At 34.6% G+C, this 144,179-nt stretch overlaps 10 protein-coding genes and 2 long non-coding RNA genes across 12 annotated transcripts; 4 read left to right on the top strand and 8 right to left on the bottom strand.

Moving 5' to 3' along the window:
• Positions 1-23,990: 23,990 nt before the first annotated feature.
• Positions 23,991-25,054, top strand: LOC110729211. The gene is made up of 2 exons (XR_002512837.1): positions 23,991-24,385; positions 24,855-25,054. It is a non-coding gene; the product is annotated as an uncharacterized LOC110729211 (long non-coding RNA).
• Positions 25,055-25,254: 200 nt separating this feature from the next.
• Positions 25,255-27,421, top strand: LOC110729210 (protein FAR1-RELATED SEQUENCE 1-like). The gene is made up of 2 exons (XM_021908921.1): positions 25,255-27,011; positions 27,093-27,421. Exon 1 carries the CDS (start codon positions 25,549-25,551, stop codon positions 26,710-26,712), a length of 1,164 nt encoding a protein of 387 aa, XP_021764613.1. The 5' UTR covers positions 25,255-25,548; the 3' UTR covers positions 26,713-27,011; positions 27,093-27,421.
• A 1,872-nt stretch (positions 27,422-29,293) lies between these two features.
• LOC110729198 lies at positions 29,294-32,955 on the bottom strand. The gene is made up of 7 exons (XM_021908916.1): positions 32,949-32,955; positions 32,696-32,865; positions 30,841-30,873; positions 30,678-30,755; positions 29,945-30,588; positions 29,729-29,865; positions 29,294-29,641 (listed from the first exon to the last, which is right to left on the bottom strand). Exons 1-5 carry the CDS (start codon positions 32,953-32,955, stop codon positions 30,094-30,096), a joined length of 783 nt encoding a protein of 260 aa, XP_021764608.1. The 3' UTR covers positions 29,294-29,641; positions 29,729-29,865; positions 29,945-30,093.
• A 2,462-nt stretch (positions 32,956-35,417) lies between these two features.
• LOC110729195 (putative nuclease HARBI1) lies at positions 35,418-36,782 on the bottom strand. The gene has a single exon (XM_021908915.1). The coding sequence runs from the start codon at positions 36,780-36,782 to the stop codon at positions 35,418-35,420; it is 1,365 nt and encodes a 454-aa protein (XP_021764607.1).
• A 549-nt stretch (positions 36,783-37,331) lies between these two features.
• Positions 37,332-38,429, bottom strand: LOC110729194 (glutathione S-transferase T3-like). The gene has a single exon (XM_021908914.1). The coding sequence runs from the start codon at positions 38,427-38,429 to the stop codon at positions 37,332-37,334; it is 1,098 nt and encodes a 365-aa protein (XP_021764606.1).
• A 23,009-nt stretch (positions 38,430-61,438) lies between these two features.
• LOC110729267 (C2 domain-containing protein At1g53590-like) lies at positions 61,439-77,044 on the top strand. The gene is made up of 12 exons (XM_021908995.1): positions 61,439-61,854; positions 62,315-62,389; positions 62,568-62,711; positions 63,816-63,911; positions 64,047-64,178; positions 72,597-72,749; positions 72,848-72,889; positions 72,995-73,043; positions 73,957-74,049; positions 74,127-74,313; positions 75,490-75,613; positions 75,722-77,044. The coding sequence occupies exons 1-12, from the start codon at positions 61,729-61,731 to the stop codon at positions 76,802-76,804; spliced, it is 2,304 nt and encodes a 767-aa protein (XP_021764687.1). The 5' UTR covers positions 61,439-61,728; the 3' UTR covers positions 76,805-77,044.
• On the bottom strand, positions 76,923-78,958 carry LOC110729268 (pentatricopeptide repeat-containing protein At3g14580, mitochondrial-like). The gene has a single exon (XM_021908996.1). It carries the CDS (start codon positions 78,319-78,321, stop codon positions 77,344-77,346), a length of 978 nt encoding a protein of 325 aa, XP_021764688.1. The 5' UTR covers positions 78,322-78,958; the 3' UTR covers positions 76,923-77,343.
• Positions 78,959-80,347: 1,389 nt separating this feature from the next.
• LOC110729193 lies at positions 80,348-82,685 on the bottom strand. Its single transcript, XM_021908913.1, has 4 exons — positions 82,631-82,685; positions 81,559-82,073; positions 81,272-81,449; positions 80,348-80,535 (listed from the first exon to the last, which is right to left on the bottom strand). The coding sequence occupies exons 1-4, from the start codon at positions 82,683-82,685 to the stop codon at positions 80,348-80,350; spliced, it is 936 nt and encodes a 311-aa protein (XP_021764605.1).
• Positions 82,686-85,458: 2,773 nt separating this feature from the next.
• Positions 85,459-89,690, top strand: LOC110729192. The gene is made up of 5 exons (XM_021908912.1): positions 85,459-85,746; positions 85,828-85,968; positions 88,927-89,060; positions 89,197-89,430; positions 89,522-89,690. Exons 1-5 carry the CDS (start codon positions 85,459-85,461, stop codon positions 89,688-89,690), a joined length of 966 nt encoding a protein of 321 aa, XP_021764604.1.
• On the bottom strand, positions 89,463-107,771 carry LOC110729266 (putative callose synthase 8). Its single transcript, XM_021908994.1, has 41 exons — positions 107,098-107,771; positions 106,018-106,118; positions 105,479-105,600; positions 105,279-105,360; positions 105,081-105,176; positions 104,787-104,915; positions 104,599-104,691; positions 104,418-104,509; positions 104,212-104,338; positions 103,545-103,682; positions 103,382-103,458; positions 103,068-103,263; positions 101,413-101,556; positions 101,217-101,334; positions 99,384-99,712; positions 98,691-98,743; positions 98,533-98,593; positions 98,313-98,394; positions 98,184-98,233; positions 97,213-97,299; positions 96,991-97,122; positions 96,809-96,903; positions 96,648-96,732; positions 96,400-96,560; positions 96,153-96,276; positions 95,923-96,065; positions 95,710-95,848; positions 95,288-95,439; positions 95,076-95,182; positions 94,831-94,953; positions 94,652-94,720; positions 94,362-94,530; positions 94,135-94,255; positions 93,678-93,797; positions 93,484-93,599; positions 92,840-92,923; positions 92,493-92,605; positions 92,187-92,416; positions 90,973-91,821; positions 90,284-90,469; positions 89,463-90,172 (listed from the first exon to the last, which is right to left on the bottom strand). Exons 1-41 carry the CDS (start codon positions 107,372-107,374, stop codon positions 89,936-89,938), a joined length of 6,009 nt encoding a protein of 2,002 aa, XP_021764686.1. The 5' UTR covers positions 107,375-107,771; the 3' UTR covers positions 89,463-89,935.
• Positions 107,772-119,813: 12,042 nt separating this feature from the next.
• LOC110729191 lies at positions 119,814-120,581 on the bottom strand. Its single transcript, XM_021908911.1, has one exon. The coding sequence runs from the start codon at positions 120,579-120,581 to the stop codon at positions 119,814-119,816; it is 768 nt and encodes a 255-aa protein (XP_021764603.1).
• Positions 120,582-136,115: 15,534 nt separating this feature from the next.
• Positions 136,116-138,969, bottom strand: LOC110729264. The gene is made up of 3 exons (XR_002512872.1): positions 136,745-138,969; positions 136,307-136,630; positions 136,116-136,210 (listed from the first exon to the last, which is right to left on the bottom strand). It is a non-coding gene; the product is annotated as an uncharacterized LOC110729264 (long non-coding RNA).
• Between the last annotated feature and the right edge of the window lie 5,210 nt (positions 138,970-144,179).

The following is a 144,179-nucleotide window of genomic DNA, read 5'->3' as shown; positions in this document are numbered from 1 at the left end:
AAGCAATGAATAATTTGCTCTTTATACTAGACCAAGAAGACTTCATAGCTCTCACTAAACATCTTGTACACACAAGACCTTTTCTTCATTTTACGAGAAGATCAAACAATTTGATTAACTCAAAAATTAAGAACATTAATCAACTCCATGATGCTAACTTCAATCCATTAAAGGATCTTTATGCATCTTTAGGATTATTAGATTTTCAAACTTTTGATTGTATCATATACAAATCTTATTTCATGAAAAATTTCAAGAAGGAGTTTTTGAAATCTATCTACCAAATCTTATAAGGTAGAAATCACTAAAATATCTTTAATAGATCTTTGCAAGATGACTAATGTAAAGGTTTCATCGTAGTCATGGTCATACTATGAATTTGTTGAATCCTTTAACAAGTCTTTGCTTTATTTAGAAAACATTTTCTTTCTTGTCTGCTTTGCTTGCAATGAGTCTTACTCAATTATGCAAATTATTCAAGTGCCATACACTTGCTTACAGACTTAAAATCTATTTCAGATTTCCTGGTTTTAAACCACTTGGAGTCATAACTTGTCAAATCATCTTTGTTACTTGCATAATCATCATGTTCCAAAATGAATGTTTTAGAACTCTTAATCAATATGAAATCATATTTCTTTGGCTAAGTTTTACGTAAGCTAGTCATCATTGTGGGTTTTGATGCAACAATTGAAACTTATACAACAACTTTGTTTAGTTTCAATGAGAAACGACAATAGAGGATGTGCACTTGGAATGTACTACCTTCGACACATGGTTATAATTCCCATTACACTTAATGAGACCACGCGTTGTCATTTGTAACATGAGGTGAATCATGCTCATATTGTTGCTTTGATTCGATTACTTCTCAAATTTCTTCAAGATTTTCGAATTCACTTTTCTTGAACTTTTCAAGGCTCTCGAACTTTTCAAGATTCTTATACTCCCACTTGCCTTTTTGAGGAGGCACTTTTTAGAATAGGGTGAACCAACCATGGTTTGAACCATGTTTGTTTGTTGCTTTTCTCGAACTCTGTCAAGATTTACACTACTCCCACTTGACCTTTTGGAACAATTTCCATAAGGGCACCTACTTGAGCAACAAACATTTTGTGCTAAGTATGATTTGTGTAGTAGTACCCCGTGCTCTGTGTAGGAATAGATCGTGCATTAAACGATTTAATATAATATTTATTCCTTGCTTTGTAGAAAGACTTAATAAGAACTTTTCTTATCCATATCACATATGAAGCCTTTGCTACAATTTGATTTGACCTATATAGTTTGTTTAGTTTTATAGCTTATCTTAAAAGTATATCCCCTGAATAATGGTTGGAAGATAGGTAATTTTATCCATTATCAATATATATCTCATATAGATTGATAGCTCCCTTCATAAACACTTCACAAGGTTTTCTTTCGGAGTTTGTCGTAAAACGATTTCACAACTCTTGAATGTTCATCAATGTCTTGGCTTAAATTTTCATTATTATACGATCATATCGCAATATTTTGAATGTGTTGCCAAGTAAATGTCTTGACTCAAATTTTCACAATTACAATCATATTGTAATGCAATCATTATCTTGTCAAGGTGATACTAAACTTCATGTTGAACATTTTGAACTTTTCAAAATTTTCACTCTTATGCTTCAACTAAGCACATGTGATCATATCATAAATGAAGTTTCATTGTCCATCTCTAGCCTTTGAACCTTTGGTTTTCTTACATCGATATGTATTCGACCTTGAGTTCTCATCATCATTTCTCTAAATGGTGACTTTGTCAATACTTTCAAATTAGAATGATATTTATATATATCAATGGATTCATAATCCAATGATATTGAAAGTCCATCCGATCCCTTTGGATCTTCCACATGCAATGTTCATTTTCATTCGAATTAATTGACATTTTAGAGACAATTTATATATATAAATGGTTTAATAATTTCTATCATATAGAAATTTGAACCTATTTAGCAACTCAAAACACATTATGACTCAATGAAGCATAGAATAACATTTATTCCACGTTTTTGAATTTTCGATGCGTAGTCATTACTAACATTGAATGGTGTTTTGATAATGGCAAGAATTAATAACATTTATTTAATTCTAGCCAATAACAAGGTAAGGTGAAATATAGGTTCTACTTGTAAAGTTGCAACTTTTTCTTCCAGACTTGTAGATTCTACTAGTGAAGTAGCAACATTTGCTTCTAAACTTGTAGATTTATTTCTCCTTTAGTCATACTTCTTCATTTGGTTCAACATCATTCTCAATGAGAGAGAACTAAACAAGACATCATATGTCCAAGAAGTAGTAATGTGCTAAATCAATTTCTATAATATACTTCTTAAATTGGAACATTTTCCATACTTTCCAACTATATGAGGTAGTTTCTAATTATTTGGAATTGGTCCATTTAATTTGAAACATTTGTTGTTCATAACAACTTTTAGCATATAAGTATTTCTAGGTTTGAGAAGTAGCAACTTGTTTGCATTTCTTGGTCCATAACTTCTTAATGCAATCCTCATATATTCCTAAACCTTTCTCGTTTGAGCTACTTAGAACACCTTCTCTTAGGTTCAAAATAATGCTTTGCTTAACTACTTTAAGCACATTTCATGATTTTGCTAAGTCTATTCAATCACCATTCATATTAGAGTTTAATCAACTATTTAACTCTTATATAAAGTGGATGAAGAATAGCGTCATTTGATCAACTTTTGATCATAGAGATTTCTAATCACTTTCTTATATTCAATCATATTGAAGATAAGAGATTTTATTGGACTTCTATACTTGTCTTTTAGAGGGTTTGTACCTCCCATCTCATTATATCCCTTGAAACACTTTTCAAAATGAAGATGTGTTGACATTTTACTCAAACATTTTGAATCAAACCAACCTTAGACATGTGACATGGATTTCTAAAACTTGCCTTTTAGAACCATCTTAGCAAAGTTGGAATATAGGTTTATGGATTATCTTTTAACATTTTGAGAACGTTTCTCAACTTTATTTTCAATCGAGGAGATTATATATAATAATAAAATTAGAACGACATGTTACTTGTAAGTAAACGCAAAATTCAATTATGTTTAATAAAAACTTAAAGTGCCATAAGCGAATTAAATTGGCAACTTTAAAGCATTTATTCAATTTTAATTGATCCCTATTGAATAAAATGATTTCAAGATCCTTTATTTGTGCAATAATTGACCGGAATGAGGCCCTACCATCAAGTATTACATTTTCAAGGTGAGTAAACTCTTTACTGATTACAACTCTTTGTAACTCTTGGTTGAATAATTAACCATCACATGTTTAATTATTACCCTTAGCTTCAAGGCTAAACTCTTTAGGTAACCTTGTTGAGTATAACCAATTAAAATTGTAAAACGTGATTTACCCCCACTCCCCTAAGATATAATATGACACCCAGCTGAGGCATGACCTATCATAAATATCGAAGGTTTCATCGGGTTTTTAATTGGGAAAAGCAACCTCAATATTACTGGGACCTAGATTTATTATGTTGTGATTAAATAGTGAAATTTAGCGCATCATCACAAAACATCAATAAAATCTAACATGCATAATAAACTTAATGCATAAACAAGACATATCATGACCCCTATTCCTAAGAAACTAATAAAGCAAAAAACTCCCACTTGAACCTTCATGGATCTCATCCACCTTGCTCCTTTGGGCCTTCACTTCATGGGCTTCTTGGATTAACTGCAACCTGTAATTTTACTCTATTTTATCTACTACTTAAATAAAATGAAATAAAATTACAAAAATACTTTATCGGTACGTAGACTGTACTAAGATTACAAAAATACATCACGATGCGCAGATCGTATTTAGTAATCTACTAGGCCATACTAGTCATTATATAGCAATAAATAACATCATATATTATAAAATTGCCACATAATAAATCACTCATCATGCTTCCTAAACTACAACATCGAATGTTCACAATTAAGGAAACATGGCACCAAACTATCTCATATTTTTAATTAATGTAATTAGATAATATCATATATTATTCATGACCATTATCAATAAAATATCATATATTTTAAATTAGTCATGAGATAGAATCAAATCTTATTTTAATTTTAAAAGATAAATCATATTTATCCTCAAAGATTATCCTAACAAAGTTAGGAAATTTTATCCTAATTACTAGCCAATCACAAAATTTTAAATCAATTATATCCAAAATTAATCATGGGATAATCACATTATTTAAATCAATTATTATCCTTTTGGAATATGCTCAAAATATCCTAACAAATCTTATCCAAATTAACCACTTTAATTATGGATAATTACCAATTTAACAACTTTAAATATGGATAATATCAAATATAACAACTTTTGAATATTTAATTTTATCCTAAAATAAAAGATTTTATCCAAATAAAATCGATTGTATCTTTCAAAATAAAAGGTCATATTTTAAAAATATTTTATCTCATCCAAAATAAATCATATTTATCTTGAAATATTTTTAAAATAAAATAATAATAATTTTAATTTTTTTTGAAAATCGTGTACCACCACACCGACCACCGTGGTTGGCTAGCTGAAGCTAGCCACGGAGGCTGGCTGCCAATAGCAACCACTGCCGCAAGGGCAGCAGCGTGGCAGCAACACTGGTAGTCGTGGCAGCAGCCGTGCAACACTTGCACACTGCTGCCCACAGCCACCTTGGACCGCCGCCCTCCCCTTCCTCCCTCTTGGACTGCCACCAGGTCGGCAGCCGCCGTGGCTGCGCCACCCAGCCGCGGATGCTTGCCTGAAAACTATTTTTTTTTTTGTTTTCAATTTAATTAAAATAACATTTATTAAAATTAAATCAAATCAGTCCAAAAATTAAAATTAAATCAACATTCAATCTTAAAATTAGGGTTCATCATAAAATTAATCCCAATTTAATTCTAACTTTTAAAATTAAATCGATGATCATACACAAAACGTTTTTATGCATAAATCAATCCGATTAAAATTATGAAACATAAAACAAATCGAATTAAATCAAAATCAAGCACAAAAATCACATTTTAGGCTAGGAATTTTTGAAATAATTCGAAATTAGTTTAGGGTTTTTGAAAATCCGAAACTAAGGTTCTAGGATTTGAAATTTTCGAATGGTCTAGGGCTTAATTTGGTCCTCTTCATGGCTATTTTGAGCATAATTAAATCACATTTAATTAATTCCAAAAGTTTAATCACATTAAATATAACAATTGGACCATAATTAAATTATTCTCTCTCCTAATTGAATTAAAATTGTGGACTATCAAAGAATTATAGTCAATATGCGTAAATGCAATAGGCTAACTGATACCATTGTAGGGGTTTATAGGTACTACGCAGCGGAAAAACATGAATCATATTCATACAGTACCTAATCCCAAGATCTAATTCATAACACATAAAGAACATATAATCGTACCTTTGAAGCGTGATTCCACGTGCGATCGATCAAGAACATTGGGAGATAAAGAACCCCAAGTGTGATTCCTCTACTTGGTCAAGACATAGATTAAGACCTCCACTTATGCTAGTTAGTATCAATTGAACCCTTCAATTGACCTTTTATGGAGAAGAGCGAGCAACGAACCACCATGAACCACCACAAACCACCACACGCGCCACCAAGGGTGGCCGGCTGTACGGACGAGGGGAGGAGAGAGAAAGCCGTGAGTTAGAGAGAGGAATTAGGGTTTTGGAATTGGTTGCCTTGATGTCAAAATACACTGTGTGTGAATTATGACTACTTGGTTGTAACCCTAGGCATGGATCTTATTTATAGATCTCATCTCTAAATAAGAGCCCATGTCAAAAGCCCAAAACCTAATTCTAATATAACTATGCTAGCCCAATCCATTTCATGATTAGTTAATTGCTCATGAGGTCCATTAATGGGCCTCTAACTTGCTTAACCCAATACCCTTGTGTGTGACCTCATAAGATCCATTCTAGCTGGCTTTGGACTATTTGACTAGTCCAAAGATCATCTATCATAGTCTAGCAACAGATGATGACGCCCCAAGAGAACGAACTTATTATCTCTATAATAGTGATCCTTGATATATCTAGTAATTGCACTTATCGAAGACACAACTCCTTCAATATGTAGCCCTTATTAGGCTATGTATAAGCATTAAATGTGGCTCTCTAAACAAAAAAAAAATCACATCATAGATTAAAACAATAAAAGTACGGAAAATTCTCTAGAGAGAAACCCTACGAGTGCGACTAATACCAAGTAAAATGGTGCTCCTTCCCTTGAGGAAAGGGATCAATTGGATCGATCAAATAAGAAACCAAAAAGAAATATCAATCACTTGATATTTAATGCTACTGGGGGTAAGGATGAGGAGATGGTTGATGCTAGGATTGAAAAACAGCCTTCAGAGGATGATAACATGGTGGAAGATCAACCCTTGGGAGGACTTAATGGCGATTTCTCATTTAGAGCACTCATATTAGTGAGCATTTTTTTGCTCATGAGCAAAAATGGTGAGCAAATTTGTTAAACATGGTTCCCCATCAATGAGTATATTAAAGCATTTCTGATTTTGCTCATCATATGAGCAAATTTGAAGATGAACAGTAACTACGTGGGATCCAGCAACTCTCCAATGTCCCTGTCAGCTTCTTCCTCCAATGAGAAAATATTACCGTTTTTAAACAACAATTAATTTAAAATGGCTATTTTGGCCGATTTATAATTTTTTTAAAAAAATCATCCACGGTTATAATTTATTTTTTCTCTACAAATAGAGATCCATTTTGACATGTTTTGGTATAATTTAATTTCAAAAATCACAAAAACACTATATTATTCTTACTCCCATTTCTAGTGAGATTTATAATTTATAATTGTTTAGCGATTAAAATTTCAATATTATTAATTAATATTTAATAATTGTATTAAGTTAAATAATAGTATAATTGTAATTAGTAGCACTAAAACTTCATTTAACCAAAACATAATTAATAATAATATGGTGACGTGTAAGAGAGAGAGAGAAATGTTGGTAGGGTATGTGAAAAAGTAGGAAAGAGATTGATGAGCATTTTTTTTTGCTCACTAGTGGAATAAAATTTGCTCACAAAAAATGCTCATGGTTGACAAGAGAGAGAAAGTGGCTAAGAATGAGCAAATTTTTTTTTGCTCACTAGTGTGAGTGCTCTTAGAGATTTGCTAAGAGGGGAGTCTCCTAAGGCCAAAGTTCATCAAACTGAGATTCTGGAGATCAAAGATGAGGAGGAGGAGGAAGACTCGGATGATGAAAACATCCCAGAGGAAATCCTCAATGATGAACGGTGTCCAGTTATTTGACTATCGAAAGAGGAGAAAGCTAGGCTTTGACAACCATGGAAATCCTCATTGATAATTAAACTGTTCAGTGGTAAGATTGGGTATATGGGGCTGATGAGAAGACTAAAGAAAAATTGGAACATCAAAGGCGAATTAGCCCTCACAGATATTGGGTGTAGTTATTACATAGCAAGGTTTACAAATAAAGTCGATTACAACTATGATTAACTCAAGAACCATGGATGCTTGATGATAATTATCTCACGATTGATAATTGGGTGCTTAATTTCATTCCTAATGAAGCTCCTATCAAGGTCCTTACTGGGTTCGTATTCCCAATTTTCCAGTGGAATATTTCGATATCCATTTTCTTAACAAAATTGGTTCGAAGATTGGCAAAGTCCTAAAGGTGGACAAGACCACTGCCCCAGCTGAACGAGGTCAGTTTACTAGAATTGGTGTGGAGATTGACCTTTCGAAACCACTGCTGTCCAAGTTCTAGTTAAAAAGAAGAATATGGAGAGTCCAATATGAAGGAATCCGTATGATTTGTTTTAAATGTGGTAAACTCGGGCATGGGGAAGATGATTTTCCTATGAATCGTGTGGAACATCAAGATGTTGCCATGACAATTCATACCAATCCTTTACATAACCACAATCCTAAGCCTGAAGAGACTGAGGACTTTGGTTCGTGGATGATGGTAAAGAAACCAGGCTGAAAAAAGAACACAAAGCAGGACAAGGGTCAAGCTGGAGGGTCCAAACCTAACCCTGGGGGTGCTCAAGTCTTGGAAAAAAAATCTCAATAATCGGAATGTAGCCAGTAATAAGGGTACGGTTTCAAGATTTGCGATGATTGAAGATCAAGAAGAGGATATTGAGGAGATTGGGAAGGAAACTAATAAAGATAATGATGGAAATTTTATCGAGACGATTAGTCTTGGGGAAAAATCGCAAGATTTTCTACCTAATGAGGGATTTGTTCCTATCTTTAGGGTGAACAATGAAATCACAAGTCAATCCCAATCCATAAATTAAAAAAAAATCCTTCCAAAGTTTATCAAGAGAAAAAATAGATTCCTCCTACCAAGAATATCTCGGAGCCTTTAAGGGAAATTAATGACAATAGAAATATTTCCATTAATAAAAATAAAAATATTGTTCACGAAGGTAAGGAAAATTTGACCAAGTCTCTTGATGCCCGTAAAACAGCTATCACATGAGAAATTAAACAAGCAACCCCAAGCAACTCTCAAGCGAATAAGGTGCTAAATCAAGAGATTGAGTGCAAGAAGAGGCCATCACTCATGTCTCAAACACTATCCCCGATCACTCTCAAGGTACCTATGGACAAGATCATGTGTATAGGTCACCCGATGGAGGAACCGTACTTAGGAATCTTGAACCGCCTGATTCATGTTCTGGATGTGCAGCTAGACTCGATGCTACCCCCAACTACAACCCCCTTGGAGTTGGTGGCCACCATGACAATTCCCAATGAATTTAAGCTCTTTCTTAGATTCATTTGTGATTGCTTATATGACCTCTTTACCGGTTTCCATGGAAGATGCAATCTCGAATTTGGCACCGGATTCTCTACCTATTATTTGTATGGTGTGGAACGTACAAGGTGCGGGTAGTAGGAATTTTATTTCTTCGCTTATGGACTTAATAAAGGTTAATAAACCAAATGTCCTTACCTTAGTTGAAACGCATATGGGAGGAGATCAAGCTCTCAAAATTTCCTCAATTCTTGGTTATGATGGTCATGTTCGAACGAATGCAATCGGATTTAGTGGTGTTATTTAGGTCTACTGGAATAAGGATGTGGTTACTATCAGTCCGATCATTCAACATAAGCAGTATATTACTATGGAAATATCTCGAGTGGGTGTCATTCCTTGGTACTTTACAGCAGTTTATGCAAGCCCGGACCCTACCAAGAGAAGAGAATCATGGGAAGACCTTAAAAATTTTGCCATTACCCATAATCACCCCTGGCTTATGGTATGGGATTTCAATGACACTCGCTTCCCCTCGGAAAGAAACACATCTTGTAACGAAAAAGATAGTAGATCTGCTAAGTTTAATGATTGGATAGAAGGCATGGATCTTCTTGAAGTGGAGTTTTTCAGGTGCGGCTCATACATAGGCTAGAGGTAAAACTCCTGAAACAAGGCAAAGTGGCCGATTGGATAGAGCCCTTTATAATGACCAGTGGTCTTTGAGGTTTGAAAAAGCCTCAATGTGCCATCTCACTTTAGCATACTCAGACCACTGCCCCATATTTGTTTCACCCAACGGCTTTATCCCTCTTGAGGCCATCCATCGACCTTTTCGATTTCAAGTAGCTTGGCTTCAACATGAGAATTTTTCGGATTTTGTTGAACAAAATTGGTGTCGAAACAGTCCCTTGGTACCTGCCCTTAGAAAGTTGTCTTCAGATTTGCAAAATTGGAATAAAGATACGTTTGGAAATATATTCAAACAAAAAAGAATTTTGCTTGATCGTCTTGGTGGTATTCAAAAGGCTCTTTCAAAACGTGTTGATAGAGGACTTTTAAAGTTGGAGGCGAAGCTTAGAAAAGAGTTGGATAAAATACTAGATCGGGAAGAGACTTTATAGTACCAAAAATCTCGGATTACTTGGCTTCAAGATGGTGATAGAAATACCACCTTCTTCCATTTGAGCACCATTGTGCGTCGATGGAATAATAAAATTATAGCCTTAAATAATAATGAGGGTGTTTGGAATCAAGATAAAAATGAAATTCAAAACCTCATTGTTGATTTATTCTCAAACCTGTTTATAGAAGAAGGTGAGCAAGAAATTCGAGACATCCCACAGGATGTTTTCACTGAACTCTCTGCATATGACTGGACCAAACTTACGAGGTACTATTCAAAATTGGAGATCGATGAAGTTATTAAGGAAATGGGTGCTTTAAAAGCCCCAGGGCCTGATGGTTTTCAAGTGATTTTTTATCAAAAAAATTGGGAATTGGTCTCTCGAAATGTGTATGACACAATTTTACCAATCCTAGAAGGAAAAAGCTCTTGTGAGATCTTGAACAGTACGCATATAGCATTGATCCCGAAGGTGGAAAATCCGAAACTTGTTTCAAAATTTCGACCGATTGGCCTTTGTAATGTTGCATACAAAATTATTACAAAGCTTATCGTTAATTGAATTAAGCCAGTCCTTCCTCATCTCATCTCGAATACTCAACCGAGCTTAAATTTATACCAGGCCGTCAGATATATGATAATATTGTTATTATGCAAGAGGTTTTGCACACCATGAAGAAGAATTAAGGTGCGGTGGGTTATATGGCTATCAAAATAGACTTTGAAAAAGCCTACGATCGGCTTAGATGGTCATTCATCCACGACACTTTGTTACAAATGAACTTACCAATCACCATGATCGAATTTATCATGGATTGTATCACCACATCATCTCTTCAAGTTCTATGGAACGGGGAACATTCGAGGAGTTTTAAGTCTAACAGGGGCATTCGTCAGGGTGATCCTTTGTCACCCTATTTATTTGTGATGTGCATGGAGCGACTATATCAAGTTATTGAGGAGGCCATCATCCAATACAAATGTAAAACAATTTGAGCAAGCAAGGATGGCCCATCCCTCTCAAATCTTTTCTCCGCTGATGATATTGTCCTTTTTGCTGAAGCATCCGTCGAACAGGCTACCCTAATTCGAGAGTGCTTTAATAGAATCTGCAATGTCTCTGGTCAAAAGGTAAGCTTACCTAAGTCCAGAGTCTTCTTCTCGAAGAATGTTGGGATTGGAAATCAGCTTGAAATAAGTGCAGAATTGGGCATGGAGGTTACTGCTGATTTGGGAATGTACTTAGGAATGCCCACCTTAACAAGTAGGCTAACCAAGGACACTTTAAATCATTTGTGTGAGAAGATAGATCGACGTTTGGCTGGGTGGAAATCCAAATATTTCTCCTTAGCTGGACGAATTACCTTAGCTAAATCAACATTGGCCTCTATGCCTTATTACTCAATGCAAACTGCCAAGTTGCCGAAAACAACTTGTAAGAACATTGATAAAAGGACTCGAAGGTTTGTGTGGGGTGGAAGTGAAGATAAGAAAAGGATTCATCTCATATCATGGGAATGCTTGCAAAGACCGAAAGAGATGAGAGGTATGGGAATATACTCGGCCAAACAAGCCAATTCGTCTTTTCTCACCAAGTTGGGGTGGAAATTGCTTTAGAAGCCTAACTCATTGTGAACTAGAGTGTTGCGCGCTAAGTACTGCAAAGGGAGATGTGATGTAGATATGTTCGTTCCAAAACTTGGAATGTCCAATGTCTGGAGTGGAATAACGGAGAATGCCAGGTCAATTGGTGAAGGAACGATGGTTGCTATTGGAAATGGGACTCGGACTCTTTTTTGGGATCATAAGTGGGCAACTAAGAAGCCGTTGAGCGACTTAGCTACTCAACCGATTCCAATGGAACTAGCAGGGGCCACGGTAGAGGAAATGTGGGAGGAAGGGCAGGGATGGAGATGGAATGTTTTCTCTCCTTTCCTACCACAAGAGGTCCTTAGACACATTCAGAATCATGAAATCGAGCAGACCCGTCGATAGGAGACTTGGTATACTAGAAGAATGGCTCACAAGGGAAATTCACAATCAAGTCGGTTATGAGCATAATGCGGCACGAAAGTGAGGTCCTAGATGACAATGTTTGGGACATGATTTGGAAAGCGCCGGTTCAGCAAAGGGTGGTAAGAGCATTTCTCTAGTTAGCTTGTCATAATAGAGTCCTTGGTATTTTGAACCTATACAAGCGCAAGCTCACTGACTCTCCAACTTGCCATATTTGTGGGAATGGGGATGAAAACTCTCTCCATATTTTGAGAGACTGCCCGAATGCTAAATTAGCCTAGAATAAAATTTTACATCCTAAATTCCATAATCAGTTCTTTAGTCGAAATCTTAAGGACTGGTTGTGCTACAATTTAGAAGCAGATAGCATAATTAATGTGGATGGTTGGGACACAATGTTCTGTATCACAGTTTGGTGGAATTGGAGATGGCGAAATTGTCGCATATTTAATCGGAGGGATGAAATTCCAATAGATGTAGGTGTTTTCTTAAGGGTTAGATTCAGGGATATGAGAAGGAGCCTGGAGAGAAGTGATGTTAGCCTAGGGAAAGCAGTTAAGGAGAAAGTAAAAATAATTAATGACCCCTGGTGTAGGGAATATTTCAAGCATTACCCCTAGGTTGAACCCCACTGTGATCATACACTAAAGTACGGTGGCGTCCAAAGGGAAAGAAGATAGAGCAAAAGAGTCGCCAACAAGTTTTGGGAACTTTTAAACCGTTCACGAGGTGAAGGTTACACCCCTTAACGATCCATGAGATCGTCAACTCCAATAGGTCTGGAACCATGACTGGTAGTTCGGGGATGAAGGAACAAAACCAACCTAAAAGCGATTGAACCTGCCCTAATAATAGGCCTCTACTTTATTCTGATCGTATTCATGTGCGCTTTCTGACTAACATGTAATCAATAGGTTTAACCCTAAACATGTTTATCTATGTTGGTTGAATATTAATGCACAAATAAACTATTATTAGAGATCACTTGAATTATAATCAAATTAACCCTATATAAGATTATTAATTATCTTATTAAGCATGATTACAAGTACCAAATTCCCTTTAAACATGCATAAAAGGTGTGATCAAGAAATAACAATAAATAAGCATCAAGCAACATAATAATAATCATCATAACAACTATAATAATCATAATAATAATAATAAAATAATCATGTTGAAGCATAATAATAATAGCAAGATTCTAGGCATGATACTAACAAGATTAATAACAAATCCTAGCATGTCACCAACAATAAAAATCAAATCTTTAACCCTAACATGATACTAACATAAATATTAGGAAAGAATATAGGAAATATCATAGAAATCACAATTGTCATATTTGATAATAGAAATTATAGTTATTACCCTAAACATGATACTAGGAAGATCAAAACATCCTAACATGACACTAGGAATCATAATAACAACCTAAGCATGATTTCTATATCATAATATCAATAAATCAATTAAAAGCACTTACTTGGAAGCCTCGTACCTCTTTCTAATAATACACACGTTAGTAACTTCATGGAAAATATAAAACAAAACAATTAAATTAAATAATTGAAAGAGAGATTTGGGACCAAACCCTCAGAAATTAAACCTTTCACGTCTAGGGCGAAGGCAACTTCGAACTTGGCTAGGTGTATCTAAGTCTTGCGAATGCGGAATTTTGTATTTGAGAGAAGCTAATTTAGAAAAAAGAGAGAGAGAGAAAGTAATCCAGAAAATCTTGATGAGAGTTGGTAGATTGTAGATGAATGAGAGAAGTGATGATTGTTGATGAATGAAAACGAAGTTTTTACGACGTTATTTATAAAGAAAATCAGCCAAAAAGATAAAATATCAAAACAGAGTTCTGACGCAAAAAATCTGAGTTGGCGCCAGACGCTGACCTTAGCGCCAGACACTAAGATTGGCGCCAGGCGCCAAGTTTAGCGCCAGGCGCCAATCGTAGCGTCAGGCGCTACGTCTGGCGTTTGGCGCAGACTCAGAAATCCACGCGTTTTCTTAAAATCAGATAAAAATTGCCGTACAGGAGGATAAAATCGTATTTCCCTCAAAAATGCTCTTTTATTTTATTTAAAACTCTAAAAAGTCAACAAAAGTCAATTTATCAATGCTAATTGAATTAGGAATGAAAAGAACCTTCTAGAAGAATCTAGAAGACTAAAACCATTCCTAATTGCATTAGGAATGATAAATATATATTAGGCCCTCCCTTAGATCATTGGGCCGCATATAAGGCTCAAATCGGACCTAGTTTAGTAAATTGGCCATAACTTCCTTAATATCCATCGGAATTGGGCTTATAATACATCGTTGGAAAGCTCTTTTCAAGCCCTATCCAACTACACTACTATTGGACCCATATCATGGACCAACCAAACTGGATTGACTATTTTCTTAAAATAAGTTTTTAAAAACAGAGAGAAGATAAAATAAATTAAAACTATCCGCAACACTAAACTTTCCACACTTTCACTTCATTCGATTATGATTCGACGTGAAAGGTACTTATCACCGGGTTTGGTTTTGGGGAGACACAAATGGTTGTCTACAGAAGCCCCCACTTTGACTGAGTTTGGAGAAACGCAAGTTTCGAAAACAAAAGTCAAAGTATCGATAGGGACGGAGAATGATTCAGAACGTTCTGCGATCCTAAATCATTCTTGTAACGCCGATACCTACAACCTAGCGTTAGTTAAACAGATAAAAGAGTTAAGAAATGCGTATCTTGCACCGCCGAGCACACGTCTCTAAAGGTAACCGATTTGCTGCTGTATTCTGTTGTTTTGATGACCTCCTGCCAAGAGAATGACATCCTGCTTGAAAACTTCTACGCTTGTATCTGCTTCCAATATTGAAGACTGCTTCGCCTGAAACGATCCTCTTCCGCTTTGATAATACTCCACGTCCAAGGGAATACTATCGAAGATTGCTTCGCTTGAAACAATCCTCTTCCGCATTAATAATAATCCACGTCCAAGGGAATACTATCTAAGATTGCTTCGCTTGAAACAATCCTCTTCGGCTATGTGACCATCTTCCACGTCCAAGGGAAAATGATCGAAGACAATTTCGATTGAAATCACCTTCAGTTGTTTGTGACAACTCTCCACAATCTAGGGAATGTCGTCGAAGATATCCTCGCTTGAAGCCATCCTCATTTGTTGCGATAATTTTCCAAAGAAATTACCGAAGATCTCCGCTTGTCGATCTTTAAAAGCTCGCTTGAACTTTGCTTCCGCTATGCCTGTACGTCGGCGCTTTTGTTGCTCTTGATCCTGTACGTCGGTGCCTTTTGCGAATGAACCACTATGTCGGTGCCTTTTGTTAATGAGCCAATGCTTAGGCGCTTTAAGCTAAGTGAGACGATCTTTCATCAGGTCGATCACTTTATGCAATCAAGCCGATTACTAAAAATCGTGTTAAATTGCTTAGAGAGGCTAACTGGTGTATCAAGGAACCCAAAATATATTGAAAAAAGGTAGAACAGCCTCACTGAGTGGCTGAACATTCTGGCGCCGCTGAAAACTCATCAGCACCACATAACTGGCTGTAGCGCCAGACGCTGGGATTGGCGCCAGGCGCTAAGCCTATCTGGTGACGCCAAGGTCTAGCGCTTGGCGCTAGAATAGGATATTCCTTAAATATCCCTTTCTTCTTCATTTTCGCTGTTGCTCGTCGCGTTTTTGCTCGAAAATTCCCAGAATTTCATTTGCTTCGTTCTTGCTTGTTTCTCAACCAAATTCACTCAAATTTGTTGCAAATCAAAGCTCATTTCATCCATTTTCCAGATCTATGTAAGTTTTCTTCGAACTCACGCCGGTTTTTATGAATTTTTCATGTGTTTATTTTCGAATTTCATGAAATTTCGAAACTTAGAATGCTCAATTCTCTTTGTTTGTCAAATCTTATGCCATGAAATTGCTTGATTATGTTTATATATTTCCTTGGGAGTAATTTGAGACTTGTTTGGCTCAATTTGGTGAAAAAATGAGCGAATTACCATTGTTGAACCTCTTGAGGTCGAGAATGCAATGTGGCCCGTTCTTGATGTTTTTGCTAGCAATTCTTGTCCAATTTGTCACAATAATTACTATAGTATTGCAAGAAATTGTTTGATTGCTTGAAAAATTCCGTTATGCTCAATTTGAATTTGTGCTCTGTTTTAGTACTACGTACTCTATTTTTTACGAACATAGTATTATGCGGTTAGGCGAACCTTAGATACTATAGAACCTTAATTTATGATAATTCTGCACAATTTAGCATGGCTAGACAGCGAGGTTCCGATTCACGATCCCGAGACGTTCGACGGGAGCATGAGCCCGTGGAGGACGACGCCGAGCTGTCCACTTTGCTTGGTCGACTCCCTAAGTGGGATGAGCGGACCTTGTTCTTTTCCCCCGTCCACCACATTTCTGAGAGGGTGAGACGGGGCATCACCGTTGGGAGGACGCGCTGTCATGGTTCCTGCTGTGACGGCTTGGGCGATCTGTACAAGATGTACATCGCCAGAGATGTCGAGATGAGACTCTTATGGGAGTCCTGCGGTCTTGTTGCGTTGTACGAGACCTCCGAGGCGATGGTTGCCTCCAACGGGGGTCATCATGTAGTGCGTGCTCTGGTGGAGTTCTTTTGGGACACCACCAACACTTTCCACTTTCCTTTGGGTGAGATGATGGTCACTCGTACCGACTTTAGTCTCATCACAGGACTGGAGTTTAGCTCCGTGCCACCGTCGTTCGACAGTGGGGTTGACGTCTTTTCCCCTAAGGTCGAGGAGCTGTTGGGGCCGATTACTATTCGGACTCGAGCTGAGGTGGAGTCGTCCCAGTTCAGCGCTAGGGGAATTCGCAGCTCGACTCTGGCAGCGGCTTTTGACGATGATGCGACCACCCGAGAGCAGCGGGTGCGCATCTTTGCGCTTATTTTGTTGTCAGGGACGTTCTCCCCTGACAAGGGTAGTAGGGCGCTGCTTTACTACCTTCCTGCTGTCTGCGATCTTCATCGGATTGGGACTTACGATTGGGCCAGCTTGGCCTATGCTGACTTCATTCGAGCGCTGAGGGACTCGTGTCGACACCGGTCCTTTGGGACGAATGTTGCTTTGTCCAGCTTTTGGAGGGTCGTAGAGGTAAACATCATTCCCTATAAAGTTTAACTCTACACTTTAGCTAGCACTTGTTGATAATTTTAACTCCTTGTAGATCTGGTATATGAGTACTTCCCTTCTACTGCACCGGCAAGACCGTCGCCACGTAGGTTTCCAGTGAGTGCTTCTTGGGGCAGCCGCCGTGTGGGGATGTCCACTGCGTATGTCCGAGACTGGATCATCGCGGTATGATTTTTCCTTATTTGCCATTTTGCGATGCTTTAGATTGATTTTTGCTTGATTGACGCTCTTTGTAAGAGCCTGAGGTGCTATACCGGCCGTGGGTCGACCTGGCAGTCCCTGGGTTAGCCGCTCAGTATTCCGCTGAGCGTCGCTATTTCTTGGGACCTATGGAGCGACCGTATACCTTGGAGAGAGGGTTGCTAGACAGCATTCCTTTGATATTTTTGTCGTTCCTGCTCCTCCACCACGTCACATGTTTAACGCCGCGAGGTTGTTGAGCATGTCAGAGGGAGCTGGTACCCCTTGGCGATCTTGCACGATCCCTGGGCGATGCTATGAGGAGGAGCTACTGCCGTTGTTAGCTCCAGTTCCTGTACCGGCTGAGGATGTGGCGGTACGATTTTTCAGCTTTTATCTTTCGTTAAGTAGCCCCCAAGTAATGCTTCACTGACTTGGTTTTGCTTTATCAGGACGATGCTGCTGAGTTTGTGCCACCCCGTATGTCTATCCATTACCTAGGGACATACGGGCCGATTGAGGAGATGATTCCTTCGGCTCCTGAGGACGAACGCTTTGTAGAGCAGTCGATTCCTCGCCACCAGACTTGGGTAAGCCTATTTATTTGCAACTTTCGTCCATATATATTATGCATGTTTACTGACTTATTTCTTTGATGGTTCTCGCGTGAGGTGGTTTCGGCGATGGCACGATGTATAGATGCCTTTCGGAGCCAGCTTGTCCGGATGAGGAACGTGGCTACCTAGCGTCGAGACGACGTCGTTCAGGAGGTAGTCTTTCTTTCATATGTTTTGCATTACCGCTTTGATTTTGCCTTGTTTCTGATTTTAATTCCTTTTGCAGGGTCAGCCCATTCCTTCTCGTACCCGCACGAGACCTGAGGTACGGAGGGATCCAGCGAGGTCTAGCTCGAGGCGTCACCGTACTACTTCGGGAGGTCGGGGTGGTCGTTCTGAGGTCGCCCGTACTGATGTGGCAGAGGGCTCAGGTTCTTCCTCTGAGGGTGCTCATGCTGCGCCGGTAGGCTAGGGAGAGGCTACCTTGGCCCTTAGAGGTGGTGGTATATACAAGGTCGGCTCATCATCGCAGCAACCTCCGCAGCCTCAGCCTCAGGTTGATCTTGGGTGGACCGGTCCCACGTTGAGTTTTCCTCCTCCTGCGGAGACTGGAGCTGATACTGGAGCTGGAGTTGGAGCTGGTAGAGAAGTTACTCCTCGTATGGCAGAGTTTTATGCGATGATGGGTTTACCTCCCCCGGCACCGTAGTTTGTACCGGTGCTTTTTGCTTATTTTTTACTTTGTATAGAACTTTGCCTTTTAGTTAGACTCATCATTTTTCTTTAGACATATTTTGTATATACATACTATTATGAGTTTATTTTATTTATCATGTTTTTTTTCATTTTTTTAATATTATTATTATTATGTGTATGTTTGTGTGTGCAAGAAAGTGTGACAAGTAATTTTGCGCAAAAATTCCGTCATTTTTATTATTGATGGAGGGTATCCGACTTTCTCCGCCAAAAAGAAAAAATTGAAAAAAGGAAAAGTCAAATAAAATGTTGGGTTTATAAAAACTTGGAAATTAACCTAAATAAAAATCCAAAAAAGAATAATATAAATAATATAATAGCTATATTAATTAAAAAAGAATAAAAAGATGTTTAGAAAAAGATAAGGAAGCCGGAAAGTCATTATTAGACTCGAATTAAGGTAAAAACGCGGTTTTAAAAAGCGCGTATGACGAGGCAAATTTAGCGTTTTGGGGTAGCGTCAGGCGCTACACTTAGCGTTTGGCGCCAAGCTTTGGCGACTGGCGCCAAATAGCGCTGACTCCGTATCCTTCCCAGATTAAAACTGCTCCGATTTCGTGCGTAAATAGCCCCCTGCCTAGCCGATTCTTTTCATAATTTTTGTAAATAAAATAATTCTTAGCTTTAGAAAAATAATATCATGTCTCTAGTCACCAAAACTTTTACCCAATACACCCCTGAATGGTGTCAGTCTCTTAATGCCAAAGAAAGAAAAGAATTAGATGTATTCCACTTGGGGGGAATTTATGGTATCAAAGGGGTGGATCTTGACTTAGATTTTATTCATACCGCTCTAGAATATTGAGATGTTGATACTCATTGCTTTAGAATAAGGTATGATGAAATTAGCCCTTTGCCGGAAGAATTTGGTGCTATTTTAGGTTTCCCTGCAATAGACCTCATAGTAATCCCTAGAATAGATGCATATTATTACAAGGATTTTGAACGCTTCTTCAATTTAAAAGAAAGGGATCTATCAAAAATAGTAGATGGCAACATAGTTAATTTGAAATAATTTCTTCGCCATTATTTTGATAAACTTACTCCGAATCTTTTCATATATATAGAAGAAGGGCTTTCTTATTTTGTATGCTTAATCAATTTTTTCTTAGTAGTGGTAAAAATAATGAGGGTCAATCAATTATAACCACCGTATTAGAACAAACTGAATCAGGGAGAAATCCAATGCCATTGATAGTTGGAGAGACTATGATTAGTCTTGATGAAATGAAAAGGAACCCAAAAGCACCTTTTCAAGGTTCTCCAATTTTATTACAGGTAGAAAAATAATATTTTTAATTACAAAAATAAAAAAATATAATTTTTTATAGTAATAATAATTTATTTGCATTGCAATATTTTACAGATGTGGCTAATGGAAAGGGTAGAATTAATTAGCCCTCCGGACAACATTGAGAAGTATACTCCAAATTGCTTCGTGAGGAGGAAGAAACGCTTCTCTAAGATGGGACGCCACGAATGGAAGAGGGTCTTCGAATCTCGCAATTTTGCTATCAAGTGGTTCATCCCTTGGTGGAAAATAGAAAGGATGGTTGGTGTTAACAAGCAACCTTTCTGCCGTCTTCCAAGTTTGTCCCGTATGACTTATTACTATCCCTGCAGGGTAAAAAGACAATACGGCTTACTTAAGAATATTCCTTCCGGAGATCTTCGTCCTCCCTACGAGTTCCCTGTCTCCCAGGAAGTAGACAAATTTGATACTAGCTTATTGGAGTTCCAGACCTCTATGGGAAGTAATTACCCAAAAGATTCCTCCTTCCTTGCCCAATGATGTGAAGAAGTGGCTGCTGAAGAAACCTTCGAAGGACTCGAAGAAAAATCAGGGTAAAACTGATGTGAAAAGTTGTCTAGGTGACAAGGTGGTTCCTGTTAAGGAACGCTTAGGTGAAAGACTTAAATTCAAAACACCTACAATGCCTAGGAAGAAAAGTACTACAAGAGATAAGGGAAAAAGGAAAGTTGACACCACATAGAAAAAAGGTTGGGTAGAAAAGAAGCATGGAGTTCTAGCTGAAGGGGAAACTATCTACTCTAAGACCGAGTGTAGGTCCTCTAAAGGATGTCTACTAGCTAAGGTTATGGATGAGGAGGAGGAAGCAGACAAAAATTGGAAAAGGGCTAGGAAAGAAAAGAAAGATTAGGAGCATTAATTAATTTCCAATTATTAGACTTAGTTTATATTTTTTTTTAAAGTTAATTTATTTCAGCTTTATTAAAATTCCATCAATAATGTAATTTTATTTTATTAATGAAATTTCAGCTTTTAATTAATTATTTACTTTAAATTTATTTATTAAAGCAATGAAAACCGAAAAAATTAATTTTCCAGAAATTCTTCGAGTACGGAAGTCGAAAATTTTCCGAAAAACACCGAAATATTCCTAGAATTTAAACTGTGAATTGGCGCCGCTTATCTGCGACTAGCGCCGGCCAGGGAAGTCTGGCGTCAAGCGACGGTGCCGTCGGCTGGCGCTGATGGTCGTCAGTTGGCGCTAATGCTCAACTGCTGGCGCTGGAACGTTTTTCGTGACGCCGGCGCTAATGCTCAACTGTAAGCGCTGGAACGTTTTCCGTGACGCCGATATTTCGCCGATCTTCTGCCGAATTTTTAATTAATTCTAGGATGCGAGATTTTTTGGAAAATAAAGTGGCCGCACCCGTAAAGGGTTGCCTACGTATCCTTTCTTAAGGAATCAGGCCAAACGTAGCTCTCTTGAGTATCCTACTCAAGTAATTATGGGTAGTATTTCTTAAGTTGGTCAAGATTTGTCATGTTCGAGAACTCATTGCCATCCATATCAGTTAGTTTTGCTGCACCTCCTGACAGGATTGTTTTGACAATGTAGTATCCAGACCAATTAGGTCTAAATTTTCCCCTTTGGATCTAAAACATTTTTCCTTAATGCTTTTAACACCAAGTCTCCTACTTTGATGTTTCTTGTCTTGACCTTCTTATTAAAATGCCTAGCCATACAAGTTTGATAACACTGAGTGTGATGTAGATCTTCTAGTCGTTTTTCATCGAGTAGAATTAATTCTTCATATCTTGCCCTAGTCCGTTCAACTTCATCGAGTTTACTCTTTGACGCAATGCGTAGAGATGGAATCTCTAGTTCGACAGGTTGTACGACATCCATTCCATAAACCAAGGAAAATGGCGTATTTCTTGTTGATGTGCGAATTGACATGCGGTAACCCCACATTGCAAAATGAAGTTTGTCAGGCCAATCCTTATAATTTTCCGTCATTTTCTCGATGATATTCTTTAAATTTTTATTAGCTGCCTCGACTGCTCCATTTGCTTGAGGCCTATCAGGGGAAGAATGATGATGTTGAATGCCATATTTTTGTAACAATTCTTCACATTCGGCTTGAAAGTGAGTTCCATTGTCACTTATCATTTCATGTGGGACTCCGTATCGACAAATAATATTTCTCTCGATAAAGAGTGCTACATGTTTTGCAGTGAGTTTAGCGTATGATTGCGCTTCGACCCACTTTGTGAAGTAATCAATTGCTACTAAGATATATTCGTGGCCTCCTGTTCCTGGGGGAGTGATTTTGCCGATGATGTCAATTCCCCATGTAGAGAATGGCCATGGCGATGTGTAGGTGTAGAGCAAGGATGGAGGAACATGTTGTAAATTGGCATATATTTGGCACTTAGGGCATCTTTTTACATATTGATGGCAATCCCTATTCATTGTAGTCCAATAATATCCTTCTCGCATTATTTTTTGGACTAACATTTTGCCATTTATGTGCGTGCCACAGATTCCTTCGTGGACTATTCTCATTGCTCTTTGTGCATCCTTTTTTCCTACACATAAGAGAGCTCGACCCTTAGGTACCCTTTTATGTAGCTCGTTGTCTATGAGTACATATTGGGAAGCCAAAAGCCTTAATGCTCGTTTTGCTCTTTTGTCAGCATGGGGAGGGTATTCTCCTTTGGTGACATAATTGAGTATATCCGTGTACCACGGTTCTTCTTCTTCTTCTTCGTCTTGGACTACTTCGTCGTCTTCTATAGCCTGGATGTATGCTGGTTTGTGCCTTTTTTCTCTAGTTACAAGCATTTGCTCAACTTCCGTGGGATTCCTAACCATTGAGGCTAGTCTCGCCAAGGCATCAGCAAATTGATTTTCTTCCCTAGGTAGATATGTGTATTCTACCTTCTCTAACTGATCGGTAAGGGTTTCCTGATAGGTTTGGTAAGGGGCTAGACTTTCGCTCCTTACTTTCCACCTTTTAGATATTTGATTGATAATCAAAGAAGAGTCTCCGAATATCCTCAACTTTTTTACTCCCAATGTCAAAGTTGTTTCAAAGCCTACCACGCATGCTTCATATTCAGCAGCATTGTTGATAACGTCGAAATCAAGCTTTATGGAGATTGGAACATGCTCTTCTTTAGGTGATACTAGTAATACTCCAACGCCACATCCTTTTTGGTTTGAGGCTCCGTCGAAGTACAAGGTCCAAGTATCATCTTCAGTGATCATTAAGTCTTCATCTGGAAATTCATTGTCTTGTATTGGCGTCGAGTCTTCTATTGGAAAGTCTGCTAGAAAGTCTGACACCACAGATCCTTTGATAGCTTTTTGCGGCATAAACCTTACATCAAACTGGGGTAAATTGACTATCCATCTCGATATGCGTCCATTGAGTGTAGATTTCTCGAATAGATACTTGAGTGGATCTAATCGGGAGACTACGAAGACGGTATGCACTAACATGTAATGTCTTAACTTGGTTGTGGCCCACACCAAGGCGAGGCACAACTTCTCAAGTGGTCTGTAGCGTGCTTCGTATTCGAGCATCTTCTTGCTCAGATAGTAGATTGCGTTTTCTTTGCCTTCTACTTCTTGTGCTAGCATAGCTCCCATTGTTTCTTTAGTAACCGTCAAATACAACCTAAGAGGTATTCCAGGAAGTGCTGGTGCTAATACGAGAGGATTTGCAGAATTTTGGTGGAATTTCAGCCCAAAATCACCACTTTAAGGTCGAAGTTTTGGTGGATAATTTGCAGATTTTGTGTGGAATTTCAGCCCAAATTCGCCACTTTGAGGTGGAAGTTTTGGTGGAATTGCAGATTTTTGGTGGAATTTAAGCCCAAATTTGCAGATTTTTGGTGGAAATTAACCCCAAAATCGCCAAACATCCACCGGCGCCGGTCTTCTTTTTCGCGGGTAAGTTCTGTTCAGCAAAGAGTCACTTCTCTCTCCTCCTTTTTCTTTTTTACCCACCCCATTGTAATCTTCTCTCTCCTCTATCACCTCTCCCCCTGCTCTCCTCCTTCTCTCTATCTCCTTCGTTCTTACTCCCCCTCTCTGTTCTCTCTCTCTCTACCCTGAATCTCTCTCGTCGACCTCCTCCTCTATCCTGATCTCTCTTCTCTTTATCTCTCCTTAACCCTAATCTTCTCCCTCTCTCGCGGTATCTTCCTCTCTCCTTCGTTCGGCTCGTCCACCGCCGCAACAACAACCACCGCCGCATCAACAACCACCGCCATTAACCATCAAGCTTATTGTCGCACTTACTCTCTCCTCGTGATGAAAATATGGGTTTTCTGGTCTAATTCGACCATGAAAACTCTAGATCTAGAGTTTTCATGGTCGAATTAGACCTTTATAACACAAATTCAAGATAATTTCGGGGGTTTTTGCTGAAATTCGAGGTAATTTCTCTTTTTTCTTACTTTTATTTTGTTTTTTGTTATTTTTGGTGGAGTTCATGGGTTGTGGTGGTTTTTGGTGGTGGTTGTGGTTATGGTGGGTGGGTTTTTATTATTTTTGGTGGAATTCGAAATTGATTTTTCTGTTTTTTGGGTTTTGGGTTTTTGATTTCAAAATTTTTCTGTTTTAATTTTGGGTTTTTTATATCGAAAATTTTCTGTTTTTAATTGATAATCGAAATTATTGGGTTTATTTAATTTTCGAAATTTTTGGGTTATTTGATTTTCGAATTTACTGGGTTTCACTGGGCGAAAATTTTGGGTTTTCATCCTTTTCTCTTTCTGTTTTTTTTTAAGCCTTTTCTCTTTCTGTTTCATCCTTTGCGGGTGACCGTATACATGCATGAGTTTCTGGGTTTTTTTCACATTTTTTTTTTGAGTTTTATTAATTTCTGGGTTTTAATTGATGCAGGTGTTAATTGATGCTGGATTCAAGAGTTTCATTTTGGAATATTGTTATTTTTTAATGTTGTAATTTTTTTTTTGTACTGTATAATTCATTGTAATTTTTTTTTGTACTTAATACTTCATTGTAAAATTTTTTTTATTGTACAGTAACAATCTATTATTTGAATATAAATGTGAGTATATTTCATTGCGCTCTTATATTGATTGTGATGTTATTTGCCTTATATTTTACAGAGTTTTTTTTTAATTATTATTATTATTGTAGCAAATAGCAGAATAAACAAACAAAAAAAAAAAAAAAAAAAAAAAAGTATGTTATTGCCACCGGTTAACCGGTGGCATTTATATGTAATATCATAAAAAAAAAAGCGGGAAGCATAATTGCAACCGGTGGCAATACTTGTTTTTGCCACCGGTTTTGAACTGGTGGCTTTGCATTAGACTATTGCCACCCCCCAAATGCCCACCGGTTTAAAACCGGTGGCATAGGGGGGTTTTGAACCGGTGGCCAATTGCTTTATTCTACTAGTGTTATGTGGGTGTTATGAGTAGCAATTGTAAATTGATATTAGAATGATGTGTTTAACATATTAATATATACTTAGATTGAAAAATGCAGCAAATATTGGCAGACTGGTAAACAAGTTAAGCGTTGTTATTTTATTGTTTTTGTCTTAGGTCTGTATGAAGAGAGGCATATGTGGATCCCTGCCTACATGAAACACCTATTTTGGGCAGGGATGAAAATCACTCAGCGTTCAGAAAGACTTAACAGCTTCTTTGACATGTACGTGAAGAGTGACACGCGTTTGTACCAGTTTGCGGAGAGGTACTGTGATGCCATGGAAAACAGGTCCAATGCGGAGAAAGAAGCTGATGCGAACAGTGCAAGGAGATTGTGGCATGTGATAACTGGTTTTGCATTTGAGAAAGCCTTTCAGAAGGTGTACACAGATGCAAAATTCGTCGAGGTACAGGAGCAATGCGCCAGGCTAATGTACGTGAGCATTGTTGGGAAAAGGGAGGTGTCTAACAATGTTGTTGAACATTTGGTTCAAGATAGGGTTTGGTTCTACGATAAACAACTGAAAAAGGAAATTCCTATGGATAGGAAGAGAGTGTACACTGTAACATTCAACTCTGAAACAAGTGGCGCTTCATGTGAATGCAAGCTTTTCGAATGTCATGGAATCATGTGTAGGCATCAGTTTAAGGTGTTTGATGATAATTGGGTTAAGGAAGTCCCTTCAAAATATATATTGAGGCGGTGGCGTAAAGATGTCCATAGGCGTCACACGCGGGTTAAGGTGGCATACCATGATCCCACGAAAACGGAAGAAGTTAAGAGGTATGATAGAATAATGGTGCAGTTTGACGGTGTTTGTCTTAAGGCAGCAACTCGTCCAGAGTATGCTAAAATGGTGTTTGAAGCTATATGCAAGCTGGAAAAATCCTTGGATGCTGCCATCCTAAAGGAAAGTGATAAGGAGGGTGCTGCAATTGAAAAAGGAAGTGTTAATGCAGCCAAGCTAAAGGAAAGTGATAAGGGTGCTGAAAGTGTTGGTAGTGAAGCTGCCACTATGGAATCTTCCCCTTCGGTGAATATGGATTTAGAAGGGATAGGTACCGTGCCGCCCTCTGATTTTGCGGGATCGTGTATGGTCAGTTCTGCTTTGGGTTTAGACGATATATCCATTGACCCCGTAGTTAACACTCCAGCTCAAGCTATAGTTGTTGCAAATGATGATTCTTCTGTGAATGACAACCTGACCCCAGCATCAGTGCAGAAGCCATTGTCTGTTGGCGATCCAATCTCTAGGAAAAAAGCACACCGACCGAGGGCTAAGCGTTTCATTTGCTGAGAAATGTGCCAAGAATTCATTGCCCACACATAGTGTGCCAAACAATGGGGTATATGCGTTAACTTTTTTGTTTATGTTTTATATGCGCTATGAGATATGAAGTCACAAAAATGTTTTGATGTTGATTAAAATATGTAGGTTTATGGCATTATGCTTAATCTGTTCAAATTTTTTTTAATCTTATTTTATATATTTTTTTTTTGATAACTCAGGTTGTTCAGCCTCAATGTAACGCTCCTAAGCCAAAAAGAAAAAGAGGAAGGAAGGACAAAGATCAGGAACCCGCAACTATTATGCATGTATGAACTTGATTTGTGAAATATGGCATTATGTTTTTTGTTAATGGTTTTGTCATCTGAAGGGTGTTTTACTCATCACAGGGGCATTTTCAGGCTTCTCAAGCTGCAGTTCCGACAATGTGGGTAGGTGGAATAGGGTATGGCCCTGCATATGGTGAAGTTGGGTACTTTACAAGGTCTATTCAGTCCTGTCCCGAATGGGTTGCTCGTGATGTTTTGCCGTTCTCAGGAAGCTTTAGTGGGCCGTCGTACAATAACTAAAAGTGTAAAAGTGTTTCTGTGTTTTTTGGGCATCAAATGTTAGAACCTAATGCAGAAACAAAGTGTTTGATGTAGTAGTGTCTCGTATGAAAATGAAATCACTTATGTCTCGTATGACATTTAAGCAATGAAAATGAAATCAGTTATGTCGTTCACTATAATTCAGTTATTTTAAAATCAAAACTGTTAATTTTATTAAAAATACAGTTACTTGTTACCACTTAAAAATAGAATCATTTATGTTCAACTCATACGAAATCAAATATTTAGGGATTTGAAAAGGTGGCATGTTAAAGTTGAAATTAATTTAAAATCAGTGAGTGACCCGAAAAACCGACCTAACACGATTCAGACCCGACCTAACCCGAACTGAAATTTGACCAAACCCGTTTTAACCCGTCAAAACAGGAATTCAACCCGACTTGTTCCTAACTCGACCACAAATCCAACCCGACTCTAGCTACAAACCCGACCTGCTACAAACCCAATCTCCTAGAAACCCGACTCGAATTTCTCATGTTGTTATCTCATGTTGGTATTGGAACGGAAACTGAATCCTAACTCTATTCCTTGAATATTTCACTTTGAAATTTGAGAGGTTAGTTACAAATTAATGACTTGAACCGAACCTTACTCGAACACGGAGAATATTTCACTTTGAAATTTGAGAGGTTAGTCACTTTGAAATTATTGAGTTGAAGGGTCGAACTCGACTTCAACGTGAGAATGACCCGAATTAGAAATGATTCGACCTGGACTTGATTATAACTCGCAAATTAATGACTTGAACCGAACTAAGTTGATGAAACCCGTAAAAGACCCGAATCCTAACCCTAATCACTATATTGCAAGAAACAGATTTTTCAATTTTCTTTTGAAAGACAAAATATTTTCAAACTCTGTCATGGATAGAAACGGGTGAAAGTTTGGTATGCGGTTTGGATTATAGCGAAAACCAAATTCAATCCGAATTCATATAGCCAAAACCGAATTCATTCCGATCATGAATTCATTCTGTTTCGGAAATCTCAATCCGAATTATGATTCGATCCAATCCAATCCAATCCAATCCAATCCAAACCGAAATTTGAATTATGATTCGATCCAATCCAATCCAATCCAATCCTATCCTATCCTAGATGAAAGTTTTTCGTTCAATACAGTTAATATATAAACTAATACATCTTTTACTTGGTGAGATTATAAAAGCTTTGTGAGAGAAAAATTGTGTTTTAACAGAACACTAAAATTGAGAATTGCAAAGATTATATACTAACAATCTAGTTTCACTTTTTGAAATGGACTTCTGAAGTTTATCTGATTGTTACGTTTTTCCTTTTTTTTTTTTACTTGGTGTCCATGGCCTGTTCAAGTGTACTGTTTCCCTATAATGCTAATGCTTAATTATTTATTGCTGGAGAGCTAGTGCTCAGACAGTTGCTTATATTTTGCCTCAATCCTCAGTCATTAAAATTCCTTTTTCAAGGACATGTCTTCAAAGGGATGAAGGGAAGTGATTACTTGGTTCTTTAGAGGTGGAAAATCTGATTACAACACTTAGAAGGTTGCTTTTGATTCCCCTGGACAAATCTTTATGCTTCTAACTGAAAACCTCAATTCTCACATGGCTGGGTCACTTGACCCTTTACCCTCCCAGTTGCACAAACTTGATCCCAAGGCTGAATCTATTGTGGTATGTATACCTTTGCTTAAGCGATGTTTCATATAATTTAATGAATTTTGATAATAATGCATTTCGATCTTATGTTTCTACACACGAGTAAAAATAATATAGTATATATATACAGCATGATATACGGCTAGTTGGTATAGTTTAATTTAGAAAGATTAATAGTCAAAGTTTAGCATATGATGAGAATTTTTTTCGAATGGAAGATTTTAATTAATCACATGCACAAAATATGAAAAATAAGGTTTAATTCATACTTTTCAAAGACATTAAGTAGGGCCTTAATAATCAAAGTGCCAAGAGTGAAAATGCTAATAGAGAGTCCCACAAATTTTGTTTTTGTAAAAGGGCATAGCATAATTTATAAGGATATGCAATAATTTATACTACATCATGCTTCTTTTTTGTTAAATTTTGTTCATGCTTCCTCTTTTTTTGTATAATTTTGTTCATGCTTCCTCTTTTTGAAGGATATGCAATAATTTATACTACATCATGTTTTTGAACATTTGGAATCATAGTCTTTATATAGACATCCTAGTGTATGTTATACCACTAGCACCATCTCTCTGGATGAGACTAGTAATACCTGAACAGCAACAGCACCGACCCTTCTTTTAACCGACATAACGTCCATTGCAGCCCTTTCATGTGGCTTACCGTACGCCGCATTCACACACTACAAATAACACCAAACTCAATCATTCATTTATTATAATATAAACATTATTCAGTTTTTTAGACATAATACTAATGTTCACTTTACCCCTAATTTTCCAAAATCCCCATTCGGAATACGATCAGCCTTCTTCGCCTTTCTTATCTCGGTTTCTGTCCAAACAGTCATCCGAGGAAAAACTCCCCACTTCACAGGGGTCGTCTCAACCGATCAAGATACATTATCTGCAAACAAAATGGTGTCATCATGTAACATGGTTTGCAAAATAAATGGAGATATCATTACCAAAACAATATAACTTACTGAAAGAAAAATTGTACACCCTCCAAGCGATTTGGAATACCCCGTTGGGTAAAACCTCCTGGCAAAGCTTTTAACAGCATACATAAGTTGATCAAGGACTAATGTGCACCAATCATACGCCTCAGGGTCATTTGCTGTAATGGCTGCTATTATAAGCTTAGGACAAAGCCAATGAGATGTTGTAGGACATAGAACATCCACCAGGCCAGAAGCAGGAATGCAACCTTAAACTCATCAACATTTTCAAGTGGACCCGAAACTGCTTCCACTAAATTTTTCCTAGGTATCCCTTGCACATTGCTAGGTGTAGTCGTGCTGAATTGAGTTACAACAACTTTAACAAAATTTTTCATTTGTTCAGTAACTACATCCTTGGGGACCAGCAGACTGCCCATTGGAATGCCAAGAACCAAATGTACTTGAATAGGGTCAAAAGTAAACTCTAGCCCATCCGGAGTAACAAGGCAATTATTAGGTACATCAACCCTTGTACCAAGCCAATAAGCCAACTCCCTAGGAAGTCTCCTATCAATCAAACCAAATAGTCCAGCAAATCCCATCTCCTTAACTAGCTTCCTCTTTTTGTAACAAAAATCATTCAAAATCATACCAAACATCTCCACCCGACAATTTACATTTTCAGGCTGCACAGACAATGTAAAACAATAAGAACAACAAACATGACAAAGCCATGCCACAATACATCAACCACAAACAAAGATAAGACATTTACCCTTGTCCGCTCCTCCTTGCTTCTTTCGATAACTTTACCCAATTGCTTCATCTTACCACCCTCACTAAGTGTATTGTCCTACACAAATACATTTCATAATATATTCAACAAAAGTCCAATAAAAGCCAAACCACTATCACAGTCAACAAAATCAACAACTCACCCTGTACACAGCATCATCAACTTTCTGACAAACCTATAAAACAAAAAACAAATATGCCATCAAACAATATATACACCACCCCTTTCAATTATTCATATTGGATTAAAGATTAAAAATTTGAAGGCAAACTATAATAGCTCAAAATTGAGAAATAATCAATAAGTATTGAAGGCAAACTTTGTAGAAGATATAGGCTCAAAATTAAAAACTCCTCAGCCTGCTATGTTTTTTCACCAAGAGGCTGCAAAGCTTTTCAAGAATGGCTTCCATCTTATACTATAAGAGAATTGACTGATGAAGAGTTGGCATCACAAGTTTTAGTTCAAGAATTTTTGAGAACTCCTCCTCAACAGACTGAAAATCCTAAAATCCTCTTTACTGTAAGTGTATTCTTTATCCTTCCTACATTTCATTGTAAACCTTATTTATGCAATGCTCTCAATTTGGTACTGACAAGCTTAAAGGATGAGCCCTGTCTATAGAGCCTCTAAATTTAGCTAGTGACTATATAGGTCACACGTCTATTCTGTACTTATCAACTTGGGAACCAAGAAATAGTACTTGTATCGGTATAAGATTGAAACGTCAATTTACAATGTACAAGTATTTAAGCTCTGACTAGCTGTGTTTTTAGTTTATAATACTAAGTTTATAGCTAGGCCTTAATAATACTACTTAAATTTTGAAGTGTTATAACAGCCAGTAGCTAATGTAGGATAGCTGATACATATTAGTTTTAAAATACACTTCACACTTCTTTCATGTTTCTTTTAGAGCCTTAGAGGCTATGCAGTTAATAATAACTTGTGTTGTCCATTTTTTTAATGAAGACTGTTTGGAAATCATGCAGTTGGTGGTTATTGTGGGTTATCTAAGATTAGTTAGTCATAATCCATGTACTTCCTTTTCTATGCTATAAGCTAAGCTATGCGTCTTCGCATTTCTTAGTACCATTTAAGTACTGAAAAATAATGCATCTAGTAGTTCTCTTGTTCTCTTCGCCCTTTAGTCCCATATCATTACAAATTCTTACTCCTATATAAAATCTCATTTTCTCACTGTCTTATGTTTTTTTTTCCTGCCTCTGATCAATCAAACCCCACTTTTTTTTTAACAACCAAATCCCATGGCCTTCCTGAAAAGAAGTTTACAGTTTACATAGTTTATTCTACAAAATGATTCCTGGATCACGGAATTAGTTCTGAAACAATCACCAAATCTCTTGTTTTCTTTACCTAAAAAGAAAAGAAAATGAAATTCTACAAGACCATTGTATTAACTAATAACAGTAATAAGTGCATTAATATTGATATTGAGCTCCCAAGTATACAAATTTTAATAATTTTCTCCCTTCAATGACATGGGAACAGAGATGAATTTAATAATTTTCTTCAACAGTTACCAATATTTTTTAAACAATAATTAGCTAATTTCTGACTAGAATAAATTAGCAATGCATATTTTGCATGTAAATTATAGTGATAAGATTGATTACAGAAGTAAAGAGAATTGAGTTGATAAAACTTTTAAATGACAGATCATAAGATAGAAAAGACAGATAGTTAACCCCCACCAACTATGTGTGTGTGTGGAATTTTTGAACAATCAATTTGGCTTTATTGACATGCAATATAATGTAGTTGAATAAAAAGTTATAATCTGAAAAGTTACTCTTAACACCACATTATATACAAGATTATAAATTCCATTTTAACACCACATTATAAATATAACAAACAAATTCAAGGATTACTCACAAACACAAATTCCATTTTAACAATCAACAAAATTCAATTTTACTTTGCATGCCCACCAGATTGCCTTTGCATGAACTAAATACTCAAGCCACAATTACCTTTGCATGCCCACCAGATTGAGCACCACCGCCACCAGATTGAGCACCACGGCCACCAGTTTGAGCACCACGGCCAGAATTTGGGGTATATTCGTCAAATTGCGAGCCACGGCCACCAGATTGCGAACCCCGACCACCTCTTCGTCCTCCCCTACCACCCCTCCTGCCACCTTATAAAGAAAAAAACTAGTTGTTACAGAAAACCCTAAATTCAAAATTGAAACTTTCTATTAAAATTCATAGCTTGGTTTACCTGCCATGGCAAGACAAGTGCTGAATCGAGACCAAAAATCACGACTTTTGAACACCCTTTTTCGCGTTTTTATGGCAATGTTTTGAACACCCTTTTCCGACGAGTTTTCCGGCCACGAACTTTTCTAGAGAGAGAGAAGAGACCAATTTTTTACAGCAGTAAGAGCATCATTATTGGTGAACACAAAAAAAAATGGTTCATGGTCACTATCACCATTTCTCTCTCATCCACATCAACCCAACAAACCATTTACAATATTCACTCTTAACAATGAACACTAAACAATGGTTCATCATCAATACTCCCTACCCCAGTGGCGTCACCAGGATTTTCGAAGTGTGGGTTCGAAACTTCCGAAATTTGAAATCATAATTAACAAAGGAATAAAAATACAATAATTAAATATTCAGTACATAAATAATTTCAAACTATGGATTACAAATAGATTACACATAGAAAAATGAAAAAAAAAAAAAAAAGCTATAACCGATAAAATCTGATCAAGCTAATACAATGGCAGAGAAGCAACACATTAAATAAATTACAAGTTAACATTAAAAAAAAAGCTACAATATTCTAATTAGCAAGTAAGCATTACATTGCACATATACTATTTAAACTGAATAAGCTACATACTATCATTGTTATAGAGTTAAAATATGGATTCAACTAGTCAAAGAGGCCAACAATCAGCACATATTAACTTAATGACGGAAAAATAATGATAATGGCCATGATATTTCATTGTATCCTTTCACGCATCGCTAGAGCTTAAGGACTTAACCCAATACATGGATCAACATCCCACCTTACATTTATTTCTCATTTGATAAGTTGCCAAACTAACCAAATAGGGATATTAAGTTCAAGTAGCTAAATATTATCGTTTCACTATCGAAGCTTTTCTCATTCTGATTGCTCACTTAGATTATTGTAGCAGATTACTGTCGTTAGCTATGGCTTGACAGAATTCTTATGTGCCGACAATAAAAATGTTCAATTCAATGTAGCTTAGTTAGAGTTAAATTGTGTAGTAGATTCATGTCACAGGATTAATTTCAATTTTTTATATATAATTAATCAGCAATACAAAACCATCACTGAACTCAAAATTATACAAATAAAATTATCAAAGAGTGTTCGCCAAACATCACTTAACTCAAAATCATGCTTCAAACACAGAATAATTAAAGGCCAAATTTTCACGATTGAATTAAAAATTAGCATATATTAAACATAACAATGTAAATAAATTATCTCTAAGATCTATAATATTCATCAATCAAACCCATATCAACGAAATAGCAAATGAAATTATGAAAACTAGAAGGCAGAAACGAAATACAGAAAATAGCATATGAATTGGCAGAAACGAAAGGCAGAAAATAGCATAGCATATGAAAATAGCATACGAAATACAAAAAAATCCCCAAATTGAGAACTTGAGAAGTAAATTAGATAATTATATCCAAACTTCAGCAATTTACAAAACATTGGCAATTCGTAAATCGTAATGTATATTAGCAATTGAATTTAGCATATGAATTTCAATTTTCAAGTATTCAATGATTTAGCAAAAAAAATCCCCAAATTGAGAAGTAAATTACATTTGCAAAAAAAAAAAATCCCCAAATTCACTTACCCCTACATACACCGATACACCATACACGGCTGTGAGGCTGGGTCTGGGTGAGTGGCTGGTGCGCTGCCGGCCTGCCGCTGCCGCCGTGTTCTGCTGACTCTGCTGCCGTGCTGCGCCGGGAAGAGAAGGAGGAAGAACGGGAAGAGATTAAGAGAAGGAGGATTGGAGGAAGAAGTTAGGGTTTTGCAATTTGGGGGAATGAGGAAGAGGAAAGCGAACTCTGGAAGCAGGAAAGCTCAGTGCTCAGGAAACAAAATTAAAAAAAAAAAGTGTGAGTTATGGGTTTTGAACCCACAAACTCTTGTGTGATGGGAGGTAAAAATAACCACTGGGCTACAACTTTACTTGTTGCCATATAATACACAAATATTCTATTTAAACCTATTTTGATTTTTTTTTTTTTTTTAAAAAAAAAAAATTTTAAATTTTTTTCAAAAAATCAGTGGGTTCAATGAACCCACTTGAACCCACCCTAGTTCCGCCCCTGCCCTACCCCACCTTATTTTATTTTTGTAAATATAATCTTTTTTGTTTCATAATTATAATTTATTAACCCGATGTCAATGTAATTAATTGACGTATTTAATATTTTAATCGTGATTACTAATTAAGAAATTATCGCATTTTTTTATCAGCTTTTTAAAAAACTAATTCTTGTGATTAATATTTTTTAAACAACAACGCAGCTAATTTTAATTAACAAAAAAAAAAGAGGTACAAATCGTGATTACAGTTCTACAACTATAATCTAGTACATTTTATTTAAAAAAAAAACAACTACACATCGTTTTGTAAGATGTCCTTAGGGATAACCATTTGTTGTAAACCTAGTTGCCTAAGCTTTCGTTGTTACCAAATTTATTCCATATATGTTCGACTAAGTCGTTTTTTAGCTGCAAATGAGTCTGTTGATCCTCAATCTCTGTTCTACGAGACAAGTATAAGCCGATATCCACAATACGATCAGTACGGTACTCGGTAGTGTCCTCATTAGCGTTGCCTCCAGCATTCATAAACTCATTGGTATTAACGTTATTTTGATACGTCTCTCGTTCATCTTCAACGATCATATTATGTATTATGATGCAGGCGAGCATGATATTGTGGAGTATGTCGGTATCCCACGCCAAAGACGGCTTTTTAATAATGGCAAAACGAGCTTGAAGGACCCCAAATGCGCGTTCAACGTCTTTCCTTGCAGCTTCCTGGTGTTTTGCGAATAAACGATCCTGACGAGTTTGTGGACTCGTAATGGATTTCACAAAAGAAGCCCATCTAGGGTAGATTCCATCAGTAAGATAATACCCATTCGTATAATGATGACCATTGACTACGAAGTTCACAGGAGGTGTTCGACCCTCTAAGACGTCTTCGAACACAGGGGATCGATGAAGCACATTAATATCGTTGCAGCTACCTGGCATCCCAAAGAACGAATGCCATATCCATAGATCTCTGTCCGCAACTGCCTCCAGTACGAGAGTTGCAACTCCTTCTCTTCCTTGATACTGCCCCTTCCATGCGTGTGGACAGTTCTTCCACTCCCAGTGCATACAATCAATGCTGCCTATCATGCCAGGAAATCCACGTTCTTCCCCAATACGTAGCAATCTTTCCATATCTGCGATGTTTGGACGGCGTAGGTACTGATCACCGAACAGGTTAATGACACCTTCTGTAAACTTTTGGAGTGCCAATCGTGAAGTTGCCTCACTTATACGGACATACTCATCACAAGCGTCTGAAGCACACCCGTAAGCTAGTTGTCTAACGGCCGCAGTGCACTTTTGAAGTGGAGACAAACCAAGACGACCTGCCGCATCTCGCCTTTGTTGAAACCAGGGGTCATGTTGGGTCACTGCGTTGAGAAGGCGCTCAAACACATGTTTACGCATTCGAAACCGGCGCCGGAACAAGGAACTTGGATAAACTGGGACTTCCGCGAAATAGTCATTGTATAACCGTGCATGACCTTCTTCGCGTCCCCTATCCTTTCGGGGCTCAGTAGATTTGCGTCGGCGTTGCTGAGTGGCAGCTTGAATAATTGGTGGAATGTACTCATGCATTACGTGTTGTATCATAAGACACACTTCATTACGTTGTTGAACTCTAAGCTCTCTTCCCTCATCATCCGAGTTAGATGAAGATGAACAGGAATCGGTTGAGCTTTCGTTTAAACTGTTTGAATTCATTTTGTACGTAAGAAATGTAAGATAGAGTGAGGTTTGCTAATAGTAACTGCAAACGATTTATGTGTTTGTGTGTAAAAAAATGAAAGAATGGTGTTTATTTATAGTGAACTAATTTGTAATTCTTCTTCAGAAATAACTGAATATAAAGAGACAAAGATCACATGGGCTATGACAAACAATGAATTACAACCACACAGAAATTGAATGGAGAAGAAGGGTTTCACATGGGCTATGACCAACACTGGATTAGAACCACACAGAAATTGAATGGAGAAGAAGGGTTTCACATGGGCTAACAAAGGGGAAATTAAGATACTGACACAATTATATATAAAGAGACAAATTGATATAATTGAATAAACAGAATAAGATCACATGGGCTATGAAAATGGGAAAATGGAAAAGATCCATTTTACTGATTAATTGATAAAGTACAAACATAAGGAAATGAGTACAAGAGGTTGAACTGGAATTGAAAACTTATCACTACTGAAAATGAAGAACAACAAAGGAATTGAACACACTTAACTACAATAAAAATAAAGGACACTAAGCATCATTATTGAAACGTTGAATATTGTTCCGAAGTATTACTATCATTTCGTCTTCCCACTGTTCTCGGTTTACTTTCTGTTCTAGACGAGATAGTTGCTTCCAGTTGATCCTATATTGCTCTAGCTCAATTTTCCGTTGTTTCCTTGCCTCCTTGCGCTCCTGTATTTCAAGTCTCTTCATTTCTGCTTTGTTTGACACATTCATCGAATCCCCAAGTAACTGCAATCGGCTGTTGAATGTTTCTAATTCCTTAAATGCTTGACTTGATGGAGCTTTACCCTTCAATCTCGACTTAGCTTTTTTAATACCTTCAGCACGAGCTACTCTCTCATCACCGACACCCACGCTGGTTGGTGTGGTAGGTGAGGAATTGTCACCCTCATCCCGTGTCCTCTTCCCACTACTTCCGCTCCCTACAGACTCATCCGTCAGTGGAGTTGAATGTGGACGTCCCACCGAAGGCTTGAATGTTTGTTGGTCCAAGAAAGACCGGAATTTGTCCCACTTCCTTAATTGGATCCATTCCTCGTAGAAGGTGAATCGTCCGAATGAGTTCTCATGGATTTTGTGGGCCTCTTGGATAACATCATCTTCGTTATAGCCACTTCCCTTTCGCTTCCGGGCCTTATCATAGCTTCCGCACCACTTTAACACGGCTTCAGAGATTCGCATCCACCTTCCCTTCAAACTACTAATAGTTCGTAGGGATATTTCATCTGCATTCGATTCCCTGGCAGCATCGTATGCGTCCAAGACTCTCTTCCAAAATACACCCTTCTTTTGATTTGTGCCGGTAATTATGTCAGTGCTGGTGTTCATGTAGCCGGATATAAGAGCCGCAGTTTCTGATCGCGACCAACCTCTATTGTTTGAACCACTAACACGAAATTCCGGAGTTGATTGGAGTGGTTGCTGTAACATTTGAGTGAAGTTTTGATGGGGAGAAGGAGTTTCATTTCCCTCACCATCATCCTCGCATTCTTCATTTGCCTCATCTTCTTCAGATAAGACATTGCTCGATTCCCAAATATTGGGATTCGGTTGTTGTGACGGAAAATAACCAGATGCAGCACCATATTCACCGTAACCCATTGGTATCATGGATGGATGTGGGAAATTTGAACTGCTTTGAGAAAAATTAAAATTTTGAGGGAAATTTGGTGGATTATTTGGGAAACTTGACTGGGGTATTTGAGGATAAACTCCAGAAAAATTATGGGGAATATTTGTGGGTGTTTGTGAAAAATTTGGGTGAATTGGAGGAAAATTGGCTTGATTCGGGATCATATTTTGACCCAAATTTTTTTTCTTCTTTCTATTTGTTTTGGGGTTGGTATTAGCATCCATAATTATAATTTATATTTAGAAAAAATAAAAATTTAATAATAATAATAATAATAATAACAATAATAATAAAAATAATAATAACGATAATAATAATAATAATAACGATAATAATAATAATAATAATAACGATAATAATAATAATAATAACGATAATAATAAAAAAATAATAATAATAATAATAACGATAATAATAAAAATAATAGTAACGATAATAATAATATTAATTATAATAATTAAAAATAATAATAACAATAATAATATTAATATTGGTATAAATAATAATAATATTGGTAATTATAGAGGGGATTTTTGAAGAGAAAAATATAGTAGAAAAAAATGAATTTTCAAAGTTGAAAAAAGTATATCAATATGGGTGTCTATTTATAGAGGGGGAAAAATAGAGTCGTTGGTAATTTTTTTTTTTTTTTTGATTTGTATTTTGTAAAATATATCCGTTGTAAAATTACAACGGATATATTTAAAACAGTACACACGTGTCAAGCAGCGGTTGGGCCAAGTGGCGCGCTCCCAGCCGCTGATTTCTATTTTTTTTTCTGACCTTTAACAGCAAAACGACGTCGTTTTGCAACATGAAACAGCAAAACGACGTCGTTTTGCATGAATATCAGTCCAAAATATTGGTGGGGCCCACATCGAATTAATTCATGCAAGTGCTTGCTCCTGCAATCGAACCCATGACCACTCAACATGAACAATTAAAGAGTTTGCCATTAAGCCACCACCTTATTTGTTCACTCATTGTGAACTATTAAAATGTTCACCCTTAAAGATGCTCTAAGTAATGGGAGAGGAGAGAGAAAATTTTTTGACAGCAGTAACAATCTTGGGTTACCACCATGTCTTCTTAGCAAAATGACTTCTTTGCCCTTGGTATGGGACACATGTGTCCCTACCGGGTAGCGGGCCATCACAGCTCCATATCTCCCATCCTGAATTTGATCTTCACCCCACTCTGAGAGAGTACGAGTAAGTATTATCCACTACCATGGTATGGGTAATACTACCCAATGCCACAATTTTTTTTCTTTTTCCTTTTTTTTCCCCTTTCCTCTTCATCTTCTTCCTTCCTTAAACCCTTTTCCCCACCTCCATGGATAGCTCCCATTGCGGCCAAATCTCCGCCCACCACACCTTCACCTCCGACAACAAGAAGCCCACCCCACCAGCTACTACCTTGGTCGAAATCCAAAAACACGCAACTACCTCCATTAAAAATCACCGGAAACCACCAAAAAAACATAACCCAAAAACAAGAGACACAAACTTATGGCTCTAGCCATTAAAAAGGGTGAGTTCTATGTTGGAAATCGCTGAGTTCGGTCGAAATTGACATCGATAGTTTTTTGTTGGTGCTCAGTTATTATTAATTTCTATACTGTTAATATTGATTTTTATACTGTTATTCATAATTTATATACTGTTATTGAGAGGAGCGAGACTGCATTTTTACAACATGGCTAAAATTTACGTGAAATTACATGTTTGCCCCTGGTAAGGGCCCAACGAGCCCATACCTGGTAGTGTTCTATCACTACTCGAGAGAGTACCCCCCTATCTTAACATGTACAAAAAAAAGTTATGTGCCTAGTATAAACTATAAACCCTGATATTGTCTCATATCGATTCAATTTTACTGGAACGAAACTGTTTAGGGTTTTACTTTTTGAAAATGAAAACCAAACAAATTAGATATTATTCAACTTTTGAAATTGAACTGAATTGAAAACTATTGACTCAGATAATGATGTAAGGCCCCTACTCAATATCAAACAAACTTGTGATAATCCAAACCGAATTGATCTGAATATCATTAAGCTAGTTAGTGTCTCAACTCATTTCAAACCAAAACTATTTTAATTTTAAAAATAAATAACTTTTTGTAAATTGACTGGTTCAACTCGTTACCCATAAAACCTTAATTTGTTTACGACCCATACCTCGTTACAAAAGAATCATTTTTTACTCCCAACGCATTTTATTAACATGAACCAATTATAATCATAACCTTCTTCAACCAACGTATTTTTCAATTCCTCAATCATTTGCATGATAAAAGGATATGGGCTATTCAACCAAATATAAACTAAAGAATCAATTTGTAAAAGTAAAGCTATGTTGGATATTCAGTGGTGTGAACACATATATATGTTTCGTAATACGGATATAGTGCAACGTTTGTAAAATTTGTTTAAAAGGCAAGTGGTGTAATAACTAAAAAACGGATGAGGTATTAAGTTTTTGATTTTAAAACTTGTATAAATATCTTATTATGTTTAGGATTTAAAAAAATCTTACGGATTTACTCGGCTGAAATATACGGAGTATCATAAATGGATCTTGCTTTAAAGCATTTTTAAGAACGAAATTTTACGGAGTATGATCCAAAAAGACAAATGTGTCAATTCCAACAGGTAAAAGTATACATTTTACGGGTTACAAACAACGAAGTTTATTTTTGCAAATTATAACAAAAAAGTCACCAAACATTTTAAAGTACAACTAAAATTCCGTTTTTTTAGCTTCATTCACCGATTATGACGTCATTGATTTATTGATATAAAAAATAACCCCGAGCAAATAATAGTTTGGAATCAAATATTGATATAATGATGTCATATTCCAGTAAAAATCATCGAAAATCGAATTTTGGTTGTAGTTTAAAATGTTTAGATACATTTTTTGTTATAATTTGCAAAAATAAACATTAATGGTTGAAACCCCCAAAATGAGTACTTTTACTGATTGTAATCTGCAAATTTTTCATTCAAAAATTACAATATATTTTTTGAATAATTCAAAAATTACAATTTTATAAAATATGTGGTGAAAGTTATAAATTACTATGGAAAAATTAAACTCAAAATAACTTTCTTAACTTTAAAATATCTAATCCAATATTGAGAGTTTGTTTAGCATTACGGTGGTTTTCCAATTTTTTATTTTTTTTTAAAATTCATACTCGTATGATATATATCATATACTCCCTCCATCCCTAAATTATATTTCTACTTTCTTCTATTATATGAGGAATAGCCGAATAAATGCTTGAATTAGAAATGTAATTTAGGGACTGGGAGAGTAATAATAATAAAAAAATGATACCTAAGGGCTATGTATAAGAACCTCAAAAAGAAAATATTGAGAAAAAATTAACACTAAATACACCAATCTGTGTGTCATTTTGTCATAAATTCCTAACTTAATTCCATTTTGAAAAGTATATCTAATGCTTATACATTTTTTTTATTCAAATGAGGAAACACATTCCAAGAGAAAGAAAGAAAAATAAAAAACACAAGAAATAAAACAAACGCTAAAATAACTAAACTACTGCTAACACACTAAGTAGGAACCAAACGAGGCAGAGCAACCCCTCTAGCATCCTCTTGTAATATCCTCCCAAGCTCATTCGTAACAAAGTTGATAAATTCTAATTGAGAGTCTTGAGAGACGCCTCGGTTGGCCAACCAATCCGCCGCTTGATTTCCTTCCCGGAAAATGTGGATTATTCAAACTTCCCATCGCTCATCTCTGATCAGTCTTAGGCACTGATTAATGTCATGGGTGTTTTCACCCCTCCCATTAGCTTTATTTTGCATAACTCTCACACAGGCTTGGTTGTCCATATGCACCTCAAGTTGAGTAATTTGGAGATTTTGTGCTAGCTCAAGGTCTCGAGTGAGGGCTACTACTTCAGCTCGAAGGCAATACAATACCCAAAATTAGCTAAGAATCCATTGATGAATTGTCCTTCATGATCTCTTATAATAGCTCCACCACCTGTAGGGCCTGAACACCCTTTAGCAGCTCCATCACAATTGAGCACGAACCATCCAGGAGCAGGGGAATGCCAGGTGTAGACACCCATTTGTGTCTTCCCAAAACCAAACCCGGTGATGAGTACCTTTCACGTCGAATCATAATCGAATGAAGTGAAAGTGTGGAAAGTTTAGTGTTGCGAATAGTTTTAATTTCTTTTCTCTTCTCTCTGTTTTTGAAAACTTATTTTAAGAAAACAACCAATCCAGTTTGGTTGGTACATGATATCGGTCCAATAGTAGTGTAGTTGGATAGGGCTTGAAAATAACTTTCCAACGATATGTTATAAGCCCAATTCCGATGGATATTGAGGAAGTTATGGCCAATTTACTAAAATGGGCCCGGTTTGAGCCTTATATGCGGCCCAATGATCTAGGGAAGGGCCTAATATAGATTTATCATTCCTAATGCAATTAGGAATGGTTTTAGTCTTCTAGATTCTTCTAGAAGGTTCTTTTCATTCCTAATTCAATTAGCATTGATAAATTGACTTTTGTTGACTTTTTAGAGTTTTAATTAAAATCAAAGAGCATTTTTGAGGGAAATACGATTTTATCCTCTTGTACGACAATTTTTATCTGATTTTAAGAAAACGCGTGGATTTTTGAGTCAGCGCCAAACGCCAGCCGTAGCGCTTGACGCTACGATTGGCGCCTGGCGCCAATCTTAGCGTCTGGCGCCAACTCAATTTTTTTGCGTCAGAACTCTGTTTTGATATTTTATCTTTTTGGCTGATTTTCTTTATAAATAACTTCGTAAAAACTCCGTTTTCATTCATCAACAATCATCACTTCTCTCTCATTCATCTACAATCTACCAACTCTCATCAAGATTTTCTGGATTACTTTCTCTCTCTCTTTCTTTTTTCTAAATTAGCTTCTCTCAAATACAAAATTCCGCATTCACAAGACTTAGATACACCTAGCCAAGTTCGAAGTTGCCTTCGCCCTAGACGTGAAAGGTTTAATTTCTGAGGGTTTGGTCCCAAATCTCTCTTTTAATTATTTAATTTAATTGTTTTGTTTTATATTTTCCTTGAAGTTACTAACGTGTGTATTGTGTTATTAGAAAGAGGTACGAGGCATCCAAGTAAGTGATTTTAATTGATTTATTGATATTATGATATAGAAATCATACTTAGGTTGTTATTATGATTCCTAATGTCATGTTAGGATGTTTTGATCTTCCTAGTATCATGTTTAGGGTAATAACTATAATTTCTATTATCAAATATGACAATTGTGATTTCTATGATACTTCCTATATTCTTTCCTAATATTCATGTTAGTATCATGTTAGGGTTAAAGATTTGATTTTTATTGTTAGTGACATGCTAGGGTTTGTTATTAATCTTGTAAGTATCATGCCTAGGATCTTGCTATTATTATTATGCTTTAACATGATTATTTTATTATTATTATTATGATTATTATAGTTGTTATGATGATTATTATTATGTTGCTTGATGCTTATTTATTGTTATTGCTTGATCACCCCTTTTATGCATGTTTAAAGGGAATTTGGTACTCGTAATCATGCTTAATAAGATAATTAATAATCTTATTTAGGGTTAATTTGATTATAATTCAAGTGATCGCCAATAATAGTTTATTTGTGCATTAATATTCAACCAACATAGATAAACAGGTTTAGGGTTAAACCTATTGATTGCATGTTAGTCAGAAAGTGCACATGAATACGATCAGAATAAAGTAGAGGCCTATTATTAGGGCAGGTTCAATCTCTTTTAGGTTGGATTTGTACCTTCATCCCCGAACCCTATTTGGTTCAAGACCTTATGGAGTTGAAGATCTCTTGGATCGTTAAGGGGTGTAACCTTCACCTCGTGAACGGTTTACAAGTTCCTTAAAAAACTTGTTGGCGACTCTTTTGCTCTATCTTCTTTCCCTTTGGACGCCACCGTATTTTAGTGTATGATCACAGTGGGGTTCAAGCTAGGGATTAATGCTTGAAATATTCCCTACAGTTTTTGGCGACTCCACTAGGGAGGATTTCTATTTTAATTCCTGAAATTTATTTCGGCAATGATTTAGAATGAGTGGATGAGACTCGAAAAGTTCTAAGTATTTCATGTGCGTAATTTTGATTAACATTATTGTCATATGCATAAAAAAGATCTCATTGGAAAGACCATCCGTAATGAGTTAAAAAATAGGATTTTTACACGTTGGAAATTTGAGAAATATCTTTCACAACTAGGATCGAAATAACACTGCGCGAAACTGAAAAATTTTATTGAGCACAGAAAGCTGCTGAGGCATGTAGGAATTAGCGTCAGCGAACAGAAATTAGCGCCAGTATTTTTACTTTAGCGCAGACGACAACTCTTTTGCCATGAGCTAAAGTCAAAAGCTGGCGCCAACCTCTGTTTGCTGGCACCAAATTCTTCCAATACCGAGCCAGAAATATGCGTTCTAATTTCTACCAGTTTTTAGCATTGTTCGCTCGATCGTACTTCCTGATTGAGTTTTTCTCACTTTTCTGAAACCCATATGTGTTCTACATATGGACATAACCCTCTGGGAATTCATGCTCCATCTACCTGATTGAACGCTCTGAGCAACAAAGGGTACATCCGAGAATGTTGAATTCACCAAACCATGGAAGCGAGTTTTTCTAAACTCGCGGTGTCCCATCCACTCGCGCCAACCCTTCACGGTTAGGCTTTCGCGCGGTGCATCCGGACAATTAAACATGGACCCTCTATTGACTAACCCATATCCCGAACTTTAGAGAGCTAGAGCCATGGTTAGGTTGCAAACTCATTGCATCATATTGTGCCTACTTGACTAGTTGTGCATTATTTGTTGTGCATACTCTATGTGTTTTTTTTCCTAACCGTTTGTTTGACTTGTGTTAAGCCTTAACAAACTAATTAATGACTAAAAAACTTTGTTTAATTAATTTATTAATTAATTTGAGCTAATAAATAAACTTAAAATCGAGTCATAGTCTCTTTAAGTCAACCCGGATTTTTATTCCCGTCTACTGCACAAGCGTCAACTTGTTTTGGTCATAGACGGAGTTCTAGGAAGAGTTACGAGTCGTACAATCTATGGATTTGTAGCCCTGATTGTATCTTTAATTTGACGTTGGTTTCATCCAAATCAGAGTCACAGATCAAAAGTTATGACTAAAATACCACAGTTTGTCCAGTTTAATGCATATACGCGAGGTCTTAACTTAGTCTTTGCTTGAGTCTAGTCACATAGTCTAGCCACATGGTCATGACACGAGTCTTAACATGTCACCTACACTCACTAGTCTTAGCACACACTTTGAGTATATATGACCATGACCATGTCTTAGGTTCATGCACGAGTCGGTTTTTTCCGTCATTTGAGTTGGGGGTACATTCTATTTCTAATTTTTTTCATATCTCTCCATCTACATCATCTTTTCATTCTCTACATCATATTTCTCCATATCACAATATTCATTCTTCCTACTTTCTTCCATCCATGCATGTTGAATCGAGTTTGAATCATGTGATTGACAAAAAAAAAATGAGGGTAATGATGAAACAAATGCACAAGGCAAACTTCTCACCAAGATTTCATGCTTTCTTCATCTTTTTTTCAAACCCTTTTCCCAATAAGTCTAGCATAGGCACCCTTCATCCTCCTTGAATTTATTTCTTATAGTTTGATTTTTACCCTTTACTTTTTTAAATAAAATGAGCATTTATTTCCTTACATATGATCATTGCATTGCAAAAAAATAAAAAAATTAAAAAATGTTGAACTAAGCACAAGGTATACCAATGATTTGAGGCACCCCTTGTAGCCACATCATATCACCTTTTACCCTTCAAATATGCAATCCTTTGTTGGTAAACCACTTTGAGCCTCGTCTAACGATAGACCCTTCATTTTTCAACCCATATCTACCTAACCTTGGGATGGGATAGTGTGCAACTTATGCAGTTTTCAATATCATAAAAAGCTTGAGTGACTTCAAAAGATTAAAATAGCAAAAATAGAAAAATAAATAAATAAAAGTGTACAAAAGGGCAAGTGTTCCAATGTCTTTGACATGAACATGCCTTTGATAAGAACACGTCTCGGATTGCGTCCCTTATCGAGTGCTCGGTACCGTGCCTGAGAAACATGATTGCCAAGTGAGTGATAGACCGCATGATCGGGATTGCCTACACTTATAAAAATAAAAATGCAAAAGCAAAAAAAAACGAAGTTAGCAAAAATAAATAAAGCAAAAAAAAAAGAGCTAAAAAAGAGTAGAAACTCAAGCATCAAAATATAAAGATTCAAAAGCAAAGTTGCACACCTTGGGGGGCTTATCTAGGGTCTTGAGCCTTTATCCCCTTCTTCTATAACCTTTAGCCTAACCACGTTACAACCCTTAAAAAGACCTTTTTGAGGTATACACACACTTGTGCGAGGTTCGGCTAGAGCTACGTTTGGCCTGATTCCTAACGGATACGTAAGCAACCTCACATCGAGGTGCGGCCGTAATAAACATGCATTCATATTCAAACACTCACACCATGATCATATCAAGGGATCCCCTGTGCTCATCCCTATTCATTTAGAGCTAGACTTGGGGGCTTGATTCCTACATCATTAGCTTACCTAGCCTAAGAGTCACCATCATTTGACTCTTCTAAAAATAATATCTTTCCACACACTTAGCCTTTGCGGCCTAACTTTAGTATCACTATCACACACTGCACAGATACATGACCAAATAATCTTTCCCTTAGGAACCCTTTGTCATGAAATCTTAACATAACGCTGAATCATGCCTTGTCATGTAAAAATCACTCATCAATCATAATCATCATTGCATCGAAGTATGAAGTGCTTAGCCTCCGTGCCTAAGTCACCCAAATACTTTCATCATTGAGTCAACCATTGAGATAGCCTAGGATGGATTAATCATTGCACCTTGAGAGATAGTATCAAACAACATTTGACTAATCTCATTCAACATGCATTCGAAAACTTCGATTCTTTTTTCGCGTCTTTCTTTTTCGGGAGAAAGTCGGTACCCTCCACAAAAATGACAGAAAATTTTTGTTTTTTTTTGCATTTTCGAGTCGCACGATCACATTATAATGCACACACGAGTCATGTACACATTGATTCATGTTGTGTCATATCACCTAGATTTGAGTCTAACACATGTTTCAAACACTTTGAGTTGAAACCTCGAGTCAATTACAGCGAGTCAAGTTCATACCTTGAGTCATGTCAAGTCAATGAGTCAAGCAACACTAAGTCTTAGGTCAACCCTAAAGAAAGATAAGCAAAGTCCTATAATCAAAGATATAAATGCAGGTGCATCCCAGCAAGCGAGGATATTCTTGGATTTTTTTTTCGAAAAAAACCGCGAATATGACATAGGAGATTCCTCCCTGATAAGAGGAGTTACATGGATCAGTAAATTAGAGATGAAGAGCTTTAATTTGCAAAAGATTTGAGCGGATTATGGTTGAAAGGAAACGACCAAGCTCAAAGTTCGGAGCAAAACCAAGCAACAATGGCAGCAAGAGCAGGATAGGGAAGACCTGACTCCAGCGCCAGACAACGACATCCAGCGTCTGGCAACAGGTTTCAGCGCTAGATCTCAACGTATGGCGATAGAGCCATTTCTTGGCGCCAGAGATATTTTAGCAGCGACAGAGCTGGAAGACTCTCAGAACGGTTATTTTGACTTCATACAGCAATTTCGGGTTCCTTGGTACGCCAGTTAGCCCCTAATAAGCAATTTGACATGACTAGTAGTCGGCTCCATTACAATCGTAATAAGTGATTGACTTGACAAAAAATCGTCTCACTTAGCTTAAGCGCTTAAGCATTGGCTCACTACAAGCACCAAAGCATCGGTTCAAAAGCAAGCATTTATACGACAATTTTTCTAAGATTGGATTGTCATCCCCAACTGACAATATTTCCAAATATGGATTTTCGTGCATCTTCTTCAACGACAATTTTTCCAAGATTGGATTGTCATCTCTGGCAAAGTTTCCAAGCGTGGATTGTCGTGCTCCTTCTTTGTTTGGCAAGTTTTTCCAAGTTCGGATTGTCATACATTCATGCATCTTTGGCAAGTTTTCCGAGATTGGATTGTCATACACCTAGTTCCCTATGGAAAAATTTCCCAAAGGATTGTCATAGGTCTCTACTCATCATAAATTTCGGTAAAAGTTCCTCAACGTGGATTGTCATTCATTTCAACAAGTGGCAAATTTTCCCAAAGTGGATTGTCGGTCGACTCTTTTTTGCAAATGTTCCAAGACGCGGATTGTCAATTGTGGCAATATCTTCCTAAAAGGATTGTCGCATAGCGTTGGCAAATTTATAAGGTGGATTGCTTTCAAGAGTTATATTCCAAGATGTAGATTGTCGATCGTAGCGAAATTCTTATGACAGATTGTTACGAAGCATTGACAACTTTTCCCAAAAATTGGATTTTAGCAAATTTTCCGAGATACGGATTGTCGCTTCATTGTGGCAACATTTCCAAGGATGGATTGTTACGAAGCATTGACAACTTTCCCTAAATCGGATTGTCATACATCATACAAGAGTTGTGTTGGCAACTATTCCCAAAGAAAAGAAGATTGTCATCACAGCAAAAGCACCGACATACTGGTTCACAAGCAGCAAAGCGCCGATGTACTGGCATAGCAACATTAAGGATCAACAAGCAGTGATCTTTTTGAGGACTATCACAGCGGAAATTGGAGGCAGTTACAGGCGTAGCAGTCTTCAGGAGGTATTCTCTAGTTTGCGGAAGATCGTCACAACAAATCGGTTATCTCTAGAGACGTGTGCTCGACGGTGCAAGATACGTGTTTCTTAACTCTTTTATCTGTTTAACTAATGCTAGTTTTGCAGGTATCGGTGTTACAAGAATGATTTAGGATCGTCGAACGTTCTGAATCATTCTCCGTCCCTATCGATACTTTGACTTTTTTTTTCGAAACTTGTGTTTCTCCGAACTCAGTCAAAGTGAGGGCTTCTATAGACACCCATTTGTGTCTCTCCAAAACCAAACCCGGTGATGAGTACCTTTCACGTCGAATCATAATCGAATGAAGTGAAATTGTGGAAAGTTTAGTGTTGCGGATAGTTTTAATTTCTTTTATCTTCTCTCTGTTTTTGAAAACTTATTTTAAGAAAACAGCCAATCCAGTTGCGTTGGTCCATGATATGGGTCCAATAGTAGTGTAGTTGGATAGGGCTTGAAAAGAGCTTTCCAACGATATATTATAAGCCCAATTCGGATGGATATTGAGGAAGTTATGGCCAATTTACTAAACTGGACCCGGTTTGAGCCTTATATGCGGCCCAATGATCTAGGGGAGGGCCTAATATAGATTTATCATTCCTAATGCAATTAGGAATGGTTTTAGTCTTCTAGATTCTTCTAGAAGGTTCTTTTCATTCCTAATTCAATTAGCATTGATAAATTGTCTTTTGTTGACTTTTTAGAGTTTTAATTAAAATCAAAGAGCATTTTTGAGGGAAATACAATTTTATCCTCCTGTACGGCAATTTTTATCTGATTTTAAGAAAACGCGTGGATTTTTGAGTCAGCGCCAAACGCCAGCTGTAGCGCCTGACGCTTTGATTGGCGCCTGGCGCCAGTCTTAGCGTCTGGCGCTAAGGTCAGCGTCTGGCGCCAACTCAATTTTTTGCGTCAGAACTCTGTTTTGATATTTTATCTTTTTGGCTGATTTTCTTTATAAATAACGTAGTAAAAACTCCGTTTTCATTCATCAACCACTACTAAAAATTATGGTTTTTGCGACCGCCTTTACCGGTCGCAAAAAATAGCCAAAACGGTCGCAATTCATAATTGCGACCATCAACGGTCGTAAAGGGGTGGTCGTTATTTCTTGGTCGCAAAAAAAATTATTACGACTGTTTAACGGTCGCAGATTTATTGCGACCGTTTTTGTTATTTTGAACGACCGCAAGGGAAAAGGTCCCAAATATTAATAATTGCAACCGGTAAAATAAACGGTCGCAATTTTGGAAATTAGCGACCGCTTTTGGCCATCGCTAAATGTTGAAAAAAAAACAAAAAAAAAGAAATTACGCACCACCCCTGCTCTTCACAGCCACGCCCCCTACCACTTCTCACACCCAACTCCACCCAGTGCCCCTTCCCAGCCAACCACCTTTACCAACCATACTGCACACCTTAAAACACCACCCAATCACCACGAAAACCCCAGCCAGCCACCACGGAAATCCCAGCCACCATGAAAACCCCAACCACCACGAAAACTAACAAAAATCAACCCTAAACAAAGATAAAATCAAACCAAAAAAATCCAAAAAAACCAAACAAAAATTCAAATGAAAAAAAAGACAAAATTCCAATGAATAAAACATGGAAATTCGAATTAAAACATGAAATTTCGAATTAATAAAAAAAACAGAGAAAATTCAAAGTAATTAACCACAAAATCGAAAATAAAACAATTATCAAACCATAATCAACCAAAAAAATCAAATTCGAAATAAAATTAACAAAAATCAACCCAAAAATCGAAACGAAAATCAAACATACATAGTAACATTAACAAAAATAACAAAAATCAAACCCACACATTAACAAAAAAATGAAAACGAAAATGAATCCCAAAATGAACAAAAATTAACATTCGAATACTGAAATTCGAACAAAAAATTAAAAAAAATTCGAATAAAAACTCAGACAAACAAGTATAAACACGATAACATACCTTAAACCTCGAGTTGACTTCGAATTTCACCTCAAATTTGGTTTAATAAGGCCAAATTCGACAATGAAAAGTCTAGATCTAGACTTTTCATGGTCGAATTTGACCTTAAAAACCATCAACTTGCTTATCCATAAGATTGTGACGGTGGAGATAGTGGTGGTGGGCTAAGCTTGACGATGGAGGTCATGGTGGTGACGGTTGGCGTTGGTTGAATGTTTGGACGATTTTCGATCTATTTCTTTGAAGTGTGTCTGATTTCCGACAATAAAAGTCAATTAATAATGAAGGAGGAATGAAGGAGGAGAGGAGGAATGAAGGAGGAGAAGAGGAATGGCGAGAAGGAAAGAAGGAGCGAAGGAGGAGAGAGAAACAATCATCACTTTTCTCTCATTCATCTACAATCTACCAACTCTCATCAAGATTTTCTTGATTACTCTCTCTCTCTCTCTTTCTAAATTAGCTTCTCTCAAATACAAAATTCCGCATTCGCAAGACTTAGATACACCTAGCCAAGTTCGAAGTTGCCTTCGCCCTAGACGTGAAAGGTTTAATTTCTGAGGGTTTGGTCCCAAATCTCTCTTTCAATTATTTAATTTAATTGTTTGTTTTGTTATTTTCCTTGAAGTTACTAATGTGTGTATTTTGTTATTAGAAAGAGATACGAGGCATCCAAGTAAGTGCTTTTAATTGATTTATTGATATTTATGATATAGAAATCATGTTTAGGTTATTATTATGATTCCTAGTGTCATGTTAGGGCGTTTTGATCTTCCTAATATTATGTTTAGGGAAAAGGTTATAATATCAAATATGCTTATTATGATTCCTGCGATGCTTCCTATTTTCTTTCCTAATATCATGTTAGTATCATATTATGGTTAAAGCTTTGATTTTTGATGTTTAGTGACATGTTAGGTTTTAATTTGCTATTAATCTTGTTAGTATCATGCCTAGGATCTTGCTATTATTATGCTTTAACATGATTATTATTATAATTGTTATAATAATTATGATTTTTATGATTTTTTATTATATATATTATATATATTGTTATTGCTTGATCACGCCTTTTATGCATGTTTAAAGGGAATTGGTACTTGTAATCACGCTTAATAAGATAATTAATAATCTAGTTTAGGGTTAATTTGATTATAATTCAAGTGATCACCAATAATAGATTTGTTTGTGCATTAATATTCAACCAACATAGATAAACAAGTTTAGGGTTAATCCTATTGATTACATGTTAGTCAGAAAGTGCACATGAATACGATCAGAATAAAGTAGAGGCCTATTATTAGGGCAGGTTCAATCTCTTTTAGGTTGGATTTGTACCTTCATCCCCGAACCCTATCTGGTTCAAGACCTTATGGAGTTGACGATCTCTTGGATCGTTAAGGGGTGTAACCTTCACCTCGTGAACGGTTTACAAGTTCCTTAAAAAACTTGTTGGCGACTCTTTTGCTCTATCTTCTTTCCCTTTGGACGCCACCGTACTTTAGTGTATGATCACAGTGGGGTTCAAGATAGGGATTAATGCTTGAAATATTCCTTACAATTTTTTAATTTGAGCAAAAAAAGTCTAATATTTTAATCAGAGTTGACCTAGTACGACTTTAGGCATGCCTGTGTTGAATAATAACACCGAAAACAGTCTCAGATTGAAGCTCCAGCATTGGTGCCAAAGTCTGAACTGTAGCGCCACTCTGTGGAGTGTGGCGCCTGGCGACAACTCTGTCGTCTAGCGCTACACTACTGTTCGGATTATTGGTCGAGTCATCGCCTAGTGTCTAATTATTGGTGCGCTACAGTTCGGATTATTGGTCGAGTCATCGCCTAGTGTCTATTTAACCAGTTTGCTAATTAATTCGGTTAATTTTCGCTGTCAATAATACTTTTTCGAGTCGTTAATTAAGTTTAGGAACTAAGTCCCATGGTCTTATACAAGATTCCAAACATGTCACTTACATTCAACGCACACACCAATACACACACTTTGACCATGTCTAAGAGAGTCTTGTATGCGCGTTTTTTTCCGTCATTTTTTTAGGGGGGTAAGTCTAATATTAATCCTCCATTTTTTCTAAAAAAAAAATACTATACTTAGCTCCTAAAAATATACACATTATTTTTGCCTAAAAAATGCACCCATTTTTTTTTTTATTTTTTCCTCTTTAAAAAACCGTAAAGTCAAGTCGATTCGAGTCAAGTAATTAAAACGCAAAATGGTTTAAGTTACAGCGCGTGGTCAAGAAAGGAAGGATGGTTAATCAAAGACAAACTTTTCGACAAACCCATAGCTCGTAAGAGGAAAGCTAGGACACTAATGGCAACACAAGAAGAAGTAAATGAGCTTAGGAACCAACTGGTTACCGTGACTGAGGCACTGAAGCTCCTCACACTTAAGATCGATGATCCCGTGAAACAAAAACAGATGGATCTCATGCAAGAGAGTCTAAGCAAGCTATCTAGCGACTACAAGTTTCAAGGGCTTACTTCACAAGGGGTCTCGGTGGACAAAGATCTTCTTCCGTAGAAGTTTAATGCCAACGACATCCAAAAATTCAAAGCCACTGATAACCCTGATTTTCATTTAAGAGCCTTCGAAACAATAATGAGTATTAAGGGTATCGATAAGAAGGTTTTCTCCTCTCTGTTCTCACTATCTCTCGAGACCGTTTGCCAACAATGGTTCTTTTCTCTCGAGAAAGAAAAGACCTCTACCTGGGAGTCCATAGAAAACGCTTTCGTTGATAGATACAAGTGCAACATTCAAGTTGAGACTGACCATAGTGAACTTGAAATCCTCAAGTAGAAAGAGAACGAAGGTTTCACCTCTTTCTTTAACAAATGGAGAGAAACCTCAGCTAAGATGATTGAGGTGCCAAGTGAAAAGAGTCTGTAAGGTTGTTCATCAATAACCTTCAAGAAAAATATTCCAAGCATCTCAAGTATCAAAATAATCTCCATACCTTCAAGGCCGTCTACGACATTGGGATCAATATTGTAGACGACCTGGCGAAGTTAAAAGCTGCCAACAATAACTCCAACAGTGGCTGGAAAGGAAAGAAGAACGACAATCCTTATTCTTCCAAAACCACCCACTCAAACAATGTTAGCACTTTTAATTTAGGTGAAGTCCTTGCTCTGAACAATCAAGGACAAAAGAATCCATTTAGGAGAAACTTTACTCCTATTGGCATGAGTTATGACATCGCATTTGATCGATTAAATGCAAAAGGTCTTATAACTACTATTAGACCATTTAGGGACCCACCAGTCGAAAAGAGGTCGGCTAATTGGAACCCTAATGCACACTGTAAGTATCACCAAGGTAGGGTCCATCTCACCGAAAACTGTTGGAAGCTTAAGGAAGCTATCCAAGACTTAATCGATAACAACAAGCTACCATTTCCCCCTGTCAGTAAGAATCCAAGCAATGATAATGCACCTCTCGCTCATGAATTGGCTATCTCTGATGAGGAAAACGAGGTTGACCCCTCGTCCCTCATTAAACCTGTCAAAGAAATCCATGCCATTGAAGAAGACGAGGAGATATTCTTCGACGCCATGGATAGCCTTCCAGAACTGGTAAGTAAAGAAGACATACAATCGCTCACACTGTCTATGATGGAAGGGTCACATTTGCTACGTGAAACTCTCAAAGCTATAAAGGAACTTCAAAAGAAATATGACGAGGTTCCACTCCCAAAAGATGAACCTAAGAGAGAATTCACACCCATGAGAACGACTTATGAGGCAAAACGTTTTCCTTTACAAGTCACTGAAAAACCCAAGAAGAGTAATAGAATTTACACTCCAATTGGGATCCCATATGCACAAATGTTCGAAATGCTCTCCGAGAGTGGCGAGATCAAACCTCTCGAACCGAGACCATTCGAATCATTAAAAAGGACATATAGATATTACTGTTAGTATCATCAATCAGGGGGTCACAATATCAAAAACTGTTTTAAATTTAAGGATTTAATTCAGAAAATGATTGATGAAAAGAAACTAGTCCAAGTTCCACAAGAGGACGATGCAACCATTAATGAAGTTTGGGACAGTGATGAAGAAAACGTCTATTTAAAAGACATAGTAGGATCTCCACCTTCTGTGTCGTACGCCATGGATGACTTTTGGACTGAAGAAGACTCATCGATAGACGATGCAACCTCCCGTTTCAACACAACCTATGCCGACCACACAACAAGTTCCCATACCTATCATTGAAGACAATGATATCATTAAACAGTTTAAGAAGACAAAAGTTGAGATGAACGTATGGAAACTTTTGGCGACATCTCGAGAACATAGGTTGGCTGTAATGAATGTCTTGGACAAAATTGGGATAGATTCTGACATTACTCCTGAGGGGTTCGCCAACTTCCTCACAAGTGATCTTCCAAGTCCAATCAATTTGATCACCTTTTCTGACAAGGATTTAACTTCAGAAGGTGACAAACATTACAAGGCATTAAACCTCACAGTAGTTTGCAAGAGAATGAATGTCCCTATGACTCTTGTAGACAATGGATCGGCCATCAACGTCTGTTTACTTAGAACTGCGAGGATGCTAGGCATAAGGGATGAAGATTTAACTCCGTCTACACGAATAAGGGCCTACGACAACACTCGTCGTCAAGCTCTTGGTAAAATTACCATGAACGTAATGGCGGGAGCAATAGAACATGCTACTACTTTCCAAGTAGTAGACATTAAAGCTTCGTTCAATTTGCTGTTGGGGCGCCCTTGGCTTCATGACCTAAAGGCCGTCCCCTCATCTCTCCACCAACAAGTAAAAACTATAGTTGGGGGAATCCCTATCACCATCGATGCTTCGCCCATGAGGATCAAGTCTATAGAAAATCCAATCATTAATGTGGAGCACGACGAGGATGATGAAGACATATGGGGCTTTAACGAAGAAGTCTCCTTAATCCAGGAGGATGAAAGGACCCCTCTTTTTCATGACCCCTATTCCAACATGATTGTAAATGCTATTCTGAAAAAACAAGGACATTTTCCTGCGATGACCCTAGGAAAGAAGAAAGGAATAGCAAAATCGTTGGAGTCACCTGGCCTCCCTAAGTTAGATACTTTTGGACTTGGTTTGGAACCGACTCGGAAAGATCTCAGGAGAGCCCAGGAAAAATCAAAGGCGCGTAGAGATGCTTGCACCCAAAAGAAAGCAATCCCAATGGATCAGTACCCTTTTACCCTTAATGGTCAATTCATAAAAGAAGGAGAGGACTATCCATGCCACAAATTTCCCGAACCATTTGTCGTAAACGGCATAAGGCAATCGGGATTTGCAGAATTTTGGTGGAATTTCAGCCCAAAATCACCACTTTAAGGTCGAAGTTTTGGTGGATAATTTGCAGATTTTGTGTGGAATTTCAGCCCAAATTCGCCACTTTGAGGTGGAAGTTTTGGTGGAATTGCAGATTTTTGGTGGAATTTAAGCCCAAATTTGCAGATTTTTGGTGGAAATTAACCCCAAAATCGCCAAACATCCACCGGCGCCGGTCTTCTTTTTCGCGGGTAAGTTCTGTTCAGCAAAGAGTCACTTCTCTCTCCTCCTTTTTCTTTTTTACCCACCCCATTGTAATTTTCCCCCCCTTTTTTATTTTGCCTTTTTTTAATTAGAAAATATTATTTTTTAATTCAGGTATTGGGCAAGGGGGGGCAATACCTGGTAATTAGAGGTGATCGTTTGCGGGCTTGGACGGGAAATGGGCCGGGCCTATACTTCAATTTTTGTCCAACGGGCTAATTGTAGCTAACCCGAGCCCTTTTATGCTAATTATATATGGCTAGACACTAGTCTAGGCATATTTCCCTACACCTCTCCCTAAACGCAGAGTTTTATTTAATACCCCTTCCCTAAAATTAGTAACTGTATTAATTTAACCCCCTCCCCCATATAAATTAAAAAAAAAAAAACCACCTTTCTCATATCTTTTTTCTCTCTCCTAACCCATTTTCTGCATTTTACTTTCTCTCTCCTAACCCATTTTCTGCATTTTATCTCTCTAAATCAATTTTTTGCATTTAAAAATACGAAAATTTCTACAAAATTGTGACAAATTATCAAAAGAATTGTTCAATTACTATAGAATTCAACAAATCAAGGTCGAAATTCAAAGAAGTAAGTGATTGTATACATATTTAGTTCGAAAAAAAAGTATATAAACTCTAGTTATAATAATTTTTTTTGTTGCAATTGTGTTACAGGAATATCATCAAAGCATATAACATGGAAAAAAAGTATGAACTATTGCATTTAAGTAATTTTTAATAATAATCGTTTAAAAACTAGTGATCTGAACAAGTGCATTTTGATTTTTGAGTATATGAAGTATTTTTTTTTCTTTTCTTTTTTTCTTTTTTTATTTTTTTACCATACGAAGGAAATAGTTTTAGAGAAGAACATCAAAGAATTTGGAGAAAAGTAAGCATTAATTAAATTAGTTCATAATGGGTTTTTAATTTTTTTTAATGAATGTTCATTTCCATTTTGATAAATGCTCATTTATATATTAGTAAACAGTCATTCACAAAATAAATCATTAATATAAATGTTCAATTATATATTACTACATAGTCATAATATATGTTCATTCTTTTTCATAGTTTATAGTGGAATATTATTTTGATGAATGTTCTTTTGTATTTTGGTAGATGTTCAATCACATAAATGTATATGGTTTTCAGATATTAATATACGATCATTAGAATATTGATAAATATTTATATTTTGGTGATCTTCTTAAAATATTTCATGCTCGGATCAGTTTTGAGTTTCAATATATGTCCTTTTTAATATGGATATATGATAAATCACGTATTAATAGCTTCAAAAGTTATTTATGTATATATTTCATGTTCATTGATTGATATCTTCCATAGACATTTTTAAACTAATGCAGGTTCATTTATATATTAATAGATGTTCATTTTCATATTCAATCATGTAAATATGTTCATTTGTGTATTAATAGTTGTTCATTTCCATAATAATAGATGACCATTTTTACACTAATATATGTTCATTTTATATTAATATATGTTTATTTCAATTGTTATAATGTTATTCATATGAAAATTGGTTCAATTCATTTAACACTTCTTGCTCAATCTAACTAATAATTCATTTGTTTTTGTATATTAGTTAAACAAAGAATTGTGGATATAGTGAGTTGCACCACACAATAGCAAGGAAAAAAAGGGAAGACAAAATAAACAAAATCAAGAAGGCATGGATTCGCGCAACACGAACCAATTACACGAGCTTGAATTTTTCAATTTTGGATCGAGAATTCATTGTGTATAATAATATGTGTGGAATTGATGTGATGTATATTTTAATATCCAATATTTGAATTTTTGGTGATATACAATTTCTATTTGAATTTAATAAGAAGGAAATAAACTCTATTTTCAAAAATATATATTATTACAGATTCACATCCTTATATATATATATATATATATATATATATATATATATATATATATATATATATATATATATATAATGTTCATATTAGGAAAAAAAATATATGTTCATAAACAAAAAACTAAATATTCATAACAACTTGAATTTGTGGTTGAACATTTACAATTTTCGACTTTGAACAATCATTCACTAACTACATACATACATACATACATACATACATACATATATATATATATATATATATATATATATATATATATATATATAATATATTAGAATATTTGACACTATAAGTTCATAAAACACTTGAATGATCAATAGAAAACTGTACAAAATTAAAGCTAAACACTTAATTCTTGTATCAAGTCTCTCTTAGGACCTAATATTTCTAAGCTACACTTTTTATCTTTATAACCCCCATTAGAACAAATAAATCCTTTCATAGAAAATGAGTCATCCCTTCGCCTCTTACTCCTCCAAACTCTAATTCCAAAACCTTTCATAAAAGCATACTCGTTAAACATTTCATAAGCGTCATCTTCGGATGGAAATTGTTTCCCCCCAAAATCAAACTGATTTGCTTCTTCAAAAATAATAGCATTCTATTTTCCCACTGCAATAAATAAACATGTAACAAATGAACATATATAGTAGCAGTAATGGTCAATTACAATAATGCATTTGATCACTTACAATTAAATTACTATATGTTAAAATATAAATGATCATCTATATAGTTACATAACTCAACATCATTTATGAAACTACAAATATTGATATATAATCATTAAACATCATATGTACAACTTATAATTCCATAAACACAAGTATATATATATATATATATATATATATATATATATATATATATATATATATAAATGAACATTTATGATTGCATAATTGAACATTATTACAACAAAACAAAATAACAAATGTTAAGATTTTTTGTAGGGAACAAATATATTAAAATACGTTCATCACTATTGAAATAGATATGAGCATCTTTACAAGAATGAAAGTTATTGAAATTCACATAGACAACATATATATATATATTTAAATACAACTAAAATAAATCTATAGTTTACTAAAAAAATACATTAAACATAAATAAACATTTACTATTGCACAAGTGATCATTTTTTTTAACTAAGATTATTTTTATATGACACAACAAGCTAATAAAAATAATTGGTTAGTAATATTATTACAATAACTATAGATGTTCATATAAGACACATAAAATTGAAAAGGCAACAATCAAAATTACAAAATAAAAACAATAACACAAATAAGAATCAAATTAGAAGAATAATACAACCAAAACTATATATGAATCAACTAATAACAACAATAACAATACTAAAACCAGAGCTTTATAAAAATTAAAACCAATACATCAAAAACTATGAAATCAAAGCATTATAATCAAAATTTCTCACATTGATTGAATGACAAATTATTCACATTATTGTTAAATGAGTCGAGGAAACCAAGGAGGAAAATAGTGTTACAATCATAATCAAATGCAATTGAGATAAAAAATCTCCATGGAAGAAAAGAAAATTTTGAAAAAAAAAAATCAAAAAATGTAGGAGAGAGAAAGTGAAATCAGTTAAAAGAGGAGAGAGAAATTAAAATTGGTAAAACGAGGAGAGAAAAGGAAAGAAATATTGTCTCTTCATGAACATTATATACTTGCTTGAATGAAAAAAAAAACACTGGTGGAAGAAGGGGGATAAAACAACGTAGTTAGTTAGGGGGTGTAGGGGAAGCAGCCTAGACTACAGTCTAGGGAAAAATTTGTACTTTTATGCGGGCTTGATAAATTGTCCAAGCCCGCTCTATTAACGGGCCGGGCTTTTGCGCGGGCTCACGGGCCGAAAATATTTGTTTTACATATATCTAACACTAATTATTTTTTTATCATTTACATATGTTAATATTATTTTGATTTAGTTATCTTAAAAATTTCTTGATCACTAATGATACTAGAAAAAAACATATTTAACTTGTGACATATGTTAGTGAAAAAAAGGAAAGAATGAACTTATTTAATACAAGTATAATGATTAAATATAAAATTGAAATAAATAGTTGTAGCTAATAATAGGTTAGAGTCCAATATAGTCTCTTTGTATTTATTTTCTAAATATACTACATAATCAACTAACTAAAAAATCATTAAACTATTACTTTTTGGAATAAACGGGCCGGGCCGGGCAGGCTAGCCCACGGTACATATTGTCTTGTCCGTGTCCGCCCATTTATATTAACGGGCCGGGCCTAGCCCGCCTAAATTTTCAATTTTTTTCAAAATGGTTGTCCAAGCCTGCTTATTTTGCAGCTGGGTTGGGCGGGTTTAGCGAGTTGACCCGTCCATGAACAACTCTACTGGTAATGAGCAATAGTTCCTCGGGAGATATGGGGGATATGGAGGGACAAATCGTCCCTCCATTCCATGATACTAGGCACACACGAATACACAATGCGTGTCTAGCAAGACAAGGGTCTCGAGTCTAGCATCCAATAATGGTTAAGTTCGCATAACACCTCAATGATTATCGACTAAAATACAATCCCATAAGTTATAAATGTGTGTATTACCACGTCGTAGTCACTCACCTGATCACGTGTCTAGAGCCCAGAATTCAAGCAAACCCACCTGTAGGAATTTAACTCTATTCCTACAAAAAAAAGTAGTCTCAATTAAAAACTGCCACTAAAATAATGAACAGAGTATATGTACAATATACGAAGTTTCGAAAATCATTTTCCAGATTTTTTTTCCTTTTAAATTAATCACTTTTCTTCTCGATATAATCTTTCATTTCGTTGAAATTCTCCACCCCCAATAATATCCTTCGTCTGACGAACAACACTCAGCTTCCCAATCATTTTGGATTTATTTTTTCAGTATAAATGATCTTTTACTTTTAGCTATTAGTCAATTTTACTAGATTTTAAGAACTGCTCAAAAAAAAAAAAAAATGGTGATAACAGAGATTTCAATGATGCATCATGTTTGCATTGTGCTGGTTTTGCTATGGTTGCTTAATTCCTACAATTTTTGCCACCCAGTTGTTTATCTCATCTCTTTAATTTATTTGTACCAGGTTTGAACACTTTCTTCCCTTTTGATTTATTTTATTTTATTATATCGGGTAATTTTTTTTTTTAATTTAATTTAGTTTACATCATGTTCTTCCCAGTTGTTTACTTGTTGGAATTATTGGGAGTTTATATTTTTGATTTGGGGATCTTGTTCTTTCCAATTGTGTAATAAGTGGTTTTTGTTTTGGGGAATTTGGGGCCTTATTTAGGGGGTTTTATTTTTTTTAATTTTTAATTTTTTTTTAATTTTTTTAATAGGTTTTTATTGTATTTTTTTATAATTATCTTGGGATTATGTTCGCTACAATTTTTTTAATTGAGGTTCTATTTCATTATATTTTGATTTTTCTATGATCATGTTTTTCACAGTTCTTTACATGTTGAGAATAAAATTTTGCTTTTTAAGTAAAGAAGATGGTGAATGGAGTTTTATTAATTATTGCCTTTTTGTTGTGGGCTTAGATTCATGAAAGGTATGCTATGAGATTAAGGAGAAAGTTGCAATTTGATGAAAGAAAAGCAGCCAATCAAAGAAGGGTATGAATTTTTTTCTGTGAATGTTTACTTTATGTTTTTTGATTGAGGTTATATTTGATAGATTGATATTAAAGCATCTTTTGTGATACTTTTTGAATTTGCCTGTCATTTGTAGTTGTTGAGAATATGCTTTTAGTGGGTAGAATTTTAATTGGGAATCTGCCTTTTGTTTCTGCAGATACTAACAGATTCTGAGACAGTAAGGTGGTTGAATCATGCTGTTGAAAAAATGTGGCCAATTTGTCTGGAGCCAATAATATCGCAGAGGATTTTCCTTCCCATTATACCTTGGTTCCTACAGAAGTACAAACCATGGACTGTAGTATGATTCCATTTTTTTGTTTGAATTTTACTGACAATTATTTCGCAGAGGATTTTCCTTCAGTTTTTTGTTACTACAGAATGGGATTTTTAATACTTGACTTGTTAATAGTTAGGTCGCGTACATATGAACCCTGATAATTCTGTACAAATGTGGGATCAAGCCACTGGGTCACTATTGATTCATATAGGATATCAGAGGAATCTGATTTTCGGGGTTGTATAGGAGACACAATCACGTTAATAAATAGGGGCCATTTTGTTTAGACTTTAGAGAGCCACAAGGGCGAGTGATGAGAACCGATCCTAGGATCTATAGGAATCGAGTGGGAGGCTCTAACCACTTAAGCTATCCCTCGCTTTCAAATTGGGGCCTATTTGATGGATATTTGGGAAAGTATTTATGAATGTATAGTAATTATTATTGTTGGTACTCTTTTAAAACTCTCTAAAATTTACTTGGATGCTCTTTGTTTTTATCACTTTATACACCTTTTTTTCAAACTTTTTCAACCTGGTTTATCTTGCTATGTCCTTTTTCTTTGTCAGACAGTTGGTTCCTTATGACAATTCATGATACCTGACTCCAAATCATTTGTGACTAAGACTAGGATCTTACGGCGGTAAATTCTAGGATTAGGATTTTTCTTTGATGGTATCATTAGTTTCTATACACTACTTTAGTAATTTGTACTGAAGCTAGCTTCACTTATGCTCTGATAAATTGTTAAAAAAAATTCTTCACTTACGCACTGGTAAGTTATTTTTAAAAATTCTCATTTTTTTAGATGGCTTGCATGCATTATTTAGATTTTGGTCACTTATGAGCATCTTTGAACTTTAAATGTGTTGTAGTTGATTTGGTTGGTTAATGTAGAAATAATATAAAGTAAAATATTAGTAGTATTATTTATTTTGCTTTTCAGTATAAGAGAAATGGGAGAGAGTGGAATATCTCTTTGTTCTTGTCTTGATGGGAATGTAATGAGGTTTAGATTGTCTGGTAAACATTTGCTAGTATATCAAATTGTTTCTGCTAATGTAAATGGATAAATGCTTATAGCTAGTTTTCATTATACTGATGAATTTATTTTATTGATCTTAGAAACGAGCAGCTGTTCAGCATCTTTACTTGGGAAGGACCCCACCTTTGTTTACTGACATTCGAGTACTTCGCGACTCTACTGAGGATGACCATTTGGTAATTTTATTAGCCTTGCTTCTGAATTAGAGTAATTTTTCAATGGAAAATCTATGGTAATCGTTCTTTTACCGGCAAGAAGACTTGTTTCATTTTTTTTGGTACCAAGAAGACTTGACTGTTCTGTATATTTAGGTTTTGGAGCTCGGCCTGAATTTTTTGACTGGTGATGATATGAGTGCAATACTTGCTGCAAAACTGAGGAAGAGACTTGGATTTGGAATTGTGGCAAAGATGCACTTGACTGGCTTGCATGTTGAAGGGAAGGTATGCATTGGATAGCTTTTTATGTAGTGTCCTTACCAAGTTATAAATGATCTATCTTTGATGTGCCATTTCCTATACATCCCTCTTCCCTCCCAAAAAGTATCCTGCCCTTTTAAAAAGAATTGTTGTTACATGACAGCCCTTTGTGAGATCTGTCTAACATAATTTAGACATGCTTGGTATATGTTAGGGCCTCTGTCTAATCTTATACAAATATATTACAATTTGAGATTTTATTTAGATACTTTATATTTTCAATTTTTGGTGATTTATTTAGGGCGTGCTTGGATTGAGGGTAGTATATTAATGGGGTGAAACATGTCAAACCAAAGAAAATGAATATAGATTTAGGTAGTTGTGAGGAAAAATGAGTTAGTGATGGTGCAATTGCAAGGAAAAAGGGATACCGATGATGTAATGATAAGGGAGGGAGGGGAATCTATTATCCTCATATTGGGGTAATTATTATCCTAGTGTGGTGGGTTCTTTGATTGCGAATTGTGACACAATTCTGAAATACTGATGGTGTAATGATGAGGGAGGGAGTGGTCTTTTGATTCCATAGAATAACCGAGGGGTTCTTTGGAAGGTTAATAAATAGTGGTTGAAGCATGAGGAATTATTTTATTTAGGCCTAAAGAGTAGTTTGTAAAGTTGTATTTCCCACTCTGTCCAACCTGATCCGCATAGTAGCTGTCACACGTTTAAATAATTCTTTCGTTTGGGCATGGAGGCTAAAACCTGTGCACAACATTTCCATTTTGTTTTTTCGAATGAAAGATAGACCTCAAATACATAAAGCACTCACTCTTAGGTACTTTTCTCCCATCTAGTTTCATGATCTCTTTATCGTGATCCCCTTATGCTTCTTGTTTATCATCCACATGGTTTGGACCAATAATTCAAGGTACTATATAACATATACCATAATACATCTTCTTATGTAGACATTGTCAACTACGGAGTAACTTATGACTTCTGGAATAGGAAGAGGAATTTGTAGAGATCCTTCGATGTTACCCAATTGTAATGGGGAAATCTTCTCAATCATTCCTGCGTATATTTTAATTGCTCTCGCATTCTTGTGCATATTTATGTTGATACATTGGCAATGTTTATAGTTCATCAAAGCTAGGATCTTGTTAGAGGTCATCTACGTTTTTCCCTTTAGTACCTGTCCTAAATGTTCTTATTATCGAATAATGTACATATTATGTACATTTTACGATATTGGTCCATGAGTTATTAACCTTTTGGATACCTGATTTTTCAGGGTCACAGATTTTTGAGTTTTATTTTGAATTTTTTTTTCGAGCTCTATTCGAAAATATTTGTAAAACATGTGTATGTATTATAATCAAACCTTTTGCCAGAATTTCAATTAGTTTACAATGATAATGAAGGCAATTTTACATCTCGATGTCTTCTTACTCTCTATATGCCCAATTTAAATAACCAACTCAAACCTAAAAATCATCTAACACTTACTATAAAAACATTGCATCAAACATAGATCAAGAATCGAGAAACTGACCCTCAAAAAACTTGGTGGCCACCTGGCCGGTTGTGTTAGGCCATGGAGGATGTTGTTCATTTGCTTGATGAGTTAGTGCTATGTAGATCTGAACTACATCATTAGCAAAAGAAATTGAAGGGATTGAAACTTAGGTGGTGCTCGTGGAGGCTTATTGGAGGCTTGGATTTGTGTGTGAAAAAGTGGGGCTCTATGCGAATGGGTTTGACCGGTAAAGTGTTCTTTTTCTTTTTTTATATTTTTGTATTGTGCGGCTGATGCACCCTTGGTGCAATTGGAACCCATAGTCTTAGTGAACCTAGTGATTTTTATACATTAATCTAGGATTTGCGCATTTGATGGGTCACAACCAACTTTTTATTAATTTGTACATCTTAAGAAATACAATAGCATACACTAGTCTTATATGATAAAGTGTTTAGTATATATGATATAGAAATGGGCAATAGTTATATGTATTTTTAGGGGATGTAATATTTGTACTGCAACATTAGTTTTAAATCAATAGTATAAGATAAGAAGTAGGGAAATTAAATTGGAGACAGAGTAGCAAGCCAAGGGCAAAGTGCAAATACACAGAAATGATTAATGACTCGAGTTGAAGACATGGGTATATAAAGTTAGGAATGGTTGAGCTAAATCAACTCTGCTATTTAAAGGCCCTGTTTGGTAATTATCGGTTAGCTGATTGGTAAGAGCTGGTTGCATTAGCTGTTTTGACTAGCTGATTTACAAGAGCTTTTTATGTAGAGTTGTTCGGTAAAAGTAGCTTATTATTTGTAGTTGTTTGTTAGTTGAACATATGAAATGACAATTTAGGACATTGATAATTAGGGCAAGAAATTGGGAGGGCAAGAATGTGAATTAGAGTACCTTTTAGGATAAAATTTTCTTTTGACATCCATTACTCAATAAGCTAATCTAAAAAGCTCTATTTTGTAGCTTTTTACAAATTAGCTTATTTGCCTAAATAAGCTCATTTAAAAAGCTCGTTTACCAAACAAGCAAATTAGATGATTTATGTAGTCAAACCTCTAACTTGGTCAAATAAGCTCATTTTCGGTCAAAACTCTAATTACCAAACATGGCAAAATATATTAGAATCTTAAATTTTAAAGGATTGTTGGAAGCTTCTAGTGTAGTCGTCGACTACGGACGACTATGAACGACTACGCTAAGGGATTAAATCTAAACCGTTTATTATGGTTGTTGCTTAATCTTAGCCTTTGAATATTACAGTTTTGAAAAATTATAAAATCTAATTTACACCTCATTTAAGTCATGACTTTTTTTTCTTTTCTAATTATGATTTTTTTTTTTTTTTTTTTTATTTTTTTTTTTTATAAAAACCATCCAATTTAATTTTGAACTTTCATTAATCATCCAAAACACATCTAAAAATTATCAAATTATATAAGATTTCATTATGATTAACGTATAATCATTACATATATGCTTCAATTTTCTTAAAATTAGAGTTTGTAATAATTTCAATATCTACATTCTTGAAAGTTTACGGATTATATCTTATTATTTCGTGATTAATTGTTAGAATAGGCATGATTTTATATTTAATTTGATCCGCCATATGAATTCGTAAATAATCATCCGCCATTATTGGATGTTGAAGTTATAGACATGATTTTAGGTTGAAGATGAAAAAAAAAAACAGAAAAACTGATTTGCATTATTGTTTCCTCTATTAACATTATTTTGCGTCATTTTTTTCTTGGAAATATCAATTATGTTAATAGATATATATAAAATCAGAATATAAGTTCTAATATAAGGAAAGAATCTTTTCCATAACTAAAATATTTTTTGAACAATCATACCTAAAATATCACAAACATATTCTTGTCAAAAAAAAAAGTGTCACAAATACATATATTCTTGTAAAAAAAAAAATCACTATATATATATATATATATATATTATGATTATTGCATTAAACGTGAGTTTAAGAAGATTTTTTTTTTTTTTTTTTTTTTTGCATTGAACATCAAATATTAGGTACAAGTTACTAGAGAATTATTAGGCTACAAGTCAGCCAACTAATATGATATTATATGACTAGATCATAAATAAAGATACATTTGATTGTATATACTCCACATTCCACAATAAAATTAGTGGAATATATTTGCATTGATACCGTTCTTAGTCTAACACTTTAACTAAATAATCTTTATTTAAGATTAATTGTATATAACTAAATAAATAAATATCTTAGTCTAACTAGATAATTTTTTTTTGACGGAACTAATTAAATATTTATGTAAGATTAGTATTTACAATAAATAATCTTTCAAAAAAAAAAAAGTATTTACAATAAAGTGGAATATACCTTTATAAGTTAAAACTAAATTATTATTTTTTGATTATTAGTTAAAACTAAATAAAAACTTTATTAGTTATATACTTCGTATACAATAAAAGTGGAATATATGCAAGATTTAGGGTCTGTTCACATGGACTAAACTGAACTGTACTGAACTGAAATGAGCTGAAATGAATATTTTATGAGAGAAGGAAATTAGGAGCTGAACTGAACTGATTGGAGCTGAACTCAACTGAACCGATTGGAGCTGAACCGAAATTCAGTAAATGTGAGTAGACAACTGAACTGAACTTAATTAGGGCCTGTTCACAATTACTTAATTTCAGTTTAGCTCAGCTCCAATCAGTTCAGTTTAGTTTAGTTTAGCTTCAATCAGTTTAGTTCAGTTGAGCTCTTTATTTCCCTCTCACATAAAATAAGTTCAGTTCACCTCTTAATTTCCCTCTCACATAAAATATTCATTTCAGTTCAATTCAGTTCAGGTTCAATAAGTTCAGTAAATGTGAACAAACCCTTATTGGAGCTGAGCTGAACTGAATATTTTGTGAGAGAAGAAAATTAAGACATGAACTGAACTGAACTAAACTTACTAGAGATGAACTGAACTAAAATAAGCTTAAGAGAACATCCCTTAGTCTAACGCCTATAATAAGCTTAACTGAACTTACTAGAGCCACACTGGTATTCTTCCATCCCTTCCATCTGACCCATTGCCATCCCTATGCGCACCCAAAATGAATGTCTTTTTTCTAGTCTTTATATATTGCTTTTAGATATCCTTAAGTAAAATTTGGGAGTATCTAAAATGATCTTTTATATTTTCCCCCAAATTCATAGAATTATACTATATAGCAATCGTTACTTCGTTTAATCACACTCGTTTCTAAAAAAACAACTTGACATCAAGTACATATATTTTCTAAGCAACATCATACACTTGAATGTACGTAGTGTCGTAGTACGTAACAAAAAACGTAACTAGGCGATCCCAAACAACTTCTAGTCACTCCTAAAATAAAAAGAAAAAGATTAGTTTGTCTTTATTCGTAGGATATTTATTGAAATTCATACACATAAGAATCATAGCAATATCGATTAGTTCTTTGTTTTTGTAATGGATTTATCTAGCGTAGAACAAACTCACAAAGTATACATAAAACTCGCTTATAGATATCCATAATTTAATTTTGGGCGTACCCAAAATGATATTCTTTAGTCAACTAGACCGCTTGAGGAATATAAGACTTGATTAATATATAGATCACGGAGTATAAACTATCTCCCATGTTGGGTATACCGAAGTTATATTTGGGCGTACTTAAAACAAAGTGGTTTAATTTAATTTTATTTTTTTGGTACAAAATACATAAATATATATTAATATGGATATTTGGGATATTCACATACGTATTTAGTAATCTTGACTAGATTAATTATCACTCTATCTATATTAAGTTGTCACTTTTGGATATACCTAAGTTATATTTAGGCGTACCTAAAACAAAGGGGTCAATTATATTATTTTTTTTTAACAAAATACATAAATAAATATTAATACAATTATTTCGTATATTCACATTCATATTTAGTATTCTTGACTAGATTAATTGTCACTCTATCTAAACAAAGTCTCATAATATACGTTAATCACAATTCTTTTCAAAGTAGAAATTAAAGCCTGAATTTATACTAATAATATATTAAAAGGTGTTCCTAAAAACGTCTCTACGCCACGCAGGCCCCCTTACTACGCCACTACACTCACTTAACTCCTTATTGTGCCACGTCATCCACTCAATTCCTCAATATGTTTTCGTATATCCCCCTATTAATTCACGATAAATGCTATCTAAATCTAAACAAGAACTGTTATAAAACAGGTAATGTTTTGGCCGTGAAATTAATTTCACCATTTAAATTCAGGCTTTCTACTTTAATAATAACTGTGATTATGCCGATGAGACCTCAGTTAGATAGAGTGACAATAAATTTATCCAAGAGTTCTAAAAAGGGATGTGATTATCCGAAATAACCATATACTTCTATATTTTGTAAAATAAATAAAAAATTAAACCACTTCGTTTTAGGTACGCTCACATATAACTTAGGTATATCCAAAATGGAAAACATTGTATACATCAAACGTGATCTATATATTAACTAATTAAGTCTTATATTTGTCAATAATCCTTCTAATTGTCTAATAACATTCAAATTTTGCATACGCCCAAAGTGAAATTGAGAATATCTAAAAGCGAAATTTTAAGCTATTCCTATGTCACAACAATGTTAGTTATTAATAATTACTCCGTATTAATTAAACATAGTTAGAATTTGTTATGTGAAAATTTAAATTTGAATATTCCAATACATATAATAAAGGTTTTTTTTTTTTTTTTTTTTTTTTTTACAAATTTAATTAAGTATTTCAATGTATGCAAAAAAGTCAAAAAATAAAAAATAATAAAATAAAATTCCATGTATAGATAATATACGTAAAGTATTTTTTAAATATAAAGAAAATCATCCTTTGGAAATATTTTTAAAAAATCTTATTTTAATAAAATATCATGATCCTATCTTAAGTCAAAGAAGGTGGAGAATTGAAGACTAAAAGATACTCTTATTTATGAGTTATCAAGCATATTTTCCGATTATTTTTTTTTTTTTTTTTTGAGGAAATAACTTCTAATCCTTGTTGTTCATCAACGGTGGCTTAAACATAAAACATGTAATTGATGTCATATTGCAATTTATATTGACTAAAAAAACATAGATATTAATGTAATGATTATCATTTTTTTATTACTAATTTCACATTATTGATGAATGAAGTTTGAAATTGATGATAAAGGTTAAGGTTGGCAATGGAGATTTTTCTTTTAATAATCCATTGATAAGGGTTGTGTTGAACATTATTGATGATGAAAATTGAAGATAAAACTAATTACGTGTAACTAATTTATTTTTAATCCTTTATTATTTAACCAAACAACACTTTAATGAATTTTTAAATCATAATTGTTAGTTTTTTTTTGGAGAATGAATGTTTTTGGTTGAAGATGAAGGTTTTAGTATGAACGAAGATGACATAAAAGATTAATAATGTGAAAGATGATTTAGGTTGAAGATGAAATATTTAATTTTTTTTTCGATTTTAATGAAAAAAAAAATATTCATGTGTAAAACAAAAAAAAAAAAAAAAAATAAATAAAGAAAAGAAAAAAAGTAACCAAACAATCCTTGGATGATTGTGTAGCTTAGGTCTTGGATTGGGTGGCTATGATTAGACAACCAATAAATCAACGGTTCAGATTTAATCCATTAACGTAGTCGTCCATAGTCGTCCGTAGTCGACGACTACGCTAGAATTTTTAAGGCGCTAGAATTTTTAAGGATTGTTAAGGGGTGGAGTATGAGTTTAATTAGTGAGAGAGAAAGAAAGTGCTTGTTTTCTATGATGAGGTGTTTTAAAGAGGAAAGTGCAAAATTGGTAAAAATAACCTATCTTGTATGTGCCAAACATAGTTTAAAAACCAAAATTGCCCAAAATTATAAAAAAAATGAAAAAGTGTAAATGGTTTTCAATTACCCACATCAACTAAAATTTCTAGCTTGTGACCCCCTTTGACCTTTTTACCTGGTGGGTTGGGTAATTTTGGATTTTCAAAAGGTGGTCAATGTGTCATTGGTGTCATTAGAGTTATATCCAGTTCTTCGATCTAAGGTGGAATAAGGGATCTATGGTAAGAACACTTACCTTGTATAAACGATCTAGGTTATGTGCCATGTCATGCCTTGCCAAGTCCATGCCCAAGCCCCACTAGTTATGATAGTTATGTGTCATGCTGTATGGTGCCAAAAAATTTCATAAGGTGGACTCAGGCACAATTCAAGCCCACGTGCTGCCATGTTGTGCTTTTGTGTTTATGCTGAATTTTACTTATTTTAGTATGTATCGTCATACATCACAGTAATATGTCTTTTCGTATCATACCATCGGTTAATTGTCAGTGCCATCTTTGATTAACCAGAGGTTATTTTAAAATTTAGATGCAAGTAGGTTTCACCCTACAATAATTAAGGTTAGGGGACTAGGTGTTTCCCTTGGAACCTTGATTTGAGCCAAAATTATGTTTCTTCTTTCGAAGTGTAGGTAGCTTAACAAGTAATTTTATTTGGCTATTGATTGAATGGTTTTAAATTATTAGGGTGCCTAAATTATTTCCTTTGAATGACTTCTAGCAATGGAGTAAGCATTACTTCTTCCATTCTTTTATAATTGCCACATTTTGATATGGTTAAAACTCTTTTATCTACTAAAAAACTTATTGCTGAACAGGGTCTGGGTCTTTAAGGGATTTTTCAGGGTCTTTTGAATTTGTAAATCTGTGTCTATGGCCTCCAGGCTTGAACTTGGTTCATGTTTGACGTGGGTGAAATTTTTGTTTGACTTTGTTGAATAATCTAACATTTGAGGATTTTGGAATTTGAATCCACAGCTGACAGTTACAGATGTCCTTGCGTACTGTGATTGTTTTAGGTGCTGATTGGCGTGAAATTTCTACGCTCTTGGCCATTCATAGGACGATTGCGTGTGTGTTTTGCTGAACCTCCATACTTTCAGATGACTGTCAAACCACTCTTTAATCATGGTCTTGATGTAACAGAATTACCTGGAATCGCTGGGTGGCTGGTAAAAAAATTCCATGTCATGTTCCAATCAGTTTTATTTTTTCTATTGTCATCACTGTCTCATATAACTCTTTATTATAATTAATGATTGTGTCTTAGGATAATCTTTTGGCTGTTGCATTTGAGGAGACGCTTGTTGAGGTAATTTCTGCTCTTCTTGGCCAGCTCTTATATTGGCTATAAATTTGTGTTAACTTCTATTCTATATATGTATTTGTTCTAAAGTCGATTTGTACAATTTGGCAGCCCAATATGCTAGTTGTTGACATGGAGAAATTTGTATCACCTGAACCTGGTAAGTTATTCAGCAAACTGTCTGTGCAGTACCTCATTAGCCTGTTGTGTATATGCTGAATCTGGTAAGTTATTCAGCATAGTGTATATCTGTACAAATCAGCGAGTTTGTTAGAAAGTTACTGCAAATATGGGCAGGCATGGAGAAAAGGATTGTGTGATAAGTTGATATATATGTGTGTAGACCTAGGCCATAAGGACCTAAGGCCATAGAGGAAGAGTTCCTATTGATGCTTACACTAGCACGTTGTCGAATTCCAAGGTTATTGGTTTAATTAAGGTTTCTGATAGGGGTGGCTGGTAGAGTATAGTGTTGTTTTTCTTTTTTTTTTGTTTTTTTTTTTTTTTTTGGGTGGGGGGGGGTGGTGGGATATTTACAGTTGGGCCTGTAATAGTTACTTTGCTGGGTCCCAACTCCCAAGTCTTACCTTAACAAGGAAGGATGGTGTCATTTTGGGCTTTGGTGTATAGAAGCTGAATTGTTGGTGTGTGTGTGTGTGTTTTTTTTTTTTTTAAGACTTCAACATTATTGTCTACATTCAGGACCTTCAAGTTTGGCTTTAAGAAATCCATTGCTTGAATATTGTGAGCTTTCCGGGGACGGGAACCTAACCACCCAGAACTGATCCCCGAATCCGGATTAGCCCAAAGAGTGAACCGGGTGAAACACCAAAAAATAAAAAAAAAAATATTGTGAGCTTTTCAATTTTACCTTTTTGCTTGTTGAAGGATTTGTAAATCAAGAATTCAGGAGTGTGGCTAATCAGTGCTGGGAAAGAGAAAAGACGGCCAAAAAAAATTTAGTCATTGTTGGTTGTTGACTTTGAAGTTGTGTTGATTAAAGTAAGACATTATATATGTGCTGGTGTGTAGTCTTTATTTACTTATGAAGTTTATTGGCTATGATGAAACAGAAGAGTGGTTCTCTGTGGATGTAAAGGAACCTCTTGCTTATGCAAATGTGGAAGTTGTTGAAGCAGTGGAGCTGAAAGCTTCAGACCTCAATGGTTAGTGCCCATTTTTGCTTTCTTGCAAATAGTTATTGTTAATTGGTTATAACTTGTAATTTCTGGTTACTCTTCAGGTTTTTCTGATCCTTATGTGAAAGGGCAACTTGGTCAGTACAGATTTAGGACTCAAGTACAGAAGAAGACATTGACTCCTAAATGGCAAGAGGAATTTAAGGTCCCTATCTGTTCATGGGAGGGACAAAATGTATTAGCAATGGAAGTTCTTGACAAGGACCATTTTTCAGTGGATGATGTTCTTGGGTTGGTCCTCAATCTCTTATGCTCTCACTTTATGGGTATATTGATAATCCAACTATAATAATAATTGAATCGTACTTACTCCATTCTATTTTAATTGCAACATCAGAAAATTCACACTATTTTCACATACTCTTTTGACCGTCTTTAGTGATTTATGCATTAGGAAAAACATAGTTATGGGCGGTTTTGTTAGATTTGTCGTTATATGTACTTTTAAATCATGTGGGCAACTGCTAAAGTCTAATTAAAGATATTGATTGTATAAAATGTGCATTGGCAAGTGTAAAACCCCCTGCATTGCATTTAAAAAAGAATGAAGTATATTGGTTGGTATTCCATGTATATTACTGCAGACTTGCAGTACACCCAGTTTGACTAGCCTTTTAATGTCATTTATACAGTTTATAACGGAGTATTATTAAGTACATGAGAAAATATGAGATGTATAAATAAATAAAAGATCTGAGAGATAAAATGATTATTTGACATTTTGGCCCATATTATGGTCTGCCAGATTTGAATATCACTATTATCTCGGCTGTCTCATTTGTTATTGCTTATTATTTTTCTGTCTGCCCTGCTGATTAAGGGTAGCATAAAGTTTAAGAGGATTGGTTAGAAACTAGTCTAACAATGGTTAAGTGGTGGATTAGAAAGTACAAGGTAGAAATTAGTGGGTTTTGGCTTTTGAGTATGATTTTGCAGAAGTACCAAAAATTCTACACCCAGTCACCCCTGTAAACAAAGAAAAAGCAATTGCATCTTCTTCTCATGCATCAATCGGCTACTTCCATGCTTTTTCAAAGGGTACAGATTGCTTTTTTGGCTTTCTGATGATGATTGACTAAATTAAAGCGCTCACTTAATTGTGCGCTTCTTGTCAATTGTATTATGGCACAGATCGAGTTGCCACATTCACACATAGGATTAAGTGTGAATAATACCTTAATATTCTGGGGCAAGTTTTCTCAAATCCAACCCCTCTCCACTCTCCCCTCCCCTGACCCAATTTTGTGTCTTTAAAAGCACTGCGTATTGTTGATTTTGATTTAGGCCTGATACAAGTGATGTATGCCTATGAAATGAGCTTTTGAATATGCCTATGCATTTGAGTTATAACTCCAAAACAGTATGACTTTGTCTTGAGTATGCTAAATGATCCTTCTATTGTAACAGGAATTGTTCAGTAAACATCAATGAGCTTAGGGATGGCCATAGGCATGACATGTGGCTGCCTCTTCAAAATGTCAAAATTGGAAGATTGCATCTGGCTATTACTGTTGTTGAGGCAATTGGAAAGGTTATTTTAAATGTGTTTATTGGGTTTTTTAGTGTATGAAGTCATTTTTTGTATATATATGAATTGCTGGAATTATTCAGTGTTCACACCTATTAAGAATGCTTTCAGGGCAAGGAGCAGACATCTGGAGAATTGAGGTCAGTGTCGGAGAAATCAGAATCACTTCAAAGTGAAAAGGCTGAGCAAGGACCTATCTCAGCTGCTAACCCACAACCATTTGCTGATACATTTGAACCAATTGATATTGAAGGCCAAAAGGAAACTGGAATGTGGGTCCATCATCCTGGAGGCGAAGTTTCTCAGACATGGGAACCAAGGAAAGGAAAGAATAGACAGGGTGATACTGAGATCCACTCAGTAGACTCACCAAAATCATCTCTGCTAGTTGACAGTAGTAGTAGTGGTGATGAAAGTAAGGAAGACCACAAATCCAAGCGAGGTAACATAATTCAAAGGGGTTTTGACAAGGTATTCAACAGGCATCATGAGAGTGAAGAAGATCAAACGAAGAGCTCTGAAGTTGCTGATCCATCGTTGCATTCTAATGTCAAAGCTGCTCACCTTAAAAAAGTCGGGGTCAATCTTATAGTGGATAAAGACCATTCTGGACCTCTTTCTGCTGACGGAAAACTTGGAGGGTCGAGTAATGAGGGAAGTGGAGCTGAGAATTCAGGCAAGCATGATGTGAAAGACAGAGCGAAGAAAATTTTAAATAGCGCAAAAAATTCAGCACGCCATTTGAAGCAGTCATTTTCAAGGAAAGGTTCCAAGAAAAAGGAACATGCTTCAGAACAGGAGTCTTCTTTGGACTCTGATTCCAAGAAAATGGAAGATATTTCAAAACAGGAGATTCCTTTTGATTCTGATTCGTCTGATGAAGACTCATTATCATCCTCTATTTACGATCAATCGCTCAAAGGAATTCCAATTACTTCAAACATTATGATAAGAAGTGGTATTGACGATGCTGATCATTTGGAACATGCTGATCATTTGGAAAATGTTGATCATTTGGAACATGTTAATTTGGAACATGCTGATCATTTGGAACATGTTCAGAAAAATGTTATAATTAAGCCTATCCTTGATGAGCCTGTTCGGAAAAGTACCGACAGTAATATCAGTGGTTCTGAAGGAGATAAAGTTATACCAGCACTAGAAACCAAACCAGATCTTTCATTGGCACCCTGATTATTAATCTCTGTTGCACTTCATTTAAGCATCAGACTCTGAAAAAATATCAAATTGTTTTTTTTTCTTTTTTTTTTTTTGGGCGGCAATGTATACGCCAATACAGGTTGTATAAAAATATAGAATTAGTGTTCATTACAAAAATACAAACCATGTACATTTGTACTACTCTGTCTTTTTAATCTTGGACTGTTTAGCAAATGAGAATGTTAATCTTTAAGTAATGTAATTTCAAGGGCAGGATTCATGTTCCACACAAAAGCATTTAAACAATCTTCGGGGTCATGATATGAAATATATTTAAGTTAGCAAATGTTACAACTTATAACGATCTAATGCATGATGGCATAACAAAAAGAAGTTCAAGATTTCCAGCATTCAGAATATGGTTGATGATCATTTAATTCTTGATCATTAATCAGACTACTACATTCCTAATTCTCATGATTGTTAGCTGTTCCAACTTCGCCTCTGATTGCCCTAGCTAGTTCCCTAGCTCAGTGAAAATGGTTCAGTTTCCAAATTTCGAATTCAAATTGCTAATCTTTTACAATTTCACTGAAAGATACAGCCACAGGGGCATCATGCCTTGGGAAATTCTTTCCAAGAACAGTTCTCCACATTCCCATCCTGGGCACGAATCCGACCGAAACCATACTCTTCAACACACTTTCCACATCTCCAAGCAAATTCTCTTCACAAAGTCCCAACACCAACAACTTGTAAGACAAAAAGCTCGGAATCAAGCTCTTAGACCTCATCTTATACACAAAGTTTTTGGCATCAACAAATTTCTTAGACTTGATCAGTCCATACAAAACCTCCTGATAAGTCCCTTTATTAGGATCACAACCCATGAGCCTCATTCTATCTAATAGCTCCATTGCTTCCTCAATCCTCCCTTGTTTCCGCAAACCCGAAACCAATATGTTAAACGTTACAGCATCCGGTGAAACCCCTTCTTTCTCCATCCTATTAATCAACCCAAATGCCTCATCTACCATACCCTTTTCACACATACAATGCATTATAGTAGAATAAGTCACCTTATTTGGTTTGCACCCTTGTTTGGGAAATTCGTCGAGCACTTGGTAGGCATCCTCTAATTGTCCACATTTACACAACCCCTTAATCAAAATATTAAGACTACAAGCATCAATCTCAACCCCAAGCTTAGTAGCACCTAGAAAAACCTCATAAATCACATCAAATTTCTTCGAAATTACCAAAAAATTCAGCACAAAATTGAAGGTTTTCGTCGAAGGCCAACAATTATACTCAGGCATATCGAAAAGAATTTCGATTACCCTTTTATCTAAACCACCCAAATTACCATAAATCTTGATCACATTATAGAAAAACTCATCAGATATGCGGAAATTTTTCTGGGTTTTAATCCCCTTCAAAATATCATCAATTGCTTCAAATTTTTTTGCTCCACCAAGCTTGTTGTTGATCACATTGAAAAGGGATTCATTAGGTTTGTAATCTTTGCGCTTTGAAATGTGATCTAACATAGGAAGAACTGAATCGGGTCCTTATGAAGTGAAGATTTTAACAACTTCATTTGGAGATAACCAATCTTTGTGAAACAGTTTTTGTATGCAGGAAGATTGATTTGATGAACACAAAGATGATAATGGGGTTGATGAAGCATTTCTATGTATTAATCTTTGGTTGAATAGTGAGCTAAAAATTGTTGATGGAATTACATTTTGGGAAGTTCTGATTCTGCGAAAGACTATCATTTCTACTCTAACATGTGTTGGGATCTCGTACTTTGATAAGCAATTTATTTTCGGCGATTTTACTTACTGCGGTTAGGCCCAGTTTAGTTTAATGTAAAACATTTTCAATGGAAAATTAGTTTTCATGGAAAACATATTATCAAGGAAAAACACAATTACAAATTAGTTTTCCTATGCTTAGTTGCATAAAAAAAAAAAGTTCAACAACAATAAAAAATAGGATTGGAAATGTAAGCATGAATGAGAGAGGAGTAAAAAAAGGAGGTAAGGAGAACTGGTGGAGAGAGGAAAATGTGGCTTCCCTTATTTTGTAAAGGAAAATGTTTTCCATCATTAAAGATGAAATTTTACCCTTGGAAAAATTGTTTTCCACCCCTTCCTAAACCAAAGAAAGGAAAATGGGTAAAAAAATGAAAAATCATTTTCCATGAAAACATTTTACATCAAACCAAACAAGGCCTTAGTAATTAAAAAATTCACCATGGTGTTTTTCAAAATTCACCAAATGCCAGTAACTTAAACAATAATGATACCTCTTTGCCATTCATAACATCTAGATGTTTGTTCTCCATTGATGTCATTCTTAATTCATCAAATGTCATTATTTCCTTATATATATAAGATTTTCTATTATGTTTTAAAGTATTTCTATTATGTTTTAAGCATTTCAATGTCTTTAACTTTTGCTACAAAAATTGTTGCTTCCATTTGTTGTTTTCTTTTGTTTCAAATCTATTCTCATGGCTCGAATTTTTTGACAAGATCACTTAGATCATCTTTATTGTTTTGCACTAAACTCACACAAGCATGAATTTCACACCACAGATCATTTAATAACATCTTCTTATCTACTGCATTAAGACATTCCTCTAAAACATTACCCTCTAAATCAAAAATGGGCTTCTTATACGCCATTGTACACCATTTATTTAGAACGTAAGCCTTGAGAATTTTTTCTAACATCCTTGCCTTCCACACCAAAATCATATGTCTATAAGGCACACCATCACGTTCAAATTTTTTACAAAAACACTTGGTATCTAAGGTAGTTGGATAAAAAACAACATCAAAAGCCCTCCTCCTAGATCATTCCCTTAATTTGAAAATGTAAATCTCATTGTCCTTTATCTCCTCAACACCACAATTAAAAAAATCCAATTTCAAGCTCATATTGAAAATCATAAAAAATTGTTGTTGTAAACAACTCGGAAGCATCTTTTTCTAAAGGAATTGGAGTCTTATACTCTGGACGCTTATTCTTCGAATCATTGTACATTTTATTTTGAGTGTGCCTTTGAGCATCCAATGCACATTCAAACCTATAGAAAATAAAAATTAACTTTAGAACATAAAAAATAACTTTAGAACATAAAGTGAATTACATTAGAACATATTAAAATAATATACATAACATAATTATTATGATCTAAATACTATTAAAACATTAAACTAAAACTTTAAAACATGTAAGACAAAATTTATAAAATAAAAGAGAGTTGAAAAAAATGGTAAAACTATAAAACAAAAAAAAAAAAACAAAAAAACAAAAAAAAAAAAAAAACTTCAAAGCATTAAAGAAAAACTTTTGAACATAAAGATTTAAATTAGAACATATTTAGACATTTACATATTAACTCATGTAAAACTCAATCAAAGTGAGATGGTGATTTGTGAACATAGTGAAAAAATTATTTTCACTTTCGGATCTAGATGTGGTCCTCATGATGCCACCCAAAAATAAATCTCTAAAATGCGCTGGAATCCACATATCACGTATGTTGAACATGTCTGTCAATCAATCATGATCGTTCAAATTGAATTCTGAAATAACTTTGTTCCACTTTTCTTCAAATTCTGCTTGCTCAATCTCTAAATGCCAAACACATGCACAAAGTTTTTTCAAAAAATCAGTTTCTTGGGTAATTGCCCGACCTACTTTTTCAGGCACCTTTTTCATAATATGCCACATACAAAACCTATGTTCTGTAGTTTGAAAAAATTATGAACATCAACTTTCATTGTAGAGTCTTGATCGGTAATCAAACAGACAGGCTCGTTATTTCCCATTGATTTAAGAAAAGTTTTTAAAACCCATTCAAAAGATGATATATCTTCATGAGCTACAAAAGAAGCCGCAAAAGTAACACATTTCTTATGATGATCAACTCCAGTAAATGGACCAAAGATCATATTATATTTGTAACATACACAAATTATATATGCAGAAAATATTAGAACATAAGGATTAACTTTAGAACATAAAGGTAAATTGTGTAGCATAAAGGTATACTTTAGAACATTAAGGATAAACTTTAGAACATAAAAGTAAATTGTGGAGCATAAAGGTATACTTTAGAACATTAAGGATAACTTTAGAGCATAGAAATTTATTTTAATTATTAAACTTGCCAATATTTTAGAACATAAGGCATCTATGTTTAGTATATCAGCAATATATGTTTAGAACATAAGACATACATAATTTAGAACATAAGAAATATATGTTTAGAACATCAAAACATGATAGATATTAATTTAGGAGCATAAAAAAAATCTACATTTAGAACATCACCTGTTTATTTGGAACGTTGTATCAAAAAGAAACCATATCACCAAAAAGTGCATAATTTTTTCGACAAATAGGATCAGCCCATAAAGCTTTACAAAGTCTACCTTCTTCATCAACATCATAGTAAAAAAAAAAAAAAAAAAAAGGCACTCCAAAGCAATTTCTTATTTTGAAAGTTATCCACAAATATTTGGGCATCTGGTGCAGCAATATAAGTCTTCAAATCTCTATAAAAGTTTTTGAAATCTTGTTTAGATGCACCAACATTATCACGTGATCCAGCTAATTCTTTCATTATTATATAAGACCTCACAGGACCAACATTTACCTGTGTACAAAAACAAAGAGAAAAAAAAATTACTATGATTAAAGATCAACTTTAGAACATAGTATATCATAACAAAGAAAACAATATTTGGCACATAAAAATAAATCACCTTTGAATTATCAACAATCAACTTCTTATGCATAATATGCATTTTTCTATTATCCTTTTGAAATTTTGCACAACTTGGAGTATATAAACAATGATTATGTTCTTCTTTGAAATGAATAACAACATACTTTCCGACATCATATCTCATACATATGTGAGCATTGCATCCTACACGAGTGACTAAACATTTCCTAGTAATACGAACTTTTCCTTCTTCATCAACGGTTTGTTGAGCAATAGGTTTTTTTGTTGCCTTGAAACCTTCCTTATTGCAAACTCCATATTGAAAAGCAATTATAGCTTTGTTATTCTTCTTCCTTAAAGTAGTAGATTTCCTAGAAATAAACCCAGCGGCATTTGCATATGCTTTATAAAAACTAAGACCCTCTTCGGGATCTTTGAATATCATCCCCAAACAAGGATTTAACTCTTCGGGAACACTTGGAATCCATTCCTTAGTGGTACCACCAGGGCTAAATGATCCAACAACCTCAGGAGTACGATAAATAACACCAACTGCATTAGAACATAAAAAGAAAAAAAGTTTAGAACTTACAATAAAATATTAGAACATTAAGAATAAACTTTAGAACATAAAGAGAAAGAGAAACATACATAGAAAACTTTAGAACATACAGAAAAAAGTTTAGAACATTAAGAATAAACTTTAGAACATAGTAAATTACTTTATAACATACATAATAAAATTTAGAATAAAGTGAAAAAATTTAGAAAATAATGAATTACTTTAGAACATAACTAGAAATTTTTTTGAATATTAAACAACTTTTGAACATAATTAACAAATTTACAAAATTACTTTAAAACATATAAGTAAAGTTTAGAACATGTAAGTAAAGTTTATAACATATAAGTAAATTGAAATAGAATAAAGTGGAAAAGTTTATAACATAATGAATTACTCTAGAACATTACCAGAAATAATTTAGAACATTAAAACAACTTTTAAACATAATCCACAAATTCACAAAATTACTTTAAAACATACAACTAAGTAAAGTTTAGAACATGTAAGTAAATTGAAATTAAAGTATTAAAACAATGAAAATTACCTGAATGAGTAACAGTGGAAGAAGGAGAATTATCTTCAACATCATCTAAATCCATGAATATGCCAAAACCTAATTATCATAAATACAAATTGTAGTAAAAAAATAATCTGAAATTACTTATGGAAGAAAAAGGTAATTAAAGTTTATGTATTATTTTCCCCTTATGTTCTAAAGTTTTCCCTTATGTTCTAAAATTTTCTCTTATGTTCTAAAGTATTTCTATTATGTTCTAAGATTTTCTATTATATTGTTAAGTATTTCTATTATGCTATAAAGTTTTCTATTATGTTCAAAAGTTTTCTATTATGTTCTATTATATTTTTCCCTTATGTTCTAAAGTATTTCTATTATGTTCTAAGATTTTCTATTATGTTTTAAGTATTTCTATTATGATCTAAAGTTTTCCCTTATGTTCTAAAGTTTTCCCTTATGTTCTAAAGTATTTCTATTATGTTCTAAGATTTTCTATTATGTTCTAAAGTATTTCTATTATGCTATAAAGTTTTTTATTGTGTTCTAAAGTTTTTTATTATGTTCTAAAGTATTTTATCATGTTCTAAAGTAAAGTTTTCTATTATGTTCTATTATATTTATCCCTTATGCTCTAATTCTATTATGTTCTAAAGTTTTCTATTATAGTAAAAAAAAACAATCTAAAATTAAAATCCAATAATAGAAAAATTCAAGCAAGAAAAAAAATTTGAAAAAAAAAATCGAAAATAAAAACTAGAAACTAAAAAAAAAAAAGCGAAAAAAATTAGGAAAAAAAAGAGAAAAAAAATCGAAAAATAAAAACTTGAAATCGAAAAAAAACTGGAAAAAAAATCAAAAAAACGAAAAAATAAAAAATAAACAAATAAAAAACTTGAAAATAAAAAATCGAAATAAAAAACTTGAAAATAAAAAATCGAAAAAAAAACTGGAAAATCGACAAAAAAAAAAAAAAACTGGAAAATAGAAAAAAAAATGGAAAATCGAAAAAAAATTGAAAATAAGAAATAAAAAAAAAGGAAAATAGATAAAAAAAATGGAAAATAGAAAAAACACTGGAAAATCGAAAAAAAATTTGAAAATAAAAAATCGAAAAAAAAAACTGGAAAATCGAAAAAAAACTTGAAAATAAAAAATAGAAAAAAAACTGGAAAATCGGAAAAAAAAATGGAAAAAAAAACTGGAAAATAAAAAAAAAACTTGAAAATAAAAAATCGGAAAAAAAAACTGAAAAATCGGGGAAAAAAAACTGGAAAATCGAAAAATATATTTTGAAAAATAAAAAAAAAAACTAAAAAATCAAAATTAAAATCGCAAAAAAAAATAAAAAAAATCGAACCAAAAATCAAAAGAATCGAACTAAAAATTGCAAAAAAAAAAAAAAAAAAAAAAACGCAAAAATTCTAATGAAAAATCAAACAACAAATCAAGAAATACATCAAAGCAATCAAAAAATAAAATTAAATCAGAATTTTTTAGCAATTCATAAACTTACCAAATAATTTTCCTTGAGGTAGATGAGAAAGAAGAGAGAAAAGGTTGAAGAGAGGAGAGAGAAAGGGTTGAGGTGAGAGATTTAGGGTATTTTTGTTTAAAATGTGAAAAAAAAAAGTGATAAAGAATTACAGAAATGCCATTACTAAAGGTGTATTTTAGATGGTTAGATCAAAATCATTGAACGGTTGAGATGAGTTCTTATATAAGATTGGATTCTTATATGGAGGAGGGTTCTTATATGAGCCTTCATCTAGTATACCTCTAATTTAATGAGTTATAAAATTCGTGTGTTATTTTTACGATATTAACTAGTTAACCTATCGCGCGCGGGCGTGCGATAGTCAAAATTGAAAAATATCAAGTGTCGATATTGTTCATTATACTTCTTGGCTTAAGATGTAATTCAGTATTGTAAGTTTGGGAAATAAATAATTTTAGTTTATGTTAAGTTGTGGTGAATGAAAACATGACTTTACCGACACTTTTAGCATTACTCTTTGGTTGTCTCCAAGAGTAATGCTAATAAGGAGTCACACAAGTAATCATTAACTGTTCGTACATCTTCAAACGGCTTATAAAAATAGATAATAGTTGCAGTTCCATGTTTTTTTTTGTTTTTTAAGTAGGTTATGAGTTTGAATTGTATTTCTTGTAGGTATTTTAAATGATAGATGATAATGATGTCTTTGATAAGGGAATAAATGAGTTGTGTTATATTATATTTCTGTTATTTATATGCTAATTATAGGTATTAGAATTGATTTTTAATTTGCATGTGAGTTTGAATGAACAATTTTGATTATATTTGAAATGATAGGAATTTAAATTTTTTTAAAAAGATATAGTTTGTTGTAATATTTTAAGAGGTTTTTTATGATTTACTTCTATGTGAGGGCATAGTTTAGGAAACCAAGTAATATGGATTGATTTGTTCTTAGACCAAAGTTAGAAAATATATTTTTTAATGGCCCATTTTGAAATTGTTGAATTGTGTGGTGAATTGGGCCTGACCTAGCAAAATGTTTATGGGTGGGTTGATTATTTAGTGTTTGTCTAATTAGTTGTTATGTGTCAAGAACTATTAACAATTATGAGAAAAAAACATGAAAGTTATGTATAAATAATGTTTGTTTTTAGTTGCAAATGTTGAAATATTATTGTTTGTGAGTTTATAGTATGACTTGCTTACTTTTGGTTTTTTTTTTCTATTTTTTTTCCTTCTAATATAGGTATACCCATGGAATTTAAGGTGAACGAAATCTTTTATTGCATTCCTATGGTTTGAGTTGGAAAAGGGAGAATTATTGGGGTGTTACAGGGCTGCAGGTGGTCTGGGAATCATGCACACTTACTTGCAAAACAGAGGAAGGGTGAGAAAAGGTGATTTATTTGGTGGGTTTACCGGCGGTGGTGTGTTCGATGGAAGTAGGATAGAAGAATTTTTTGAGGAAGGCGGTGCTGATGGTAGTAGATCCGGTGATGGCCCTAGATCTCTAACAGGAAAAGGTGGGTATGGTGGTACAACCACCACTAGTGGTGGCTGGAACGGTGGCAGAGGTGGAGGCAACCGATGTGGGGTTGCAAGTTTTACGTGGCTGTGTTCTCAACATTTGGAAGACTGTAGATGGGTTAGGGGTCTGAGCAGTAGCGCGGGTGGCTGCGAGTCTGGTGAGTGTGGTGGTCAAAACAAAGGGGAAGAATCCTAGCAGGGCGAACCTGGTGGTGGATCTCGCAATCAGGCTGGTGGGTGTACTGGTGGTGCTGGTGGTTTCAGCAAGGCAGGTAACATCGGTGGAGGAAATTTCGAGAAGGGCGGGGCCGGAGGAAGTGGATCTAGTGGTGGACCAGTGGTTCATGCTTCTTCGTTGGCACGAGACACGGGGAAGTACGGTGGAAACCATGGTGGGAAATACAACTGACATGTCCAGATGATGAACACAAGAAAAGTACAATTAAAGTTTAAAGTGGCTTGGAGAGGAAGCCAATAGTGGAAGGAGCTAGAAGGGGTGGAATGGTAAATGTGAGGAGGGTTGATGTGGCAAAATTTGTTGACCATAGTGCTGACCATGCAGATGTTAGGAGGCATTGGAAATTGGTGGCACGTGACTTGATTTTTCTCCATCTAAAACCCATTCTTAATGAGCTTAGGCAATTTTTTGGGCTTGCTGGCATAAAGCCCAATTCTATGTCCACAAAGCCCAATCTTCTTATCCTATATTTTTACCTACATTTCACCATCCTCCAACCCATAGCTCTACCCATTCAAACGTTTGCCAACTTGATCCAAGCCTTCATACCAAACTATCTCCCTTTTTTCCCTACCTTGCATACTAGTCACATCAATGCATACATCACTTACTTCACCCAAAATTTAACTGTTTCCCATGACAAGATGCTGCATTTTTCTACTACAACGCTAAGGGTTATGAGGAGAGTACTATCTTTCAGCAATGAACAACAAACCTCTATGCAGCCTGCTTTCAGTTTTGACCCATTCAAGAGTTGGACTAGGGATCGATGTTTCTAAGGCCGAGATTCAAGTGCTGATTATAAACTACCTTGAGGACAAGGTGGAACTTTAGGGGGCCGGTATTGTAATAGACTAACTTGGAGTGGTAGTATAGGTATTCTAGTTTTATTAGTTTATTAGGGTTAATAGTCCTTAGAATAAATAGAGAGGTAAGAGAAAGAAATAGACAGGCAGAATATTAGTATTGTAGTGAGTGTTGGAGAGTGATGGCCTAAAGCCATTGTCGATTGTACGAAAGCCTTGTGATTTATCTATCAAATTAACCTTCCGACCACCACGTTCGTTGCACTTCCCATCCATGTTTTCTCAGCTAACGAAGTTACAAAGATAAGCATCTTTACTTCTTCAGATTATATGATAGAGGATGTGTAGACACCCATTTGTGTCTCCCCAAAACCAAACCCAGTGATGAGTACCTTTCGTGTCGAATCATAATCGAATGAAGTGAAAGTCTGGAAAGTCTAGTGTTGCGGTTAGTTTTTATTTCTTTTCTTTTTCTGTTTTTGGAATACTATGTTTTAGAAAATAGACAATCCAGTTTGGTTTGGTCCATGGAAGGGTCCATTAATAGTGTAGTTGGGACGGGTTCGAAAAGAGCTTTCCAACGATATACTATAAGCCCAATTCCGATGAATAATGAGGAAGTTATTTGCAAATTGCTAAACTGGGCCCGATTTGGTATATATATGTGGCCCAATGATGTAGAGGAGGGCCTAATATTGATTTATCATTCCTAATGCAATTAGAATTGATTATAGTTTTCTAGATTCTTCTAGAAGTTTCTTTTCGTTCCTAATTTAATTAGCATTGATAAATTAACTTTAGTTGACTTTTTAGAGTTTTAATCAGAATAAAAGAAGTGTTTTAAGGAAAATACGATTTTGCCCTTCTGTACGGCTAAATTTTATAAAATTAAGAAAACGTGTGGAAACTGCTGTCTAGCGTCTGACGACAGGACCAGTGCCTAGCGCCAGGCTTGGCGTCTGCGTTAGCTCTGGCGTCTGGCGCTAATGTCTGACGTCTGTCGCTAATTTGTTTTATTCTCTTTGAAACTCTGATTCGTTTTTTTATCCATCCGGCTGATTTTCTCTATAAATACCCTCCTAAAACCTCCGTTTTCAATCATCAACATCTATCAAAATCATCAAATCTCATCAACTCTCTAGTTTTCTAATACTCTCTTCAAGATTCTCTTGAGCTCTCTCTCTCTCTTTTTTAAACTAGCTTTTGCATACAAATTCCGCATTCACAAGATCTAGACACACCTAGCAAAATTCGAAGTTGCCTTCGCCCTAGACGTGAAAGATTTTAATTTATGAGGGTTTAGTCCCAAATATCTCTTTCAATTATTTAATTAAATTGTTTGATTATTATTTTCCTTGAAGTTACTAACGTGTGTATTTTGTTATAAGAAAGAGGTACGAGGCATCCAAGTAAGTGCTTTAATTGTTTAACTGATATTATGATATAGAAATCATGTTTAGGATGTTATTTTGATTCCTAGTATCATGTTAGGATGCTTTTCTTAGTATGATATTTAGGGTGATTTGCTTATATTAATTATGATTCCTGTGATGCTTCCTATTTTCTTTTCTAGTATCGTGTTAGGGTTAAATATTTGATCTTTGATGTTTAGTGACATGGTAGAGTTTGTTATTAATCTTGTTAGTATTATACCTAGGATCTTGCTATTATTATGTTTTAATCTGATTATTTTATGATGATTTTTATTGTTATGGTGATTATCATGTTGCTTGATATATATTTATTGTTATTGCTTAATCACACCTTTTATGCATGTTTAAAGGGAATTGGTACTTGTAATCACGCTTAATAAGATAATTAATAATCTTGGTTAGAGTTAATATGATTATAATTCAAGTGATCGACAATAATAGATTTATTTGTACATTAATATTCAACCAACATAGATAAACAAGTTTAGGGTTAATCCTATTGATTGCATGTTAGTTAGAAAGCGCACATGAATACGATCAGAATAAAGTAGAGGCTTATTATTAGGGCATGTTCAATCTCTTTTAGGTTGGATTTGTACCTTCATCCCCGAACAATCAGTCATGGTTCCAGACCTGTTAGAGCTGACAATCTCCTGGATCGTTAAGGGGTGTAATCTTTACCTCGTGAACGGTTTACAAGTTCCTAAAACTTGTTGACGACTCTTTTGCTCTAGCTTTCTTCCCTTTGGACGCCACCGTACTTTAGTGTATGATCACAATGGGGTTCAAGTTTGGGATAATGCTTAAAATATTCCCTACAGGATGCTCATTACATAACATTCCGTGGTACAATAGATGAGGGCAACCAACCTGTTTTCATCAAGAAACTTCACAGCACAAACTCATTTGTTGGTGTAGAAGGCATTGTTCGAGAAATTGTCACAGCAACACAAATGTGCATGCATTAAAATTCTTTAAAGCTAATAGGTTGTTGCCTCGAAACAGAATTTCCAGTCATAGTTTGAGTTCCCTGATCAAGGATGTCTTCTAGATATTATCAGTAATACAGGATTTTTGCCATGGAAACTCAGGTTAAAAATTGGCTCAGAAATATCATATGCCCTTGCATACCTCCAAAACTGTTTTTTTAGGCCGGTGATTTTCAGAAACTTGAGCATTAAAGATGTATATTTTGACAAAGACTATGTCGCGAAGCTCACAGGATACTACTTCTCAGTTTTGATCCCTGAAGGTGAAGATCATGTCAATGATGCAGTAGTTGGAACTACAGGTGGATCTGCACCTGAGTATATATCGTCTGGAAGGTTGACAGAAAAAACTGATGTATACAGAATGTTATAATTTTCAACTTTATAGAATAACGGGACATGAACATGACTAAAATATAATGTTTAGTATGATCGTAGATCCTAAAATTTCATGTGAAATAGAAGAAAGTGGAAAGCAACAGCAATTGCAGGAAGTATTTGAGCTTGCTTGGAGATGCACATATCGTAATGAAGATGACAGACCAAGTATGATTGAAGTTGCAAGTGAGCTTAAGAAAATTGCAGACTCTAATTAGTTCTGTTCAATTATCTCAGATTAATTTTTATTAGCAATCCAAATTTCGAGGGACAACTTGTTGCAATAGTTTTCCTTAAATACTGGTATTACTGGTAATCTGTATATCATTTCAAATTTTATTTGTTCTCTAGCTACACAATAAAATTCCTATATTGGTTCTGAAAAGTTATGCCTATGTTATTTTTACATCTACCTAAGGTTTTGTTAATATGGTTTGACTATACATAGAGAAGAATGAGCAACCTAAGTGCACTTCTTTTTTCCTTGGCCTTGAAGAATAGGTAGAATATGTAACCTCCTGTTGTAGGCTTCATTGAAAAGAAACCGAGTTTGAAAGGCTGAAATAATCGGAAGCCAAGAAAATGAGGCGATGGGAGCAAAAAGGACCACACCCATACCAAAATCATACCATCGAGCAAAAACCTGAGCAAAGTCCCAGATTCCAGTGTTCTCTATCAGTGGCCTTAGAGCTTGTGCAATCTGAAGAAAAAAAAAAATTGTAGTATTAGAAGTAAAGGTTTGTTTTACACTCCTGATTACAGAATTACAGGAATATAGAAAAGAAAAAAAAAATGTCTCTGACTAGCTTACCAATATCAATCCCCATCCAGTGGGAAGAAAAGCCAGGCAGCACACAATCAAGTCCATGATAGACAGATTGCATAAGAGCGAAAGCGTGATAATAGTAGATATAACAGCCAAGAAAAGGCATGCTTTGAATAGTCTGAACAAAAATTGATGATTAGCACTGAGCCACTGCCTTCCCACATTCACTATCTGTACAACACAAATAAATATCCCAATGAGAATTAATCCAAATCTAATTTAGCTATCAGTAGTTGAAGTCATTGTAGATAAAGCATAATTCAATGAAAAAGATACAGAAGTTCAGATTATTTAGTTCAAACTTGGTGACAATACAATTATAAGACATTTTCAAAATGGGAAAAATTCCCAGGAATTATAATATCAGCATAACATTGGATGAGCCATTAGAGTTCCCTTACCATCACAGCTCATTAGATTGAACTGCAAGTTGACAATATTAAAATTCAAATTTCTATAAGAACTGTTAAGGGAGCTGCATCAATGTATTACGTGGGCACTCTCATTACTAACAGGATCTGATGTTCACATGTATGGAGGGTTTCCTAAAGACTTCTGATACGTTATAATAGCAATCCAATCTGGTTTTTCTCCATAGGATTGTCAATGATTGTATACTAATTATTATCAATTTATGAAAAACAATGTGTGAAAAAGATAATTATAAAATTTACCTTGACCAATAGAAAAATCACACCTATGACAACCCATGAGAGCACGTACACAATATAATTGCTGCTGTTTTTGGAAATGTCTAATTGGTAGACCAGACCATATTGATACACGAAAAACCTTAGTGAAAGAATTATTTCAATGATCCTAGAACTCCATCTGGAACGGCGAATATGCTCCTGCTCATCATCCCACCAGGACTGCCAACTCTTATCAGGTGGGATTCCTATACCACCTTGCTGCCGTATCCACTTATTCCAATCTCTCCAGTCATCTACAATTATAGGCCAGTCAAAGCCAGATGGATTGAACAGAAATGGAGCAAACAACCATGTCAGCGACAAGAACCAGATTGCATAGGTGATCAAAACATATGCCATGCTGCTTTGATAGGATTTCCGATACAGATCATAAACAGTCAGCAGTAGCAGCAGCTCAAACCCTCTTACAAAGTGGCTTCTTGAATACAATCTGTAGTTTTCTGAGAAGGTGGCATGAAATATCACAACTTTGCGACCTGTAGGAATATATTTGGCACCACCATGGAGAATTGTTCGGCCATAATAGTGAGATTTTGCTCCACAAGAAAAGGTGAAGAATACAGAAGCAAGCTGCAGCTGCATAAGGACAAAATCTTTTAGAGCAGTGTAAAACCCTCTCTCCAATGCAATCTCCATAACCATAGGTAGCCCAGTCAAGAGTCCTAGTTGTATAAATGACTGTGAAGCCAGAGCAGTTTCTAAGGACTGTACGTTATGGACTCGAGCTTCAATTATGAGTACTTTTTGCAGTCCACTGAGAACAAGGTACAGCTGCCCATAGAGGAACACATAAATTGAAATAACTGATACCTGAAAGGTTTCGGCAGTATAATTATAGTTAGTATGAAGTAATGAAGACTTGAGATAAATGCTGAAAGAAATAAAGCAATTAAAGAAATTGATACATGAATGTGATTTAAAAACCAAGGTAGTAATAAACATGCATGTTAACAAGCATAACAATGTAACATACTGTTTGAAAGTAGCATAATAAGGAAATAACAGCATGCAAGAAAAGCAGAAAGTGTTGAAAGGAGATGTAGGATAATAGAGATTTTAGTTGTAGAATGAAAAAGATCTACAGAATGAAATCTAATAGAAAGTAACAACATACAAATAGAGCCCTAGGGAGGGAACGCAAGCAGAAAGTCAGAAACGCCACTAGAAAAACATACCAGGTTACTGAAATAGAATCCAATGGTTGTGTAATAACATGATAACATCCGGAAGAAGTCAAATTGCTGCCCAAGACGATAAATGTCACGGGTTAGCGTCTGTTCACTATTTCCATTAGCTACTTTCGCTTCAAATTTTGATATCTGGATTAGTCCTACATCACGACCCTTTCCCACTTGGATATATTCTTGATAAGTCACATATCCACGCCGCAGTACAGAGTTGAATCCTGCACATAAATAGGTGCCTCACCATACAAATTACACAACATGTTAACAAAAATAAAGATGGCTACAGATTTCTACCTGCAAAAACATCCTCGCTTAGGTTTATTGTTTTTGATGCTTTGCTGATACCTCCTCGTGTTATGTGAAATATCCTATCAAATATATCTGGATGACCATAATGAAACCGTACCCTGTGCAGGAAAAGTGGAGTAGAAAAAGTGATTCAAATTTGATAATCATGCTGATTTATCTAATGGTCAGAAGATTGGTTATAGAAAACACAAAGCATATCTCAAACCACCAAGTAGAAAATGAGAATTGTTGACATGCACTTGTTCAAATGGGCAGAAATGAATTCATCCATGGTGCATTGTATCAAACATTATTTTAATAAATAAAACATGTGGTAATAACCAAAAGTTTACCTGAGAGGATTAGCTAATATTCTCTGGCCAATGGTCACAAAGCTTGTCTCTTGGTATGACATGAACCATGCTAGGGTAGAAACACTGAGTCACAGGTAATAACACTCATAATAATAATAATAATAATAACACTCATAATAATAACAATAACAATAACAATAACACTCATAATAATAATAATAATAATAACAATAATAATAACACTCATAATAATAATAACAATAACAATAACAATAATAATAATAACAATAATAATAACAATAACAATAACAATAATAACAATAACAACAACAATAATAACAATAACAATAACAATAACAATAATAATAATAATAATAGCATATCAAGAGCGACACATTGATACGCTGACTACTATAAGCTAGATGAATCAAAGAGACTTTTGTTTTTTGGGTAGCAAGATATCAGCTTTTTCTCACATCCAGGGAGTTCATTTGGAACATGAAAATTAAGTGTACAAGACACAATATTAGATAAGATAAAGAAAAATAACATTTTGTAGATTCTTGCAACCGTGACCCACATATTCAAATTTAGAATGTCCATGTAAGATTTGAACTCATATTCGAGTCTGACATTCAAGCATAGCCAACAACATTCACATCAATGAGTTCATATAAACTGACCTTCCAGTAAATACATGTTCTCTCAAACCGACTATAGTGGGAGCCCGGCGTCCTCGGTCTTCAAAAAATTCTTGCAGTATGTTTCTCATTTTGTAAGCTTCTTCCAAATAGTTATCCTGAGAGTACATACAATGTGAGAAAGACAAAAAAATTTGTAATGAATCTTTTACACCGTTACCTAGTAGCACACATACTTGATTCATATCTATTGTCTGGAGGGCTTCACCACGTGTAAAAATTATTGCATGGTTTTGGTTTTCTGGTTTTCCTTCACCTATATTAGGCGGACCGGGAAGCTTTATACGATACACCTCCTGTCAAATTGTATCAGAATGAGAACTATATTGCTTAAAGTTATAGAATTTATAATGAGAAATGCTCTGCAATAAAGGTTGTAAAGATCAGAATTTCATGTTAATCTATACAATGAGTTTATAAGTCTGAGTATCATCACAACTATTACGCATATAATTCTGTTTTACATATGGAAACCTAATATTAATGTTTAAAAAAAAGTACAGAACATGTGATTAACATTGGTTGGTCCAGAGGGAAGTTTTCTTTGATTTTCCTTTCTTCTGTAAGAACTCTCTAAGGCCATTTTCTCATATTGCAACCCTTCAGATTCCAACAATTTTCACTGTCCTTTACCTGGTCATGACCATTGATTCCGCCTTTCACTAGCACAGACGAATAAACCTTAGCCTTTTCAGACTCATCTGCAATTGTTTCTTCTGTCTCTTCAACATAAGCAACACGTAAAGCTGGGTACCTGTCGTTATTGATCATTTGATCCAGTAGTCGCCCATATTAATTTCATTCAACTAAGGTTTCAATTTCGAAGGGAAGCAATTATAGTACTCACTCTTAATAATTACCTAGTCATCAGATCAAGCATGTCCTGTGCACGTGGATCACCATCTCTTTTACATGTACCGTACATTTGCCATGTAACAACATATGTAAATTTCATGTCTGATAATGCATCCAGATGAGCAGAGAGACTCTCATTCCCCTTCTCAATGGCATCATAACCTTGAAGAATATCTGCATAATCAATGCATTCATTAGTTAACTGATGAATTTTCACAAGGGGCAAAAAAGCCCTTCATATATCATGTCAGAAGCTAGATCATTAAGTTAAATCCTAATTCTCAGTCGAATGAACCTTTATCCTCTGCCATGTCAAGAAATGCTTGTAATTTCAGGGCTTTTTTGTAGTACATCATTCCTCTGACTGTTAGCATCAAAGAAAATGAAAATAGAAGTTAAAAAGGAACTAAACATATATTTGAAACTGGTATTAGAATAGAATATCAATGCATAATAGCATTGCGCTTCCTCTACCTGTTCTGCTTAAAGTCTGACCCCGGAACGAAGCCCAATCCCTAAGCTCAGCCTCTTTGTCTTTTTCCATCAAATCATTTAAATCTTCACAATCCACGCGTTCTAAGAAATTTTTCCACTGATCTGAAAGTGTAAAGTAGCATTGTCAATTTGTCATGAGGCAAATCTTTACAAACAGTTACAAGCTGTGAAGAAAAGAACTATGATACTACAAAAAAAAAAAAAAAAAAAAAAAAAAAAAAAACCTGGATATATCTTTCTCATATAGAATATGATTGATACTTGTTCTTGGCTCGATAAAAGTTCTTTCATAGAAAACTTGACTTCTTCCATGTAATGTGGGGTCAACACACTGCAACAAAAAGACCTCTGCTTTATGACCAGGAGATCTCATACATAAGAACATACGCGTCTACTGCAAAAGATGACTACAGCACATATAAGATAAAATGCTGACCTGAATGATAGCATATTTCGCACTTTAGGTGCAGCAGGCATATTCATAGAGAGAGAAGTGGCAAAGAAAGAGATGCGCCTCCGAGCATCCAAGTTTGCAGGAACATCCATAGCTTTGTCTTTGACTGTAAGCAGCAGGAGAAAGCGTTTTATCTGTTTACAGTCAATGTTAGTTCAGGGATGAATAATACATGCTGCTTTCTTGTACAGTTTTAAGATCACAAAATATCAAATGAAGACAATTAAAACAGCAATTTCCTTAAGCCTTTATCCCACTATGTATCAGTATTTGTAAACAAATTGATGTTCTTGTGACAAGAAAATAGTTCATGGATATTCAATATGTCTTTAGGATATTAATGGATTAGAAGGATTTATGAAATATTCAGCATAACTTAGACAGTGAAGTTATATCAAAATTACTTTGTCATGAAGCGCCCCATCATTAGCCAATGGGAAATGAATAGAGTCCTTCGATGCAAATATTTCTGGTTGAATCTCCCTAGAGAAGAATGCTGAATCTTCAACATTTTGATCAGAAGAATGGAGCGTATCCAAAGTTCTGCACACATTTCATATTGAGTGTTAACAATAAGTTTATAACTAAATAAAATTAATTGAATAATGAAAACAAACCTGGAACCATTTATCATCATTTCATTGGTCACAAGTTCAAATATGTCTTGGAGTACTTTCACTACTTGAACATAAAGAGCACCTACTACTTCATCATGACGAGCCACATCTCCTACAACATGATAAAGCTCATTCCCTTTGACCTGAGCAACATAATCAATTAACCATCTGACTAAAATTTGGATGAAAGAAAAAGGAAAACCAAATATCTTTAATTTTTAAAACGTTACCAATAGCTCAACCAATTCTACACATTTAGCATGTAGAGCTGGTAGTTCACTCAATTGAATCTTTTCAAGCAGGGTAGAGCTTTGAATGCTTTCGTCGATTTCAGATATAATACCTGAAACAATTCTGAAAAGCCAGAGATTTCCGTAAGGAGAAACCATAACCCGGAAGAGAAATAAAGGAATTTTAGCACATTGACATGGGAAATAGTTGAGAGGAATGATGAGTCTAATAATTCCTGTCCCCTACCTCTTCTCCAATTCCCCAGCAGCAATGATTCCAAAAATATACTTCAATGACTTGTAGCACTCTTTCACCGCAAAGTACATTAGGCTACCTCTTCCTATCCTTTGAATTAGATCTTCATCTTTCCCATCAAATTCCTTAGCAATGCTCAATGCCGTTGAGAACTGATCGAATAGATGCGAATTGACATTGTAAGCCTCATAAAAAGACCATAGCAAAAGTTCTTAGAAATGTTATTTGACACATCTTACTTCATTTGTTAAAAGGAAGACAGGCCAACGAACATGGCCGGATAATATTTCTGCTGACAAGGGCATAATCATCAAATCCCTCTCTCTGGAAACAGAAAAACCACATAAGAATTTTTCTAAGGAATGCTTATGTATTCGATCTCTTATCAAATACTACTTACCTGTTGTTTATCAAGTCCTCTTGTCGGAAACTGAGGATTATTTGGTTCCACATTGTAACAAACTTTGCTAAATCACTCTTTTTGTCTCCAGATGCCTATGAAAGGATTTGTTACAATTGTAAAGAGGCATCCAAAAATTGTCCAATTTACTAATTTCAGGTGACTAACTTGCAAAATAATACCTTTTTTAGTTGATTAAAGAACCCTTTGCTTATTCTGCCTCTATCATTTTTTAAATTTGGTGGAATCAGGCGAGCATTAAATGCTGAAGGCAGCAACTGAAATCTACTTCGTAGCATTCCTAGTGTCCGTATCTGTAAGTACAGTATAAGAAAGACTAAGATAACATAGCATAGCTTAGAAGAAAAAGCGAGGGGGGAGATAGAAAATAAATACAGACATACTTCGCCAAGGTGATGCAGAATTCCATAAATGCCACCAAAAAGTGCGCAGAAAACAGAATACCAGATCTGTGTGTCCATAAAATATACCTGAAAGGCAAAAGATGAGAAAAACAAATTGTTTTTATAAGCCTACAATATCACTGTTCTTCTACTACCTAAAACAGCATGCAAACTCATGTTATCAATGCACGAATGACAAGAATCTTTTGGAAATCAAGAGGCTTGATCATTTTTGCTGAACAAATGTTTTTCAAAAGATTGACAGCCACAATGATGCGGGAGCAATCGATAAATAATCACACAATCACCTTCAATCGACAAGTTTTGGTTGGAATGCAGGAGATTATTCAACAATTAATGAACTTGTCAACTTTTTGCCAAAACAAAAAGAGTTGATAAACAAAAATCTCATGCTCTTTCCTTTCCCCAAGCAATTAAGAAAGCAAGGGATGAAGAAGAAAGTTGGCGTGAAAGATAAAAAACCATATTTCAAAGAAAATCCTTGCAGGACTTTCTCGAGTCTCGACAAAAAAATTCTGCATGCTCCTTGTCTGCTATAGAAGTACTAACATACAAATTATCTCGGAGAAGAGTTTCTTATCTTTCATCCATCAACTTAAACATGAATACATCAAATTCAAATTGTTACTATTGCGACTTTGTAATATGAGAGAGGGGGGAGAGGGAGGGATAGAAGGGAATGTTTATGTCTACTTTAATTCCTTTCCTCATTGTTTAACTAAAAATCACTGTTACAATGAACAATATGCATTAGGTAGAAATATATTGACTGAATGATAATGACCGTTAAGTGACACTGATAATAGTTTTAGACTAAAGTATAGCATTCTAATTAGTAGCATTACACGTCAACATAGCTGAAACATGAAGTAGTATTAGTTAATACAATTAACCATTATTTAGTCAGGCAATGATGAATGTAATTACATCCATGATTCAAATAAACTTACCAAAAGAATAGGAGCCCAAACAGCAACAAGTACACCTGCATTACTCTTGACTGAACCAGTATGAAGTCATGTAATTAGTTCCTAAGCAACCAAACAAAAGTCTACTATTAAGAGGGGAAAAAGGTTTACCATGAGGAAATAGCTCACGCCTTTGATATCTATGTGAGCCGACTCGCATCATTTGTCTGGTTGGTTCTATAAGTGGCTTTATCTGCAAAACCCATAGGCAATAAAGTTAACTTTTTTTTTTCTTCTGAGAAACATCGGCAATAAGGTTATCTTAAAAGAGTGATTAAACTTGTATGGTCATGACATAGGAAAGAGAAAAAACATTAGTACATGTACTCACCTCAAAATAATAACTGAAAGACAGTTTGCTCAGTAGTAGCAGCACCCAGAATAACATATACCTAGCAAATTATAAGTGAGGCATATCTCAATATATAACATGATGATGCAAGGAAAAAAACGCAAAAAAAAGTGAGGTAAAGCAATAAGAATAAGTACTTGAATGAGGAAACTTGATCTTCTTGCATCCCACGTCCAACAAATAATCTAGGCTACGTCACATAAAGAAATTGTCAGAACATGAACTGATATAATGTCTGAAATGAGAAAACTACCTTAAGCATGCATTATTGTACTCACTTTAACATATTTAATCTAAATTCACACAAGATATCATCAAAATCATTGGTCTGTTATCTGAAGGGGCCGTTCACAAAACAGTCCATCCAAGTATATAACGGTGAAGGAAGAAGACGGCATAAAATCAATTAATGAAATAGGTTTCAGATGATTTATTCAGAACAGCATCTTTTGATGCAACTCAAAACATGAACATGTTTTGAACTCTATCTAGTAGTATTTCATGTACACCAATGCAGTCAAATAAGGGTACGTTGTAGAGTGTAGACTTTTTAGTATATATGAAACACTACATAGATAATAGAATCAGATTTTTGGCTTGAATTATCACAGACTACCTATTGTAAAAAAATTGATAACCGTTCTTGTGTAGAAAAATTAAACTACATGCAACCAGTAGTAGTAAAATTAGGGACTTATTTTGACATATATATACCAAAGTAAGACTTTCGAATATAATCTTTGGCAACTATTGATTCTTACTAGTTCAGAGGGGTCTTCCATGATATAAAAAAAATAGGACATATATATTCACAGCTATTATTCATGTACCTGTGTCCACCAAGATAGATAGGTGCAGATCTTGTTATTTGAGGTCTCAATATATCTACCAATTGCGGGAACAAAGAAAAGGATCACGTCAACTGCATTACCAATAAGGTAAATAGCAACCGCCATCATGTATGATGAATAACACCACTTTCCTAGCAAGGTCCCAGGTCGAATGGAGTAACAAGTATATTTCCTTCTCGTGTGCACGTAGTACACTGGAAGAATTATTGCCCATAGTAAGGCAATAATTAGCCTGAAAACATATTTCCAGATCCGTTTGGCATCCATTGTTGTCCTAGCTTTCCATGTAAATGCAATCTCAAGAATAGCTACAAAATAAATAGTTGATAATATTATATTGATATGTTAAGTTTCAGCAGCTCATATATCAGCAAAAATTGCTGCAAATATGCTAAAACTTTAGTTAACATTTAACAGCATAAAAGTAGATCAATCTTTGAAAATCAGTCATTTTCTAACTCATCTCTCAGAACTCAACAATCAATCATGCCGTCTTGAATTACAAGTACAAATTAAATCTGTTAGTGGCTAAAATCCCCTCAATCCCCCAAGAAAATGAAAGAGAGTAATCCGATGCAAAATTTAAGGGCTTATTGCTGAGAAGCAGTGTAAACATTAACAGGAAAAAAAATGAAGAAACATATTTTCTTAGTTGTTTTTTCCTTCTCTATACTCTCATGTTTAGTTACATACATCCTCTGTTTTCATTAACTTCCAACATAGCCTTATGTCACACACTTTACTGAAATGACGAAAGTAGGTAAACGGAATAATTTAACAAAATGATTTAAACGCTGATAGGAGGGAAGAGTAAGGGTATTAGGTGTATACACTATACTGATAAGGTTTTCCGTTTACATTCTCTGATCTTTCCTCAAAGTGCGTGCCATGGGACATGTTGCAAAAGTTTAACAAAAAATACTAGAGAAAGTATGTAGCAGGTTTGTAAGGAATCCCAGATACAACTGAATGTCTTGCAACGCCAGATTTTAAAGGGTACTTCTACAATTGTGTGCAGAGAAAAAGTTTCCTCTTTGTAATATTGTAGCTAAGTTATACTTTTAGGTATGTTAAAATTATAGTGTAGACTGTCAGGTAAATTATTTCCTAGTTGAGCAATCAGATATGACCGAACCAAAGGCTTGAAATTAATTTCTTGAAAAATAATGTTTGTATTGATCCAAAACCTTTATCTCAGTTAAAAGTACTAAGGATCCATAGAAAGTTAGAAACTCTCCAATCACCCCACTCCACAAATCACAATCCAGTTGAGTGTTGCCCCAATCTTCTTATAAATTCAAGAAACCACATCCCTGTTCTATTATTCTGCACTTTATGGCCTAAAAACTACAAAATTTTACAGAATATTTTGTTAAGGATTAAAGTATCATTGAAATAATGTTGACACGCAGAAATTGATGTAATTTATGATCATAGTGGGAAAGTAGAGGAAAATGACCATCATTTATAGAAACTAGAAAGTCGTTTTCTTGCTTAATACGCAAATCATGACGTGAATAACTCTTTCGAAAGAAAATAAAATTGAATTTTTGAATTGAGAGTAACTTCAGTTGATTGTAACAGGACTCATAAAGTGATACCACAAAGTGGATCTTGTATCTTTTGATGAATGCAAGGTCTTTGATCTTCAATGAAATGTGGACACCAATTAATAAGTTCATCCTCAATTCTGTTACTTGTTTCTTTATCTATCACAAATAGTCATCAAGATACTTCCTTGCCATCATTTAGAATAACAAACAGTATTTTAAGTGCAGAATTTAAGTTAAAAATTCCTAAGAAACACTGTACCTTGTACAACTTTGAGTCCTGCAGATGTAATGAAGATGCTACTTAAATCCTCAAGTATTGTTGTCTCAATCAACTGAAGAGGAGAGCTAACATCATGACATGCAATAATAATTAGTGCCTGAAAAGGAACAAGGAATTCAGTTATTGATATAAACATCATATAACACATTAAAGGTCAGTTGACTTGTCATCCTACCTGAAGGGCTAATATTAAGAAGCTCCACATTCGATCAAAACTTCTAAATATCTGCAAAAAAGAACGAATCTCAACAAAATTTGTTTTCCCCAGCCATTTCTTTTGACTGTCCTTGTCTTCAGTCTCGTCTTCAGTCTCCAGAATCTGCCATGGGAAACAGACTATAACAATTATAAAAGATTTTGATTGTCCTCCTCTAAGACTAATTATTTGCAGGATTTCCTGACAAATAAGCCAAACCACCAAAAAGTAAGCCTTAATCAAACAGATAATGTTGGTATAAAATACGTTTTGCAAAGAAACATAAAGAATCCACACATTTAAGCTCAGCTTATATTTTTCTCATGTTGAGCATTACCGAATCCAGACTACCCAACCCAAGAAAAGGACATAGAATTTAGAAGGCATAGTAACCTGATACCAATACCAAGCTTCAAATTTGATGTAAATTACATTATAAACAATTAGATGAATAAAACCGAAAACAAAGAAAAACTCAATCTCTTTACAAAAGAAATATATATCAGCATACCACCAAATTTCTTGATTCTCAAGACTGGTGTACATAATTGGGAGGTGGTTACAATTGAAGTAAATGATTGTGGTATTCTAAAAATTCATAAAAAGGAGGAATTACAATATATTTTATTTCTCTGCTATCCTTCATAATTCATTTTCTAAGAATATTCTAGTTTGTGAAATCTCAACAGCATAAAATTTCCAAGTTTCACTTCAGCACAACCAGAATCACTTGGACTTGAGGGGTAGTTATCAGCAAAAAACACTCCCCTTTTGTAAACCTTTATCCTCCAAGATGTATGATTCAGTGGAAAGATCACAAACCGATCAACAGATAAATGTTATGAAAGTAAAAGGAGCAAGATCCCTAGATCCATCAGCCGAGATTATCCAAAAGCATCTAGCAAGCGAATGCTGCTGCTAGTGCTAGCAATGTCACAGAATTATCAGAAATTGCATCTTGTTCTTTAGAGAAGCACCAGTTATTATCTAACAAATGATTGTAGAACTCCATGTAAGAAATTAGCCTTTGCAATTACACACATCAAAAAGCAACTAGTTGGGAGCTGACTCCAATATCAATCAATTTTCCCAATCTCTACTTTATAATCTTTGCTCCAAAATTAGGTGATAACGGCAGTGAAATCTTGGCTTGTCAACTTAGGAACTCAATTTGAACATTGTCATCATATAGCTAATGAGAGAGAGGCAAGCTTCTTTCTTTCTTTTTCCACTTTTTTTTTTTTTTTTTTTTTTTTTTTTTTTTTTTTTTTTTTTTGAGATGAAAGGCAATCTTCTCTAATGAAGTAATGAGCTATACAATATTTCTTGATTATTACTTTTGCTTCTAATCAAACTGCCTTTCTTCTGTCAAAAACTCAAAATAACGAAATTGATAGAAAAGGAAAAAGAGTAAAATAATTTGTGGCCAAAGCCAACAGAGATCATACTCAATATTCAATTAATATTTAGATCATAGTCAACATTATAACAGTACTTTGTGTAAAAAAAAAAAAAACATTATAACAGTACTCAGAAAAAGGAAAAAGAATTTCAATTAAAAAATAGTCATCAACTAAAAAAAAAATGCATCTAAGCAATGGAAAGAGCTAGCAAGTGTATAGGAGATGGCTTACTCCTTCTTCCTCATCCTTGACCTCGCTCTTTCCTATAAACTTCTTAAAGCGAACAAAGATGTTTCCCTTACTTTGATCATCATGAAATTTCTTTTTCTTTTTTCGATCATTAGCAGACTTCTTCACAAAGAAAAAATTATGAAAATCATTATCATCTGTACGCATTGGCCAACCTATTGAAAAACAATCCGGTGACCTGCATGCATACAATCACAAAAATTTAAGGCCTATGAAATTTAATTTTTTTTCACACACAAAAAAAAAAATAAAAAATAAAAAAAATGCAAGCAGGTATAGGAAACTCTCAATCTAACCAGAAGTACTCGTTCAGGTCATCATAGTTTCTCCATTTAGAATGATCAGCAGTCCCACTATTGCTTTTCTCAGCTTCCTTGATACATATGTATGCAATTAGGATGAGTTTAAGATTCAAAGATTGAAACCAGCAAAGAAAGAATATATGTCTGAGGACCTCACCTTAGATATAACATTGTAAATTGGTCCAACAACTTTATTTAGAAAAGCCTCGTCCTCTCCTCCGTATACTGGCATGACCTTCTCCCATGTCATCAAGCTAACAGCATCAGTCAACATACTATGCAGCTCGTACGCCATCTGAACGAGAAATAAAAATTTCAAAAGTTGAGTAACATGATTAATAAGAATTCAACACTGGACATTTCAGAGCATATATGCCTTATACACTCGATACCCATGAAGAACATCAAACACGACTATCACAAGTTTCTTTAAATCTTTCAGCAAGGAAAGAGTATAAATAAAATGATACAGCTAATAGACCCTATTTTGTGAGACTTTCCTCTTATTGCAAATTTAAATAAAAGGCATAGCTGCAAGTAAAGAGAATTAACTCTGCATGCTGGTGTTGATTCTCCAAATTGGTGCTGACTCTCATATGCAATTTAGACATAGTAAATTCCCCCACTAGATATATTAATACTGATACAACCAAGATTGTTTTTTTATAATAAAGTCGAGCTGATATTTTTCCTTACACCGGAGAAAGGGGTTAAGAGAGCGAGAGAGAGAAGTGATATTAGGGACATAGGAAAACTGCAGTCTAACAACAACAAACATACATGATAACTCATTCAAAAAAGTATTGTGATCTTTTTCATCTTACATGGTGATATATATAGCAAAGACATTCTGGCATCAATCGCAAGTTTGCAGCTTCTCCCCAAATTAGAAGATAAAGTGCTATATACAACAGTTTATATTGTTGAGCTTCCTGTTTCACATAGGGTAACCTGCGCATATAAGTCATTCCCTTTAGAACCATGCACAAAAATATTATGCAGAACAAAATGCTCATTGGTATTCACTCACCGAATGTTGCTTTTTTTGCCTAAAAACTTGCACCACTTAGTATAATTTTTGAAGAATTTTCTCATTAGTCCATCCAATGCTCCATCAGAAAACTTCATAAAATAGACAAGATATTGATCATAATGGTGAACAGTTGAAAATTGTTACCTCAGAGAAGGAGAAGTTAAGCCAAAAAATTTACCTGCAACACTGATGCTAGCTTGTGGCTCTGCCGGATGTGGGTGTTGGCAAGAAGTAGAATTAGATGCTCCCGCTGGTTGGCAACATTTCCTTTCTGGTTTAAGTAGAATTTGAAATTATTCAGATATGGAGTCAACGAAAGCCCTCCAGTAGGCTATTACACTAGTCAGTAAAGAGTATATAAAGGACCTGAAACCCAAAGATAAATCCAAGCCAGTCAAATATGTCATAAGTAGCCCTGGGAGATTTGTTCTTTTTGAACTCATCCATGAATGGTAAACAACGAATATTGCGTACAGCTGCTACAGCAACCTTGATCTGCAGTAAACTTTCTGTTCTGTTACCAAAAAAGTTCAACTTATATAGCTCAAGAGTCCTAAAGAATAGCTAGCACAGCACAGCTCATAAAAAACCATCAAAAAGATGAAAACAAGAATTATGTGGATGTAGCATTATCTAGAGAATTGTTCCGAAATAACACACCTCAGGGAGTACCATGATCGGTAGATGAACACCATCATTACCCAATGGCAAAATATTGTATGTGACATGATCAATTGAGCCTCTATCACCATGAACCTGTTGGGAAAGATGGGTAAAAGAGTAATAAGAATGCTGTTATCAATATTTCTGAAATTGCTGGTGATGAATCGAATCAAAATGACAGAGAAAAGATAAAACCTGATGACCAGTTGCTCTTGTAACTGCAACTAATACTTCATATAGAACAGAAGCAATGGCCCGTGCATTTGTAAACTTATCCCTGCAAAATATTAGATTCAAAACCTACAAATCCATAATGTTAACCTAATAGTAATCACCTATTACTCAGTTTGTCAAAGAAAAAACATTATTTTGAAAATGGTAATTGTAAATCTTACTTGTTAATGAATTCCTCAGTTCCAGTGTGTCTATTGATATAATCTTGATATCCATTAAAAACGCGTCTAAGCTCACGTATATCACTCTTCTCTTTCCGCCTTGCAATACTATCTTCCATATCCTATTTTTTGAAGAGCATAACAACTAAGTTAGGAACATTTGAAACAGCTGGATGTCTCATCCAAATGATTAGAGTATGCATTTTACTATTACACGTATTAATTACCAATTACCATCAATGCAAGTTCGATAAATTATAGGCATCAAGTATATAAACATGTATGTACTAAAGCCTACTCAACGACTCAAGGGAAGTGGCACAGAGCAGGCAACAAAGGGATATAGCATGGAACAATCATAAGGCAACAGACAGAAATTTTTAGATAGAAAATTGTGGTTTAGACTAAATGAGTGATACTACAATAGCTGTACCAAAATTATAAACCAATTAGCCTTACAGACTTACAGTAGCAATGATATAGTATATGATAATTTAGCAGGAATTCTATTAAAATTGGAGTACAAGAAATTATTTTACCTGCTCAAGGCGCTGAAGTAATGCAGTTTTGAACTGCCGAACACCACGCCCTTTAGATTTTTTGTCCTTGTTATGTGCTCTCTCAAAAGCATGGAAACGACCTGCACAAAACAAGAATACAGTGTAAGAGTTCTGTAAGCAGTTTAGCACAAACAATAAAATCACCTTAGAAAACTTAGCAACCAGCATCATATCAATCACCAAAACTATTACTCACCCTCTTTTTCAGCATACAGTTACAACTTACAATTACATTCAAAACTTTCCTACTGCTGCAATAACTAAGGAATGCAGTATCATCCACAACATCGTTCCAATAGTCCAAGCCGGATTGGGGCATGTATAACACTTCTAGAATGACATATCTGTTTCGTCCATTGTTTTTTTTGTAGTCACAACACTTTGACTTTTACACTAATCATATACTAACTTCTCAAAAATAATAATAAGACGGAGTACATAACTGAACATATTGATGGTCAAAATAATGCATTGGGTAGCGTAAAAATCAAATGCAATTTCTAGCCAATTTTATGAAACATAATTTTAGCTTCATATTTACATGCTTATTTTTTTCCAAACAAATCAACATACTCCGTATAAGTTTCTCAAGAGCTCCAAAAAGAAGAAAAGTTTTGAGAGAATTAGAAAATTTCTCAATCATAATAGTATATTCATAACATCTTATACCAACATATATTTTACTTTAACATTGTACGGAATTTATATTATGGTAGTACACTAGTAACCAATTAATTCATATTTTTGAGGTTCCAATAATGAATGCTAAGCTCCAATTAAAATAATTAAATTCAATACAAACCAAACAATACATAGCTACCCAATTACATCATGCTATCAAATTGTTACTCCCTCGCTCTAATAAAAATTTCTAGTAATGATTTTTTTTTCTAAACAATTAATTTTTAAACAAGAAGGAAATTTTAGGGACAAAGTACAACCAATTTGTGTTACACAACAAAAAATAAATATAAATAAATAAATAAAAAATACCCGAAAAATTAAAAAAAAAATCAACAAAATTGAACCAAAATACAAGAAAAACAAAAATTAACATACAGAGATAAGCAACACGAGGTTCTTGGGTTTCAATCTGATTAGCAACACGAAGAAATCGTCGAATATCAGGAGCCAAAGAAAGAGGCAACTTCTCACTTTCAAAGGGTTTAGGCACATAATTATCATAATCATCATCTCCATAAGTAATTGATCTTGTAAAACTCCTACTACTACTTCTAATTCCACTACTTGTACTAGGAATATCCCTCTCATCAATTTCATGATACGTCTCTTGAATTGGTTCAGCTAAAACAATCTCCGACGACGTCGACGACATACTTGATAGCTAGCTTGCACACATAAGTTAAAGAGTTCTGGTATGATATTACTACACCTTAAAAGTGTAAAGAACTCGAAAACGAGTAGTAAATTTATATATATAATTGAACTTGATAACGAAGGCATAGTGTTATTTGTGTATGTATGTGTAGTTTGGGATTTCTTAACGTGGTTATCTTTAGCTTTTTGTGCTTTATGAATGTGAGTGTGATCTCTTTTTAAGAGGTGCTTTTGCTTTTGAATTGGTTTGGTGAAGAAAAGAAAAGGAGGGAAGGAAGGATGATGTTACTTTTTTGAATGTGTCAAAATGAGCGGGTTTGTTTATTAGCTGAAATGGAAAAGAAAGGGGGATAATATTAGAGGGATTGATGATTCTCTCTACTTTTTAGGGATCCAAAAAGTGATGAATAGAATGATTTTGGTTTTAAGTTTGGGACTATCTTGTAGACGGGGAGGAAGGAGAGTGGACAATGGAGTAAGTATACTAGGGCCCTATTATTTTAAGCTTCTGGTATAGCAGAGCAGGGCAGATTAAATTTCAGCAGAGTAGATTTCAAGATAGCAGAGCCGAGCCGAGAGCAGATTTCAATATTATTATTAATACTATTAATATTATTATTATTATTATCATCAACATTAAAACCTGCAAATTCAATCAATTTACAAAAAATTGGTAGGGAGCCGAGATACAATCTGGGCCCCCGCCCCTCTAGCAATAGCGAATCCGATCCTACTGAAGATGTGAGCAGCTGCACGAGCACCAATATCCTGCGTCTTAGCGAACACCTGAACCTGTTTCAGCAACGCAATAACATCCTTATCTAATTCCCCTAACGAAGAAAAGGAAAAAGGAAGAAAACCATAACCAATAGCCCTGTAACGTGCCCCATATTTGTCCGCTTCCGCTGAGCTGCCGCCGACACAACATGACCAGGAACGAAGTTAGACAACCCCGATTGTGTAAAGGTGAAGACTCCGTCAAGTCGACACATACATCACAACCTCTATCCCAGGAATAAAGCAACACATCTGCTGGTCGTAGCGCCCCGTCGTTCCCACTAGTTAACCCAACGTTAACCTCCTTTCGAGCAGAAATCCCGGACCAAAAACAAATATCAACAAGGGTATCACGAACAACGTTGTGCCGATGCTTAATACCTACCATCCCAGCACAAGACACTGCATGATCGCTATAAATATCTCCATCAAAAACCCTTGAGCAAGCAGAACACGGTGTTGAAACGGAGAACAAAGGAACACCCAATCGATAGCAAAGAACACTACGGTAAGTCTTACCATTCATAGTATGTCCCAAACCCGATATCGGGACCGTCCGCAACCAGGTCGAAAAGTGATCCCCTGCTGGGACTTCCATAAGGCAACCTGACGCGGAGATAAGGAGAAAGTGGAATCCGCAGATGCAGTGACCTTCGTGAAATATATATCTGCCAATTTTTTCATGAGTCTGGGGGTAGCGATCTCACTAGGGTTACTCAAAAGGTCAGTCTCCACAGTCCTGTTATTATTATTATTATTATTATTATTATTATTATTATTATTATTATTATTATTACTATCACTGCTATTACTATTATTAATATTATTATTAATACTATTATTAATATTATTATTAATACTATTATTAATGTTATTATTATACTATTATTAATGTTATTATTATTAATGTTGTTTTTGTTATTACTATTACTATTACTATTTTTTACTATTACTATTACTATTACTATTACTATTACTATTACTATTATTATTATTATTATTAATGTTGTTGTTATTATTATTACTATTACTATTACTATTACTTAGTGCATATACCATTGATTTAGGTGAGTGAAATATATGTATACCATATTTAACATATGTTAATAGTAGAAAGAGAAAAGACAACATTTTGCTTATATTTATTTCACCAGAATTTTAAAATAAAATGATTTAATGAGTAATAATGATTTTACTTATAAATTTGTTTTAATAAAATATTTTTAACCATAAAAATAATAATGATATACAAAGTACTACTTGAAAATAACCTCTCTTTTTTTAATTCTTAAATTGTAGGAAAAATTGCTAAAAATAATACAACCTTTGTCCCATTCTTTTTTAATAATACAACCTTTTGATTATTTTGTAATAATACAACCTTAAGGGGGTGTTCATTTTAAACAAGATAAAATCAAATTTTCGGTGAGTTTTGAGGTGGGAGAAGGGAAGGGGGTATTCCATCCTTCCTCGTCCCCACCACCAAAAACTCATCCGTCCCCTTTCTTAACCTCAAAGTCCACCAAAAATTTGATTTTATCTTGTTTAAAATGAACACCCCCTAAAGGTTGTATTATAACAAAATAATCCAAAGGTTGTATTATTAAAAAAGAATGGGCCAAAGGTTGTATTATTTTTAGCAATTTTTCCTAAATTGTATGGAAAGATTTGAAAAATAATTCAACTCAATGAACTAACAATCAATACCCACATACATATAATGTGTCTACACATTGTGAATCTAATATCAAATGTTTATACAAGAAATTGTTATTAATTGTTATTATTATTATTTATTTATTTGAAAGAATTGTTATAATTATTAGAAATTATTAATTAATAATATTATTAAATATTAATTCTTAATAATTTGAATTATTAAATATTAATAATGATAACTATTATTATTAATTATTATTATGATTAATAAATATTAATTATTTTTAATATTAATAATTATTACTGTATAATTATTTCAAAATAATAAATTATTATCATCAATACAATATTAATTATTATTATTGAATATTAATTATTATTGTTATTATTAATTATTATTTGAAAATAGAGCAGAGCAGAGCAAAGTAGTGTAGAGCAGAGCAAAGCAGATTTCTTTTGAGCAGAGCAGATTTGATTTGAGTAGAGAAGAGCAGAGCAAAGCAGAGCATCTCTAAAGAACGGGGCCTAGGTCCATATGTGGTATGGTTCATACCAAGTACTCCCTCCGTTTTTAAATACTTGCTCCATTTCTTCATGCGCAGAATTTTAGGAAAAAATTAAAAAAGTAATAAAATATGGAGGTAGTGGGATTGGTGGAAGAATAAAAAATTGTAAAAACCAAAAGTAGTGGAGAGAATTGGAGGAAAGAGAATGTGGAATTAATATTGTTGATCCACTTGGTTAGACAAATCTATATCTATATCTATATATATAATAAAATAACAACCGCTAATGTCATCACTTCCTACGTGTCACTTTCTTATTTTATTTTTTCCCTCCAAAATGCATGGATGATTTCATATTTTTCCTTTACAAGCTACCCTATTTAACATTCCTTTGAAAATAAAATTCCATTTGAATTTTTAAATTTTATGTTTTCTACAGATATTATGTTATTTAGTTATTTATGATTTGTTAACAATAGTTAATAATATAATTTAATTGAAATTTCCTAATCAAATATGTAAATTATGCACTTTTGGGAATTGTATATTCATATTAGGAAAATGGAGGAAGTAGTTAATTTCTTTCAATATGTGTTAAAAATTTATAATTTAATTCTTATTATAAAATCGTGCATCGCACGGGATTAACCTAGTTAATTTAATATTGTAAAAGCTTTCCAAATAAGGAAATGGAGCAATTATTTAAAAACGGCTGAAAAAGGAAAGTGAAGCAAGTATTTAAAAACGAAGGGAGTACTTTTTTTGTTTTTTTTATACTGATATTAAATAAAAGTGTCTTATTAATACTCTCTCCGTTTTTAAATACTTTCTTCATTTTTCTTTTTCGGTCGTTTTTAAATACTTGCTTCATTTCCTTATTTGGAAAGCATTTACATTATGTAACTAATTTCTCTCACCTAGTGGATCCACCACATATTTTCTCTCCTCCAATCCTCTCCACTACTTTTGCTTTTCTGCTTTTTACAATTTTTTATTCTTCTACTTACCCCACTACCTCCATATATTATTATTTTCTCCCATTTCTCCTAAAACTCTGTGCATGGAGAAATGGAGCAAGTATTTAAAAACGGATAGAGTAATATTTTGATTAATTTTCTATCGTTTGTTAAGGAAATTTTTTTTTAAATTTTTTTTTGTAATTTATTCCCCTAATAAATATTTTGATAAGAACATTAAAAATACACATAAACATATTATTAATAAAAAAAAATATATTTCATTTATCTTCTATTTCGATAATCACCAACTTTGTTTACGCATTATGAAATTAATCTTTACAAATTTATAAAATAAATCAATATATTTACCATGAAATGAAAAATTAGTTGCAAAATTGATATAATGGTAAAAAAAAAAATCAAATCTATGCATTTCCCCAATTACACGAATAATAGTATTTTGAAAAAAAATAATATAATTATTTTGTTTTCACTAACAATGCGATATTATTACTTATTATTTGGAACGACTGAAAATTATTAATCAAGTAATTTTTTTCCTTCAATCAATTTTGGACAAAAGTGTTGAAATAAGTTGGCTTTAATCAAGGCATGAACGTAATCAAATGTAATTAAAAATATAAAATTAAGTTAATATAATGACATGGTTAAGTTACCTAAATCACAAAAATTTTATAATGTAAACGATTTATAAAGATATACTACCTCATGGTCCAATATATCATATCCAAAACTTATCATTTCTAAATATTTTATTATCATGTGACCACCTCTATAAAATAAATTATAGATATTTATGCTAGTGTATGTACCAAAATGGCAATCAACATATATAATTATTCATGTGCAAGGATTACATAAAAACAATGAAATAAACACTATCTCCCCCTAATCCTTGCATATGGGGGTATTAAAATAGTCCAACAATCTATAAATCCCTTGCTCTGTTACAAATAATAATGTGTGCCCATTATAGCTTGTAACTATCTCTTTATAATGACTATCTTAAGTGTCTTTGTAATTGTAGGCACATAAAATTTATACATGTGCCACATTGGATATATACGGGTCAAGGTCAAATTATTGACTTTATGATTCCTCGACTATTTATTTAAATTAATTAATTTGGGTGAAATAAGCTAGATTAGCCCATTTTAATTAAATTTTTTTAAGGTTATAATAGTCCAACTCAATATTAAAAGCCCAATTCTAATGTAAATCTAACCCTAACCTTAGGGGTGTTTCATCCTATAAATAGAGGCTCTCTACTTCATTCGAAGAGGGGGAGGAAAACCTAGAGAGAGAGGAAAAACCTAGAGTAAACAAGGATATAAAAAATACAGAGAAAACCTCTCAGATACTCCAAACCTCTACAGAGAAAACCTCTCAAAACCTAGAAGAAGAAGAACAAGCATTTGACGTGCAGTTCTACTCTAGAAGATCACCCGTGGAAGAGATCAAGCCTCGAAGGCCCTTAACACGAAATAAAGAAGAAATTTAAATCATCAAGAACATATGTTCAACCTCTGCATCAAATAGTAATTGATCGAGATCAAGCCTCGTCGGCCCTCAATCAACTACCCAAGTCAAAGGTCTACATCAAATATCTTCGATAGAGATCAAGCCTCGTCAGCCCTCAAACAAGAACATAAGTCAAAGGTCTGCATCAAATCTTCGATCGAGATCAAGCCTCGATGGCCCTCGTTCGAGAATCAAGTCAATCCGTGAATTACATCAAAGTCAAAGTGGAGATCGAATAAGAGGAGCAAATTAGAGATTGTACCCATAAATTATCAAATTAATAAAATTAACACTTTGTTCCATTTATTTTGAATTTATATTTTGCAGATTTAAAATTTGTGTTTACAGTAACTTCATTTGTAACCTCCATATGCCTTTAGTTCACATTGTAACTCTTCAATAATATATATAGTACGTATGTATAATACAGTAGCTATGTATGTATAATACGTTATCAGCACCATTGCTTTAGTTATCGGGAATCAAAGAAAACATTAATCAAACAATATATATAGTACTTCGTACACATTATTTTTTTTTTCCCGTTAAGCTAAGGTAAGTTTCATCACTTTGTATTGATTAAGCTATTTTGTTCTAATAGATTATTTTATCATGGATAAATATTGCATGATTTGATTGCAATTATTATTATTTTATCATAGATACAATCATCATTATCATGCATGCGTTGATCATAATCATGAAATTTTTGGTCCTGATTGCTATTTTGGTTGATGACATTTTATTCCAATAGGTGTAGTGAGTGATAATTTGGATAAATTTACATATTTGTGTTAGAAGATTTTGGTTGTTCTTTGTTGTCACGTTATCATATAATGTAGTCTCTAATGATCTCTAATAATTGTATTATAATTCATAATTTGATTACCAACTGTGAGTAGTACACTAGTATTTTCTTCTATACATTATCATGATTGCTATTAATTTAATTTATTATCATGGTTTATTTTAGTTCTACAACATTTTCCTTCGTTGATTCGTTTCTTTAATTCGGCATTACTATTGATAAGTATTTTGGTCTCTAATTCTATTTTACAACACCTTTATATTATGCATAATTTGGTTATAATATACTGCTTAATTTTATTTTTCCAATACATATTAATGCTTTTTATTATCAACAAAATTATAATTTGATATGTATATGTTTGATATTTTATGAGATCTAATTTTGAACTATATTTTGTATAGTGAAATATGTCGAACCTTACCAAGCTTGAATTTGTGGCCCTTGATATTACTGGAAAGAACTATTTATCATGGGTGTTAGATGCTGAAATACACCTAGATGCTAAAGGCCTTGGTGAAACCATTAAGGAGGGTAATGAAGCAACACTCCAAGATAAGGCAAAGGTCATGAAGGACTCAAAAATGAATATTTAACTGTGAAAGACCCACAAATCCTTTGGAGTAATCTAAAGGAAAGGTATAACCACCAAAAAAACAGTAATACTACCTAGAGCTCGTTATGATTGGTTGAATTTGAGATTTCAAGATTTTAAATCTGTTAGTGAATATAACTCAGCTATATTTAAAATAACCTCTCAATTGAAATTATGTGGAGAAAATATTACTGATGCAGAATTGCTTGAAAAGACATACTGCACTTTCCATGCTAATAATATTGTCCTGCAGACACAATATAGAGAAAAAGGCTTTCAAAAATATTCTGAATAAATATCTTGTCTTCTTGTGACTGAGCAAAATAAGGAGATGTTATTGAAAAATCATGAATCACGTCCTACTGGCTCTATTCCATTCCCTTAAGCGATTGTGACAACTCATAACGGGAAAGAAACTAAAAACAAAGACCACTCCGACAGTAGTGGTCAATGTAGAGGTCGCGGTCGTGGCCAATGGCGCGGCCGGGGTCATGGACGTGGATATAGTAGAGGTCGTGGTGGTCATTTCACAAACTCACATTCCCACCAGAAGTGGTAACGTAGGGATGATAAAGAGAAAAGTGATACCAATATATGTTATCGTTGTGGAGGAAAAGGATATTGGTCTCGGGTTTGTAAAACTCCAAAGCATCTTGTAGAACTTTACCAAGAATCATTGAAGAAATGAAATAAAGTTGAGGCAAACCTTGTTCTTGACGATGGTGAAGGTGATATTGATTTTGGCAATGCAAATCAATTCGATGTTGCTGATTTCCTTACTTCCCCGGAAGGGAATAATTTTGATTTTGGTTGTACAACTCATTTAGAAGTTGCTGATTTCTTCACTGCCCCAGAAGGGGATAATTAAAATTTTATTGTTTTGTGTTAGTTTTAAGTATTAGACCTATGTTTGCTTATTCTAGTGATTTACTTAAGTTAATTTCTATGGCTGTAATAAGGACTTTTGCTTTATAAATTTATAAACTATTTGAGTGTTTTTATTGATTTATTTATTTATCATCTTTATTTTTATGCTTAATAATTTAACATGTATTTTATTTCATGAAGAACATGTATATTACTCAATTTCAGTTTGCTATGAATGGTGAAGAATTATGTCTTGCCGATAGTGCAACTTCTCATACAATACTCAAAAATAAAAAGTATTTCTCTCATTTGATGATGAAAAGGATTCATGTGAGTACCATATCGGGTAGTACAAATATCATTGAGGGCTCTGGAAGAGCCAGTATAAAATTGCCTTGGGGAACTAAAATTAAAATAATTGATGCTTTATACTCCCCATTGTCATTAAGAAATTTATTAAGTTTTAAGGATATTAGCAACAATGGTTATCATATTGAGACAATCAATGAAGAAAATAACGAATTCAAATCACGAATTTCTTCAAATCACGAATATAACTCAAGGCACAAAACATGTTTTGGAGAAACTCCCTACATTCTCCAGTAGTTTGTACTACACAAAAATCAATACTATTGAAACTCACGCTATAGTAAACAAGAAGTTTACTGATAATTTTGTTGTTTGGCATGACCAGTTAGGCCATCCCGGTTCAATAATGATGCGAAAAATAATTACGAATTCATGTGGACATTCTTTGAAGAGCCAGCAGATTCTTCATAATAATTTTTCATGTGCTGCTTGCTCAGAAGACAAGTTGATAATTCGCCCATCACCAGCTAAAATTATTTTTGAATCAATTAGTTTTCAGGAACGCATACAAGGAGATATTTATGGGCTCATAAATCCCCCATGTGGACCATTTAGATATTTGGTTTTAATTGATGCATCAACTAGATGGTCACATGTGTCCTTGTTATCAATTCGTATGGCGTTTGTGAGATTACTTGCCCAATTGATTAAGTTAAGGGCACATTTTCCAGTAACTCCCATTAAGACTATTTGGCTTGATAATGCAGGTGAATTTACATCTCACGCTTTCAATGATTATTGCATGTCCATGGGGATAAATGTTAAAAATCCTGTAGCACATGTTCATACACAAAATGGTCTCGCACAGTCATTAATTAAACGCATTTAGTTAATTGCTAGACCATTGCTTATGAAATCCAATCTCCCAATTTCTGCTTGGGGACATGCTATATTACATGCAGCAGCACTAATTCGCATTAGGCCAACAAGTTATCACATGTTCTCCCTATTACAATTGGTTTATGGTCAGGAACCAAATATTTCCCATCTAAGAATTTTTGATGTGCGGTTTATGTTCCAATAGCTCCACCACAACGCTCTAAGATGGGTCCTAAAAGGAGGTTGGGAATATATGTTAGGTTTGAATCCCCGTCAATAATTAAATATCTTGAGCCTACAACAAGGGATTTATTTACAGCTCCTTTTGCAAATTGTCATTTTTAACGAGTCAATTTTCCCAACATTAGGGGGAGAAAAGAGAGAGTTGGAAAAGGAAATTAAATGGAATGAATTATCATTATTGATAGGCGTGTCGCGTACCTAACAAAAATAAACCTAACTAGACCACTACTATGTAGACGGGCAAGCAAGGGTCGGATTCCAAGAGACTATGGTTCAACTAATTAAATAGACTCAAGCAATTACTAAGCAAGTAACCAAATCAAATAAGTGAGAATCAATATCTAAGAACTAATTAAAACGATTAAATCAAAACAATATGACAAATCAATGCTAAAAACATCCAAGATCAAGCTTCACTACGAATACAATTAATGCAATAGTCGTTCTGCCCCTAACACATAATTCAATTGATTAATGAGGAAAAGTAATCCATGAATAATACCAATGGTCTCTCCCGAGTTATCAATGGCTTCTCTAATCACAATCAAGCCTACTTTCGTGGAATCATGTAAATTAAAGACCTTAAGCACATTACTCTAACTTCCTAATCATCCATTCAACTACTCCCGTGATGAACTTTAAACCTTAATTGATTTATTTAAATCCGTCAAAACCCAACTCCCGTTGCGATTAAAACAAAGGATTAATAACAATACTAATTATCCATAATCTAGTATTGGCATAAGCATAATCAATTAAGAATATCAATTACAATTATTATTAGAGAATTTAAAGAATCAAATCATGCATTAATCATATTCGGGTTCCGCTAGATCTTGGAATAAAGAAACTACTCACACATATTAATGAAAGCAAAAATAATAATCAATGAAGAAAACATGATTAATAAGCAATTAAAAGTAAAAGAAGAAATAAATATGAATACCAATTACTTGAATGAAGAAAAGTACCAATTGTTGATGAACAAAGATCAAAACTTGAAAGTGCTAATTAATCTAGATCTAGAGAGAATATTAGGGTTCTAATGAAGGTTTTAAAGCTGGAAAATAATAACTAAGTATCTTAAGTCGGGGTTTACAAAGGGTATTTATAACCCTTAACATAAGAAACCCGAAAATAGTAAAAATACGCTTCTCGAAACTCAGCCCGGTCAGACCGGGCAAAGCCGCCCGGTCAGGCGCGAGAGACAAACTCGCCTCCTCGCACAATACTCTGCTCGCCCGGTCTGCTAGGGCAATGCCGCCCGGTCCGGGCAGATGGGAGTTAAATTCTTCACTTCTTTTCTTCTTCGCCCTGGCTGCCAGGGCAATGTTGCCCTCCAGGGCGATGGGGGTAAGATACATCTATGTACTACTTTGCTCTTCTCTTCTCCTTCCTTTGCCTTGGCTGCCAGGGCAATGTTTCCCTGCCAGGGCGGACACGGGTATCATCACTCTTCCATCTTAACAAACTCTCGTGACCATCCAAATTAGTCTCGTTCATCCTGAAATACATAAAAAACAACGAAACTACCCATAAAAGCACAACATGATCACAACCAAATCAAAACAAGCTAAAATAAGCTATGAACAATTAATCTAAGCTTGAAAACTACCTAAATGAACTCTAAAAACACGCTCAATATACGACTTATCAAACTCCCCCAAGCTAGACCAATGCTTGTCTTCAAGCATTGAAACACAGAACACAAGAAGAGCAGGATGGTCCCTCAAGCAAGAATATATGTGCGAACGAATTAAAACCAAGTGAAAAAAAAGAAATGCAAGTTAGTGATTATAAAACCACCATAAACTTCAAGCATTCGGAATTGACAACCAATCTTTCCACACATCTCCCCTAACCAACTCAGTCATATATGAATAGCATCTCACTTTAGTTGTGCAAATAAAATAAATAAGCCACTCATGTGTTTATAAGGGTTAGAATAAGAAATCACTCATCCTAATTGCAATTATGCACGTTGACTTCATGCAATTTTCCTCTTTAGATTTGCTCATAGATTTTCTCCACTTGTAATGCAATGATGCAAGTACGGAAGTCATGAGATCCTAAATAAGGGTAGGCTTGGTTATATGGGGTTAGACGATGTCATTTGGGAATGTGGTGCTCAAAAATAACAAAAATCCTAATCCCACTACATAGCCAAATGTCGGGTTCAAACCAACCTTATATCCTCCGCACAACATATAAGCATGCCCTTATTCTCACTTTTATTCACAAGACAACATTGATTTACATGACATACATTGCTTCTTCTTTTTTTTTTTTTTTTTTTTTTTTTTTTTTTTTTTTTTTAATTCATTCTCATTTTCTCATTTTTTCAATTTTTTTTCTTTTTTTTTTTGTTTTTTTTTTGAAACTTAGAGCATACACAAACTTATTTTTCTGAATTTTTTCATTTTTGCTCTTTTTTTCTAACTTCTTTTTTTCTTTCTCTTTTATTTTCCAAACACAACTCAACAGGGCATAAATAATACATTGATTCTCCATCAAATAAACCTACAAAAAGGCTCTAAGGCATAACATGTAAGGCGTCAAAGAAGGGGAATCATGGCTCAAATTGGTTCATCCTAAGAGTTAATGTAAAATAAAACGAAAATAGAATAAGCATCAAACACCTAAGAAGTTTTGGCTCTAATTATCTAAAAGGAACTTAAATCACTCTTCCACATTGCATCATAAGTCTCAAATAATCGCAAAGAAAATCCAAGAATCAAATTACATGAAGGAAAATCTAACACACATGAAAAAAAGAATGGCTGAAATAAGATGTATCAGTCAAAAATGGCTCAAAAGTCTCACATAGGTACTCAAGCTATCCATATTGGTCGAGCGGGGAGACCATTCTAGCCACAAACAAGTTCAATTCCAAATCAATCAGTGAATGGGTTTTCAAAAACAAGTTTTTCAATTTTTAAAATCACACATATATTACATATCATCATCGAGGCATAGTCGTATAAAGAACCCAAAGCATAAAGTAATCCTTCCCCCAAGCTAAACTTCACATTGTCCCCAATGTGAACATATATTGAATAAGAACAGGTAAGGGAAAAAGAAAACTAGGCCCTACTGGCAGAGGAGGGATCATACCTAAGGGCGGAGCTGGGACCGCCCTCAAAATAACGTCACATCATAACCCCAAGACACTAAAAAAATAAAAATAAAAATAAAAAAAAGAAACTAAAAGGAAAATAAAACAAAAAAAGGAAATGGGTTGCCTCCCATTTAGCGCTTGTTTAAGGTCTTTAGCTCAACCCCTCTTTAGTAGCTCAACCTGGGTCACCACACGGAGAAGATACTCTGTGGTATTTCTCATCAATATATCCACCTCCAAACGACTCCTTCAAATTAGAGTTGATGTGCTTTGTATTCGAATTGACCTTCATGTAACTAAACACATCATGTGGTGGAATATTGTCCTTTTTGCTCACAGGATTTCTATTATAAATACACTTATCAACCAAAAGGTTAGTAGAATCGATTCTCAAACAAGTACCACCATCAAAAGTAAAATTATGGTCATTGAAAAGCTTAAACACAACTTGTTTATCTTGAGCTCTAATGGTCACTTGTCCTTTAGGAACATCTATTAAAGTTTGACTTGTAGCAAGAAAAGGGCGACCAAAGATGAGTGGGATCTTATGGTCTTCTTTCATATCCACTACAACAAAGTCAACAGGAAAAACAAGTTCACCAATCCCAACTAATACATCTTCAACTACACCCTTAGGGAGTCTAACAGTTCTATCAGCCATATGAAGAGATATAGGAGAGGGTTTAAGGTTTTTCAAACCTAATTTGTCATACACTGAAGAAGGCATTAAGTTAACACTAGCACCCAGATCACACAAGACCCTATCAAAATATGTTTCGTTTATCATACAAGGGATAGTAAAACTACCAGGATCATGCAATTTAGGTGGTAAGCTATCATGTAAAGGATCAGGACATTTCTCATTTACTACCAAACTCTCTAATTTCTTATCATTATGATCATGATCTAGAATTCCTTTCACAAAATTTGCAAATTGAGGCATTTGAATTACAAGATCAGAAAAGGAATGGTAGCATATACCTTCTTAAGAGTCTCAGAATACTTCCCAAAATGCTTATCAAGCACGGCTTTTGATAACCTTTGCGGGAAAGGCATCGGTTCCTCATAATCGTGTGGATCAACATATTTGGGACCTTCATTCTCACGCAATTCAGTTTTCGACTCCAGATTGCACACTTTCTCCTCTAATCCCCTCGTAGTCAATCCATCTCTCTTCACGAAAATTGCATTGCATTGTTTCGTTTGGACTTTTGCTTGATCTTGAAGAGTTGATAGATGACTCGCTTGTTGTGATAGTTGAGAAAGATGAGTTTCTATCCTTTTATTTTGAGCAACGAGCAGTTGGATCGAGTTTTCAAAATATTCATTCTTCTTTGCTTGTAACTCAAATTGCTTTGATATAAGCTCTTGTTGTTGGTGTTGGGAAGTAGCAAAAGTCTCCATAACGGATTCAAGATTTGAAGATTGAGGTGATAGTTGGGGCATGGGATGATGATTGAAAGGTTCCCTTGCTTGAAAAGCTGGTGGTGGAGGATTTGCTATAGCTTGAGTGTTCTTGTATGAGAACCCTTGATGATTTCTCCTTTCTTCATCAAATGGCCTTATGGAGGTCGTGGTATAGAAAGCATTAGCTTTCTCAATCGTCATTCCATCATAATTGGCCTGACACTCCCGCGCGGTGTGGCCTTATAATCCACACATCTGACAAGTTTCCATCGAGGGTCGAGGGGACTCGGCTTGGAGTTGATTGACTTTATGAGTTAGTGTCTGCACAGAACTAGTCAACATGATTAGCGCATCAACATCATGTTTATTACCTGTGTTGATAGCATTTCTTCCCCTTGGATGGTAATTATCATTAGCCGCCATCTTCTCAATCAAATCCTTCGCATCGGTTGGATTCTTCGTCATGATAGAACCTCCAGACGCAGCATCAATGTATATGCGAAACTCATGGGTTAAACCATTATAGAATGTTTGGATCAACATCCATTCTGGAATACCATGGTGAGGGCATTGTCTCTGCAATCGCTTAAACCTTCTCCATGCCTAATATAAGGATTCATCATTAGATTGATGGAAGGTAGATAGCTCGTTTCTTAATTTTGCAGTTTTCTCTTGCCCCAAAAATTTCACTAAGAAGGCCTTGACAAGCTTATCCCACGTATCAAAAGAACCAATACCTTCATCTCGTAACCACTCCCTTGCTCTATCCTGTAGTGAAAAAGGGAAAAGGCGTAGTCTAATAGCATCATCAGTGACACCATTGAGCTTCAAAGTGTCACATTTCTCCAAGAAACAATCTATGTGAGTCACATGGCAATCTTTCGGTGAGCCCGCAAAAGAATCACTAGAGATGAATGGTATGAACTGGGGCTTCAATTCAAAACTCTAAGCGGTGACAGGTGGTCTAACAATACTGGAGAGAAATCCGGTTGTTGTATCCGGAATACCATACTCCAAAAGAGATTTTGTTCCTGGGTCGAACATGTTTCTTATATTTCGATTTCTCCTTCTTCTACCTCTTCGTCTTCTTGCAGTAACTTCGAGCTCAGAATCAAAAGGTGTTAAATCATCTGAACCTGAACTTCGAGTTTGCATGCAACAAAGAAACTAAAACAGGAGATCAAAGACACAAGGAACAATAGCCGAAGAAACAAAATATATGCTTAGTAAAACGAATCACAAATAACTAGAATGAAACCTTTAGTCCCTGGCAACGACGCCTAAATTTGATAGGAGTTTCGCGTACCTAACAAAAATAAACCTAACTAGACCACTACTATGTAGACGGGAAAGCAAGGGTCGGATCCCAAAAGACTATGGTTCAACTAATTAAATAGACTCAAGCAATTACTAAGCAAGTAACCAAATCAAATAAGTGAGAATCAATATCTAAGAACTAATTAAAACAATTAAATCAAAACAATATGACAAATCAATGCTAAAAACATCCAAGATCAAGCTTCACCACAAATACAATTAATGCAATAGTCGTTCTGCCCCTAACACATAATTCAATTGTTTAATGAGGAAAAGTAATCCATGAATAATACCAATGGTCTCTCCCGAGTTATCAATGGCTTCTCTAATCACAATCAAGCTTACTTCCGTGGAATCATGTAAATTAAAGACCTTAAGCACATTACTCTAACTTCCTAATCATCCATTCAACTACTCCTGTGATGAGCTTCAAACCCTTAATTGATTTATTCAAATCCGTCAAAACCCAACTCCCGTTGCGATTAAAACAAAGGATTAATAACAATACCAATTATCCCTAATCTAGTATTGGCATCGCATAATCAATTAAGCATATCAATTACAATTATTATTAGAGAATTTAAAGAATCAAATCATGCATTAATCATATTCGGGTTCTACTAGATCTTGGAATAAAGAAACTACTCACACATATTAATGAAAGCAAAACAATAATCAATGAAGAAAACATGATTAATAAGCAATTAAAAGTAAAAGAAGAAATAAAGATGAATACCAATTACTTGAATGAAGAAAAGTACCAATTGTTGATGAACAAAGATCAAAACTTGAAAGTGCAAATTAATCTAGATCTAGAGAGAATATTAGGGTTCTTATGAAGGTTTTAAAGCTGGAAAATAATAACTAAGTATCTTAAGTCGGGGTTTAAAAAGGGTATTTATAACCCTTAAAATAAGATACCCGAAAATAGTAAAAATACGCTTCGCGAAACTCCGCCTGGTCAGACCGGGCAAAGCCGCCCGGTCGGGCGCGAGAGACAAACTCAATCCTCGCACAATAATCTGCCCGCCCGGTCTGCCAGGGCAATGCCGCCCGGTTCGGGCGGATGGGAGTTGAATTCTTCACTTCTTTTCTTCTTCGCCCTGGCTGCCCGGGCAATGTTGCCCTCGAGGGCGATGGGGGTAAGATACATCTATGTACTACTTTGCTCTTCTCTTCTCCTTCCTTTTGCCCTGGTTGCCAGGGCAATGTTGCCCTGCCAGGGCGGACACGGGTATCATCACTCTTCCATCTTAGCAAACTCTCGTGACCATCCAAATTAGTCTCGTTCATCCTGAAATACATCAAAAACAATGAAACTACCCATAAAAGCACAACATGATCACAACCAAATCAAAACAAGCTAAAATAAGCTATGAACAATTAATCTAAGCTTGAAAACTACCTAAATGAACTCTAAAAACACGCTCAATATACGACTTATCAAACTCCCCCAAGCTAGACCAATGCTTGTCTTCAAGCATTGAAACACAGAACACAAGAAGAGTAGGATGGTCGATGATGTCCGGAATTACATGGAACCAAAATCAAATCGACGTCGATGATGTTTTTGCATGAAATATAGCATTAGATGTATGGATAATAATGAGGATCATGAACCAAAATCCATTGATGAATGTAGACAAAGAAATGATTAGCCAAAATGGAAAAAAGCAATTGAAGCAAAATTAAAATCTCTTGAAAAAAGAGAAGTATCAGACCTGTAGTTCGTACACCTGAAGGTGTAAAGCCAGTGGGATAATGAAAAGGGTGAAGTTGTAAGATATAAGGCACGATTAGTTGCACAAGGATTCTCAAAAAGACCTGGTATTGATTATGAGGAGACATACTCTCCTGTGGTGGATGCAACTACTTTTAGATTTCTGATTAGTCTGGCAATATGAGAAGGACTTGACTCACGTTTGATGGATGTAGTCACTGCTTATTTATTTGGCCCACTGGATAATGACATTTAAATGAAGCTCCTAGAAGGATTCAAGCTGCCAGAAGCAACAAAATCTAGTTCTCGAGAACATTTCTGTATAAAATTGAACAAATTTCTTTATGGATTGAAACAATCTAGTCGTATGTGGTATAACTAGGGGTGGGACTTTTCAAACCGAACCGTGAAACCGCCCGTTACCGAACCGAACCATCACGGACCGATCCGTTTATAAACCGATAAATGTAAACCGAAAACCGAACTGAACCGTTCAATATCAAACCGAAACCGAATTGAACCGCTCAATGTCAACCCGTTACGGACCGTAAACCGATAACAAACCAAACTGCGCAAATCCGAACCGACACGAAACCGAACCGAATGGTTTATAAACCCGTTAATGACCCGAACCGTTTATAAACCGAAACCGTTTAAACCGAAAAAAAAACCGTTTAAACCGAACCATTTGTAACCCGCTAACCGTTTAAACCGACCCGTTTATGAACCGAAACCGTTTAAACCGCACGTATAAACCGAACTGTTATAATCCGCTAACCGTCTAAACAGAACTGCCATAACCCGTTAAACCGTTAAAATCGAACTGTTTTCGAATCGCAACCTGTTTAAACTTATCCAATTACAAACTGCTTAATTCAAATTGAATTATTTACAACCTAAATGGTTAAATAGTAAATACAATTAAATAATTAATGTTAATAAATGTAGATCTAATCAAACGGCTTAGGTTTATACAAAGGTTTATATCACCTAGATCTAGGCCAACGATATTATTAATATCGTTTTAGATTACTTATTTATTTTAATTACAAGATACATCATTTGTATCTTTTCATTCCAGTAATAAAGTCCACCCAAATTATCTTCATTGTTCCTTGATATTCATGATCATCCAATAAGATAACATAAGATTGGAGATAAATAACATTAAAATTAGAGTAATATCAACAAGCAATTAAAATAAGTCACCATTTTCATTGATTAAAATTCACAATACATATACCAATACATAATGAAACTACTATCACTACTACCCAGATTAGATTTCAGATTTATCAACTGAAACATCATCAAGTTTAGGGTTGCAAAAAATGATACATGATAAGATGAAGGGAGGAGTGAGAATGTGAGTGATTTGGGAGCAGAATCTTGAAGCAGAATCTTGAAGCAGCAGGCCAGCACCCAAGAGCAGAGGAAATAGCAGCAACAAGCAGGAACCAGCACACGCAATAACAGATCAGCAACTTATCCGAAGCAAGGAATAATATAAGCAGAAGGGACTCAACAGGAACTTATTTTTGTTTTTCAAAATTGCTCTCAGATTTACGTTTATCGTATCATCACTGAGCAATGGCTGTTTTAACTTAAAACTTGAAAAATGCTGCCAGCAAGTACATATACATTGAAGTCTCAACATAAATGACAAGGGCAACGATGATTCAAGAAAAATTAAAACAGCAAGCATAAGAAACAGCAGCAACAAAACAGCAGCAAGCATAAGAAACAGCAGCAACAAAACAGCAGCAGCAACAACTCAGCAGAGACATCAACCAAAAGGCAAAAGCACTACCAGCAGGCAGCAGCTCATAACAAGTTCAAGCAACTTCAAAATTATAGCTTTTGTTTTTTAAAATTGCTCTCAGAGAGCAATGGTTGTTCTTTGACGTTTATTAACAGAAGGATTGATAGTGCCGGTATTACTAGCATCATCAACCGAGACAGAGGCAGCTTGAGAGCTAACAATATCAAAATTTGATTGCCTCTCATAGTCAAATTCATCATACTCGCGAGACATGACTGAAACAAAAAAAAAACAGCATTTATAACTTATAAGTACCAAATTAAGTGACAGATTCTACTAATAGTGAGCAATTAAGCATGCATTGTCTCATGTGACTGACACTGAAGTCACGACAGTGAATCCTATTCACTCAATACCAAAATTCAACTAAATAGATAGTTCATATTTCAGAATTTTATTTGCACTAGTCAATGTTTCAAAATTCAGAATTATACAACAAACGTGATTACAACATATATCCTAACAGAATATAGAAAGTTATATACGATACAGTCACATATGTGTACATTTTAAGTACTAACTTTAAGCCAATCATATACAATGCTTGTATTCCAACAATATGGGTTAAAAATATAAAGCTAAAATCCCAATAAATAAACAATGCATGTATTCCAACACTAATAATCACATAATCTGAACAACCCATCATCATTACTTTTAAATCGAGCATAATAAACAACAAAACAGCACAAATCTACCATTTTCCCGTAAAAAACAAAAATACAATCAACAACAGACTTTACTCATTTTAGGCATATTTCGACTATATTCAAGCAAGAACAACAACAATAATCAAATACAAAAACAGAAAAACTGTATTAAAAAAAAAACAAAAAGGAAAAAGTAATTACCTTTGACGGCTTGAAGGAGATTTGAAGATGGAGAACTACCTGAACTGGAGATCAAAAGAAAAAATCAAGAATGTAGATTATCAGAACTTGAAATAAAAAAAAACCCGAAACGAAAACGAAAAAAATCGAATAAATTAACAAAAAAATTACCTTAGGGTTTGACGGCTTGAAGGAGAGGAAGATATGAAATCAGAAATCAGAAATCAGAACTTAGATCCAAAACAAAAATGAAACGAAAACAAAAACCCTAAATAAACAAACCGAAACAAAAACGAGAAAAATCAAAACGAAAACAACAAAAATTAACAAAAAAACGAGAATGTAAAGCGAGAAATCAGAAATGTAGATCCAAAACACAAATGAAACGAAAACAAAAACCCTAAATAAACAAACCGGAACAAAAACGAAAAAAATCAAAACGAAAACAACAAAAATTAACAAAAAAACGAGAATGTAAAGCTAGAAATCAGAAATGTAGATCCAAAACACAAATGAAACGAAATTGAGCTTGAGATTCTTGAGAATTTCAGAACGAAAGAGTGAGAAACTGAGAACTTAGAGAGAGAAACTATGACAGATTGTGAGATTGAGAGAGAAACGGCTGAATGAGTGAATGAGAATGACTGAGAGAGTGAGAGTGGGTTTTTTTTCTAGGTTTAGGTTTTACTTCAGTTGATCTAACCGTCCATATTCAATCTCAACATCTAAGTTAGATCTAACCGTTCATTTTTTTTTTGTAGATTCTAGAATATTCATCTAGATCTAACGGTCTAGATTTTCTTTGTGCTTTTCTAGGTCTTTTTGACCGTTTTTTTTAATTATTTATTATTATTATTATTATTATTATTATTATTATTATTGTTAGTATAATTATTTGTTAATATTATTATTATTACTAGTTTACTACTACTATTATTATAATATTATTATAATAATTATTATTATTACTATTATTATTATTATTATTATTATTATTAGTTTATTACTTATAAGTTATAAATTGTAAGAAACGCAAATGTTTCAAAATTGAAATTGATTCAATACGACATAGTTAATGACTTAATGAGTTAATGGCTTAATGCTCATCAATATGACAATATCAGACATCTGTGAGTCTGTGATTGTATATCAGTATATATAATAAACTATAAAACTAATAATAACTTAATAAGTAATAATACTAATAACTAATAAAGTAATGAAAATCTAACCATTGTTTTTCATGGGCATTCAATCTAACCGTTGTATATTTGACTATTCGTACATTAGTATTGCATAATGCTTTCATCACCACTTTAATTAGTGATTTCGTGATTTCGTCCATTTAACTTATTAAGTTGTTTGAGTTAGTAATCTAAATAAAGTAACAAACTAAATAACGAATCCATTTAATCTCGTGTAAGTTATAATTTATATGAAATGCAATGTTTGGAAATGGAAATTGATTCAATACGATATTGTTAATGTATATGTAATTATAGATTAATTATTATGTATATCATATCGTACGAATGTATGGTTGGTATCATTATCATACTATCATAAGTATCATTGCCTCATTGAATTATTGGTATGTACTACAAATCTACAATCGATAAACATATTTACATATCTGATTATTAAAACTTAAAAGTTTAAAACACTTGTTGATCAATCTAATTGAATATTTGTACATTCTTAATTATCGATTTATCGTATTATAAGTATCAACTCATTAAATCATGGTCATGACGCGATCTTTAAAACAATCATGAATTCAATTCATGACCCAAACCGCTTATAAACCGAACCGACATGATCCAAACCGTTCATAAACCGAACCAATTGAACTGTGTAAACCCTCTACTAAACCGGCCCATTTCAAACTGAACCGACATGATTCGCACCGTTTATAAACCGAACCGATATTGACCCGGGTAAATCCGCCCCTAAACCGACCCATTTCAAACCAAACCGGCTTGATCCAAACTGTCTGTAAACCGAACTGACATTGACCCGGGTAAACCCGCCCCTTAAACCGACCCGTATCAAACCGAACCGACATAATCCGAATCGTTTATAAACCGACCCGCTTATGACCCAAACCGAATTTAAACCGCAAAGAAATAAACCGAAACCAAACCGAGCCGTGACTAACCCAAACCGAACCAAACCGACCCGCCAGCTAAACTAAACCGTTTCAATCCGAACCGCTCCAAACCGAAACCGACTCAAACCGAGGTCAAACCGAACTGCCAGACCGAAGTCCCACCCCTAGGTATAACCGTATAAGTGAGTATTTGTTAAAAGAAGGTTATAAGAATGATCCTATCAGCATATTGTATGGAATATTTCAAGCATTACCCCAAACTTGAACCCCACTGTGATCATACACCAAACACAACAAGAAAACACCTTTTTACCGACCACAAAAATCGGTCGGTAAAAATTGGAAATCAGTCGGTAAACGTTTTACCGACCAACATTAGCCGGTAAACGTCGGTCAGTAAAACCTTGGTCGTAATTTAGTGTTTACCGACTACGTTTTGGTCAATAAATATTTACCGACCGAAATACTTATATTACAGACTGATTTAAGGGTAGTCAGTATTTACCGTCCAATATATAAATCGGTCGGTATTTTGCGATGGATTTTCGGTCGGTAATTATCGACCAATTTGCAGTCGCTAAATACCGACTGATATAAAGTGGTCAGTATTCAGCGACTGGACATCGGTCGGTAATAACATCTAGCCAAACTTCAGAGCTTCAAAGTTCGGTCGGTAAAAACCGACTAATTAGGTAATCAGTCTCTAAATACCGACCATATTTCAGTCGCTATTTACCAATGGATTATCAAAACCGTCGCTATTACTCACAATGCTACGCAAGTTTTAAATCAGTTCTTATAGTTCATGGTAACCAACACCTGACATAATAATAATAATTATTATTATAACACCTGATAATAATAATAATAATAATAATAATAATAATAATAATGTATAAATATTAAAGTAGTAATCATTCATACATGCTGTCATAAATGTTTTGAAATAGTAATGTCAATTACAAAGTAAAAAGCACTAAACACAAGCAGAGCCGGATGCCCCACCGGGGCCACTACCAGGTGGGGGTGGAGGTCGAGGAACAAAAAGCTCATTGCAGTTTTGGTTGCCCTGGCTCAATTGAGACATGAATGTTCGCATCTCCTCAAAGTATTGTTGTTGCCTTCGCTCGCTCTCTTCGCGCTCCTTCAACATTCTCTCTTCAGAACGAGCTTCTAATTGTAATATTTCTTGTCTGTTTTCCTCGCGCTCTTTCTGAAATTGAGAACTCAACTGATCTACTATTGATTAGGTGTAAGCATTGGATGAGCAGCCACCCCGTCGAGAGGGCCTACCATAATACAAGTCTGAACTCGTCCCGAGGCCAGGTACCACCCCTTTCTTCCTACCACCAACTGCTTCCCAGTAGATCTCATTTGGATTTTTCTCAACTCCTTGTTCTTTACACTCATCTAACTTCTTCTGGTATGCATCCTACGAATACTCCAAAAGACAAAAAAGTTAGATTAAAAAATAGAAGTAGTATACGAAAATAAAAACAACCAAATGCGCCATTAAAGGCTATATAAATGTTCCCATTCAGGCCATGTTCTGTCTAATAAACCTACAAAAGCTTAAATCATGTTAAATACATGTAATTATAAAAGCCTAACCATAGAAAATACGAAAGCAAAGCATTTTACAAAGTGTTAAGTTCATCTAGAACCAAATTCAAGCCACTTTGGGCTAGATGGTAAGAAGCGTTCCCATTTTCTACATGCTTTTTCCAATGAACTTATAAAGGCTTGAATCATGTCAAATATAAGTATTTAAAACTGCTTAAGCATATAAATCACAAAAACAAAGCAAGTTCTAAGGTTTTAAGGTCTTGTAGAACACAAATCAAGCAAATTCAGGAATAATGGAAAGAAGGTTTCGAATTTTCTACATGATCTTTCCAATGAATTTATAAAGTCTTTAATCATGTCAAATATATGTATTTATAACTTCCTAAGCATATAAATCACAAAAACAAAGCAAGTTCTAAGGTTTTTGGGTCTTGTAGAACCAAAATCAAGCAAATTCTGGCAAAATGGGAAGAAGCTTTCCCATTCTCTACATGATCTTTCTAATGAACTTATAAAGGCTTGAATCATGTCAAATATATGTATTCAATACTTCCTAATCATAGAAATCACAAAAACAAAGCAAGTTATAAGGTTTTACGGTCTTGTAGAACCAAATTCGGGCAAAATAGTAAAATGCATTCCCATTTTCTACATGCTCTTTCTAATGAACTTATAAAGTCTTGAATAATGTCAAATATATGTATTTATAACTGAATAAGCATAGAAATAACGAAAACAAAGCAAGTTCTAAGGTTTTAAGGTCTTGTAGAACCAAAATCAAGCAAATTCTGGCAAAATGGGAAGAAGCTTTCCCATTTTCTACATGATCTTTCTAATGAAATTATAAAGGCTTGAATCATGTCAAATATATGTATTTATAACTTCATAAGCATAGAAATCACAAAAACAAAGCAAGTTATAAGGTTTTAAGGTCTTGTAGAAACAAAATCAAGCAAATTCGGGCAAAATGGGAAGAAGCTTTCTCATTTTCTACATGATATTTCTAATAAACTTATAAAGGCTTGAATAATGTCAAATATATTTATTAATAACTGCCTTATCATAGAATTCACAAAAAAAAAAAGATAGTTATAAGGTTTTAAGGTCTTGTAGAACCAAAATCAAGCAAATTCGGGCATAATGGTAAGAAACGTTCCCATTTTCTACATGCTCTTTCTAATGAACTTATAAAGGCTGAATCATGTCAAATATATGTACTTATAAATTCATAAGAATAGAAATCACAAAAATAAAGCAAGTTCTAAGGTTTTAAGGTCTTGTAGAACCAAAATCAAGCAAATTTGGGCATAATGGGAAGAAGCTTTCCCATTTTCTACATGATCTTTCTAATGAAATTATAAAGTCTTGTATCATGTCAAATAGATGTATTTATAACTTCATAAGCATAGAAATCACAAAAACAAAGCAAGTTCTAAGGTTTTAAGGTCTTGTAGAACCAAAATCAACCAAAATTCTCGCAAAATGGGAAGAAGCTTTCCCATTTTTTACATGATCTTTCTAACAAACTTATAAAGGCTTGAATAATGTAAAATATATGTATTTATAACTTCCTAATCTTAAAAATCACAAAAACAAAGCAAGTTCTAAGGTTTTAAGGTCTTGTAGAACCAAAATCAAGCAAATTCGGGCAAAATAGTAAGAAGCGTTCCCATTTTCTACATGCTCTTTCTAATGAACTTATTAAGGATTGAATAATGTCAAATATATGTATTTATAACTTCATAAGCATAGAAATCAAAAAAAAAGCAAGTTCTAAGGTTTTAAGGTCTTGTAGAACCAAAATCAAGCAAATTCGGGCATAATGGGAATAAGCTTTCCTATTTTTTGCATGATCTTTCTAATGAACTTAAAAGGCTTGAATCATGTCAAATATATGTATTTATAACTTCCTAAGCATAGAAATCACAAAAACAAAGCAAATTCTAAGGTTTAAAAGTCTTGTAGAACCAAAATCAAGCAAATTCGGGGAAAATAGTTAGAAGTGTTCCCATTTTCTACATGCTCTTTCTAATGAACTTATAAAGGTTGAATCATGTCAAATATATGTATTTATAACTTCCTAAGCATAGATATCACAAAAACAAAAGCAAGTTCTAAGGTTTTAAGGTATTGTAGAACCAAAATCAAGCAAATTCGGGCATAATGGGAAGAAGCTTTCCCATCTTCTAAATGATCTTTCTAATGAACTTATAAAGGCTTGAATCATGTCAAATATATGTATTTATAACTTCCTAAGCATAGAAATCACAAAAACAAAGCAAGTTCTAATAATTTAAGGTCTTGTAGAGCCAAAATCAAGCAAATTCGGGCAAAATAGTAAGAAGTATTCCCATTTTCTACATGCTCTTTATAATTAACTTATAAAGGCTTGAAACATGTCAAATATATGTATTTATAACTTATTAAGCTTAGAAATCACAAAAACAAAGCAAGTTCTAAGGTTTTAAGGTCTTGTAGAACCAAAATCAAGCAAATTTTGGCATAAAGGGAAGAAGCTTTCCCATTTTCTACATGATCTTTCCAATGAACTTATAAAGGCTTGAATCATGTCAAATATATGTATTTATAACTTCCTAAGCATAGAAATCACAAAAAACAAAGCAACTTATAAGGTTTTAAGGTCTTATAGAACCAAAATCAAGCAAATTCGGGCAAAATAGTAAGAAGCGTTCCCATTTTCTACATGCTCTTTATAATGAACTTATAAAGGGTTGAATCATGTCAAATATATGTATTTATAACTTCCAAAGCATAGAAATCACAAAAACAAAGCAACTTATAAGGTTTTAAGGTCTTATAGAACCAAAATCAAGCGAATTCGGGCAAAATAGTAAGAAGCGTTCCCATTTTCTACATGCTCTTTTAATGAACTTATAAAAGTTGAATCATGACAAATATATGTATTTATAACTGACTAAGCATAGAAATCACAAAAACAAAGCAAGTTCTAAGGTTTTAAGGTCTTGTAGAACTAAAATCAAGCAAATTCGGGAATAATGGGAAGAAGCTTTCCCATTTTCTACATGAACTTTCGTATGAACTTATAAAGGCTTGAATAATGTCAAATATATGTATTTATAACTTCCTAAGCATAGAAATCACAAAAACAAAGAAAATTCTAAGGTTTTAAGGTCTTGTAGAACCAAATCAACCAAAATTCTTGCAAAATGGGAAGAAGCTTTCCCATTTTCTACATGATCTTTCTAACGAACTTATAAAGGCTTGAATCATGTAAAATATATGTATTTATAACTGAATAAAAATAGAAATCACAAATACAAAAACAAAAGCAAATTCTAAGTTTTTAAGGTCTTGTAAAACCAAAATCAAGCAAATTTGGGCATAATGGGAATAAGCTTTTTCATTTTCTACATGATCTTTCTAAATAACTTATAAAGGCTTGAATCATGTCAAATATATGTATTTATAACTTCATAAGCATAGAAATCACAAAAAAACAGCAAGTTCTAAAGTTTTAAGGTCTTGTAGAACCAAAATCAAGCAAATTCGGGCATAATGGGAAGAAGCTTTCTCATTTTCTACATGATCTTTCTAATGAATTTATAAAGGCTTGAATCATGTCAAATATATGTATTTATAACTGCCTAAGAATTTAAATAACAAAAACAAAGCAAGTTCTAAGGTGAGACGGTTCAATTGGATTAGACAGGGAACCACCTTTCTTGTTCTTTTTAGCTTGTTCAGATTTGGCTACAAAAGTTGGATCTTCAAGGGTTTTCATCCAAGCTTAATTGATATCATCAGCTAGCCATTTTGGTTTCTTTCCATTGCACTTTTGAGTTACATAGTAAAATAACTCCCTCAAGCGCTTAGCTGCTTTGACGTGGTACTCCTTCCTAACCTCATGATCTAACTCGGGCCTCTAAACAAATTGTTGCTGCAAAAACAAATTACAAATCAGTTAAAAACTTCATTTAGATCCTTTTAATTTATATCCACCTACTAAACAAATTGCAGCTAAAATGAAACAAGGTGAACCAATGTTGTCTTGTGTCATCATCGACCTGACTGTAATTTCGATATGGTTTACGTAAGTACCCTTGAAATATGTCCGTGATAGCCCGACTTACATTGTTATGATCAAACCTAAAATATGGGAATAAAAATTAAACAAGTTAGTGTGACAAGATACAACATTTTATACTGAAATATACAAATAGATATGATACATACCAAAAACCACCAGGCTCCAACACTATATGACCATCGGGAGTTGCCTCCATATCAGTCATCTCTTGATCCGTGTTTTGTTCACCGCCATCATTTATCTCCTCTTCAGTTGAAGGTTGTGTTATTTCCATTGCTTGCTGGGAGCCGCAACCACCAGCACCACTTGCTCCTCGGCCGCCACTAGCCCCACTATTGCTACAACCACCTACTCCACGGCCGCCACCAGCCCCACTATGGCTACTACCACCTGCTCCACGGCCGCCACTAGCCCCGCTATTGCTACTACCACCTACTCCTCGGCCGCCACCAGCCCCACTATTTCTACTACCACCTACTCCTCGGCTCCACTAGCCCCACTACTACTACTACCACCTACTCCTCGGCCGCCACCAGCCCCACTCTTGCTACTACCACCTACTCCTCCGCTACTGATACTACCACCTGTGTTAGAAACTTTTGCCTTGAATTTTTTCCACATAATTTCCTGTTCAAAGGTCATGAAAAAAGAACATCACAACAAACTTGTCAAGCATCCATAAACTATGTCCAACAAAGTATATTGTGAACTTCAAACGAGAATGTGTACATGCAAGATAAAGCTAGTGTTTGTAGTAATGCGTTAAAGTCACATATACACCTTAACAATAAGGCCTAACACACATTCATACTAATTAGAAAAAAAATAATAAAAAAAGACAAAGAAACAACAATCAATAAAATGCAAAATAATCATCATCCTCCTCGTCATCACTTTCTACCTCTTCATCAAAACTGTCACTTGAGTCCTCTGTTGATTCATCCTCATCACTAATTTCATCTTCTTCAACATCATCTGACATATACTCCTCAACATCAACTTCATCAATATCGTGCTCATCACCACCAATATATTCTGGTATGTCATCTGGTGCTAATAAAGCTGATGCCTCCTCAATTGCAGCTTGTTGACCTTGCCTTTGTCTTAAACACAGCCCATTATTGAATGCGATCCCTCTTTAAGATGGGATAAGGTGCAAAATACACTTGAGTTGATTGGTATGACAATACAAAAGGATCATACTTTGGATATCTCTTTATATGGTTAATCTCAACAAGCTTGTATTGTTCATGAACATTCATTCCATTGACTGAGTCCATCCACTTGAATTTGAACAACAAAGTCCTATACACGGCATTGCCGATGTAAACAACTTCAATCACATCATCCAAAAGACCAAAGTAGTCAACTTCATCTTGGCTAGAAACACAAACTCCATAATTCAAAGTGGACTTGTTTTTTCCATAGTCATAAGTTTGGAAATTATATCCATTAACAAAAAGTTGACTCCAACATCGAACTTGTTTGAATGGACCCATCGCCAAAGCACGAATAACATCATTAGATGTTTTTTTATCTCAAAACCTAAGTTAAATGTATGAAAAATACATTAGATAATGACACAAAATACTGAAGAGTACAAGTGCAAAATAATGTATCATAACACTTACTTCTGACTTAAACCACTTAGGAAACTCATGCTCACACTTTCCCCAAACTTCCTCGGGTTTTATGCTTGGTCGTGTATGAACAACATGTTCCTCAAATTGCCTATTAAAATTAAAAACAACCAATGTAAGAAATATCGTTTATTACACTCAAAGATAAGCCTTGTACAAGCTTAAAGGGCAAGCAGTTGGACTTTACCTTTCATATTCGCCTATAATGCCACTATTTGCTAAAACATAAAGATGGGCTCAGTCGTACTCGGCATCATCTAAAAATCGACGACGACCATCATTAGGCACACGACCGCAATCTACCCTAAACATTTCTGAGACATGATCATCATGCATTTCAAGGTCAGATCCTGTGGTTACATTCCTTCCCAAGTCTCTTGATTTTGTGTCAATCTCAAGTTGAAAGTATTTAGAACAAAAATTCGTAATCTCCTCACATAATTAAGCATTGCATATAGAACCTTCAACACGAGCCTTATTTCCAACCATGCGTTTCAAGTGGTTAAGGAACCTGAAGTAATGGTATGATTTTTTTTAAGGGTTTTAAACTTAATAAAATGTATGAAAGTAACGGTAGCTAAACAAAAGGAATCGTGTGAGTGAAAGAGTTCTTCAAAGTTATTACCTCTCAAATGGATACATCCACCGATAATGAACTGGGCCACACAATCGTGCCTCATATGGTAAGTGAACAGGTAAGTGTTCCATGGAAATGAAAAAGGATGGAGGAAAAATCTTCTATAACTTGCAAAGAATCTCAGCAATGTTACTCTCCAAACGTTCCATGTCACTCAAAGTAATTGTAGAAGAACACAAATCTCGAAAGAACTAACTGATCTCGGTAATTGCTTTCCAAACTTGATCAGGAAGAAATTCCTTCAAAGAAACCGGTAGTAATCGTTCCATGAAGACATGAAAGTCATGGCTTTTCATGCCATGCAACTTACATGATTGTAAGGCAACACATCTTGTCAAGTCAGAAGCATAGCCATCTGAAAACCTCAAATTTTGGACCCACTCACATAATACCTTTTTATGAGCTTTATCAAGTGTGAATGGTGCTTTCGGCATGCTATCTTTCCCCTTTCATCTTCAACTAATTCTAGTTGGGGCCGCTTGCAATATTCTGCCAAATCTTTTCTTGAAGTTGTCGTGTCTGAGGTATGCTTCTTCACATCCATCATTGTATGAATCAATTTATCAAAGAAGTTCTTGTTAATGTTCATAACATCTAAGTTGTACCTAATCAACAAATGCTTCCAATACGTCAATTCCCAAAAAGAAGTTTGTTTGAACCACCCTTTTTTTGCCTTCTTCAACCGTTTAAGTGCTTCGGGTCCATATTTGGCTTTTGGCAAGTACTTCACCATGTGCCACAACTCATCTTCGGACATTATGTGTGGTGGTGAGTTCTTTTCAACTCTGTTCTTACAAAATGCGGTTCTATTTCTTCTGTAAGGGTGATTCAAATCGAGAAATTGACGATGACAATAAAACCACGAAACTTTACCTCCATGTTTAACCCAAAGGCTTTGCTTTTATCCATACAGTAAGGACATGCTTTTTTTCCCGGCTGTAGTCCATCCTGAAAGCATTCCATAAGCTGGAAAGTCACTAATGGTCCACAAGATTGCAGCTCGAAGGTTAAAGTTTTGTCTCCTTGAGATGTCGTAAGTCGTGGCACCAGTTTCCCACAACTGCTTAAGCTCTTCAATTAGAGGTTGCATATACACATCCAAGTTTCCTTTTGGATTTTTCGGGCCCGGAATAAGCAATGAAAGAAACATGAATGGTTTTTTCATGCACATGGAAGGAGGCAAATTGTAAGGTGTAAGAATGACAGGCCAACAAGAGTAATGCCCACCAAAATTACCATGCGGTGCAAAATCGTCGGTGCACAAACCCAACCGAACATTATGGGGCTCAGAGGCAAAATCAGGAAAAGTTCTATCAAAGTGCTTCCACGCTTCACTATCACTAGGATGAGCCATTGTGTTCTGAATTCGGGGGTTCTCTACATGCCAAGTCATCTCATCCGCAACATTCTTGGATTAGAACAGTCTTTGCAACCTTGGTGTGATCGGGAAATAGGTAAGAACTTTCAAAGGAACCAAGGTGCCCCTAGATGTTTTCTTGTATCTCTCAAAGTCACAAATTTTACATCTTTGTAATTCAGTATCCCCTTTCCAAAAAAGCATGCAACCCTTAGGACATGCATGGACCTTGTGATGAGGAAGTTCCAATCCCTTAACAACCTTTTTCGTGTCATAGAAGGTAGAACGTATGTTGTTGTTGTCGGGCACAACTTCATTCTGCAAAGAAGTGAAACCATCAATACATCTATGTGCCAAATTGTATTCACATTTCAATGCAATAATTCTAGAAGCCAACTCCAACACTGACATTTTGCTACCATCACACAATGGTTGTTCAGCGGATTCAAGAAGATCAAAAAACTGCTTTGCCCTTGCATTTGGTTCTTCTAGGATGTTATTTGCCTCTTCTTCACCAAAGTCATCTTGGTTACTCCCAAACGCATCAATAACCATCTCCTGATAAGGATTTGAAGCAGATCAACTAGCACCATGAATTCTTTCACCATGATACAACCAATTGTAATAATTAGGAACAAACCCCTTCTTATATATATGTACTCTCACTATGTCCTCATCTAGGAGACATTTATGCTTGCACTGAGGACAAGGAAATCTAATCTCTCTAGGGTTTTTATTCTCAGGATGGAGTTTACAAAACTTAACAAATTCTTCAACTCCTTTTAAGAGATCGGACTTCAGAGTATGTACATCAAGCCTATCATACATCCAGCCTCGTTCTCTTCGTTTCATTGTAAGAACTTCTAAACATGTCACATCACAAATGCATTAATAATAACAATGAAAAAGGAAGAAGTTATACAACATTGTAATACATCTACATACACCTAAAAATTTACCAATTCACGTGATTTGAATAGCATGAAATCATAAACTTACAAAAATGGGCATAATATATGGAGTATAACATCCAGTAGATTGCATAGGTAATTGTAAGTTTGTAACACTTGAAAGAACATCAAAATGTCTAATGGAATTGAGAAACAAAGGCCTAAATTAGATCTAACATTCCTACTACATATATTTTAAATGAAATATTTCAATCAACACTCAAAACATGATAAATGTACTTAGAGAAATATATTTAAGACTTGAAACAACAAAAGAATGTGAACTTACATCATTTACGGAGCATAAGACAACAAATAAATAAAAAATACAAAACAAGATGTTTACTAACAATATTATTTTACAATATTTCTATCATATAACTTAAAATAAAACATATAACATATCAACATACTTTAGCAACAACCATCTAATAGTGAAAACCAAAATCTAATGTAAAATAACATCATTTTACAACCATATGAAATCTACAAATGATAAAAAAAAAAAAAAAAAAACGTCTTATCAAGCTAGAAATAATTCATATTTTCAACTAACTTAATACACTAATAGACCAAAATCAACAATCTATAAACTTTAAACTTATAGACATAAGTGAAAATATACTTGGACATGTATAAACTAACAAAAAAAGTATACAATTAAAATTATTAAACATACCCCAAATTAAATTCAAAATGTTCCTTCAATCATCAAAATCTTCAATATATCTACAAAAAAAAACCCCTCAAGTTACTTTATCAAGTTTTTCCCAATTCAATTTCAATAAATCTAGGGTTAGGGTTTTGAAAATTTGGGGAAAATTAAATAAAAATGGAGGAACAAAAAACCTTGTAGATTGTTGGTGGTAGGAATGTAGATGGTGGCGGTGGTGTACTCCGACGGTGGTGGAGGTGGTGGTGGAGTTCCTCTTCAAAAACATCAAGTAATTTAAGTTAGAAAAATATGTGAAACAAGTGAAATATAGCAATGTGAAAAGAATTGGGGAGAGAGAGAGCTTACCCGGTTCAAAGCAGCTCCGGCGTGGCTCCGGCGAGGCTCCGGTGATGGCCCTTAAAGGTTGGATGCGTGGGTTGTTCTCCTCTGCCGCAAGCAACCTTTCTCACCCTCTTTTTTTTCAAAGATTGGTCGAGCAAATGGATGAATCAGTTAGCAAACCCTTTTCATTAAATTTTTTTACTGGCCGCATTTGGTCGGGAAATCGGTTGGTATAAATTTATTTTGAAATGACTATTTTACTTACCGAAATTCAGTCGGTAATATTTGATATCAGTCGGTAATTACCGGCCGAAATATATTCAGTCGGTAATTAACGACTAATATTAATTCGGTCGGTAAATTTTACTATTACCAACTAATTATATATTTGGTCGGTAATTCAGTCGGTATAAACGCGATTTTTTGTTGTGAAAGTACGGTGGCGTCCAAAGGGAAGGAAGCTAGAGCAAAAGAGTCGCCAACAAGTTTTATGAACTTGTAAACCGTTCACAAGGTGAAGGTTACACCTCTTAACGATCCATGAGATCGTCAACTCCAATAGGTCTGGAACCATGACCGGTGTTCGAGGATGAGGGTACGAATCCAATCTAAAAGAGAAAGAACTCACCCTATAAAATAGGCCTCTACTTTATTCTACTCGTATTCATGTGCGCTTTCTGACTAACATACAATCAATAGGTTTACCCTAAACCTGTTTAATCTATGTTGGTTGAATATTAATGCACAAACAAATATATTATTGGTGATCACTTGAATTATAATCATATTATCCTAAACAAGATTATTAATTATCTTATTATGCGTGATTACAAGTACAAATTTCCTTTAAACATGCATAAAAGACGTGATCAAGCAATAACAAAAATAATATCAAGCAACATAATAATCATAATAATAATAATCATAATAATCATAATTAAAATAACAATTATAACAATCATAATTAAAATAATCATGTTAAAGCATAATAATACCAAGATCCTAGGCATGATACTAAAAAGATTAATAACAAACCCTAGAATGTCACTAAACAATAAAGATCAAAGCTTTAACCCTAACATGATACTAACATGCTATAAGGAAAGAAAATAGGAAGCATCATAAAAATCATAATTGATATAAGAAACTTAATTATTACCCTAAACATGATGCTAGGAAGCAATAAAACATCCTAACATGATACTAGGAATCAAAATAACAATCTATGCATGATTTCTATATCAAAAGAATAATTAGAAAATTAAATTACTTACTTGGATGCCTCGTACCTCTTTCTAATTACAAAATACACACGTTTGTAACTTCAAGGAAAATATTAAATCAAATAATTGAAATAGGGATTTGGGACCAAACCTCAAAAATATCAAACCTTTCACGTCTTGGGCGAAGGCAACTTCGAACTTGGCTAAGCGTGTCTAGTGCTAATGTATGAGGAATTGTGTTTGTAAAAGGGCTAGGCTAGAAAGAGGGAGAGAGAGAATAAGCTTTAGCTTAGAGAAAGAGAAAATTAGAGAATTCTGGTTATTGAAAACGGAGGCCTAGGGTCCCTATTTATAAGAAAATAGTCCAGAATCGATAGAAACAAATTAGAGTTTGAAAAGGAATAAAACTACCCTTTGTTGCCAACGACAGAGCTCGTCATCAGGCGACGAAATCGTCGCTAGGCGGTGCAAAACAGTTTTTACGGATTTTGTTTTTAATCATATCTTTTGATCTAGAAGTCGATGGAAAGATCTTGAAGTCTAATTTCCAACTCAATTGTAATACAATTAAAATATTTTGTAGATAAAAAGATATGGCCAAAATAGTGAAGGGTGTCAGTTTTGGATATGTTTTCGTATTCCATTCATATCTTTTTCGTCATAGCTCAAAATTAATATTATAATATATCATTGGAAAGATAATTTCAAGATCTATCCAACCATATAAGATTTGGATATAGATTATGAGGCACAAAAATAATATATGACTGTCTTTTAACATCTTTAAATTCGAATAGAATTAGGATTTAAAAGGAAAGTTTTATTCAATTTCAAACTCTTTGAAACATAATTATCAACCCTAACTCCTTTAGGATTTAAGAGAAACTTCTAGAGTATTCTAAAAGACTATAATCACTCCTAATAGCTTTAGGAATGAAAATTAATAATAGGCCCTCCTGTAGATCATTGGGCCGTATGTAAGAACCAAACCGGGCCCAATTTAGTATTTTGGCCATAACTTCCTCATAATTCATCGGAATTGGGCTTATAATATGTCGTTGGAAAGCTCTTTTCGATCCCTATCAAATTACACCATTATTGGACCCTTGTCATGGACCAAACTAAACTATACTGGATATTTTCATTAAATAGAGCGTTTTCAAAAACAGAAAGAAAGATTTTTGATAAAAACTAATCGCAACATTAGACTTTTCACACTTTCACTTCATTCGATTATGATTCAACGCAAAAAATATTCATCACTAGGTTTTTTTTTGGGGAGACACAAATGGGTGTCTACAAAAGCCCCCACTTTGACTAAGTTTGGAGAAACTTATGTTTCGAAAACAAAAGTCAAAGTATCGATAGGGACGGAGAATGATTCAGAAAGTTCTGCGATCATAAATCAATATTGTAACGCCGATAACTGCAGCGTTAGTTAATCAGATAAAAGAGTTAAGAAACGCGTATCTTGCACCGTCGAGCACACATCTCTGGAGGTAACCGATTTTTCTATTTACTGATGCGTCAACCTTCCACAAGCTAGGGAATGCCGTCTTGCTATTTTGATGTTCACTCTTCTCTGAACAAAAGAGCTTTTTGATATGTTCACGCATCTCTAAACAAAGAGATTTTCCTTTTTTTGACGATCTTCCTCAAGCTAGTGGGTACCGCCTGAAGACTGCTACGCCTGTTACTGCCTCGAATTTCCGTTGTGATAGTCTTCTGCAAGCCAGAGAATACTATCAAATATTGCTTCGCCTTAAGCAACCTTCTACCGCCTGTTGACCATCTTCTGCAAGCCAGGGAATATGATCGAAGATTACTTCTCCTGAAGCCATCCTCAGTTGTTGCGATAATATTCCGAAGAAAATTACCGAAGATCTATGCCTGTCGATCCTTAAAGCTCGCTTGAACTTTGCTGCCGATGCTTTGGGTGATGACAATCCTCTTTTCTGTAGGAACAATTAACAACAACTTTTGTATGATGTATGACAATCCGATTTAGGGAAAGTTGTCAATGTTTCGTAACAATCCATCCTTGGAAATGTTTCCACGATGAAGCGACAATCCGTATCTCTGAAAATTTTCCAAAATCAATTTTGGAAAAGTTGCCAATGCTTCGTAACAATTTGTCATAAGAACTTGGATACGATCGACAATCCACATCTTGAAATATAACTCTTGAAAGCAATCCACCTTGGAAATTTGCCAATGCTATGCGACAATCCTTGTAGGAAAATATTGCCACAATTGACAATCCGCGTTTGAGGAACCTTTGCCGAAATTCACGATGAGTAGAGACCTACGACAATCCTTTGGGAAATTTTGACATAGGGAACTGGGTGTATGACAATCCAATCTCGAAAAACTTGACAATGAATCGATGAATGTATGACAATCTGAACTTGGAAAAATTTTCCAAACAGAGAAGGAGTATGACAATCCACGTTTGGAAACTTTGCTAGAAATGACAATCCAATCTTGGAAAAATTGTCTTTGAAGAAGATGCGCGACAATCCACATTTAGAAATATTGTCAGTTGGGGATGAAAATCTAATCTTGGAAAAATTTTCGTATAAGTGCTTGCTTTTTAACCGATGCGTTGGTGTTTGTAATGAGCCAATGCTTAGGTGCTTAAGCTAAGTGAGACGATCGTCGTCAGGTCAATCACTTACTGCGATTGTTGGAAAGTTCTTTTCGAGCCCTATCCCATTACACCATTATTGGATCCTTGTCATGGACCAAACTAAAATGTCTATTTTCATAAAATAGAGTAGCTTTTCGAAAACAAAAATAAAGATTTTTGATAAAAACAAACCGCAACACTAGACTTTTCACACTTTCACTTCATTCGATTATGATTCAACGCGAAAGGTATTCATCACTGGGTTTG

The sequence above is a fragment of the Chenopodium quinoa genome, unplaced genomic scaffold (genome assembly GCF_001683475.1).
Source record: "Chenopodium quinoa cultivar QQ74 unplaced genomic scaffold, ASM168347v1, whole genome shotgun sequence".
NCBI lineage: Eukaryota > Viridiplantae > Streptophyta > Magnoliopsida > Caryophyllales > Amaranthaceae > Chenopodium > Chenopodium quinoa.
Note: the sequence above shows the minus strand (reverse complement) of the source record. Positions and strands in the feature narration are given on the sequence as shown.

Excerpts from the sequence above, each read along its gene's own strand:
- LOC110729210 (XM_021908921.1), top strand. The coding sequence starts at position 25,549 with ATGTGGATCCCTGCCTACATGAAACACCTATTTTGGGCAGGGATGAAA.
- LOC110729198 (XM_021908916.1), bottom strand. Across the intron at positions 30,874-32,695 it reads AATCTGGTGGGCATGCAAAG|GTTTGTCAGAAAGTTGATGA; the intron begins GTAATTGTGGCT and ends TTTGTTTTATAG. Across the intron at positions 30,589-30,677 it reads GCAAGGAGGAGCGGACAAGG|CCTGAAAATGTAAATTGTCG; the intron begins GTAAATGTCTTA and ends TTGTCTGTGCAG.
- LOC110729195 (XM_021908915.1), bottom strand. The coding sequence starts at position 36,782 with ATGAATTCAAACAGTTTAAACGAAAGCTCAACCGATTCCTGTTCATCT.
- LOC110729194 (XM_021908914.1), bottom strand. The coding sequence starts at position 38,429 with ATGGGTTACGGTGAATATGGTGCTGCATCTGGTTATTTTCCGTCACAA.
- LOC110729267 (XM_021908995.1), top strand. The coding sequence starts at position 61,729 with ATGGTGATAACAGAGATTTCAATGATGCATCATGTTTGCATTGTGCTG. Across the intron at positions 63,912-64,046 it reads CTACTGAGGATGACCATTTG|GTTTTGGAGCTCGGCCTGAA; the intron begins GTAATTTTATTA and ends CTGTATATTTAG. Across the intron at positions 74,314-75,489 it reads TCAGTGGATGATGTTCTTGG|GAATTGTTCAGTAAACATCA; the intron begins GTTGGTCCTCAA and ends CTATTGTAACAG.
- LOC110729268 (XM_021908996.1), bottom strand. The coding sequence starts at position 78,321 with ATGTTAGATCACATTTCAAAGCGCAAAGATTACAAACCTAATGAATCC.
- LOC110729193 (XM_021908913.1), bottom strand. The coding sequence starts at position 82,685 with ATGGATTTAGATGATGTTGAAGATAATTCTCCTTCTTCCACTGTTACT. Across the intron at positions 82,074-82,630 it reads TTCCACTGTTACTCATTCAG|TTGGTGTTATTTATCGTACT; the intron begins GTAATTTTCATT and ends GTTCTAATGCAG. Across the intron at positions 80,536-81,271 it reads AAATAAGAAATTGCTTTGGA|AACATAGGTTTTGTATGTGG; the intron begins GTGCCTTTTTTT and ends TTCAAACTACAG.
- LOC110729192 (XM_021908912.1), top strand. The coding sequence starts at position 85,459 with ATGCACACTTACTTGCAAAACAGAGGAAGGGTGAGAAAAGGTGATTTA. Across the intron at positions 85,969-88,926 it reads GATCTAGTGGTGGACCAGTG|GATGCTCATTACATAACATT; the intron begins GTTCATGCTTCT and ends TATTCCCTACAG. Across the intron at positions 89,061-89,196 it reads ATTGTCACAGCAACACAAAT|GTTAAAAATTGGCTCAGAAA; the intron begins GTGCATGCATTA and ends ATGGAAACTCAG.
- LOC110729266 (XM_021908994.1), bottom strand. The coding sequence starts at position 107,374 with ATGTCGTCGACGTCGTCGGAGATTGTTTTAGCTGAACCAATTCAAGAG. Across the intron at positions 105,601-106,017 it reads TACTTCAGCGCCTTGAGCAG|GATATGGAAGATAGTATTGC; the intron begins GTAAAATAATTT and ends TTCAAAAAATAG. Across the intron at positions 96,733-96,808 it reads GAGGACTTGATAAACAACAG|AGAGAGGGATTTGATGATTA; the intron begins GTAAGTAGTATT and ends TTCTGTTTCCAG.
- LOC110729191 (XM_021908911.1), bottom strand. The coding sequence starts at position 120,581 with ATGCCTCAATTTGCAAATTTTGTGAAAGGAATTCTAGATCATGATCAT.